Source organism: Adiantum capillus-veneris, chromosome 23, assembly GCF_014529385.1.
Source record: "Adiantum capillus-veneris isolate H3 chromosome 23, ASM1452938v2, whole genome shotgun sequence".
NCBI classification, from domain to species: Eukaryota; Viridiplantae; Streptophyta; class Polypodiopsida; order Polypodiales; family Pteridaceae; genus Adiantum; species Adiantum capillus-veneris.
The window spans coordinates 71,118,750-71,262,928 of NC_140953.1; the positions used below are offsets into that span (position 1 = coordinate 71,118,750).

General features: G+C 42.7%; 2 protein-coding genes across 2 annotated transcripts; one reads left to right on the forward strand and one right to left on the reverse strand.

The window, feature by feature from the left end:
• Positions 1-5,387: 5,387 nt before the first annotated feature.
• Positions 5,388-61,587, reverse strand: LOC147427950 (UvrABC system C protein). Its single transcript, XM_086496991.1, has 4 exons — positions 61,391-61,587; positions 6,862-6,923; positions 6,682-6,746; positions 5,388-5,761 (listed from the first exon to the last, which is right to left on the reverse strand). Exons 1-4 carry the CDS (start codon positions 61,465-61,467, stop codon positions 5,732-5,734), a joined length of 234 nt encoding a protein of 77 aa, XP_086353117.1. The 5' UTR covers positions 61,468-61,587; the 3' UTR covers positions 5,388-5,731.
• A 41,867-nt stretch (positions 61,588-103,454) lies between these two features.
• Positions 103,455-107,038, forward strand: LOC147427951 (uncharacterized). Its single transcript, XM_086496787.1, has 15 exons — positions 103,455-103,794; positions 103,883-103,961; positions 104,226-104,433; positions 104,517-104,648; positions 104,742-104,962; positions 105,054-105,084; positions 105,296-105,314; positions 105,388-105,439; positions 105,601-105,659; positions 105,744-105,815; positions 105,895-106,041; positions 106,147-106,304; positions 106,434-106,511; positions 106,613-106,636; positions 106,955-107,038. Exons 1-15 carry the CDS (start codon positions 103,455-103,457, stop codon positions 107,036-107,038), a joined length of 1,704 nt encoding a protein of 567 aa, XP_086352913.1.
• Positions 107,039-144,179: the final 37,141 nt, after the last annotated feature.

Here is a 144,179-nt window from a genome sequence, read left to right on the forward strand (position 1 = left end):
TCCTTCGCAGGTGAGCTCCATCATGCTCACGAAACAGAGCATTTAGCTGTGCAGGATGTGCCAATAGACTCTGTAGAGACCGGGGAAGAGCGGCCGGAGCTCTAGTCAGACACAGCAGGTAGAGTAGAGGTAGAGGAGTTCTACTCCCTAGAGACACAGATAAAGATGATAGACATGGAATTCTTTGATATGCTCATATAGAAGTTGATGAGTTGGTGCTAGGACACACAGTTTTGCCTATGGGTGAGAGGAACGTAGCTATCCCAGTGTCGACGTTGACACATCTATACGCGATGAGCAGTCGTGATGATGTAGTGATTGTAGATAGCGCAGGGGAGGTGAGTACAACCAGGTTTGCGTACATTTCGTCAACGTTCGAACGTCTCATGTTGACTTACTAGTGTTGAGGCCCAACCTAGCAGTTGCAATGGAAGCATTTGCAGCAGGGGTTGTCAGTCATGCGATGACTTACACTAGCATGATGCATAGTGGAGTTTTGCAGACCATGCAGAGTTGTTTGCAAGATTTACATGCAAGCTCTAGCGTGGATACGACTCCATGTAGATCGACCGAGTGAGCCAGTGAACATAGGTTGAGAGAGTCTCTCACCTCGTTTCTTGTTTAACTAGTAGGTCTCACTTATCGACGCATCGCCTTTAAGTGGGAGTTTGTTGGGGTAAAAGTGTTGCGTCTTTATCAAGGACCGAACGTCCAGTGTGTGATCGCCCACTCACCGTGTGTACGCACTCTTATTCTTTCATATACAAAGAATAAGGAGCTCCTCACTCATATACTACTTCTTGAGGTTGTTCCACCCACACTCTCATGCTTTTTCCCTTCCCCGCACGCACCGCGCCCACGCGCACTCACACCACCTTAGGTTGCCTCGCAAGATAGCATCAATGTGCTATATGTAGCCTATGATGTTAACCATTGACAATGGTGGTAGAAGTCATTCAAACATTGAGAAAACACTACAAAGGAGTGCATGAGCAAGTATGAGCAAGTGTTCAAGGTTCAACGGTGAGGGTGTCTTGACAAGCAAGTAGTTTGTGATATATAAGTAAGCTAGGAGGTATTATCATCAACACACATTGTGATGGTCTAGCCCTTTATGATTTGGTGTGGTGAATATCTGCTCCTTGCCTCCTTAGCCATGCAAAGACTACGGCAACAAATTGGACGTGTAGGAATGGTTTTAGAGCATATGTCTCATTTCTTGTTGTGTGACCAATTGCAAAAGGGGATGTCCATTTTCCCTTTGAAGGATCATTATGTCATAAAACGTTGCAATAATATCTTAGAGAAGGAAAATATTCGAGTGTGCTTGATATTATTGAAGCTTAATAGAAGGGTTGCATGAGCACAAGCCAAATTTTTTTGTGCTATAGGCAACATTTGTGTAAAATGTATTTCTCGCAAGCCAAAGGGAATCTCTTTAGATCATTCTTGGGAGTTTTTCATAAGATATCCAAGGACGGGGAAAAATCTTGGCCATCGGTAAATAAAAGACTTGTGTATTGAGGAGGAGGCGTCGGGTTGGTGGGGGTGGTTGCTCTGATAGCCGATGTAATTATAGTCCCTGGATGATGTCATGGCTCAACAAGAGCATGCCAAGACCTTGTAATTTTTTGGGCTGATGTCATGGCTCAACAAGAGCATGACAAGACCTTGTAATTTTTTGGGCTGTTCAATATAATTCACTCACAATTGTGAGTTTTGCTTTTGTTTTTTTTTTTTTTCAAAGGTTAGGCAAGTTAGGCAAAAGCCATTTTCACAATTTTTCTATGAACATTAGTTATATATAAAGATAACAAAAAGTAAACAATATTAGTGATATTTCCACTAGGCCCCTTTGGGCCTCAAGATTGCATGTGCAGCCAAATTTTATGGTGTTTAGCCAGGCTTAATTGTTTACTTTGAAGCTTGTTGGAGACAAATAGTATCCCAAAATGTTCTCCTCTTCCATTTGGCCCCAACATTCTTTATTTTGATGAAGAAATTTAGATCTAAGAGCCAATATAGTGCAATAAGGCATTAAGCCATATTGTGGCTCAAACCACTTAAATGGCTCAAACACAAACCTCCTGTTAAAGGTACTGTTCAAATGCGCATCTGCATCGATCAAAACGCATTATTCCTTTACTTAAGGTGCACAAAAGAAACCTTTGGCAAAATAAGAGAAGAAACCTTCAAGGCAAGGTTGCATAGGGTTGGCTAGTTGTTACGAGGAAGTCAAGCTTGCATATTGAACTTGGCCTACCAATATGAGGCAGATTAGAGGGCCTTTGTTTGCAAGGATCTTCTATCACAAAAATTCCAAATAGCTTATAATTCTAGAGAAGAGCAAGGTGGAAAGCAAGATGTCTTTTACTAGAATAACCAAGTGAAGTAGATGATGAGAGGAGATGGTGTGGAAAAGAGGTGTTCATGAAATGCTCCTTGGCCTATGGGATTTTTGAATTGTCGCCCCCCTAGCTAGATTCACACGATAAATTTCTTTGGTTACATCTTCTGAATAAGCTACCATACAGTTACATCCTCTTAATGCATCTCATTGTAAGAACAATGAATAGTCTTGTTGATGAGAAGGAGAATCTTCAAGTTATCGGAAGCTTTTCTGTTTAAAGGCCGTGTAGTCATTCGATTCCTTCGAAGTTGTGGCTATCTTTCAGGGAGGAAGAAAAGCTATTGTGTATGTCATGGCAAGAATTTTAACATAAGATTTAGTGTACGGAAAGCTAGGTTACCACGGAATTCATATGGTCTTGGTGTGCTATGGGATGCCAAGGCTTGTGGAAAAGCAATGACAGGTTTATACACTTTTCTCCGTAATGAAAAACATTCAGATGACCACAATCCGAGAACTTTGGACATTTGAGAGTGTAGAGATACTCTTCCCAGCATGGACACACGTGTTAATACATAGTAGACTTGCATTTTGACCTAGGATTCAAAGTGTTCTAGATCAAAGAGTGTGTGTGGCTAATTGATTTCCATCGAGAAGCGGTCTCTTCGCGTTTATTAACACTATTTGTTCAGTTATGGGTAGTTACTATTAGCTTCTCGAAAAGAGTTCTTGCTTATCACATGAAGCATTAGACAAATTCCCACTATAATTTACACATTACATGTTGCAATGGCATCATGATCTGTTGTGGGCCGGGGGCCGCAGGGCTAAAAAAATACATTTTTCCTTACCGAACAAAATAAGGGGAAACTTGAAATTCTCCCGATTTTTAGGTCAAAATTTGAAGCTTTTGACGGTAATTACACTAAAACTTGTGTAAATTTGCCGGTTTTCTTAAAGGCAAGCTCAAAATCTAACCGGGATTTTATAATTTCATCCGGTTAAAAGACACTAAACCCCGGTCTTTTTCTAACACTGGGGGGGGGGGGGGGGGGGGACTTCATGCCCTCGGGCCAACACTCCCCTACCCCCAACCGCACCGCATGCCTAGCTAGGTGCCGTCAGGGGTAGGGGAGTGCAAGCCCGAGGTGGGAGCCGGCACTTCGCTACCCCCAACCGCATCTAGCTTGGCATGTGGTCGCTCGTGGAGCAATTGATCACGATGTTGAGCAAAAAGAGCTCCTTTTCCACATGGGAAAATGTCAAAAATGTCGTGTATGTTTCATGATGGCATGTAAGAAGTCATCAATGAAAACTCTACCTTTCTAAGTAAGCTATCGTAAATTCATGGAATGTAGAACCCATAAACCATATGACCCTAAGTACATAAAAGGAGTTCTGCTGGTGAGCCCCAACAACCAAAACAATGCTTTACTTAAAAGCCATCAACCGCAACCAATGCAATGTCTTTACTCTTTTACTTTTTGCAGCCAGAACCATTAACAAATCGCAACCTCGATTTTATAGATCATCGGCGTTGTGAATAACGCTACAACTTCACCAAGTAACTGAGCCACATTAAGGGGCTCATAGCATGTGGAGAACTTTGAAATATAGTCAAAGATTCCTCTTTATGGACACTAGTCTTGTCCTCAACACTAACACCCATACTTAAGAGAGGGAGGCAATGGGATCAAAGGCGGAGAAGTTCACGCACGAAAGCCGAGAAGATCGCAACCGTAAATATCGAATCAAAAACTAAACCTGCCGAGAAGATCGCAACCGTAATATCAAATCAAAAACTAAACCTGGACACGCACTAAACCTGGACAGCCTGGGCAATGCATGTTAAGTTACAATATAACGTTGTACAAATGGTTGTGGATACACAATGCATGCACGAGTGAGGTGGCTAGTCTATGTGACCCTAAACTCGGACTACAAGGTCACGAGTTCAAATCTCCTCGTCGCACCTTGTTTTTCCCGCTGGCCAAGTTTAATGCGCCTCGCTTTTTTGGCGACGCACCTTGTTTTTCCCGCTGGGCAGGTTTAGTGCCCCCCCCCCCCCCCCCCCCCCCCCCCCCCCCCCCCCCCCCCCCCCCCCCCCCCAGACGCATTATAGGTCTTAGTGTCAAGGCTAGTCGAGTAAGGTTACCTTTCAGGTTGACTTTTACGAAATATTTGTGCCCAGCTATATTTGAGCTCTGCAATGTGCCACTCGTCAAAATCATTAACTCGTGGATAGCAAATGTACATGCAAGGTCACTCAGCCACTTACTCACTCTTTGCCACAAGATTCAAGTTCCAAATCTTAGAGACTCTCTCTCTCTCTCTCTCTCTCTCTCTCTCTCTCTCTCTCTCTCTGTGGAAAAAGCTTTCGATTGCTGACACAAGATTACAACATGCAAGCTCAAGAAGATGCACAAAGCCCGCAAACAAGGTAAGCAACCAATCTACCGAGGCGGTAAAGCCATCATCCAAGAGTTTCCGGCTCCCAAACTGGCTCCCCTTTCACTCAACACCCCTTGGGTTTTTATTCTTTTCTTTTACCCTCCCAATGGACCCTCGGTCCTTAATTGGCGTGGATTTAATGCCTTCACTTAGAAGGCACCATTGTAATGTTTTGTTTCTGGTCCCATGGATCATATATGGCCTCCACGGGTCTCTCTCTCTCTCTCTCTCTCTCTCTCTCCTTCCTTCCTTCCTTCCTTCCTGCGCCCCTCCCTCCATTATGCTTTCCTTTCCCCCAGAAGGGTGTAGAGGGTCATGGTTGGCAATGGATTTTTTGGGGTCATTTTGGCCTTTTGACATACTCCTCTCTCTCTCTCTCTCTCTCTCTCTCTCTCTCTCTCTCTCTCTCATGTACTTTGATTTGTCTCATAGGCCGACTTCAGCCTTTTTTATAGACGTTAAAAATCTCTCTCTCTCTCTCTCTCTCACACACACACACACACACACATGACTGGAAGCTTGAGTACTCGCAAAAAATGAACAGAAAAGCTTCCATTGTGCCTACTTGAATGACCGGACGCCAGAGTACTCACAAACAATGAGCAGAAAAGCTTCCATTGCGCAATAAAAACACTGCATTCACATAGCAAGTTCACATCTTCCCAGTGCACATGTCCAACTTGCAGATAACATAATACAAGCTCAGGTGAAAAACGGGCCCATGCTCCATAAACATCGGAAAAAAAAACCACGCTCAAGATATGAATTCCTGCTGTCAGCACTGTTTTATATAATTACAAAGGAATTCTGCCTACATGCAAGTAACATCTTGAGAAAACAAACAGCCGACACTCGTTTGCCATGTTCAGCGTCAACGGTTGGACTAGGGATGCTTCCAAAATGATAAGCAGGCCTTCGGCTGGATTCCACTCATCTTTTACTGGACGGGTCCTTGAAGTGCTGAAAGGGGAAAACCAACAAAAAAAGGAATTAGACTCAACAGAACCATTTAACCAACTCTGCAGGCAGCATGCCTCAATAAAAAGCAGAATCAGAAAAATGTGCACACTCCCATCCTCCATAGACTAAAAAACATGGTAACGTGGGACGCCCATTTTTGGGCATCCCGCCCCCACTGGCCTCCTGTTCCCCTCATCCTAGCACTGTCCCCTTGCTTGTTTAGAACCCCTCTTGAGGAAACAAGATTCCCCTCTGAGCCTCACCCCCCCGTTCCCTGACCGAGCTGTTCGGGATGTGCCCCATGTTACTATGCTAAAAGCACCCTGAGCTGATCATAAGTCGATAACATCCTGTAAGTTCGCTGTCATTTTTTTTCCCCTTTACCCTTTTAAGGGCAAGGCAAAGAAGCTACAGAGATTAATCTACCATGAATAGAATCCTCTCCAAAATATGCAGTCGGGAAGGGAGCTACAGAGCTTTAAATCTACCAAGCAGAAGTCTTTCCTTTCTTTCTCCCTGGGCTTCAAACACCTAATGTGAAGGGCAAAGAAACTAAAACACTTCACATCTACCATGTACTAGTCCCTAGCTTCAAACACTAACTCTTGAACACCCAATTATTTGCCACTCTAGAAATCTGCTCTTTTACAAGTTCAAGGACCCGACTTCGCCATCCCATCACAAAAAAGGACTCCATAATTCTTCGACACTCTAATTTAAATTGCCATTATGTCAAATATCCCTTCGACCTTTTTCCTAACTTCCTAAATTTTGCCCTATCAAGCGCTTCAAAATAAAGCAGATACAAGTGTAAAGATTTATCATATCTCCAATTTCATAGCAACTTGTTTTCCCATTCAACACTTCAGCTGCAAAATAGTCCCCTAAGCAGAATGTAACACGAAGGCCTTGAATCAAACCTCTGATTTCACATAGTCCACAAAATCTTCAAGTTGTTCTTTCAGTTGTTGTGTTTTTTGTGCACCTGTCAACAAAGATGCATTTTATAAACCATTGGAGACCACTGAGCAAGCAGGCTTGTGCTCATTGTAAACTGTTGGAAAGTAGGACTTCAAATGGAAGAGAATATAAATGCCTACTTTTCCGGCTTGCATCCTCGATTGCTTTTGAAGATCGCACAGCAAACCTCTGAAATGAAGGACTGTTGCAACCAAAAAGCAAGATTGTCAAGACTTGCCACTATAAAAGCGCCAATATGACATACAAATGACGGCACAACGAAGGAATTAACCAAAACGAATTTATATGTGTAACCCATCACCGGTCAAAATCACTTAATATAACCTGCAGTCTCTGCAATGAAGGACTGTTGCAACCAAAAAGCAAGGTTGTCGAGACTTGCCACTATAAAAGTGCAGATATAACATACAAATGACAGCACAAAGAAGGGATTAACCAAAACGAATAACATATCACCGGTCAAAATCACTTAATATAACCTGTAGTGAAAAAATGATTCCACACAGATTATCTGACATATCTTCCCATGATAAAGGACAACTTCGTGCGGATTGATATTTGAGGTGTCCATGCAAACAAAAGTCCGCCCATGACCGGCTGTGCAGCATGTGGACATACCACTAAGACCTCAAAGTTAAGCCACATCTGAGAAAGCCAAGGATTTTTATGCAAGTCCAGCAGCCTTGTGATCAATTCGCAAGAACTGCATATTGCGAGATGAGCTTCGCCTGATGCTCTAGTGGTCACTACCTCTAGTCTAGGCAGCTGCCATGTACATGGCTACAAACCATCTATGGCCATGTGATAAGTCGTGACATGTGACAGCCCTCGTGGCATAAGAAGGTCACTTGTGAAAGGTCATTTGCCTCTTGGAGATAAAGAGAAGCCTTAGCCATGTGCCACGTGGACATGCTTCATCAACTTCTAGAGCCAGTTTTCCCCTTCTTAGATAGAGATGTCTAGAATCTTAGGAGGACTAGTACCGGCAATTTTGTGAGCCTGTTCGCAGGACCTGCATGTCCGGACAAGTCCATTAGATTAGGTTTTCCAGTGTTGGAACCCTCTTGCATAAATGGTTTGTATACGCGTTTTGACAGATGTTATTACACTACGCTGGGCATCTGGCATGACGAGCATGTAGTTCTAGGTTAGAGGAATCCAACGAGCCATTCCCCGCGTCGATCGGATTCCCAGGTGGGTGGATGTGCGACAATTTCACCCAAACGGACACCCCCTAGCTCAATTTTTAATAAATTATTTTTATGATTTATTTGTTGGGTAACCTGGTGGACAATTGCCCTACCTCAGCCTAAAATAATACTAAAGCCTATTCCTCACCTATAAAAGGGAGCAGGAGAGCCTCACTTGAAACCAAGTTGCACATTGCAGAAGCGCTAGCAGTCGAGCAGGGAGCAGCCCAACGCTTTCAACCAACAGCCCTAACGTTTTTCAGCCTGCAGCCAGCCTTGGCGTTTTGCTTTCCGTCGCCGGATCAGCCTAGCGCCAGCCTTTTGAAGCAGATCAGGCCAGCGATTTCAGAATTCAGCCCCTTCCAACGCGGAAACCGGCGAAAATCTGCAATTCGCAGCCATCCCATTGCAGTCCTATCACAACTACTGACGTGTCAAGTCACAGAAGAACGGAGCCAACCTTCAGATCCCAGCTGAGGGGCCTAAACCCTAAGTGAAGAAGCAGAAGCAACATAAGAAGTTTTACCAACTTGCAAAGTCTTGCCGAGAGGCCTATTTTTAAAGAGAAGTCCCCGCTAACTTATGGGAACCCATCCGATGGGGCCCAAGTAACCTAAAGGCATTAAAATAAATCTGGACCCAGCACACACACACACACACACACACACACACACACACACACACGAGCAATTTGTGAGCTGATGACGTGGCAACTACTCTACGGATTTTCGGATTTTACGCTGACTGCTGATGTGGCAGATTGTATGGATTTCCAGATTTTACGTTGGCTTGCTAAAATGACAGATTGTGCGGATTTCCGTGTTTCACGCTGGTTGTTGATGTCACAAGCCGGGCACCACGTGCCAATAGAAAAGAACAGACTGAACAGACTTTTAGCACTTCAATAACAATTGAACTGAAAGAGAGAGACAACATGCCGACACGGAGTGGCGGAAATCCACTCCAGGGAGTATTGGCCCCAAACCTTGGCGCCCCTTTCGGTATTTCTTTATATTGCATCAACACAGTACAAGCCGGTACTCCAGACTCTACACCTTCTCCAGGAAGCATGCCAGAGAATGAGCCTTTAGCACATATTTAAAGGCCCTTGGCCTATGAAAAGCAGTTTACATGAAAAGCCTTCAAACTCAAAAGCTTCTGGTCCAAAAGCGATGCCAAAAAGCTGCTAGCGTAAATCACGGAATTCTGTACAGCAGTCAGCGCAAAACGCGGAAATCCGTACAATCTACCACATCATCATGCCAACACAATTTCCAGAATTTCCGTACACCTGCCACATCATCCACTGCTACGCAACTCTCTCTATGTGTGTGGATCCTGCTTTATTTTAATCCTTTATGTCACTTGGGGCCCCATCGGACAGGGTCCCCATAAGTTGGTAGGACGACTTCTTCTGTTACTTGTTCTTCTTAGGGTTTAGGCCCCTCTGCCGACATCTGTAAGTTGGCTCCATTCTTCAGGGCTTTGACACGCCAGCAGTTTGTGACATCCCCCCCTTCTTGAAAGAAAGTAATCGTCCGCGATTACAGCATATCTGCAAAACAACTCAAGTTAGCTCAAAAATTTCGGAGGGACAATCACTTTGCTCTTTTTGTTAAGGAGTTAGCTTCTTCTTTCGGCTCTTTTGATCAAGGAGTTGGCTTCTCCTTTCGTCCAGATCGGAACTAATGATATTCCGGCATAGTAACAATTGCCATCACACCCAGACCGCATTGATCTTCCATGGGTGTCTTGATGCACTAAAATTACATACCCAAGCAATCTCATCCAATTAGGAGTATTCAGTGGTTGGCACATCACAATGCAACACAAATGCTCACATATGCATGTTACAAGACATAGAAACATAAAGCCGCCGATAAACACTCCCCCCGCAAATAACCATCCAGGTCCGCGCCATGAGCTGTTCAACGACTCCCTCATCACTCCTCCAGCAAATAACCTAAAAAGGTTCGGGCCATGAGATATAGAGGCCTTCTACAACCAAACGCCCCCCAGACCGCAGCCTGCGTCGTTTGGAGGTGTTGAGAGTAACCATTGCTCAAACTTCTTAATACTCTCCCCGTAAATAACCATGCAGGTCCGGGCCGGGAGTCACAACAACACTTTTCAATCATTCAATACTCCCCCCGCAAATAACCACAAGGGTCCGGGCCATGAGTATGAACAAGCATTCCTAAACATCATTTCTCACCCTCCACCCGAGAGTAAAATCACCAATCATTGAAACTAGTATTAAAACCAGAGTCAAACATTTCAAATCGGCACCAAGACAGGTTTAAAATAGATACCATCCATTTCAAACAAAGTTTTAAACAATACTTTTTCAAACAAAGTTCAAAAGTATCTACCTATAAAACAACTAGAAAGTTCATTCAAGGTTTTGTTCGGACAACCAAACTTTGAGGACGATTGGCTTGCCCTTCTGCATCACTGTCATGGTCCGGTTCCGAACCTGGAGAGTCGCATCATTCTTGTCATGCCAAGGCATGCCTAATAGAACGTCACAATTGCCCAACTTCATAATGTGGAAAATATTTGTCCATGGTTTCGGTGGCAAACATTTTCAAGCTGCCCTACCCTGCCAAAATCCGTACTTCAAACATAGAAGTCATGTAACAACGTGCAAAAACTGTCTTGAAAGCTTGCCAGGTCCTTGGAGCATGCGCTTGTGTCGCGATTGAACTCCACCATTGCATTGCATTATCTTTAAGAAATCCCGCTGCTCCAGAAATCTTGGATTCTTCTGTATATTTCCCCAAAGCATAGATGTTGTCGAATTGCTGTAGAAACTGCAATGCTTTCTTACGGTCTCACTTCGAAAAAAGTGAAAAATTTGACTGTCGTGCTGTCATCTTTGAAATCTTTGGGTTGGTTAGGCGCATATCCCGCGTATGGATAATAAGGGTATCCATATGGGTTCCAACCATTGTAGCCTGGTGGCAGTGGTGGTGGTGGAGGTGGGGGCAATGGCGGTGGCAAAGGCGGTTGCACTGGATCAGGGTTAGATAGCTGCACCATATTCCTGAAAACTCCCCGATCAGAAAAGACGGCTGAGAAGTTTGCCAGTTGGAAGCTCTCGTACTTTTTGATGCCGGAGGAGGATGTACCACCTGGGGCATCAGAGGGGGTAACATGTAGTTCAAAAATTGTTGAAAACTTTGCAACATCGGAAGATTCTGTTGAAGATGCCGCGAAGAATATCGTGGAGTTCGTTGAGCAGAAACTGCAAATATTCTGTTGAATCCATGAATCCCAAGTCTTGGGTTCTTTATGGCTTATGCCATGTAAGATAGAGCGATGAAGACGGGAGCGCGCCCGATGCGCGATGGAGGGTGGGAGTGGCTAATAAGTCCGGGGTCGGAGGCCGAAGATACCTCAAATAAAATTCCAATAGCTATGTCTACTCTTTTGTAGGACCGGTATGCTTTCAGAAAAGCACACGCCTGATGCTCTCACACCACTGTCACAAGCCAGGCACCACGTGCCAATAGAAAAGAACGGACTGAACAAACTTTTAGCACTTCAATAACAACTGAATTGAAAGAGAGAGACGACGCGCGACATGGAGTGGCGGAATTCCACCCCAGAGAGTATTGGCCCCAAACCTTGGGGCCTCTTTCGGTATTTCTTTACATTGCATCAACACAGTACAAGCCGGTACTCTAGACTCTGCACCTTCGCCATTGCGACATAAGGTCATGGAAGAGAGTCATGTCCCACCGTATGCAAGTGTCACGTGACACATCCAACCCTATGTGTCCGTGGACAAGCTACAGCATGACTTGGGTTCAGTTCAGTCAAGTCAGTCTAGAATAGGAAGTGATCTGGCACTTTGTGAGACTGTTCGCAGACCGTGCATGTCCAGACACTTAGATTAGATGCATATCCTCTCGTTGCACACAGCATGATCATCACATTTCCATCAAAACCCATCAAGAGCATTTTTACAGTGCATAGACCTATTTTCCCTATTTTTGACATTTTTCACTTATTATTTTTAAGTGACTTTTGTTGGGAACTAGGTAGGGCAAATTTGTTAAGCTTGTATATAAGAAAACTCAGCGCTAGCACTTTCTGGCAGAAGAGGCAGCAGGAACTTCGCGTTCAATAGGCACCTTCTCAACAAGACCCCCCACCGGCGGTAAACCTTGCATTTTCAGCCACAGACCCAAGACCAACCCAACGTTTTTCATCAAGGACAGCCTGGAGTTAGCACAGACAGCAGATCAGCCCTAGCGTTAGCAGTTTGCAACAACAGGAGGCTAGCGTTTTTTGCAACAGAACACAGTTTCAGCCTAGCGTTTTTAGATCAGCATAGCAATTCAGCGTTTGCAGTTCCATCTCCACAGTGGCATCAGCGTTTTCAGTTTTCAGCAGTCAGACATCGCAGAACAAGTCCCGAACCTCGCAGATCTCACCTTCCCGTAGTAGATCCTCACCGCACGGTTAGGTTCCGCGAAGTTTGCAGTTTCAGCCCGGAAAACGCAGATTTCAGCATCTGCGTTTTCAGCACATCGTCGTCGTACCGTCGTCATCGACATAGAGTGAGAATTCAGCAGATAAAGATTTGCAGATTTCAGCCCTTAACATTTTCAGATTTCAACCCGTCTCGTGGTCCTCCTCATCGTCGTCGAGATCGTCGGCAAGTCCAAGCATTGTAAAGATTTGTGCAATCAATAGTAGACCACTCTCCCCATAGAGAGTGGGGCCTTCGTAGGAGGGTTTGACAACATTCTGGTGTCGTACTCTTCTCTCTCTATCTCTCAGTCTCATGCAGCTTCATTCACATTGTTCACCACTTTGTTTGTGTCCATTGCACTCTCTCACTAAAGGAACGGAAGGCTCTCCCTTCCATAAGTAAAAGTAACCTTGAGCACAGTTCAGAGCACTCATCTTGAGCAAAGTTCAACATTCACTTCCGCTGCACCTTACATTGGTATCAGAGCTTTGGCAGTGTTCTGTATCACTCAAGGAAAGACATAAGAACCACACAAAAAAAATTGCTTGTTGCAGTCACACGTAACCCAAGTCCTCTTGGGCGTGTCAATTCCTAATTGTGTTTTTGAAGAGTGACAGGAAACCCAAGAAAGAAGGGCTTGTCCAGCCTCCCCTTGTGCCTCTTTTCACTCATTGAGAGCGGACCGTGCACTTAGCGGCCGGCCAATCGACGTGAGGTGGGAAAAACCAACCTTGGTGTGAGTGCAAGGCCACCAAGGGGTGCGCCCGCGGAAAAGAGCAGAACTCGGGTCAAGAGAAGATCCTTCTCTAACACAGATTGCAAGTGAAAGAAGAACCTCAAGAACTCAAGACCCCCAATAACCCAAGAACCCAAGACCCACAAGAACCCAAGTTCCTCGTGAACTTAAGAACCCAAGACTTCAGCGGATGGTCATCACTCGAAGCGCAATGGATACTTCGCTTGGAGGTGGTGAGCATGGGAGTGACGAAGAAGAGTTTTCCTCACCAGGAGGTTTTTCTGACCCTTCCCAATCTACGCCAACGATTGCACTAACTCCTATGGAGGAGTTGGAGCGAATGTTTATGGACAGGAAGTTAGAACGAGAAGCAAGAAATGCAGAAAGAAAAGCAGAAATAGAGCGTGAACACGAAGAAAGAATGGCAGCCATAGAGCATGAGCACAACGAAAGGAAAGCCGCCTTGTTCCGATTCTTTTCTCAAGTGCAGGCACAGATGCAAGAGATTCGGGAAAAGGAGACTCTCAGTCTCTTCTTCTCCAAAGCATGACACACAGGATTTGCATGATGATAAGCATGAAGAATTGCATGACAATGACAAGCATGATGATTTGCATGATCAAGATGTGATTACTCACAAGCATGATGATTTGCAGAAAAAAGATGTGATTACTCACAAGCATGATGATTTGCACGAAAAAGATGTGATTGTTCACAAGGATTATGGTTTAGTTGATGCTTTTTCTAGCAAAGCTAACCTCGTTGCAGATTCGATCAATCACGAAGAACCGATCTTGGCTTTCGAGTCGAGGTCCACAGAACCCCCACAGGAAGATTCGATCAATCATGAAGAACCGATCTTGGCTTTCGAGCCTAGGTCCAAAGAACCCCCTCAGGAAGTACTATGTGTTCGCATGATTAGTCAGCACACATTGTACGAGTGTTTCATTCGTGATCGTTTCCTGTATTTTAGTCAACGTCTTTATGTGATCCATTTTCCTAGGCATGATATATTGTACGTTGAGCACGTTTCACTCATGGATGAGCACAGATGTATGCGGATTTCTCATGAAAAGATGAATGTTTGCATTCAAGGAAGTCACATTCCATGTCTCTTCCTTGGCACGACACAGTCATAGAAAGAGCACAAGCAAGATTGAGCATCAAGCATCAGCATTTCCATTGTGATTTGCCACAATTGATTGATTTAGATCAGAAAGACAAGTTTCGAATCGATTGTTTGCATGTGTTTGATGAACGATTTGGCACTCCGTCTTTATGTTCATCTCCATAGCATGCACAGTTTGTTCAAAGGACTAGAATTTTTCCAATCACTTTACATGGAATGGGTATGTTCAAGTTTTTGTGTTGGAAGTGGTTTCAAGAATTTTCAGCCTCGGAGATTCTTGAAGACGGTAGACGCGTGACTTTAGACGAAGTGGAAGCATTGAAGATTACTTTCTCTTGCTTTCGGCCGCTTTCGGCGCGACCCAAAGAAGAAGCAATTGCAGACCTTTATGAAGTTCAAGTATCGAACGACCCACACATCAGAGTTGTCCGGCGAAGAGTCCTTTCGAGGATTCCAGATGTTGTTGGCGATCTCCCTCGACGCCATACAGTTCGGTACCAATACCTCACTTTGAAAAGGAGGGGATGTCATGTCACCAGTGTGTGACTACTATCTATCCTTTTTGTTGATTTCTTTCTTATTATCTATTTACTTTCACTTTTTGGAAACACCCCTCGGGAAATCTAACTGCCCTGCATTGCATAGCTAGTGTGGAACTGTCCAGAGGGAGTCCAGGCCTGAGGGCAAGAGAGCACTAAGGTTGGACAAGGACTATGGTTAGCCAAGTGGGGTCATTGACTAGCCAAAGTGGAATCCTTTGCTACAGAGGCTACATTTCAGTTTTGGATGTGGCCGCAGTGTACAAAGAGGGTCGGATGACCTAGAAAGATACAATGGCAGCATCTCCTAAAATTTAGGGAACTGCTATTTTGGGACCTGAAAATGTGTTGGCGTCATTACCTCCGGAATGACAAAGGGAACATTTTCTTACTCTGCCGTGAAGTCAACTGGGCAACCGGTTGGGATCTTTTTAGGCGGCAACCCCGAAACGGGAAAATGCTTGTAAATGTGCCAAGTGGCACATTCTGGTGCACTTGCCTTATGCAACAAGAAGTGGCGCTGAATTTGAAGAGGGGAGAGCCTCATTTTCAGATTTTGTCACAGGTTAAGAGCTATGGAGTGCTTGCTTTCCCTCTTATGCACAGTGCGGTGCCAGGAGTGATGCCCTGCACGCTACGCATTGCCCTCTCTCTCCCCTTTGGCAGTATGTTATGCCCCTCAAGTGGGCTCTTCATTTGACCAATGTACAGTTGTGTGGGTTCATGCGCGATTGCCGAGGCAAGAGCCTCTTGCACAGGTACTGGATTAGCTAGCGGCTAATCCCCCCGCAGGTACAGGTGAATTCGGAGAGGTTTCACGCCAGAAATCTCGTCCGATTCAAAGGGCAAGTAGCCCTACAGGTGCGGGAGCTCGAGGACTTGCTACGGATGCGACCGGCACGCGAAACGGAGCCCGAAACAGCGAATTACAGCCTGCTGTGTATTTTTGCAGGTTTAGGGTTTTGGCCCTAAACGGACCCTAATACCCCCAGGAGGTTCGGGGACGCAAGGGGACCGCTGTACAGGCAATCTGGCGCATTTTTCAGGGCTGAAAACAGAGAATTCAGCGTGCTGCAGATTCTCGCCAGGTTTGGCAAAGTGCCCGTATGCGTCGGGAAAGTCATTCAATGCGTGGGAATACTGACTGTGAAGGGTTCGAGTACAGTTATGCTGCCGAAATCGGGCTGGAACAGTGGAAATTCAGCCGAGTTTGTGCGGGGCAGCTTGTAGGGAACCACAGCGTTTATTCCCTCTTTTGAACAATAAAGAAATACCGAAAGGGGCGCCTAAGTTAGGGGCCAATCTGGTGTCCGTCTACTCATACAGGTGCAATCTAGCAGCCTGTATCCCTCTCCCCTTGGTTGTGTCTTGAAAGTACAGGTAAAATAGACGACTAATAATGGGTGAAAGCTAAATCAAGGTTTAAAGTAAAGTCTACCGCCCTTTTTGGATTGAACAGGCCGGTTACATGGTTCCATTGCCGGGATTAAATCACTTTTTCCCATAGAAGTGAGCCTTGGTCAGTTTTGGGCTTGAAGACATAGGGGATCATAGACCAGACACAGGGAATTGCAATTATGGCTGACAGACCAGATGATGTGACTGAAGAGGTTTCCTCTTCACAGGGTCAACAGACACATGAAGTGGGTGAGTCCTCAAGACCACCACAGACTGATGATGATATATTCAGGACCCAATTGGCTACTGCTGTGGCTATGTTCACACAAGTAATTCAGAATCCGAGGTTTTTAGCCTTTCTGCAACCTCCTGTTCCGTCTCAGCAAGTTGGGTCACTGGATCATATTCAAAAGCCTGTTAAGGCTCGAGCACAGGTGATTCATACCGCACAGTCAATGGAAACACCTGTACACTTGACGGAGAACATGCAGTCTCCACAACCTATGCCTAAGGTGCAAGAACAGGTGGCTGAGATGCCAGTCTTTCAAGCTGTACCAGTTCAGCCCGCCACCTTTCAACAGCCTATAGCTGGTTCTAATGGGTAGGGAAGCAACTTACAGGCTATGCAACAGGTCTTCCCACCACCTTCAGTACACCCTGGCTATTTTGGAGGTGGATCCGTATTCCAGAGCATGGCTGGTCATGCACCTGGAAATCAGTTTTATACGCCAGGAACAGTGTTTGGGGGAGCTCAAACGATGATGCCTAACCCCATGTACAGTGTCATGGGTATGCAACCAGGGTTTCAAAGCACTCAGGGACAATTTGGGATGCCACAGGCAAATTTTGGTATGGCTGGAATTACAAATCAGCAACCAAATATGGCATTTCCAAGTCAAGTTAATAGCGGCCAAGGAACACAGATGAACCCTAACAGTGTTCCCATGTTTCAGTCACTTCCATATGACAATTTAACGCCGCTGGAGAGGCCAACTCCGTACAAAGAAGGTGGCAAAGGAGTGTCATTCACGACCTTTACAGGGTTTGATGACAGGAAGAAGGCTCTTTCATTCCTCCAGCAGTTTGACAAGGCCTATGCAGGGGGAAACTTTACAGAGGCGTCAAAGGTCCGCAAGGCAGCCACTTTCTTGACAGGGAATGCGGGACAATGGTGGACAACTTTATTGCTTCAAGGGCAAGCTCCGTCCACATGGATTTACTTCAAGCAGATTTTTGCAGCAGCATGGTTATCTGATGATTTCGAAGCAGATGTCATGACAGAATGGCACCAGCTTAATGCTGCCACTTGCAGAAATCTGGATGATTACAATCGGAAGTTTTGGAAAGCTCTACTTCCAGTAACTTCCTATAGGTTTGTGCCATTGACAGAACAGATTGAAAAATACTGTTGTGGCCTACCTAAAGGATTGAGAAAGTACTGTACGAAGACAAAAGTCACTACTTTGACGCAGCTCATCGAGGTAGCAAACACTGGCAATGGTTTGCTCAAGGGAGAAGATTGTGAATTTAACACTGGCGTCAAGGCAGGATCAGGCAAGAAAAATTCAGCCAAGAAGCACGTTCCCAATGAGGCTCCTAAAGGGACTCAGGAGTCAGCCAACGCAGGGAAAGACAAAGCTACGGCTGAATCAGAAAAAGGACCAGCAAAGAAATGGAAAAGACGTTTTCCTCGCAAGTCAGAAGAGCAAAAGAAGGTCCTGAGGACAGAGAACAAATGCTTTATATGTGAGCAGCCTGGCCACATTGCTTACAACTGTCCTACAAAGAAAAGGCCAGCTGATTCTGAAGACAAGGAGGACAGGAAAGGAAAGAAGCCCATGGCTGGTCTAGTGCCAGATATGGTGGGCGACAAGCCAAATTCAGATGCAAGTGAGCTTTGCAGAGCATGGGGAAAGGTCAGGGATTAAACAGTGCTTATCTTCTTTGATCCAGGTGCCAAAGCCAACTTCATTTCCCCAGAATTGGCTTCAAAGTTGGGAATCAGACCTGAAGAGATGGGGTATACAGCAGAGGCAGGTTTGGCATGTCCTGGCCATACAGAGGCTGTGACACCCATCATCGGAAAGTTGCGTCTACATATCCAGTCCTATGTAGATGCTGAAGAATTTTACATCATGCCACTGGACGGATGTGATGTGTTGTTAGGTATTCCTTGGTTGTTTCGTGTACAGGGAATCATGGATGCCTACAACAAAAAGATCACTGTACAGAGCAGGGGAAAGACTCACATTCTGGATGTAAAGCTTAAAGGGGAGTCTATTCCTACTGTATCAGCTTCTGCTATTACTTCTGTAATGAAAAAGCATCTTTCTGCGTACTTGGTTTTTGCACGTGAAGTATCAGATTGTGATGAATCAAATTTATCTGTGCTAGATAAAGAAAGGTCAATGTTTTTACAACAGCATAGTGACTGTTTTTCCGATTCATTACCGTCTCAATTACCGCCAGAGAGACCCGAGGACCATGCGATAGATTTGGTGCCAGGCAATAGCCCACCAAATAAGCCTCCGTACAGGGTTAGTGCGGCTCAGCAGAAAGAGATAATGGGCCAAGTACAGGAGCTGTTAGAAAAGGGGCTGATTCAGCCCAGTTCATCTCCATTCTGTTCTCCAGTGTTGTTGGTGCAGAAAAAGGATGGCTCATGGCGTATGTGCATCGACTACCGTGCACTGAACAAGAATACCATCAAGAATAGGTTCCCTATACCTAGAATTGATGATATTATGGACAAATTAGGAGCAGCAGCTATGTTTAGCAGGATAGATCTAAAGAGTGGGTACCATCAGATCCGCATTAGATCAGAGGATGTGCACAAGACTGCTTTTAGAACAACGTTTGGCCTTTACGAATTTTTAGTGATGCCCTTTGGTCTCACAAATGCTCCTGCTACGTTCAATAGGATGATGGACAGAATTTTCCGTCCACACCAGCAGTTTGTTGGTACATTCTTTGATGACATGATAGTCTATTCAAAGAATGAAGAGGAGCATAGGCATCACTTGGCCATTGTGTTCAAAGAGCTACGCAGTCATAGGTTGCTCATCAATGCAAAGAAAAGTGAGTTTTTTCTGGAAGAGATTCACTTTCTGGGACACATTGTCTCAAAGGATGGTGTCAGAATGGATCCTACAAAAGTTGAAGCGATCAAGTCATGGCCAAATTTGAAGACGGTGCATGATGTCCGAAGCTTTTTGGGACTATGCTCCTATTACAGAAGGTTTATCCGAAATTTCGCTGAGATTGCTTCACCTTTACATGCTCTTCAAAAGAAGGCAGTCACCTTCAGATGGACACAGAAAGAGATTTCAGCTTTTAATCTCTTAAAGGAAAAGATGACTTCAGATCCAGTCATTGTGTTGCCAGATCTTAGGAAGTCATTTGTGGTCCAGTGCGACGCCTGCGGTAGTAGCATTGGTGCTGTGCTAATGCAAGATGGCAGGGTAGTAGCCTATGAGAGCAGAATTTTGCAAGGGCCAGAGATGACCATGCAGGTCTATGAGAAAGAGTTACTGGCTGTGATTCATGCGCTCTTAAGTTGGAAACACTACCTGCTAGGTGCAGATTTCGTTGTCCAAACGGATCATCAGACCTTGCGATACTTCTTGACACAAACAAAGTTATCTGAAAAGCATATGCGATGGGCAAATATTTTGTCCATGTTCCATTTTCAGATTGTGCATGTGGAAGGCAAGAAGAACGTTGTGGCTGATGCCTTGTCAAGGAAGCCACAAATTTCAGCTGTGTTGATTCCTTATCATCATGAACTTGATGATATGAGAGAACAGTATGCAAATGATGAAGATTTTGCAAGGGTCTTCGAGCAACTAATGGATGGACAACGTCATGAACACTATCTTCTTAAAGACGGGTTCATGATGATGCATGGCAGATTGTGTGTCACAAAGCCATTGCGACGCAAAGTTATGGAAGAGAGTCATGTCCCACCGTATGCAGGGCATCGTGGTATCGATGCTACAGTTAAAGCGGTAGAGACATTCTTCTATTGGCCTACATTGAGAAGGGATGTGGATGCCTTTGTGCGAGAATGCCTAATATGCCAAAAGGTCAAGTTTGACAGGCAAAAGGCACCAGGGTTATTGCAACCACTACCTATTCCAGATAAACCATGGGAAAGTATTGCTATGGATTTTATCTTTGATCTTCCGAGAACGCAGACAGGAAATGATGGTATTTGGACCATTATTTGCAGATTCAGCAAACAGGCTCATTTTATTCCTGTCAGGAAGAAGATAAAGCCAGATCAGATGGCACGCTTGTTTATGAGCAATATTTTCAAGTATCATGGCATGCCACAGTCGATTCTTAGCGACCGTGATCCACGCATGACAAGTTTGTTCTGGAGAGGCTTGTTTGAGAATATGGTTACCACGCTCAAATTCTCTTCGTCATTTCATCCTCAAACAGATGGGCAGTCAGAAGAGGCAAATTCTACTGTCCTAGATCTGCTGAAGTGCTATGTGTCAGAGCATAAAGGAAAGTGGGAGCAGTATTTGCCATTGGTGGAGTATGCATACAATAATACAGTGCATTCATCAACTGGCAAGGCACCTTTTGAGATAGTTGAAGGTGGCAAGAAAGTTCCTCCCATACTGCATACGAAGGACAAGATATTTGAAGCAGATAAGTATGTTCAAGACATGGATGAAATGTACAAGAAGGTCAAAGTGGCCTTAGAAAGGACTCAAGCAAAGCAAAAGAAAGCAGCTGATCGTCACCGTCGTGAAGTGGTATATTCACTTGGTGATTGGGTGCTTTTACGCTTTGAAAAGGCAAGGTTAAAGAAGATGAAGGGCAAGGAAAGACTGTTTCCAAAGCTCAGCATGCGTTACTATGGGCCTTTTCAAGTATGCGACATAATCAGTGATGTTGCATATAGGCTGAAATTGCCTGACAGTTGAAAGATTCACAATGCGTTTCATGTGAGTCTTCTCAGACCCTATGTGGGTGATGTGCCAGAAGATATGCCAGCTGAAGATCAGCCGGAAGTCGAGGAACTTGACGAGATCTTGGTCCCTGAACAGATTTTGGCACACAAAGAAAGGAAAGTGAAAGGCAAGGTTGCTAGGCGTTACTTGGTAAAGTTCAGAAACTATCCACCAATGGATGCTAAGTGGATGGAAGAAGGTGAACTTGCAGAGTCACCAACTGTGTTATCACTTTACCTGGAAGCCTTCGATTTGCAACCTACCTTGACCCCTTGAGTTTCAAAGCTACATGGATTGTCAGTGTGACAATGGCTTATGAAACAAATGATGTACATGGTATTTAAAGTGAGCTCAAATCAAATACCTGTTACATGAATGTTAGAGCTGTACAGATTGTCAGTTTGGCAATTGCTCTTATGGAATGTCCAAAAGTTTGGTTAGTGCTATAGAAGTGAGTATTTCTTGTCAGTTTGTCAAGGATACAGTGATTGCTTCTATTGAAGAGTACATGTGTAACTGCATTCTTAACTGTCGGTTTGGGTATGCTCGAAAGTGTTACGGGATCCAACGTGTACTATAAGACAGTGGCAAAATGTGCAGCTACCATTTTGTCATTGGAAAGTTAGTGACTCAAAGCAATGGCAGAGTGCGAAGCTACCACTATGTCATTGGGACAGGGTTCACACGCAGGCAATACATGAGTCGACGAGGTGTTGAATACACCAGGGTTGACAATGAGCATGTATGTGTCATATATGTGTTGACAGGTGTTGAATACATCAGTGTTGACAGTAAGCATGTACGACATAGATGCAAACGAGGACGTTTGAGATTTCAAGAGGGGGGTATGTCACCAGTGTGTGACTACTATCTATCCTTTTTGTTGATTTCTTTCTTATTATCTATTTACTTTCACTTTTTGGAAACACCCCTCGGGAAATCTAACTGCCTTGCATTCCATAGCTAGTGTGGAACTGTCCAGAGGGAGTCCAGGCCTGAGGGCAAGAGAGCACTAAGGTTGGACAAGGACTATGGTTAGCCAAGTGGGGTCATTGACTAGCCAAAGTGGAATCCTTTGCTACAGAGGCTACATTTCAGTTTTGGATGTGGCCGCAGTGTACAAAGAGGGTCGGATGACCTAGAAAGATACAATGGCAGCATCTCCTAAAATTTAGGGAACTGCTATTTTGGGACCTGAAAATGTGTTGGCGTCATTACCTCCGGAATGACAAAGGGAACATTTTCTTACTCTGCCGTGAAGTCAATTGGGCAACCGGTTGGGATATTTTTAGGCGGCAACCCCGAAACTGGAAAATGCTTGTAAATGTGCCAAGTGGCACATTCTGGTGCACTTGCCTTATGCAACAAGAAGTGGCGCTGAATTTGAAGAGGGGAGAGCCTCATTTTCAGATTTTGTCACAGGTTAAGAGCTATGGAGTGCTTGCTTTCCCTCTTATGCACAGTGCGGTGCCAGGAGTGATGCCCTGCACGCTACGCACTGCCCTCTCTCTCCCCTTTGGCAGTATGTTATGCCCCTCAAGTGGGCTCTTCATTTGACCAATGTACAGTTGTGTGGGTTCATGCGCGATTGCCGAGGCAAGAGCCTCTTGCACAGGTACTGGATTAGCTAGCGGCTAATCCCCCCGCAGGTACAGGTGAATTCGGAGAGGTTTCACGCCAGAAATCTCGTCCGATTCAAAGGGCAAGTAGCCCTACAGGTGCGGGAGCTCGAGGACTTGCTACGGATGCGACCGGCACGCGAAACGGAGCCCGAAACAGCGAATTACAGCCTGCTGTGTATTTTTGCAGGTTTAGGGTTTTGGCCCTAAACGGACCCTAATACCCCCAGGAGGTTCGGGGACGCAAGGGGACCGTTGTACAGGCGATCTGGCGCATTTTCAGGGCTGAAAACAGAGAATTCAGCGTGCTGCAGATTCTCGCCAGGTTTGGCAAAGTGCCCGTATGCGTCGGGAAAGTCATTCAATGCGTGGGAATACTGACTGTGAAGGGTTCGAGTACAGTTATGCTGCCGAAATCGGGCTGGAACAGTGGAAATTCAGCCGAGTTTGTGCGGGGCAGCTTGTAGGGAACCACAGCGTTTATTCCCTCTTTTGAACAATAAAGAAATACCGAAAGGGGCGCCTAAGTTAGGGGCCAATCTGGTGTCCGTCTACTCATACAGGTGCAATCTAGCAGCCTGTATCCCTCTCCCCTTGGTTGTGTCTTGAAAGTACAGGTAAAATAGACGACTAATAATGGGTGAAAGCTAAATCAAGGTTTAAAGTAAAGTCTACCGCCCTTTTTGGATTGACCAGGCCGGTTACATGTCACGTGACACATCCAACCCTATGTGTCCGTGGACAAGCTACAGCATGACCAAGGTTCAGTTCAATCAAGTCAGTCTAGAATAGGAAGTGATCTGGCACTTTTGTGAGTCTGTTCGCAGACCATGCATGTCCAGACATCAAAACCCATCAAGAGCATTTTTACAGTTCATAGACCTATTTTCCCTATTTTTGACATTTTTCACTTATTATTTTTAAGTGACTTTTGTGGGGAACTAGGTAGGGCAAATTTGATAAGCTTGTATATAAGAAAACCCAGCGCTAGCACTTTCTGGCAGAAGAGGCAGCAGGAACTTCGCGTTCAACAGACACCTTCTCAACAAGACCCCCATCGGCGGTAAACCTTGTGTTTTCAGCCACAGACCCAAGACCAACCCAACAAGGACAGCCTGGAGTTAGCAGAGACAGCAGATCAGCCCTAGCTTTAGCAGTTTGCAACAATAGGAGACTAGCGTTTTTTGCAACAAAACACAGTTTCAGCCTAGCGTTTTTGGATCAGCATAGCAATTCAGTGTTTGCAGTTTCATCGCGACAAGATACACAGTAGCATCAGCGTTTTCAGTTTTCAGCAGTCAGACATCGCAGAACAAGTCCCAAACCTTGCAGATCTCACCTTCCCGCAGCAGATCCTCGTCGCACGGTTAGCTTCCGCGAAGTTTGCGGTTTCAGCCCGGAATATGCAGATTTCAGCATCTGCGTTTTCAGCGCATCGTAGTCGTACCGTCATCATCAACATCGTCAAAGACATAGAGTCAGAATTCAGCAGATAAAGATTTGCAGATTTCAGCCCTTAACATTTTCAGATTTCAGCCCGTCTCGTCGTCATCCTCATTGTCGTCGACATCGTCGGCAAGTCCAAGCATTGTAGAGATTTGTGCAATCAATAGTAGACCACTCTCGCCATAGAGAGTGGGGCCTTCGGAGGAGGGTTTGACAACATTCTGGTGTCATATTCTTCTCTCTCTATCTCTCAGTCTCATGCACCTTCATTCACAGTGTTCACCACTTTGTTTGTGTCCATTGCACTCTCTCACTAAAGGAACAGAAGGCTCTCCCTTCCATAAGTAAAACGAACCTTGAGCACAGTTCGAAGCACTCATCTTGAGCAAAGTTCAACATTCACTTCCGCTGCACCTTACAGCAGGGCATCGTCGTATTGATGCGACAGTTAAAGCGGTAAAGACATTCTTCTATTGGCCTACCTTGAGGAGAGATGTGGATGCCTTTGTGCAAGCATGCCTAATTTGCCAAAAGGTCAAGTTTGACATGCAAAAGGCACCAGGGTTGTTACAACCACTGCCGATTCCAAATAAGCCATGGGAAAGCATTGCTATGGATTTTATCTTTGATCTTCCAAGAACCCCAATAGGGAATGATGGTATATGGACCATTATCTGCAAGTTCAGCAAGCAGGCCCATGTTATCCCTATCAGGCAGAAGATAAAATCTGATTAGATGGCACACTTGTTCATGTACAATGAGTTTAAGTACAATGGTTTGCCACAATCGATTGTCAGTGATCGTGATGACAAGTTTGTTCTGGAGAGGATTGTTTGAGAACATGGGCACTACGCTCAAGTTTTCATCTTCGTTTCATCCACAAACTGATGGACAGTCAAAAGAAGCTAATTCTACTGTCTTGGATCTGCTAAAATGCTGTGTCAGATAATAAGGGCAAGTGGGAACAGTATTTGCCTATGCTTGAGTATGCGTACAACAATACGGTGCATTCGTCGATTGGCAAGGCACTTTTTGAGATTGTTGAAGGCAGCAAAAAAGTTCCTCCCATTTTGCATACAAAGGATAAGATCTTTGAGGCAGATTGATACATTGAGAACATGGATAAAATGTACAAGAAAATTAAAGTTTCCTTGGAGAAGACTCAGACTGCAAGAAAAACAAAAAAAGGCTGTTGATCTTCACCGTTGTGAATTGTTTTTATCACCTGGTGATTGGGTTCTGTTAAGGTTTGAAAAGGCAAGGTTAGAGAAGATGTAGGGCAAGGAACGGCTCTTTCCTAAGCTCAGTATGCGTTATTATGGGCCTTTTCAAGTGCTTGATAAGATCAGCGATGTGGCTTACAGGCTGTGTAACTATGTCAGACTTTGTAAATAATTAATTTATTTACGAGAAAAGAATTATCTAATTAGTTGTGTGCACATAAGAATAGATCTAGCAGTTTCTGGGACCTCAGGTGCGCCCAAGTTTGGGCCAGAGCACCTCAGGGAGAGACCCTAGCAGAAAAATACCCTGAAGCCCTAGTGATTGGGAAATTGGGTCTTCAATAAAGGGGTAGATAGTAGCCTCAGATTTCAGGCTCAGAAAATTACGCGCGCTAGTGCAATCACATGAATGAGATGGGGTCCTTAGACTATTAACCCTAAGGCTTGATTATTTTACGGCCTTAGGATAAGTTAGTTAAAAGTATTCTTAAATGATTTGCGTTGGACCAAATGGCCGGACAAGTGCGAGCAGGTAATGCCAAAGCATTGCTGGTACGGCAATGCGCTAGGGAGCAGATAACGTTTTCATTTGTTGTATCTATGTGTGCAGTTGTGCACTTAATTGCACACTTCATTAACTAACATAGGATTTTTTAAGTCAAAAGTTGAATGGTTTAAAAATTTTAAAGTAAGTGTGCCACTTGGCACACTTTCCCATGCAATCTCTCTCTCTCTCCCTCACTCCCTCTCTTCATGTTAGCGCCCCCTCTTCTGGGAGGCTATAGGAGAGCAGCCCCTCCCCCTCTTGCCAGGTTGGTAGTGCACTACCCCCCGCAAGTTGGCCATCCTCTACGCAGTGAAGCTCTCCATTGAAGCTTGAGAGCAACACCTTGTGGTGTATGTGGAGCCTCTGAGCACCCATCACCTAGAACAAGGCCTCTCATGGTTGCATACAGCTTTGGGAGCAGTTTCATTGCGTAAAGTAGTAGAAAACTCTCTTTCTCCCTTGTCTAGCTGCTGCAAATTCCATGTTTTCAGCCCCTAATCACTTGTATTAGGGTGAATTTCAGCAAAGTCTTAATAGAATCTCATTCCCCACTACCTACTCTACGCATACACCAAGTTTGGAGCATTTCCATCGCGAAAAGGACCTCCATTTTGGCATTGGAACGCGCTCAAGTAACAATTTTTGGTTATGTGCAAAAAATTACAGCAAGTGTGTGTGTGTGTGTGTGTTTTGCATGTTTTTGTGGTTGGTTGATTGTAGGAATGATTACGTCCAAAGTGGCACAGTTAACGGAAGATAGACCCTCATTCGTGAGAGCTTCCGATGAGTTTTGTGGAAGGTAGACTCTCCCCTACGAGAGCTTCCCAAAATCTCGTAGAAGAGGATAGATCCTCTCAGTAGTCAGAGAGCAGTTCTTCTACTCTCTCAGTCAGAAGCAGAAAAAGGCCAAGAAAGAATAGAGGACGGGCTTTCGTCCCGTTCCTGTGCTTGTAAAGATTCTCCCTTAGTAATAAAGATATTCTCTTTATGGGGAGGGGGACAAGCCCATCTTCTGGTCCCCAATGAAGTGTCAAGCTTTCTCTCTCTCTCTCTCTAATTCTCTGGAGTATTTGAAGTACAATTAAAAGTCAGTTTACGCTTCCATATTTTTGTGACAGTGGTATCAGAGCAAGGTCATCTCTCTCTTCTTTAAGGGATTGACGACTCTTGGCAGACTGCAAAAATGGGAGGACGCGAGATAGAGTTCTCTCTCCTTCAACAGCACGTGGAAGAGTTGCAAAAAGCTCTCTCCCATCCAGAAGTCCAAAAGATTCTCCATACTCTTGAGAAAGGGAAGGAGAAAATGCCGATGGGTCGGGAGAAATCCCGCAGAACCCAAAGGCGCCAGAACCAAGGAAAGATCCTTTGATTGGAACCTCCCGCATGCACGAGAGGTAGAGGAAACCTCCAGAACGTCATGTGCAGTTTAACCCAAAGGTTCAAGAGCAAGATCCCCCTGATTTCCCTCAGTTCTCTTTCATGAAGGATCTGGATGACATAGTTGCTCCGGAAGACATGTTTCTTGACGCACCGTCGCAGCAAGAAGTGCATTCAAGGGAAAGGACTCCTGTCCACAAGGAGCTAAGCATAGAAAGAAGGAGCACCATAAGAAGAAGCACCACAGGCAAAAAACATTCAAGTCGGGAGACAAAGATGTGAAATTCGACACCTACAATGGACGGCGTGATAATGACAAAGCTTTGAATTGCATCCGCCAATTCGAAGTTGCATTTGCTGAAGGGAATTTTAAAGAAAGATCCAAGCTTCGCCATGTCAGTATGTACCTGAAAGGCACCGCCAGCAGTTGGTGGTTAACCCTTATCCTGGAAGATCGCAAACCCCAAGATTGGACAGCTTTCAAGAAGGAGTTCTACGCACAGTTCCTTCCTCCAGACTATGAGGAAGAGGTAAAGAAAGAATGGGATCGACTTTCACAGTCAGAGAACGAAATTGTTCCACGCTATGTGGATAGGTTCTGGGACGTTCTCTTGAAAGTCACTCCATTCAAGAAGATTGACGATTCGGAAAAGATGTGCAAGTTTGAAGTAGGTTTGCATGAGGCCTTGCAAAAGGCTATGAAGCTTTACCCTCGAGGAAACTTGCAAATACTTATGGAATCAGCCCGCATAGCTGATGGAATACATGACAAGGGTACTCCCAGGAAGATGGAGCAAAGCACTTACCATGCCAAGCAAAAGGCTCTCCATGAGCAACCTACCTCTACTTCTTCTTCTCAAAAGAAGAAAAGAACCGCCTCCGAAGCAGAAGCAAAGCCAAATCAGCCCAAGAAAGAGAGATATCTCTCTCCTGCTGAGTTGCAACCTTACATTAGTGAAGGAAGATGCTTCAAGTGTGGACAAGTTGGTCATATGAAGGGTGACTGTCCTACCAAACCTCCACAACCACCCTCTTCCAACGCAGTCCTAGATGTACAGGGAAATACAACCAAGGATGGAAAAGAAAGAGCTCTTCTTAAAGCATGGAGTAGCATCAACAACCAACGAGCTCTCATTTTGTTTGACCCTGGCAGTACAGACAACTTCATCTCTACCAAGCTAGCTAATGACCTGAACTTGCAGCCCAATCGTTTTGGAGTTTCTATTCAAGCACAATCTGCTTTCAAAGGGCAGAACTCAAACTCTACTCCAATCATAGGGAAGGTGAATCTAAAGGTCGACGACTACAAGGATCAAGAGTCTTTCTTACTAGCTTCACTTGAAGGATGCGATGTTATCTTGGGAATGCCTTGGCACTACAAGATGCATCCCATTCCTGACTATGTTCAAAAAACCTTATCCTTTGCTCATAAAGGAAAGGAGTATCTTGTACTTGTTCCTGACTATGTTCAGAAAACCTTATCCTTTGCTCATAAAGGAAAGGAGTATCTTGTACTTGCAGATGCAGGTGATTGGCGTATTCCTATCGCCAATCACATTGCCATCAAGAAAGAAATGAAAAAGTGTGTTTCAACGTACTTGATTTTTGCAAGAGAGAGAGATGTGTCTGTTTCACAACTTTCTTCCTCTTTAGAGGAAAAAAGACTTAAGTTATTAGAAAGTTATAAAGATTGTTTTGCAGATGAACTTCCAAATGAACTCCCACCTTCGCGACCTGAGGATCATACAATTGATTTGATCCCACGAAGTTCTCCTCCAAATCAGCCCCCTTTTAGAGTTAGTCTAATGCAGCAAGAGGAAATTCTCAAGCAGGTTAACGAACTTTTGGAGAAGGGCTTAATAAGGCCTAGTACTTCTCCATATTGTTCACCTGTCTTGCTAGTACAGAAAAAGGACGGCACATTCCGCATGTGCATAGACTATAGATCTCTAAACAAGATCACAATCAAGAATCGATTTCCAATCCCTTGGATTGACGACATTCTTGACAAGTTACAAGGAGCAAGTGTCTTTAGTCATATAGACTTGAAGAGCGGTTATCATCAAATCCACATAGCTCCTCAGGATGTGCATAAGACTTCATTTCGAACAACCTTCGGGTTGTATGAATTTCTAGTGATGCCTTTTGGACTCACTAATGCACCAGCTACATTCAACAGAATGATGGATAGAATCTTCCACTCATATAAAAGTTTTACAAGCGTTTTCTTTGATGACGTCTAAATCTTCTCAGAGTCGGAAGACGAACACTATAAGCATCTCGCCTTAGTGTTTGAAGAATTAAGCAAACACAAATTATTTGTGAATGCTAAGAAGAGTGAGTTCTTTTTAAAAGAAATCCACTATTTGGGCCATATAGTGTCTCACAATCAGGTGAGGATGGACCCTGATAAAATTCAAGCAGTTGTAGAATGGCCTACGCCAACTACAGTACATGATGTACGAAGTTTCCTTGGCCTCTGTTCCTATTATCGGCGTTTCATTCGAGCTTTTGCCGCGATAGCAGGTCCCCTCCATGACCTGACAAAGAAGCGGATTCCATTCCATTGGGGGTCTGGACAAAAACAAGCTTTCGAAAAGCTTAAGTATCTACTCAGTCACGTACCTGTTCTCACCGTCCCTGATCTTCGGAAACCTTTCGAGGTATACTGCGATGCATCTGGAGATTGTGTAGGAGCAGTTTTGAACCAAGAGGGTCACGCGATAGCCTATGAAAGTCGGCGCCTTAAAGATGCAGAGTTGCATGTCTCCATATACGAGAAAGAGCTAATGGCAGTAATTCATGCTCTTTCCATTTGGAAACACTATCTATTAGGAGCTGATTTTATTATCAAGACAGATCATCAAAGTTCGCTACTTTCTCACACAAAGAAAGTTATCAGAAAAGCAGATGAGATGGGCCAACTTTCTTTCAATGTTCCATTTTCAGATTTTACACACTTCTGGAACGAAGAATGCAGTTGCAGATGCTCTCTCCAGAAGTCCAAAGATCAATGCACTAACAACAATTTATCATGAGGACACACTTCTGGAACGAAGAATGCAGTTGCAGATGCTCTCTCCAGACGTCCAAAGATCAATGCACTAACAACAATTTATCATGAGGAACTAGAATCTCACAACGAGATGTATCCTCAAGATCCAGACTTCGCCACAATTTGGGCAGACCTTCAAGCTGGTCACTCAAGGCCACCTTATTCCATTAGGGATAATACACTCTATCGTCAACAAGCCATATACATAGCTCAGCCCTTACAACAGAAGGTGATGGATGAAGCACATAATTCTCCTTATGCCGGGCATCGGGCAATTGCTTCCACCACTAGTGCCCTCGAAAGCTATTTCTTTTGGCCAACACTCCGTGCGAACATTGAAAAACATGTCCGTTAGTGTTTAGTCTGCCAAAAAGTAAAATATGACAGACATAAAGTTTATGGCAAGCTTCAACCGCTCCCTGTGCCTAACACGCCATGGGAAAGTATTGCCATGGATTTTATTACGGATCTTCCTAGATCCAAGAATGGAAATGATGCAATGTGGACTATAGTAGACAGATTCAGTAAGCAAGCACATTTTCTTCCAGTAAAGAAGACAATCAAAGCTGATCACATGGCTAGAATATTTCTAGCTCAGATTTTTAAACACCATGGATTGCCAAAGACTATTGCCAACGATAGAGATCCCCGCATGACTAGTCTATTTTGGCAAGCATTGTTTGAAAACTTGGGAACTAAGCTTGATTTTTCATCAGCTTATCATCCTCAAACAGATGGTCAAAGCGAAATCGCTAATGCCACTATTTTAGATCTCCTCAAGTGCTATGTTTCGGAACGACAATCCGAATGGGAACAGTACTTACCAATAGTTGAGTTTACGTATAATAATACCATACATTCCTCAACTAGTAAAGCTCCCTTCGAAATTATTTATGGGAAGCCACTCTTACTTCCTATTATGGTTACCAAAGAAAACATCTTCGCCGCAGATGAATTTGTGCGCAATATTGATATTGCCCATCAACAAGTAAAGCAAGCGATTCTTCGTACTCAAGAGCAACAGAAGAGAAAAGCAAACAAGCACGGAAGGAATCTCAATCTTGAAAAAGGACAATATGTCCTGCTTCGGTTTGAGAAAGCTAGATTGAAAAAGCGGATCGAAAAAGGCAAAGTTGTCAAACTTTCCCATAGATTTTACGGCCCTTTCAAAATTACAGATAAAGTCGATGACATGACTTTCAGATTGGATTTGCCTTCTCACTGGCGCATCCATAATGCTCTTCATGTCGGTCTCCTCCGACCATATGTTGAACCTCCTCCAGTGGCGCCAGTACACGAAGATCCTCCAGAAGTCGAAGAGACTAAGGAAATCCTTCAACCTGAACAGATAATACACCACTCGGAGAGACAACTCAAGTCGGGGAGTCTACATCAAAAGTATTTAGTCAAGTTCAAGAATTACACTCCTTTAGATGCAAAGTGGATGACTGAGTCCGATCTTAAGGACTACCCAGACATCTTGCACAATTATGTTGACACTCTACAGTTGAGGTCAATTGTTTAGAACCAAGAGGGATGTAACTATGTCAGACTTTGTAAATAACTAATTTATTTACGAGAAAAGAATTATCTAATTAGTTGTGTGCACATCAGAATAGATCTAGCAGTTTCTGGGACCTTAGGTGCGCCCAAGTTTCGGCCAGAGAACCTCAGGGAGAGACCCTAGCAGAAAAAATTAAAATACCCTGAAGCCCTAGTGATTGGGATTCAATATAGGGGTAGTTAGTAGCCTCAGATTCCAGGCTCAGAAAATTACGCACGCTAGTGCAAGCAAAGGAATGAGATGGGGTCCTTAGACTATTAACCCTAAGGCTTGATTATTTTACGGCCTTAGGATAAGTTAGTTAAAAGTATTCTTAAATGATTTGAGTTGGACCAAATGGCCGGACAAGTGCGAACAGGTAATACCAAAGCATTGCTGGTACGGCAATGCACTAGGGAGCAGATAACGTTTTCATTTGTTGCATCTATGTGTGCAGTTGTGCACTTAATTGCATATTTCATTAACTAGCATAGGATTTTTAAAGTCAAAAGTTGAATGGTTTAAAAATTTTAAAGTAAGTGTGTCACTTGGCACGCTTTCCCATGCAATCTCTCTCTCTCTCCCTCACTCCCTCTCTTCATGCTAGCGCCCCCTCTTCTGGGAGGCTATAAGAGAGCAGCCCCTCCCCCTCTTGCCAGGTTGGTAGTGCACTACCCCCCCCCCCAAGTTGGCCATCCTCTACGTAGTGAGGCTCTCCATTGAAGCTTGAGAGCAGCACCTTGTGGTGTATGTGGAGCCTCTGAGCACCCATCACCTAGAACAAGGCCTCTCATGGTTGCATGCAGCTTTGGGAGAAGTTTCATCACGTAAAGTAGTAGAAAACTCTCTTTCTCCCTTGTCTAGCTGCTGCAAATTCCTTGTTTTCAGCCCCTAATCACTTGTATTAGGGTGAATTTCAGCAAAGTCTTAATAGAATCTCATTCCCCACTACCTACTCTACGCATACACCAAGTTTGGAGCATTTCCATCGCGAAAAGAACCTCCATTTTGGCATTGGAACGCGCTCAGGTAACAATTTCTGGTTATGTGCAGAAAATTACAGCAAGTGTGTGTGTGTGTGTGTGTTTTGCATGTTTCTGTGGTTGGTTGATTGCAAGAATGATTACATCCAAAGTGGCACAGTTAGCGGAAGATAGACCCTCATTCGTGAGAGCGTCCGATGAGTTTTGTGGAAGGTAGACTCTCCCCTACGAGAGCTTCCCAAAATCTCGTAGAAGAGGATAGATCCTCTCAGTAGTAGTCAGAGAGCAGTTCTTCTACTCTCTCAATCAGAAGCAGAAAAAGGCCAAGAAAGAATAGAGGACGCCTTGTTCCTGTGCTTGTAAAGATTCTCCCTTAGTAATAAAGATATTCTCTTTATGAGGGGGGACCAACCCATCTTCTGGTCCCCAATGAAGTGTCAAGCTTTCTCTCTCTCTCTCTAATTCTCTAGAGTATTTGAAGTACAATTAAAAGTCAATTTACGCTTCCGTATTTTTGTGACAGGCTGAAATTGCCCGATGCGTGAAGATTCATAATGCGTTTCACGTGAGTCTTCTACGACCCTTCGTGGGTGATGTGCCAGAAGATATGCTAGTTGAGGATCAGCCAGAAGTTGAGGAACTTGATGAGATCTTGGTACATAAGCAAGTTTTGGCACATAAAAGGACAGAAAAGTTAAAGGACCGGTTGCAAGACGCTACTTTGTGAAGTTCAAGAACTATCCACCTATCAATGCAAAGTGGATGAAAGAGCATGAATTGTCAGAGTTACCAAATGTATTGCAGCTTTACCTTGAAGCCTTTGGGTTACAGCCCACTTATGCCCCAACCCAACCTGTGCAAAGAAGGGGTAATGATAGAGCTAGCACATCAAATGTACTTATGAATTCAGTGTAATAGATGGAAATGACAAAAGTACAAAGGTCTCGTCAAGTCATTTGTGTCTATGTCTTACGACCTTTCTTGCGAATACATGCGATGATAAAAGAGTGCTAACAACACAAGATCATCAGTGGCATGTATTTATGGTATGCAATCGAGGACGTTTGCGATTTCAAGATAGGACGTGGCAACTCCTAACTATGTCACGAGGACGTGGCAATTGCTAACTTTAGTTGTTGGTTTCTTTTCAATGATTTTTGTTTTATTTTTGAGACCCTCTTTTTGAAGTTGCAAATGGTCAAACATTGTATGGCCAATGTGAACGGTAGTTTCATCCGCAGACGGGAAGCCGGTCGGCACGAGAACTCGTACAATAAAAGGATGTCTAGGCTCAATTCAAGATCATGTAGGTCCCCCCGTTGCACTTAGCAAGTTGGTGGATACTAGAAAGTGAACTCAATGTGGGGTCACCAAAGGAAAGTACCCGACAGTTGGGCCACATTGCACTTTTGGATGCGGTCCCAGTGGGGATAGATGGTCAAATGACCAGTAGGAGTCCAACATAAGCATCCCCTAAAATTTAGAAAACTGCTATTTTGGACCAGAAAATCTGTTCGCGTCATTACCTCCCGAACGACAAGGGGAACATTTTAGAACTTTGTTGCAAAGTCAACTGGGCAACCAGTCAAGAGATTTTTAAGCGGCAAGCACGAAATGGAAAATTGCCTGTAAATGTGCCAAGTGGCACTCTCTGGTGCACTTTCCTCATGCAGAAGAAGGTAGCGCTTGACTTCTAGCTGGGAAGACTTCATTTGTAAGCTGTCACAGGTTAAGAGCTATTGACTGCAAGCTTTCCCTCTCATGTACAGTGTGGTGTAAGAAGTCATGTCCTGCACACTTCACACTGCTCTCTCTCTTCCCTACGTGCGGTAAAGTGATGCCCCACAAAAGGGCTCTTCATTTGACTCATGTACAGTTGTGTGGTCTTATGCGTTTTTGTTGAGGCAAGAGCCTCTCTGAGCAGGAACAGGAGTAGCTAATTGCTGCTCCAAAAGCAAACACCGGTGAGGGTGATAACCTCACCGTACATGTGCATTTTCAGCGCTGGTTATGCACTGAATTTGGACTGTTTTTCAGCCATACGGATGCCAGACTGTTAGAGGACAGCTCAGGACTGTTTAGGACTGAAAACAGGGCAAAAACCAATAAATACAGCGTACTGAATTTACTGTTTTTGGGCAGAAATCAGAGGGTTTATGTCAGTGATAGTGAGTTCCAGCAGGGGAATTGGTTTTGGGCATGTTTTGGGGCTGTTATGTTGCCAAAATTTTTCCATAACAAGTGGTATCTAGCTGGATACAGGTAAAGAATTCCCAGGACTCTTCTTTGTAATTTACCCTCGTAAAGAATAAATAAATACAGAAAGGGGCACCAATTTTGGGGCCTATAGGTTGTCGGCATTTGCTCAAAGCATTCTAGCTTCCGAGCCATGTGTGTGCTATAAGTGTTAATTCCCGTCGTAGGTTACCCTTCCAAAGTTCTCTCTGTGTGTGTCTAAAGTAAAGAATTTCGGGTGAAAGCCAAAGTCCACCGCCCTACGAGCCGGTTTCAGCCAGAGGGGTACCCACTTCCATCGTCTGATCATTGTGTATTGGGTCTTTTGCTCGAGGTAGTCATAGGGAGCTGATCACCCCCTCTTCACCATATCTTGCGTTTGTGGTCTCTCTCTCTCTCTCTCTCTCTCTCTCTCTCACACACACACATGGTATCAGCAGCTTCAGGCTCTCAATGATCGAAGGCATATCTCCGCATCAGGTACTCTTCCCAAGCGATCACATCAGAAGCGTTTTCTGCAAGAATCAGCCTTGCGGTTTTGCATGCACCAGGCAAGCGATGGAAATCTGCGTTTTTCTGTCACAGGGGAACCTCCTCAACCTGCGTTTTTGCATTTACACTTGGCGTTTTTGCTTTTGGCTGCCAGCACTACTGTTTTTGGGAAATTTCGTCATGGAAAACCTCCTCCTTCCATTAGCGTTTTTGCAGCAGAGGGGACAGCGCTCAGCTTTGATCCACCATATCTTGCCTGCGACACACGGCCTTGCATCCGGTGCATTGCCAGTCAAAATCCTCTTCAGATCTACTGTTTTCAGCCATAAACACCTGCTGTTTTCTCTGTTTTCAGCCCACCAAGGGTTGTGACATTGATATCCCGCCCTCCCTACACCCTCTGCACCACTCCGGAATGTGCCGGGAGTGTACGAGCACGCTGAAAATCGCTAGACAGCAGCGTTTTCATCACCTCGTAGTTGCGTTTTTGGGTGGACAGCATACACTTGGCTTGTGTTTTTCACAGAGGATGAAGTTACCTCCTACTAGGACACCATCCTGTGGTGGTCCGTGCGGTCTCTCTGTGACTGTTGCAATACAGGGTAGTTTCGACGTCGGCTTGATCATCTACGGGCGTACGATCCTTGAAAGATCCATTCATTCCAGCCTTTCTTCTGCGGTTGCCCACTCCAGAGGGGGTGGTGACTTGTGGTTTTGCTATGGACACACCTATGCACTCATCAGAGGAGTTCACACGAGATATGGCCATGCTCATAGCATATGGGATTCCAACATTTTCAAAGAAGAAACCACCATCTTGGGTGGACAAACACTTACCACTTGACCTCGACACTTTAGATCACTTGTTTACACAGGAGCGTCTACATGGACTTAGAGGATCTTGGATCTCTTCTTGGACAGGTTCATCGCTTGGATCTCCAGACTAGAGTGGGACTTCGGTTTTTTAGACACTCTTGGGGAGTTTACCCGCGAGATGCGGGAGATCAAGCATCCCGCAACTAGATCCTGAGTCACCCGAAGCTTGGCTTGGATGGTAGTGTAGTTGCTCTTCTACACTCCCAATCATTTGGATTGCTACCCAGAGTTGCTTACACTCACCCTCGGTAACCTTACAGCAGACTTATCCCCCGGCCTGGGCAGTAGGCCACTCCCAACTCATTCACATTGAGAGCCACACCGAGATGCAGTTTAGTGGCATTGTTGGCGCGGATTCTGTTTTGGTTGATACCGGAGGATTGGAGGCAAGAGATATAGGCAAGACGGCGCAGACAGATTGGTCTAGCCTTTCCTCTTCTCAGACGATCTTCACAATGCGAACTTCTCAATCTCGCTTCCCTTCTTCTACAAGATGATTACGGTGTAGACAGCTTGGTTTAACCACACCTCTTCTCAGAGGCCCTTCACAGCGCAGACTGTTGAGTCTGGTTTTCCCCTCATTTTGGATTACCCTACCTACTGGCAGGACACCATCCAATGGTAGTCGTGCGGTCTATCGATGACGGCTGCAGCTTACGGTAGCTTCTACAGTGCAGACTGTTTAGATTGGCTTTCCTTAATTCGGAGGACGTTTACGACGCAGATTGCTACATCTGGCCTTCCTAGATTTTTACACAACTTAGCCACCTGGCCACACTAGGTTACACGTTCATGCATTGACAGGCTTTCGGTCATTCTCATGACAATTCCTGACCTTCACCATTTTCTCCAAACCGTGTGACAACACACACCACAAATCCTATTGGGCTGGACACTTGCAGGTCTATTAGCACTTCTTGTACGACAAGGAGTTGTTTTCACACTCAATTCGGGACCTTCACGCAGTATCTTCACCCTGTATCGACGGAGTACAGTAGTTTGCTACAGTGCTCGTGACAACACTTTACCATGGAGATCTCTTGGCAGTCGGGACACCCAAGACTGATGATACACTCGTGGAGTTCGCCGGAGTATTGTCTTTCAATGGACATTGCAACAGACATCTTCATCATTTGCCTCACATCTTTTGTCACAAACGGGAGCGCATAACAATATAAAATATACTCGGATAAATAGAATTTATCACTTAAAACTGAAAGCCAAAGAATATAGAGAGAAATAAATAGAGAGAGAGAGAGTGAGAAGATCGACACAGTACTGGGGACCAAAAGATGGACTGGTCCCCCCCCTTAAGGAGAATTCTTTATTAGGGAGAATCTTTTTACAAGCACAAGAACCGGAGAAAACCCCTCCGTTCTAAATCTCTGACTCGATGGTCGTTCCTTCCTGTAAGGGAAATCCGAGAGACAAGCTCTCAATCCTTTTTCCGTCTGTACTTGGAGTTGAGACTCCGCAGACAATTTCCGAATTCCATTTCCAGAATTCCCAAGCGTAGGCCAAAGCCTACTCGCTTCTCCTTCGCGATGAAGTACCTACAAACACACACGCAAACACACGACAACAATTCGTATGGCGAATCCACAATAGATACCTGTCGCTCTTGCGTTGGAAAAGCGACTTCCATGCTTCGTAGTCTCGCGATCTCTCGCGTCTTCTGGCGGCAGAGTCTTCTCTTGCTCGCGTTGGTAACCTCCCTTCAGTGAGGGCATGTGGTGCTTTTATAGCTTCTTCACCACGGCACGAATAGCTGCTCGCGGAGAGATCGCGGCCGTTTTTCTTTTTTTTTTTCAAAAGTTTTTTTTTCTTTTTTTTTTCTATTCTATTCGAAATAGGGAGAGAGAATTCGCTGGCTGGTTTTGTTGCTTTATTTTCTAAGTGGCTGCCCACTTATTAAGTGGACGGCCGGCATATTTTTAAAATTGGTCTGAACCTACCCAAAAACTCAATAAAACCTTATAAGTTAAAAACAATGCTTTCACAACACTTCCCAGGCGTCCCTGGATGCAACCACCTGCACAAATGCAATGCAAACATAGATTCCTCGCGGGAAAGCGTCTGCTCTTCCCGAAAAACTCGTTAAAATATTCCGCTTTTTAAGAAAAGCTTCTCAGAACCCATCTTTATTCTTGTGCTTGCGTCTTTACGCGTATTCCTCTTTTCAAGTTCAGATTTCCTCTCGACTATGGATATCCCCTTTCCGTTGCACCCGCCACCCACCTTGTGACGCATCAAGAATACCCATTACCTAGTCCTTTCCTACCGAACTTACGGTACAATCCCCTTCACGATGCTCTATGTCACCCATCCTATGACGCATCAGAGATGTCCGTTCCTGGATGGTCGGACACTTCTTTCCGATGCTCCCTTTCACCCATCCGATGTGACGCATCAGAAGTACTCGTTCCTGGTGGCCTTACAGATATTCCCGTTCTCAGTGCTCCCGTCATTACTTTGAAACACGCACTAGGAATACTCTGTACTCGGATGTCTCCATTGAGAAAAACCCTCTGACTTAAAATTCCAATAATTCATTTAGAATTATTTTCTTGGTGTTCCAAGCCAGAAAACCCTCTCACTTATAAATCCAATAATTCATTTAGAATTATTTTTCTGTTAGATAAAGCCAATTTAGCAACATCCCTCACTTATAGACAGTTGTCCTCAACTGTAGAGGTCCAACTGAACTGCCGAGGAGAAACCGGAAAGATTCCAAATCTTGCTCAATGGTGAGTTGAGTTAGTCCTTTCTCAAAAGAGAACTTAAAAATTAAATTAAACAGAAATTCAAAAATTCAATAATCGATACTTAGCTTACCAGTTCATGTCCTTCCTCTAGTACCTCAATGATATCCTTCACCAATCATCAAACTTACAAGCCGTGGAAGAACTCTTCATTCGCGTCTTTCCAACAGATCGAACGTTTCCTCATTCGAGAAGTCTGTTAACTCAATTCCACCTTCTCAATTCGAGAAGAATAATCCTCCTAGAAATCAATCTAGGTATCTGTCCTTGCGCATAATCCTGCGCTGTTAGTTTAGAGGGTATTAAACCTCTTGTGTCCTCCCACATAGGGAATGCTCTAGTCATAGAGCATTAAGCTCGATGTCTTTCTTGCACAAACAAAGTTTGCGATCACCTTAAAGAAGGTTCTTGTTTCAGATTCTTTGTGCACGGCAGCACTTTCTTCCAATCTTTTCCTCCTGCAAGTTACCAACAATGTTTTCCCGACACCCATTAGAGTCTCTTTCTTACAGAATCATAAAAAATGATTCATCTTGCAAGCATCAATGACACCTTGCAAAATCTCAGGCAGATAGGATTCTAGCCATAGCATTTTCTGAACGTACGTTCAAATCCGGTTCACAATAGAGCGAACCTTCTTTGATTCTCAGGGATGTTCTCCCATATGTAATTCTTAGCATTTTGAAATGGTTGGCGAGCTATATTCTTACGAACATAATAGTTCGAATTTATTCCAGCAGCAGCGTGCAAATGCTACTTGACCTGCTCATGGAGAAACATATACCGCAACCAAAAGTTGCTTCTGTAATGGTAAAAGCACATAGCGTACTCAATGATCAACGATCATCAGAAAACCTCTTCCCCGTAGAGAAACTCAAATTCCTTCTACCGAACACATCTCAATAGAGATTCTCGTGTCCGAATATCCTTGCGCGCAAAAAGGCGCTCAAGAGAGTATAACAAACTCTCGTCCAGTTCCTTGCATAGGTCTGTATTTTCGTGTGTTATCCATGTACTCAAAAGTGTACATAATTCTTGAGCTGTGTTAGAGTTTCGGTGAACCTAGGAAATTTCCTTCCCTTCGTAAGATCCTTAGAGTGAAGACGCTCAACTTGACGATCCCTTCGCTCGATCTTAGAGCAAAACCCGCTCATCAATAATTCTTGGATTCCTCGAGCACAGGCCGTAGTCGTCGCTGATTCCTTCCCTCGTAAAGAGAGTGTTCATTCACTTGTGCAAAAAGCACTACCATATCTTCCCTTACCGGGTAGGGGGTGTGGGCTTAAAGAGTACTCAAGCTTCATGAAAGCTTTTCTTTGCTTGAAAGCTCAGAATGGTTCCTTCATAATTTCCTACCCGCAGTAGCAGGTAATCTGTTGGAGAACTACCGGATACCAGATCAATCATGGACCTTCTGGATGGTTAAGCAAAGCAGTTCATCGTATAAAACAATGTTCTGACTCAACCTTACTCTCATAAACAATCGAGAGTGATTGTCATGGTTAGACACGTGTATATCTCGTGCATAAAAGCAATACACAATTGATGAGTTCCTCAAAGATTTAACTTTGATCAAAGAATTGCCCTCTCACTTAAAGTTTGAGGGTCTTCTACTCAAAAAACTTAGGAGTTAGATTTAATTCCCTTACTCCAAACTTTCTCCGGATAGCAATGTATCCTTCGAGGAGAGGTAACAAAAATTCATTGTTTCTGTGTTCAATGGTTCTTGTCCCACTGCGGGGATTGTATTCTATGTACACTAAGGTGTACACTTTCAGCTTTTATTGCTGACTCCACTATCTCTGCAAAGTATCTTGCAGATGCGTTTACAAAATTCGGGTAAGAGTCCTTCATTAAATTTGTTCACTTTCCTTCCTCAGAGAGGATCAAGAATGGAGCTACCTTGGCAAGAGTGAACCACTACTTGCTTTGACTCGCTCGTGTTCCTATTGGGCAAACCAATCCCAATCTTCTTGAATGCCTTTCTCAAAGCGTGGAGGAAAAAAATTTGTCGAAAAATTCAGCCTTGAACTGTTGTTGTAAGTTCCTTGCAGAGCTTTGGTATACCACCAAGTACTTGCAATCCCCCTTGAGGTGTTTGGTCACATGCCTCACCTTCGACACTTCTCAGAAATTGCCGTTTGCAAAGGCAACTTCAAATAATCGAATGAAAGCAGTAGCTTTCAGGACATCTTCCCTTCCATCAAAAGTATCAAACGTGACTGGAGTGTTCCTAGGTCTAAAGACATTCTTCATACCCTTCCCAAGATGATGGGATTTCTTGGCTATGGTTCTAGATTGATGTTCATGGATATCTTCTGGGTTCTGAACGATCTTGAGAATTCCGCTCCTTGGATTCTCTACGTTCTTGAGCATCATGCTCTTGTCGCCTTCTCAAAGAATCCCAAGTCTTGTGTCGACTTCTTGCAAAGAGAAGAAAGAAAAAAAAAATTCCAACTCTGCGAGCTTTTTCCTGCAGGACTTAGGTTTCCGCCTGCTTACTTCTCTCTTGGCTTGTCATGGCTTCTTCCCGTATCTTCCCAGAGTCGTCCTCCTTTACAGAGAAAGAGAGGAGACCATGCGCTGATACCACTGTCACAAACGGGAGCGCATAACAATATAAAATATACTCGGATAAATAGAATTTATCACTTAATATTGAAGCCAAAGGATATAGAGAGAAATAAATAGAGAGAGAGAGAGTGAGAAGATCGACACAATACTGGGGACCAGAAGATGGGCTGGTCCCCCCCCTTAAGGAGAATTCTTTATTAGGGAGAATCTTTTTACAAGCACAAGAACCGGAGAAAACCCCTCCGTTCTAAATCTCTGACTCGATGGTCGTTCCTTCCCGTAAGGGAAATCCGAGAGACAAGCTCTCAATCCTTTTTCCGTTTGTACTCGGAGTTGAGACTCCGCAGACAATTTTCGAATTCCGTTTCCGGAATTCCCAAGCGTAGGCCGAAACCTACTCGCTTCTCCTTCGCGATGAAGTACCTGCAAACAAACACACAAACACACGACAACAATTCGTATGGCGAATCCACAATAGATACCTGTCGCTCTTGCGCGGGAAAAGCGACTTCCGTGCTTCGTAGTCTCGCCATCTCTCGCGTCTTCTGGCGGCAGAGTCTTCTCTTGCTCGCGTTGGTAACCTCCCTTCAGTGAGGGCATGTGGTGCTTTTCTAGCTTCTTCACCACGGCACGAATAGCTGCTCGCGGAGAGATCGCGGCCGTTTTTTTTTTTTTCAAAAGTTTTTTTTTCTTTCTTTTTTTTCTATTCTATTCGAAATAGGGAGAGAGAATTCGCTGGCTGGTTTTGTTGCTTTATTTTCTAAGTGGCTGCCCACTTATTAAGTGGACGGCCAGGATATTTTTAAAATTGGTCTAAACCTGCCCAAAAACTCAATAAAATCTTATAAGTTAAAACAATGCTTTCACAACACTTCGCAGGCGTCCCTGGATGCAACCACATGCACGAATGCAATGCAAACATAGATTCCTCGCGGGAAAGCGTCTGCTCTTCCCAAAAAACTCGTTAAAATATTCCGCTTTTTAAGAAAAGCTTCTCAGAACCCATCTTTATTCTTGTGCTTGTGTCTTTACGCATATTCCTCTTTTCAAGTTCGGATTTCCTCTCGGATATCCCCTTTCCGATGCACCCGTCACCCACCTTGTGACGCATCAGGAATACCCATCACCTAGTCCTTTCCTACCGAACTTACGGTACAATCCCCTTCACGATGCTCTATATCACCCATCCTATGACGCATCAAAGATGTCCGTTCCTGGATGGTCGAATACTTCTTTCCGATGCTCCCTGTCACCCATCCGATGTGACGCATCAGAAGTACTCGTTCCTGGTGACCTTACAGATATTCCCGTTCTCAGTGCTCCCGTCATTACTTTGAATGACGCACTAGGAATACTCTGTACTCGGATGTCTCTGGTGAGAAAAACCCTCACTTAAAATTCCAATAATTCATTTAGAATTATTTTCTTAGTGTTCCAAGCGAGAAAACCCTCACTTATAAATCCAATAATTCATTTAGAATTATTTTTCTGTCAGATAAAGGCAATTTAGCAACATCTTTGGCTTCATGCGGTTTTGTTAAGCATCCGGTGCTGAGAGGGGGTATTAGTTACACAACTCTGCTGCTTCACATAGGTCTAGGGCATGCATGTATGGCTAGTGTGCCTCCGGGCTGGCCACCCTTTGCATATGCATTTAGACTGCACTGTCCGGCTGCCCACCTTGTCCAAGCGTCCTCATATATATTTCTTTTCTTGTTGGGTCATGGGGGATTTTATCTGGCATTGCCCTACCTCCCCTTGGGCACCTATTTATGGACGAAGGGGGTACCCACTTCCATCATATGATCATTGTGTATTGGGTCTTTTCCTCATGGTAGCCATGGGGGGTTGATAGCCCCCTCTTCACCATATCTTGCGTTTGTGGTCTTCTCTCTCTTCTCTCTCTCTCTCTCTCTTCACCATATGTTGCGTTTGTGGTCTTCTCTCTCTTCTCTCTCTCTCTCTCTCTCTCTTCACCATATGTTGCGTTTGTGGTCTTCTTTCTCTCTCTCTCTCTCTCTCTCTCTCTCTCTCTCTCTCTCTCTCTCTCTCTCTCTCTCTCTCTCTCTCTCTCTCTCTCTCTCACACACACTTCCGCACACACGCACTCACACTTTTGGGCCAGTTGCTCTTGAGTTTGAAAGATTTTCATATAACTGCTTTTTATGGCCAAGGGCTCATTCTCTAGCATGCTCCGCGAGAGGTGCAGAGGATGGAGTACCGGCGTTGTACAAAGTTCAAGTAATATAAAGAAATACCGAAAGAGACGTCAAGGTTTGGGGCCATTGCTTTCTTGGGGTGGAACTTCATTACTCTCCGTCTCGTGTCATGCATCTCTTTCAATTCAGTTGTTATTGAAGTGTTAAAAGTGTGTTCAATCTATTCTTTTCTATTGGCACGTGGTGCTTGTCTTCTGGCAGTGGTATCAGAGCTTCAGGCGTGTGCTTCCGGTCCTACCATAGAGGAGACAAAGCAAGATCACACTTCCAAAGTTCACTGGAAATTTTATCTTCCTACTTCGATCCCGGGTTGACTAGCCACTCCCACCCTTATTTCATTGCACATCGGGCGCGCTCCCGTCTTCATCGCTCATGTCTACAGGGCATAAGCCATAAAATCACTTGCACAAAAGGATTAAAACTGTTTTTTCAAGCTGCCGTTTTTCTCAGAGACAGTGTCACAAACGGGAGCGCATAAAAATATATAATACATTCGGATAAATAGGATTTATCACTTATTACTAAAGCCAGAGGATATAGAGAGAGATAGAGAGTGAGAAGATCGATACAATACTGGGGACCAAAAGATGGGCTGTTCCCCCCCATAATAGTATCTTTATTAATGAGGAGAAGTCTATATAAGCACTTGAACCGAACATATTACCACGTTCATTCTAGAATAAGACTTGATGGTTCCCGGAAGCTGAGGATTCCTAGGGCAAACCCTGTTCCAAGGAACTTCCGTTCCTTATTCCAAATCCTTGAGAACCAAGGTTCTCGCCTCTGGATCTCACCTTCCAGACTCAGGGCATGACATCCGTGCAACTCTGTTTCCAGAGTCCTCTTCCCGCAGAACAACTCTGCTTTCCCGGACACGAAGTCCTTACTTGGGAATCCCATCTTCCACATCACAACTTGAGAGACTACCTCTCTCCAATCCGTGGATCTACTTCCCAAACTCGGGTACGAAACCCTTGAGCTGATCTGGCTCTAGTTCCTCATAGCGCTTTTCTCCTGCAGAGGCTCATGCCTTCCTCTACTCCTCCTCCCTCACGAAGAGGAAGTACACTTGCAATCAAGTACTTAGAGATCATAACATGAAAATCGTAACCTTCAAAGTCTCGACGCTCGAAACGCAACTCGGTTCTCGAAAAGCAATTCCTCGGAAGAGATCTCTACATAGAAAATCCTCTCTTCCAATCCTACACACAAAAAAAGAGGTGTGTTCTCGGATTCCTTCTCGTAAATCAGCCCCGTCTATGACGTTTATGGGCTGAATACAGAGAAAAACAGCAGCTTGTTGCCATGGAAACACACTCCGTAGGCACTTCTTCGCGAGGGAACTCGCGCACTGGGTCTTGGCGACATCGGGTACACTTGGGACAGCCATGGGCATCACCGGCAAACGTCTTCTTTGCGGGTGAACTCTGCAGCAGCATCTCCTTCTTGCAAAAACTGATCCTCCCCTCTGAGTGAGGGCATGTGATGCTATTATAGCTCCTAGCCACGGGCACAAATAGCTGCTCGCGTAGAGATCGTGGCCGTTTTTTTTTTCTTTTTTTTTTTTTCTTTTTTTATTATTATTTTATTTTATTTTTTTACGCTATTCTGCCAGAAAAAGAGAGAGAAAAAACGATGGCTGATCTGTTGCCTTATTTATCAAATGGCTAATAAGTGGACGGTCGGTGATTTTTAAAAATAGTCTGAATCTGCTCAAAAACTCAATAAAACCTTATAAGTTAAAAACAATACTTTCACAGTACTTCCCAGGCGTCCTTGGATGCAATCACATACACAGTTGCAATGCAGACATAGACTTTCTCGCGGGAAAGCATTTGCTTTCCCGAAAAGCAATCCCGCTTTCTCAAAAAGCATCTGATTTTCCTCAAAGTTTCCTCTGAACCCATCTTCAAGTGCTTGCTTTTCCTTGTGCACAATTCTAACACAGTTCGTGGATATCCCCTTTCCGATGCACCCGTCACCCACCTTGTGACGCATCAAGAATACCCATCACCTAGTCCTTTCCTACCGAACTTAAGGTACAATCTCCTTCGCGATGCTCTATGTCACCCATCCTATGACGCATCAGAGATGTCCGTTCCTGGATGGTCAGATACTTCTTTCCGATGCTCCCTATCACCCATCCGATGTGACGCATCAGAAGTACCTGTTCTTGGTGGCCTTACAGATATTCCCGTTCTCAATTTGAATGACGCACTAGGAATACTCTGTACTCGGATGTCTCTACTGAGAAAAACCCTCTTACTTAAAATTTCAATAATTCATTTAGAATTATTTTTCCTTTGTGCTCCAAGCGAGAAAACCCTCTCACTTATAAATCCAATAATCCATTTAGAATTATTTTTCAGTCAAATAAAGCCAATTTAGCAACATCCCTCCCACTTATAAACAGTTGTCCTCAACTGTAGAGGTCCAATTGAACTGCCGGGGAGAAACCGAAAAGATTCCAAATCTTGCTCAATGGATGGTTGAGCTAGTCCTTTTTCAAAAGAGAACTTTAAAATTAAATTAAACAAAAATTCAATAATTCTATAATTCAATACTTACCTTACCGGTTAATGTCTTTCGTCTAGTACCTCGAGGATATCCTTCACCTTTCATTAAAGTTATGAGCCATGTAAGAACTCGTCATTCGCCTCTTTCCAACAAACTGGAAGTTTCCTCATCCGAGAATCTGTTAACTCAATTCCACCTTCTCAATTCCGAGAAGAATAATCCTCCTAGAAATCAATCTAGGTCTATGTCCTTGCGCATAACCTTGCGCTATTAGTCATGAGGATATTAAACCTCTTGTGTCCTCCCGCATAGGGCATGTCGAGAGCATTAAGCTCATGTGAATCTTCCTACGGCAGACAAAGTGTGTCATCTTACCAAAGTAAGTTCTTATTTCGGGACTTTGCTTTGGGTAGGCCAATTGTTCTGATCCAAAGTTTCCTTATCTGAGACTCTGTTAACTTGATTCCGTCTTCTCAAATTCGAGAAGAATAATCTTCTTAGAAATCAATCTAGGTATCTGTCCTTGCGCATAATCCTGCGTTGTTAGTCCAGAGGGTATTAAACCTTTGGTGTCCTCCCACATAGGGAATGCCCAAGTCATAGAGCATTAAGCTCGATGTCTTTCTTTCACAATTTGCAATCACCTTAAAGAAGGTTCTTGTTCTGGGCCGTCACTCAACGTAGGCGGACGATTCCAATCCGAAGATTCCTTCTGCACGGCGGCACTTCCTTCCAATTTTTTCCTCCAGCGAGTTATTACCACCAGCAGTGTTTTCCCGACGCCCATTGGAGTCTGTTCCTTTCAAAATCATCAAGAATGATTCACCTTGCAATCATCAGTGACGCCTTGCAAAATCTCAGGCAGATAGGATCCTAGCCATAGCATTTTCTGAACGTACCTGTTCACAATTGAGCGAACCCTCTTTGATTCTCAAAGATGTTCTCCCATATGTAATTCTTACCATTTTGAAACGGTTGGTGAACTATATTCTTACGATCGAATTTATTCCAGCAACGGGTAAATGCTACTTGACCTGCTCATGGAGAAACATACACCGCAACCAAAAGTTGCTACTGTAATGGTAAAAGCACATAGCGTACTCAATGATCAATGACCATCAGAAAACCTCTTCTCCCTAGAGAAACTCAAATTCCTTCTACCGAACACATCTCAAATAGAGATTCTCGTGTCGGAATATCCTTGCACGCAAAAAGGCGCTCAAGAGAGTATAACAAACTCTCGTCCAATTCCTTGGCATAGGTCTGCATCTTCGTGTGTTATCCATGTACTCAAAAGTGTACATAATTCTTAAGTTGTGTTAGAGTTTCGGTGAACCTGGGGAATTACTTTCCCTTTGTAAGATCCTTAGAGCGAAGACGCTCAACTTGACGATCCCTTGGCTCGATCTTAAAGCAAAACCCGCTCATCAAATAATCTAGAATTTCAATCCTTGGATTCCTCGAGCACAGGCCATAGTCGTCGCTTGTTCCTTCCCTCGTAAAGATAGTGTTCATTCACTTGTGCGAAAAGCACTACCATATCTTCCCTTACCGGGTAGGGGGTGTGGGCTTAAAGAGTATTCAAGCTTAATGAAAGCTTTTCTTTGCTGGAAAGCTCAGAATGGTTCCTTTATAATTTCCTACCCGCAGTAGCAGGTAATCTGTTCGAGAATTACCGGATACCAGATCAATAGTTGACCTTCCGGCTAGTTCAGCAAACCAATTCATCTCAGAAAACAATGTTTCAATTTGATCTTGCTCTCATAAACACTCGAGAGTGAGTAGTCTTGGTCAGACATAACCATACCTCGTGCAAAAGAGCAAACAAGCACCATGCACTTTATGAATTCCTCAAAGATGTAACTTGTGATCAAAGACCTGTCCTCTCACTTAAAGTTTGAGGGTCTTCTATTCAAGAACTCAGGAGTTACATTGAATTCCCTTACTCCAAACTTTCTCCGGATAGCAACGTATCCTTCAAGGAGAAATAACAAAAATTCGTTGTTTCTGTGTTGAATGGTTCTCGTCCCAGTGCGGGGATAAGGTGTACACTTTCAGCTTTTATTGCTGACTCCACCATCTAAGCAAAATTCGGGCAAAAGTCCTTTGTTGAATTTCTTCATCTTTCCTCCCTCAGAGAGGGTCGAGAGTGGAGCTACCTTGGCAAGAGTGAACCACTACTTGCTTTGACTCACTCGTGTTCCTAATGGGCAAACCGATCCCAATCTTCTTGGATGCCTTCCTCAAAGCGTAGAGAAAAAAAATTTGTCGGAAAATTCAGCCTTGAATTGAATCCAAGTCTCGTTGTAAGTTCCTTGCAGAGCCTTAGTATACCACCAAGTACTTGTAATCCCCTTGAGGTGTTTGGTCACATGCCTCACCTTCGACGCTTCTCAGAAATTTCCGTTTGCAAAGGCAACTTCATACTGTCGAATGAAAGCGGTAGCTTTCGGGACATCTTCCCTTCCGTCAAAAGTATCAAACTTGACCGGAGGGTTCTGAGGTCTAAAGACCTTCTTCATATCCTTCCCAAAATGACGAGATTTCTTGGCTATGGTTCTGGATTGATGTTTATGGATATCTTCTGGGTTCTAAAGTATCTTGAGCATTCCGCTCCTCAGATTCTCTAGGTTCTTGAGCATCATGCTCTTGTCGCCTTCGCAGAGAATCCCAAGTCTTGTGTCGACTTCTTGCAAAGAGAAAAAATTTCCCAACTCAACGAGCTTTTTCCTGCAGGACTTAGGGTTCCGCCTGCTTATTTCTCTCTTGGCTTGTCATGGCTTCTTCCCGTATCTTCCCAGAGTCATCCTCCTTTACAAAGAAAGAGAGGAGACCATGCTTTGATACCACTGTCACAAACGGGAGTGCATAACAATATAAAACACATTCGGATAAATAGGATTTATCACTTATTACTAAAGCCAGAGGATATAGAGAAATATACATAGAGAGAGATAGAGAGTGAGAAGATCGACACAATGCTGGGGACCAGAAGATGGGCTGGTCCCCCACCGTAATAGTATCTTTATTACTGAGGAGAAGTCTATACAAGCACTTGAACCTAACATATTACCACGTTCGTTCTAGAATAAGACTTTATGGTTCTCGGAAGCCTCAGCTTCCGATTCCTAGGGCAAAACCCTGTTCCAAGGAACTTCCGTTCCTTATTCCAAATCCTTGAGAACCAAGGTTCTCGCCTCTTCTGGATCTCACCTTCCAGACTCAACGCATGAATTCCCTGCAACTCTGTTTCCAGAGTCCTCTTCCCGCAGAACAACTCTGATTTCCCGGACACGAAGTCCTTACTTGGGAATCCCAACTTACGGATCACAACTTGAGAGACTACCTCTCTCCAATCCGTGGATCTACTTCCCAAACTCGGGTACGAAACCCTTGGGCTGATCTGGCTCTACTTCCTCAGAGCGCTTTTCTCCTACAAAGGCTCATGCCTTCCTCTGCTCCTACTCCCTCATGAAGAGGGAGTACACCTGCAATCAAGTACTCAGAGATCATAACCTTCAAAGTCTTGACGCTCGAAACGCAACTCGGTTCTCGAAAAGCAATTCCTCGGAAGAGATCTCTACATAGAAAATCCTCTCTTCCAATCCTACACACAAAAAAAGAGGTGTGTTCTCGGGTTCCTTCTCGTAAATCAGCCCCGTCTACGACGTTTATGGGCTGAATACAGAGAAAAACAGCAGCTTGTCGCGATGGAAACACGCTCCGTAGGCACTTCTTCGCGAGGGAACTCGCGCACTGGGTCTTGGCGACATCGGGTACACTTGGGGCAGCCATGGGCATCACTGGCAAAAGTCTTCTTTGCGGGTGAACTTTGCAGCAGCATCTCCTTCTTGCAAAAACTGATCCTCCCCTTTGAGTGAGGGCATGTGATGCTTTTATAGCTCCTAGCCACGGGCACAAATAGCTGCTCGTGTAGAGATCGTGGCCGTTTCTTTTTTTTTTTTTTACTTCGTTAGCGTAGTGGGCAATTCACAATCCCTGGCCTGTCATTAGCCCACGTGGCTCCAGCGCTGAAAAGCTCTAAAAAAAACTACGCCATCAAAAGCTCCCTCTGTTCGGAATGTCATCTGTTTGCAGCGGATGCGAAGTGAGGGCCTCTCTCTAGATGCAAATCACCAGACACGCATCTTGAAGGCACGTGGCTCTACGCATGAAAATTGAGGCTGAGGAAAAAAGATGTCGTGCTTGGCACTGCCTTGGTTGATATGTATGCCAAATGTGGTGCACTTGAGAAAGCACAAAAAGTGCTAGAGGAGCTTCTTGTCCGGAATGTCGCCTCCTGAAATGCATTGATTGCAGGATGTGCAAAGCAAGAACAGGGTTGTTGAAAGAAGATGTCATGCTTGGGACTGTCTTGGTCAATATGTATGTCAAATGTGGTGTGCTTGAGAAAGCACAAAAAGTGTTTGAGGAGCTTTCTGTCCGGAATGTCGCCCCTTGGAATGCACTGATTGGGGGATGTGCGCAATAAGAGCAGGGGCAGAAATTTCTAGGGTTTTTTTAGCACATGCAGAGCAAGTATATCTCTCAAAATTCAATCAAGGCATGTGACTCTACGCAAGTGCTCGAGGAGCTTCGTGTCCTGAGTGTGGACTCTTAGAATGCACCGATTGCATGATTTGCTCCACAAGGGCAGGGCCAGCAAGCTCTATTTTGTTTTCAACAGATGCGAAGCGAGGGCCTCTCCCCAGATGCAATCACGTACGCATGCATGAAGGCATGTAGCTCTACGCAAGAAGCTGATATCGGCACAAAAAGTGCTTGAGGAGCTTCCTTCCCAGAATGTTGCCTCTTGAAATGCATTGATTACGGGATGTGCACAGCAAGAACATGGCTATTGAAAAAAGATGCCATGCTTGGGATTGTCTTGGTCGATATGTATGCCAAATGTGGTGTGCTTGAGAGAGCACAAAAAGTGCTAGAGAGGTTTTCTGTCCGGTATGGCGTCCCTTGGAATGCACTGATTGAGGGATGTGCACAACAAGAGCAAAGAAAGCTCTAGGTTGGTTTTAGTGGATGCACAGCAAGTATATCTCTCCAAATTCATTCAAGGCATGTGGCTCTATGCAAGTGCTCAAGGAGCTTTACGTCATGAGTGTGGACTCTTGGAATGCATTGATTGGATGATTTTGCTCCACAAAGACAGGGCCAGAAAGCTCTATTTCATTTTTAGCAGATGCGAAGCAAGGGCCTCTCTCCAGATGCTATCATGTACGCATGCATGAAGCCATGTAGCTCTATGCAAGAAGCTTGTATGGGCACAAAAATTCACAATTATATTGTTAGTCAGAGGTTGCTGAATGCATATGCTTGCACCTTGAAGGCCATTGACCTTTTGCAGCGTCGTTGACATGGGTGAGAGAATTAATGAGCCCATAGCTGGTCCGATGCTCTTGGGGAAGCGTATCATGCTCTAGGTTGCTTTCAACGGATGCAAAGCAAGTGTATCTCTCCAAATTCAGCATCCTATACTTGCGTCTTGAAGGCTATGCTTACATCTTGAAGGCATGTGGCTCTACGCAAGAGCTCAAGGAGCTTCCTTTTTGGAGTGTGGACTCTTGGAATGCTTCGCATCTGGCCTCTCTCCAGATGCAATCACCTAGGCATGCATCTTGAAGGCATGTGGCTCTACGCAAGGAAAGTCATGCTTGCGACTGTCTTGGTGAATATGTATGCCAAATGTGGTGTGCTTGAGAGAGCACAAAAAGTGCTTCAGGAGCTTTCTGTCCGGAATGTCGCCTCTTGGAATGCACTGATTGCGGGATGTGCGCAACAAGAGCAAGGGCAGAAAGCTCTATGTTGTTTTTAGGAGATGCAAAGAAAGTATATCTCTCCAAATTCAATCAAGGCATGTGGCTCTACGCGAGTGCTCGAGGAGCTTTGTGTCCTGAGTGTGGACTCTTACAATGCGCTGATTGGATAATTTGCTCCACAAGGGCAGGGCCAGGAAGCTCTATTCTAATTCCAGCAGATGCAAAGTAAGGGCCTCTCTCCAGATGCAATCACGTACGCATGCATGAAGGCATGTAGCTCTACTGAAGAAGCTGTTATGGGCACAAAAAGTGCTTGAGCAACTTCCTGTCCGGAATGTCGCCTCCTGAAATGCATTGATCGCAGGATCTGCCCAATAAGAACATGGCTGTTGAAAGGAGATGCCATTCATGGGACTGATATGTATGCCGAATGCGGTGTGCTTGAGAGAGCACAAAAAGTACTAGAGCAGTTTTCTGTCCAGACTGTCGCCCCTTTGGATGCACTAATTGCGGGATGTCTGCAATAAGAGCAGGGCAAGAAATCTCTAGGTTGTTTTTAGCAGATGCAAAGCAAGTATATCTCTCCAAATTTAGTCAAGGCATGTGGCTCTACGCAAGTGTTCAAGGAGCTTCATGTCCTGAGTGTGGACTCTTAGAATGCGTTGATCAAACGATTTGCTCCACAAGGGCAGGGCCAACAAGCTCTATTCTGTTTTTAATAGATGCGAAGGGAGGGCCTCTCTCCAGATGCAATCATGTATGCATGCATGAAGGCATGTCCGGAATGTTGCCTCTTTAAATGCATTGATTACGGGATGTACACAAGAAGAACATGGCTGTTGAAAGAAGATAACATGCTTGGGACTGTCTTGGTCGATATGTATGCCAAATGTGGTGTGCTTGAGAGAGCACAAAAAGTGCTAAAGCAGTTTTCTGTCTAGAATGTCGCCCCTTGGAATGCACTAATTGTAGGATGTGCGCAACAGGAGCAGGGCAAGAAAGCTCTAGGTTGTTTTCAGCGGATGCAAAGCAAGTATATCTCTCCAAATTCGGTCAAGGCATGTGGCTCTACGCAAGTGCTGGAGGAGCTTCATGTCTTGAGTGTGGACTCTTGGAATGCGTTGATCGAATGATTGGCTCTACAAGGGCAGGGCCAACAAGCTCTATTGTGTTTTTAGCAGATGTGAAGTAAGGGCCTCTCTCCAGATGCAATCATGTATGCATGCATGAAGCCATGTAGCTCTACACAAGCTTGTATTGGCACAAAAATTCACAATTATATTGTTAGTCAGAGGCTGTTGGATGCAAAGAGAGGGCCTCACAAAACGTGCCTGAGGAGCTTCCTGTTTCAATGTCAAGCAGGGTCTCTCCAGATGCAATCACCTACGGCTATGCAGGCATCTTGAAGGCCTGCGGGACAACAGATGCAATCGCAGGCAGGGTTTCTCTCCCGAATGCCGTCTCTTGGAGTGCATTGATTGCAGGATACATGCAACAGGAGCAAGGCCAAAAAGCTCTCGGCTGTTTTCAGCGGATGCAAAGCGGGGGCCTCTCTCCAAATGGAGTCACACATGCATGCATCTTGAAGGCATGTGGCTGTACGCAAGATGCGATATGGGCTTGAAAATTCTCTTTAATAATGGTTGTTGCAAAAAATTGACGGGCTTGGCAATGCCTTGGTCGATATGTATGTCAAATGTGGTGCGGGATGTTGTCTCTTGGAACATTATGACTGTAGGATATGCCCGACATGGGCCGCGCCGGAAGCTGTGGGCTGTTGATATGGGCTTGAAAAATCATGCTCATATTGTTAGTCAAGGGCTGTTGCAAGACATTGTCGTGCTTGGCAATGCCTTGGTCGATACGTATGCTAAATGTGGTGCACTTCGGATAGCACAAAACGTGCTTGAGGAGCTTCATGTCCGGAATGGCGTCTCTTTGAGTACATTGATTGCGGGATACGCACAACAAGAGCAAGGACAGAAAGCCCTCGGCTGTTTTCAGTGGATGCAAAGCGGGGGCATCTCTCCAGATGCAATCACACACGCGTGCATCTGGAAGGTATGTGGCTGTATGCAAGATGCCGATATGGGCTTTAAAATTCGCTCTGCTATTGTTAGTTAAGGGCTGTTGCAAAAAAAATCTCGTGCTTGGAAATGCCTTGGTCCATATGTATGCTGAATGTGATGCACTTCAGAAAGCACAAAACGTGCCTGAGGAGCTTCATATCCCAGATGCAATCTCTTGGAGTGCATTGATTGCAAGATACGCGCAATAGGAGCACGGACAGAAAGCTCTCGGCTGTTTCCGGCAGATCTGAACTAAGGGCCTCTTTCCAGATGCAATCACATACGCGTGCATCTTGAAGGCATATGTCTGTACACAAGATGCCGATGTGGGCCTCTCTCCATATGGTATCACCTACGTGTCCACATTGAAGGCATGTGTCTCTATGCAAAAGGCTGATACGGGCACAAAAAATCTGCTTTTTATTGTTGTTCAAAGGTTGTTGAAATAAGATGTCGTGCTCGGCACAATCTTGGTCGATAAGTATGACATGTGTGTTGCGCTTCAGAAAAGTGACGGTTTCTCACCAACCGAAGTCTCTTGGAGTGCTTTTATATCCAGTTATGTCAAGCAATGGCAGATGAGGAAGCTCTGAAATTAATGTCAAAGAGGCAATATGACATGGGCATGTTCTTCATGACCATTTTGCCTGAAATGTTGCCTGTCAAATGCATTAAATGATGGGAATGGTCTCTTTCAATGCATTGGTAGCAGGATACGCACCACAGAAGCAAGCGCGGAAAGCTCTAGGCTATTTTCATCTTTCTATCTACAGTCTGGACTCCTTGAATGCACTCACTTTGGGATGTGTACAACAAGAGCAAGGCCAATGAGCAATACAGGAAAGAAGTTGTGCTTGGCTTTGCCTAAGACTATGTGTACGTCACATATGGTGCTCTTCAGAACGCACAAAAAGCGCCCAAGGAGCTTCTTGTACGGAACGCCGCCACAAGATCGCAGGAAGGGTCTCTATCCAGATGCAATCAACTACACCTACACAGGAATATGGAAGGCATGCGGGTCAGCAGATGCAATCACGTAAGCAGCCATAGATATTAGAATTCACGATATGATCGCTAATCAACGTTTGTTGGGAGTACAATTTCATGCTTGGTGGTGGTTTGATCAATATGTATACAAAATGTGGTGTCCTCACAATAGCACAAAAACTTCTCGAAGAGTATCCTCCCTAGGGTGTCGTCTCTTGTAGCGGGTTAAGTGCAGCATATGCCCAACATTGTTGATGCAAGGGAGTCCATTGGCGATAGACATTCAATCGCGTGGTGAGTAAGCATTATCATTTTTTTATTTTTGACACTGAGAATGCAGTTAATGAACGCATTGAAAATTGCACGCTACCGTGGGAATGGCACGTTCCCTCGTATTATAAAAATTGGGGAAGATTGTGCAAACTCCCCCATGCAAGGAGACTTGCATGTTTTCTTTTTTTTTGAAACATAAAAATGGAACAACAAACAATAACATTGAAATCTTGTATGATCATGAACATTGAGCTTGACAAAACTCTTGAACACTCCTTGTGGTTTTTTGCGAGGTACCCCTCTGAAGCATTACAATCAGTAACCAATTTCTGTGTAGGTACACCACTGAACCATGACGATCGGTATCACAAACACTCTCAGGTAAAAAAATCTAACACTCTTTCATAAAAACTCTCTTCTCTCTCTCTCTCTCTCTCTCTCTCTCTCTCTCTCTCTCTCTCTGTGTGTGTGTGTGTTTCCAATATTTTGTTCAATCTCAATTCGATGGAACACAGCTAACGAAGCAAACTAGTTTTCTTTTTTTTTCTTTTTTTTTAATTTCTTTTATTTTATTTTTTTAACGATGTTCTGCTAGAAAAAAAGAGAGAGAAAACGCTGGCTGATATGTTGCCTTATTTATCATATGGCTAACAAGTGGGCAATCGGCGATTTTTAAAAATAGTCTGAATCTACCCAAAAACTCAAAAAAACCTTATAAGTTAAAAACAATGCTTCCACAGCACTTCCCAGGCGTCCCTGTATGCAATCACATGCACAGTTGCAATGCAGACATAGACTTCCTCGCAGGAAAGCATCTGCTTTCCCAAAAAGCAATCCTGCTTTCTCAAAAAGCATCTGTTTTTCCTCAAAGTTTCCTCTAAACCCATCTTCATTCAAGTGCTTGCTTTTCCTTGTGCACAATTCTAACATAGTTCGGAATTTCCTCTCAACTATGGATATCCCCCTGTCCGATAGACCCGTCACCCACCTTGTGACACATCAAGAATACCCATCACCTAGCCTTTCCTACCGAACTCAAGGTACAATCTCCTTCGCGATGCTCTATGTCACCCATCCTATGACGCATCAGAGATGTCCGTTCCTGGATGGTCGGATACTTCTTTTCGATGCTCCCTATCACTCATCCAATGTGACGCATCAGAAGTACCCGTTCCTGGTGGCCTTACAGATATTCCCGTTCTCAATGCTCTAGGAATACTCTGTACTCGGATGTCTCCAGTGAGAAAAACCCTCTCACTTAAATTTCAATAATTCATTTAGAATTATTTTTCCTTTGTGCTCCAAGCGAGAAAACCCTCTCACTTATAAACCCAATAATTCATTTAGAATTATTTTTCTATCATATAAAGCCAATTTAGCAACACAATGCCATGCAATGGTGGATGTCTATAGCTACCAAGGCGCATGTTCCAAGGACTTGGCAAGAAAACTTTTGCCCTAAGTTATATGGTGTCACGTGACGCATCCAACCCTATGTGTCCGTGGACAAGGTACAACATGATCAGGGTTCAATCAATCTAGATTTAGAAGTGATCTGGAACTTTTGTGAGTGTATTCGTAGACCGTGCATGCCCAGTCACTTAGTGTAGATGCATATCCTCTGGTTGCACACAGCATGATCATCAGTATTCCCATCAGAATCCATTAAAATCAGTTAGGGGATTTTTCTAGTGCATTTAGCCTATTTTTGACATTTTTCCCTTATTGTTTTTAAATGACTTCCCAACAAAAGTAGGTAGGGCAATTTTGCTAAGTTTGTATACAAGCAAACCCAAGTTAGCACTTTCTGGCAGAAGAGGCAGCAGGAGCACATGCTCAACAGGCACCTTCTCAGCAAGAACCCATCAACCCTAGCGTTTGTAGTTTCCCTCTCCAAGCCCTGGCGTTTTTGGACAGCATCAGCAGTACCAAATTCCCTTGGCGTTTGCAGCTTGCATCATCGCCAAAAGTCCCCCCAAGCCTGGCGTTTTCAGCCATGATTGCCAACAGCAGACCCAGAACAACCTAGCGTTTTTGCTAGCAACAGCAGGCTGCCCAGCATTTTTGGTTTTCAGCCCTTTTGCAGCAGAAGACTCAGCATTTTCAGCCCTATTGGACAGCAGCAGATTCAGCCCTAGTTGGTTGCAGAAGATCTCCATTTTCAGCCCATAAAAACACAGCCAAAACAGTCATTTTCAGCCACCGAAGCAGTCCCGAAAATCAGTAGATAGAAGACCACAGATTTCAGCCCTAAAGTTGTCGTCATCACCGACATAGTCCCAGGTTGCATCAGTCCATTGCATCGTCATTGTACCACTTTGTGCAATCATAAGTAGACCACTCTCGCCGACGAGAGTGGGGCCTCCGGAGGAGGTTTTTACGTCTCTGGTGTCGTATCTCTCTTCTCTCTCTATCTCTCAGTCTCGTACATTTGCACGCACAGTGTCCATTCACTTTGTTTGTGATCATAGCACTTTCCATTAAGAACGGAAGGCTCTCCCTTCCATAAGAACTAAAAGGAACCTTGAGACAGTTCGGAGCACTCATCTTGAGCAAAGCGCAAACAATCATTCCACTGCACCTAACATATGGTTTCTGACATTTTCCTTCGGAGTGCAACTGCTAGCAGAGTGGGGTCTCCTGAAATGCTTGCCACGGAAACCCTAGCAGATTACAACTTAAAATTTTTGGACTTCTCACCAGGTGTCTCTTCTCAAGCTGATAACCTTGGAGGTTCAATGTGATTGCTATGTCTTGGGACTACCATCGCCGCCAGAGGAACATTGTTTGTCCAAGAGCTAATGGACCATGTTGTGGTTGGCTACGACCTTATGGAAGGAATCTAACCCTAATTTTTGGTGCAGATTTCAGGATGGAAAGTCAGTCGACTTTTCGAGCTCGGCTGATATCGAGATTCTTTTTAAGTTTAAATTTTGTTTGAAAATCTGTTTGAGGACTTGTTTGGTGATCCTGTTTGGAATTTGTTTGAAATATTGGTATCTGTTTTGAACCTGTCTTGGTGCTGATTTGAATTGTTTGACTCTGCTTGAATATTGGTTTCAATTCTTGGTGATTTACTCCCGCGTGTAGTAGTGAGAAATGGTGTTTGAAAATGCTTGCACATACTCATGGCCCGGACCCTTGTGGTTATTTGCGGAGGGAGAAAAAAACATGAAAAAAATTTGTTATTGTTACTCTCGGTCAGGACCTGGATGGTTATGCGAGAGGAGTATTAAGAAGTTTGAGCACTGGTTACTCTCAGCACCTCCAAACGACGCAGGCTGCGGTCTGGGGGGCGTTTGGTTGTAAAAGGCCTCTATATCTCCCGGCTCGGACCTTTTTAGGTTATGCGGGAGGAGTGTTCATCGGCGGCTTTATGTTTCTATGTCTTGTAGCAAGCATATGTGAGCATTTGTGTTGCATTGTGATGTGTCAACCATTGAATATTCCTTTTTGGATGAGATACTTCTAGGAAGTCGACGACTCAGGATATCAAAAGTTCTGATCTAGAATGAGACTCCTTATTGGATGAGATTCTTCTGGGAAGCCAACGACCCAAGAAATCAAGAGCTCCGATCTGGAATGAGAAAATTGATTGTCTCTCGGAATGACCAATTTTTGAGTTGTTTTGCAAATATGTTGTAATCGCGGATGATTACTTTCTTTTAAGAAGGGAGGATGTCACAAATTGCTGACGTGTCAAGTCACTGAAGAACGGAGCCAACCTTCAAATCCCGACCTAGGGGCCTGAACCCTGGGTGAAGAAGCAAAAGCAGCATAAGAAGTTTTATCAACTTGCAAAGTCTTGCCGAGAGGCCAATTTTTAAAGAGAAGTTCCCGCTAACTTATGGGACCCCGTTCGATGGGACCCAAGTAACCTAAAGGCATTAAAATAAAGTGACCCGGAGCGCGCGCGCACACACACAAAGGCTAATATGCAAGCTGATGACGAGGCAGCTCCTGTCCGGATTTCCGGACTTTACGTCGATTGCTGACGTGGCAAATTGTACGGATTTCCGGATTACACGTTGGCTTGCTGACGTGGCAGAGCTGTACGGATTCCTACTTTTGAGCACCTGCTTTTGAGTTTGAAAGATTTTCATGTAACTGCTTGTTATGGCCAAGGGCCTTTCAATATGAGCCAAGGCCTCATTCTTTGGCATGCTCCACGAAGAGGTGCAGAGGATGGAGTACCAACGTTGTGCAGAGTTCAAGTAATATAAAGAAATACTGAAAGGGACGCCAAGGTTTGGGGCCAGTGCTTTCTTGGGGTGGAACCGACGTTGTGCAGAGTTCAAGTAATTCCTGCTTTTGTGCTGGCAACTTTTGAGCACCTGCTTTTGGCCAGTTGCTTTTGAGTTTGAAAGATTTTCATGTAACTGCTTGTTATGGCCAAGGGCCTTTCAATATGAGCCAAGGCCTCATTCTCTGGCATGCTCCGCAAGAGGTGCAGAGGATGGAGTACCGACGTTGTGCAAAGTTCAAGTAATATGAAGAAATACCGAAAGGGATGCCAAGGTTTGGGGCCAGTGCTTTCTTGGGGAGGAACTCCGCCACTCCCAATCTCGTGTAGTGCATCTCTTTCAGTTCAGTTGTTATTGAAGTGCTAAAAGTATGTTCAATTTGTTCGTTTCTATTGGCACGTGGTGCCCGTCTTGTGACAGGTCCGGTACTTCGACAGCCCATCAAGCCTCCCCTTAGCCATTCCCTCACCGGAATCGAGTGCTCCATTGTTGTCCATCATCGACCTCATCGAGATCTGAGTTTTCAGCCCTTCATTCCTTATTTAGCGTCGTAGGAATGATCCCAAGAAAACTCAATTATCTATCTGACCGTGCTTGACTCAAAACGAGATTCTTTTACAAAACATGGATGAGAATTTCCACACTTTGACCACATGGAAAGGAGACATATGGATCAACTCCCACGGTTCCAGTAGTATGATCTCCAACATGCAACTATCTTTGGAGAAGAGAAAGAGGGTTAATTGATGCGCCATGAGACAAGATTTAAAAATGGATTGCCCCATGCTGGCAGAGATGGACAGCTATTGAGACCCACCTCCACCTATAAAAGCAAGTGTACAAAGACCCCAATTGATGGATGTGTATATATTCGCTATCACATTCAGTGAGGAGGATCTTAGGACAGCTACGAGTTTCATTGCACAAGCAAGAGAATGAGATAGAGAACTAGGCAAGAGATACCACTAGAGAAAGAACTACGAGATCAAGGGTTGATATTATTGCCTCTCTAAGAAAGATTTAAAAGAGTAATGGAGTACAAAGAGATCAACACCTATTCCTCACGGATATACAGAGGCCCTAATTAAAACCAGTCTGACCAAGATTCAGCAAGGTTGAAAGATGTGAAGAGACCACTCCCACTAGAACCGCATGTCCGAGAATTCAAAGACAAGATGAGGAGAGGGGGCAGGTAAGCTAGGCCCTCAAATTTTCTCTGCAATGTACCATCTTCCTAGCTACACCATTTCATGTACTGCTAGTGTTCATAAATCTATTTTCGTTATTAAAAATACACAGACATTAGTATTTGTGTGGCCTCTCTGAGAAGCGAATATGCTCTCTCTCTCTCTCTCTCTCTCTCTCTCTCTCTCTCTCTCTCTCTGGGGTACCTGTTGGCGAGGCGATCAACGATCAATTCATTGGCGACGTACTGCAGTACTCGATGGATAAAATTACGACCCGCCATGCTTCCAGCCTCTCTTGTGTGTTTTAGGGCGTGGGCGGTCGGCGCTGATCGACTAAAGAGAGACGAGAGGTTTCTGTATTTGACACCGGCAAATCGGCAATCTCAGGTATTGCACATGTATATCCTATGGATATTCCTGTTCGAAGCATTTATGGTCACCTCGGTCTAGATGGACACCCCCCTCTGTCGGGTAGGATCAATGGTCCCTATTAATTTGGGACGGGGGGGATTGGTTTTGTGCCTTCCGATGGCAAATTAATGCCCAAGTGATCATCATGTGATCACAATCAAAGTGAACCCCAAGAAAACTCAATGTGAACATTAAGTTATTGCCAAGTGATCCTCGTGTGAATCCCAATCGAGATGTGATCACCTTGTGAATCCACCTATTCCAAAGTGATCATTGAGTGACCCCAACCATCCCAAAGTGATCCAAGCGAACACCGTGTGATCCCCACCCCGTCACTTTCGCCATATAATTTTACGTTCTCACCCCCATTTCAAGTGACGCGCACGATAGCTTAATGGGAGAATATTTGCCTCCTGGTGAGAGGTGGTGGGTTCGAATCGCGGGGGCCCAATCAGAATCCTTTTATTCTTGCACTTAAACGGACGATCCACATCATCGAGAGAGCGTGGACTGTCGATCCCACCTAACAAGGGGGTGTCAAATAGTCCCGAGGGATCCCCCCCACAAAAAAATCACATTCACGCCGGAGTTGAGGCGTGAGGAGCTCTTCGGAAGCTCTACCATGACAGTTTCTGCACCAATCTTGTGTGTTGTAGATGAACGACATCAATTTTTTCGTTTGCAATGTGTGCAACTCCAATATGAAAGTAACAGACGGTTAAGGCCCCAAACGGTTGCATGCCTTGCATGTGCTCTCCATGTTATCCAAGAGAAGATCCCCCCTCCCCCCCAAAAAAAACAAAACAAAACAAGCTTCAAAATTGCAAGGAGGAGTGAAACGAGCCCATGGGAACACATTTGATGAGTGACAAGGTAGGGCATCCATGGAGCCTCAAGGCTCAAATGAAGAGTCAGACCCCCCGAGCCCACCCCCCCACAACACACACAAATTCACACTATTGCACCCATTTGTAGTAGAGCGTAATTATGTGTGCCCACTATTAGAAGCATTCTATGCCTTGTTTTGTGTGTGCATCATATTCACACTATTGCATCCATTTGTAGTACAACACAATTCTGTGTGCATAAGAGGGGAGAGACTCCCCTCTTGTGGGAGCTCCCTCATGAAGTGGCTATGTGGATGGTTGTGGCACCGCCCTATGATACCTCGCATGCAAGTGCTTGATATGTGGGAGCAATTTATGGTTGTCGTCCGTTGTCGACAGCGTGCTATGTTTTTGGGTGCCGATTCTCTAGTGGATTTGCAATGGGAGCTCAATGGCTTGCCCCTATTGAATGGTCACTCCCCTTAAGACATTTTACCACCCCTAAAATATTGGAGTTAGGGTTGCAAGAATGCACACACAGCTTGGAGATGGAGAAGAAGCTCAAGGCACACAAGAGAGAATGTATTACTTAGTGTGTGAATACAAAATAAGATAGCCCTAGAGTGATAAGCGTACATCCAAAGCACAAGGGAAAAAAACCTCCAAATGAGGGGAAAAAGTGGCCCGATGGTCCTAAGTGTGTTCGCACACATCATAACCATATACATGGTAACAAATCTCCCCTAGGAGTGATGCGGTGAGTGAGAGCTAGCACATAGAGTATAGGGACGTGCCATGCCCTATGGAAATGATCAGTCCACAAAGGAATGCAAGGTTGTTCTGTGTCAGCACATAAGCCAAGTTGATCTCTCCAACTAAGAGTCTCTCCTTAACATAGTAATAATGCACCTACATGTGCTTTTGTGTGAGCATGAAAGAGTAGGTTCCTCACAATTGCCAATGCCCTCTAACTATTAGTGAAGATGAGAGTGCCTCCCAAATCATCCATAAGCCGTCTGAGTCACACTCACTTAACCATAGCTGTGAAAACTGCCTTGTACTCAACCTCACAATCAGAGGTATCCATAGTAAGTTGCTTCTTGCTCAACCAAGATATGCATTGACTATCAATCAGGAAACACAAACCGCTCAGTCCAAGTTAGAAAAATCATATAAATCTAGCGGCAATGATTCCCCCTCGGGATAAAATAACCCAAGATGTAGGGTGCCACTCAATTAGTAAAAGATCGTCTTAACTGCATGCCAATGCTTTAACCCTGCAGTATGCATACATCTGCTCACTTTGTGAGATTGCAAATTGAATTTTTGGCCTTGTAATGTATACATAAATGAGGCAACCAACAACTCTTTGGTAGAGGGTTACATCTACAGGATGTCCAGCATCGTGTAGACTTAACTTCAAACTTGTTTCCACAAGAGTGGCAATTGGTTTGCAATCATCAAGTCCAAATTTGCTGCTTAGCAAAGTTTGCATTTGGAATAATGCAATACCTTCATCACACTGCTTAAACCATGAATGCCCAAATAATGATGCAAAAGCCCCAAATTTGATGTCTCAAATGTGGCATTCAAATCAGCCTTAAATTCAGCAACATGTGTCTTGTTTGAACCAATTAGCAATAAATCATCCACATGCACAACAAAAATAAGATAGACATCATCTGCACGTTTTACATACAAAGTTTTCTAAGTTGGAAATTTTCAAAAGCCACATGTAGTCAAATGATTATCCATCTTGTCATACCAAGCACGAGAAGATTGCTTTAAACCATACAATGCCTTATTACATTTCCACACTTTCTTTTCTTGTCCTTTCTTGACAAAACTACAAGGTTGTATTACATACACTTCCTCATACAAGTCTCCATTCAAGAAAGCGGTTTTAATGTCCAATTGATGTACATCCCATCCAAAATGACATGAATGCATGTTGAAAGGGTAATTGTGTAACCTAAATGGTTCTCAGTCGAATATTTGTCTAGTTGGATTTATTCTTAATCGAAATTTTGTTAGGTCGGATAAATGCTTAGTCGGATGCTACCAGTCAAATTGTTGCTGACTTAGAAGGAGTAGAAAAATCAGATTTTGGATGACATAATTTCAGATAATCACGAGGATCAAATGAGGCATCATCATGAGAAACCTCCCATGAAAAAGGATGATAAAGATTGGTTTGAGGTATTAACCAACTCTCCATCACAGTTGTCATTAGATTAGTTGCTATGTATGGTTCCAGCTTTCAAGGAAATATTGTTGAATAGATTGTTACAAAGGAGTATTTAGTTCAGACAAACCATACAATTGAACCAGTAGTAAAACAAAATTGATCCAGCAGATGTGGAATTTGTAATCCCATTTATAAAGGTGGTTTTTCAAAGCATTTTGTTTGAGGAAGTGTTATTGGATGGAGGATCTGGAGTAAATATTTTGGATGAGTCAGTATATCAAAAATGAAGTTGGGCAAATTGGAGCCAACACCATTTCATGTGAAGCAAATCAGAGGAGCGCAACCTTCAGGTATTCTGAGGCAACAGTCTATTCAGATAGCAGGTATAAATTTTTAGGTGAATTTTGTTGTCTTGAAGATGGAGAAAGATGATACCTCCTATGACATGTTATTGGGAAGACCATGGTTCAGAGTAGCTAAAGTCAAATAGGATTGGGGTGAGAATAAGGTTGTCTTGAGGACAAGGAAACATGTAATTACAATCGCTCCGTTGGGGAGAAGGAACATTCCTTTTAAGAAGAGACCATTGTATGCTCAAACTATTAATCTGGCAGAGGAAATGGAAGATGATGAAGAAGAAGCCTTTTTGAGGGCTAACCCAACCATTGTACATGTATTTGAAGTTGATATAGAAGGCATTTTGCAGAAGGAAGATGAAGTGGAAGAGCTAGATTCAGACCTACTTACTAGATAGGAAATTCAGGGATCAAAGTTGGTGCAGATGGTGGATGAGAATCTGGCTTCTACCTCAAAGGAAGCTTTATAGTAGGAGGAAAAGGAAGCAAGAGATTTTGTTGAGAAGATATATAACAAAAGATTTGGAGGATCAAACATAGCTAAGCAAGATGAGTTGAAGGACCTCAACTTGGGCATTGAACAAGATCCAAAGATAGTCAGGGTTAGTATTCATGTGGATGGAGAGTTCTTGCAGGATTTGTTTCAATTATTGATGGAATATAAAGATGTTTCTGCATGGGATTATTCTCAGGTTAAGGGAATAGATCCTAATTTGCATCAACATCATATTAATCTGAAAGAGGATGCACTTTTGATTGTGCAACAAAGGTATAGAATGAATCCAAATTTTGCACAGCAGGTCAAGTAGGAGATTGACAAGTTGATGGCTATTGGGTTTATAAAACCAATTCACGAAGCTACTTGGTTATCACCCATCATTGTTGTACCCAAGAAAAATGGCAAGATCAGAGTTTGTGTTGATTACAAAAAGTTGAATGCAGCCACTATCACTGAATCATTCCCAATGCCATTTTGTGATGCAATATTGGATGCAGTTGTAGGGAAACAAATGTACAATTTTCTGGAGGATCAGCAAAAAACAACTTTTATAACAGGGTGGGGAGCTTTTGCACATTTGAACCTTACTTACAGGATTTCATGAGAGTCTTTGTGGATGATTTTTCAGTATTTGGAAAGAAATATTTGCACTTGCATCATCTGAAATTGTGTTTTAAAAGGTGTAGACAGTTTAGAATGTGCCTTAACCCTTTTAAGAGTGTGATTGTTGTTAGGAGTGGAGTACTTTTAGGTAATGTGGTTTCTCAAGAGTAATGTCCATTGATGAGAAGAAGATCAAAGCTATTAAAGCAACCAAAGCTCCACAGAATATGAAGGAAGTGAGCAGATTTGTTGGTCAAGTTAAATGGCATGCTAGGTATATCAGATATTAGCAAATGTGTGCATGCCTCTTACTCATTTGACAAAGAAGAATGTTCCCTTTGTTTGGGTTGAACCTCAAGAGAGCTCATTTCAGATGTTGAAGAAAATGTTATCAGTTGCACCAATATTACAACCTCCAGATTGGACATCACCTTTTCATGTCTTTGTTGATGCATCGATATGGCTATCGGAGTTGTTCTTAGGTAGAAAAGAGTTAGAGGATGGTTCAGACCTTTGTACTATGCCAATAGAGTGCTTACACCAGCTGAAAGAATTATGTTGTGACCGAAAGAGAAGCTCTTGGCATGGTGTATTCTTTGAACAAATTCAAGCATTACTTATTGAGCAATATAGTGGTTTTTCATGTTGACCATCAAGCATTGTTGTATCTGATCAATAAGCCATTGCTAACAGGGAGATTAGACAGGTGGATGTCGTTGTTGCAAGAGTTTTACTTTGTGATTGTTCATCTCTTGGCAAAGAGCATGCTATAGCAGATTAATTAAGCAAAATTGAAACTGGAGAAGAATCAACAGGATGATCTACATGATGTTGACTTGTTTGAAGTTCAAAATGCAATATTTGAATCATGGTATGATCAGATGTTGATATTCCTGACGATGGCACAATGCCATTAGGTTTTACTGGAGATCAAAGAAGGAAGTTTTCTCTTGAAAGTTATGTAGGGATCGGAGAGCACACACACAGAGAGCCAGCACGAAGAAGGAGATAGACGCAGTGTGTGGCGGGGCGGTACTCACACTACAATGAGTAGTTGTGAGTATAGTTATTATGAATTAGTAAATGAATGGCTGTACATGGGCGGCTGAACAACGGGCAGCCGGGCACACGGGCCTTTAACCCAACAATCTCCCACTTAAAGGCAGTGTGCCTTTAAAGTGGCCAAAGTACAGCAAAAGAAGTCAAGCCATACCCATCAGCGATCTACAGTGTGCAAACCGCTGTGAGGCTAACGACTTCGTGAGTAGATCAGCAGGGTTATCGTCAGTGTGTACCTTGACAAGCTCTATGCGCTTGTCCTCTAGCACCTCTCGTATGAAGTGATACCTCACCTCAATGTGCTTTGTCTTCGCATGGAAGACAGGATTCCGTGCCAACGCTATGGCACTCTGGCTATCACAATGTAGAATCGGAGCATCACAAGCCATACCAAGATCTCCCACTAGTCGTGAGAGCCATACGGCCTCCTTGGCAGCCTCAGTGGCAGCCATATATTCAGCCTCTGTAGTGCTCAAAGCAACGCATGGCTGTAAACGTGATGCCCACGAAACCGGTCCACCTGCAACTGTGAACACATAGCCGCTAGTAGACTTTCTCGAGTCCACTGACCCTGCATAGTCTGAATCTGTATATCCGCAAACAGACATATCCTTCTCACCATAACATAGGGACAACTCTGAAGTCCCTCTCAAGTATCTGAGAATACCTCTCACTGCATCCCAATGACGCTTGCCCGGGTTAGACATGTACCTGCTAACCACACCAACTGCATGAGCAAGATCTGGACGCGTAGCCACCATGGCATACATCAAGGAACCAACAGCTGACGCATAGGGAATCTGAGACATCTCTGTAGTCTCCAAATCTGTCTGAGGGCAGTCATCATGGCTGAGTTTTACATATGGAGGCAACGGGGTACTAATGGCCTTCCCCCCTTCCATATGAAAATGCTCAAGCACCCTGTCAATGTACTCTTTCTGACTAAGAAAGAGCATCTTGCGAGAACGATCACGAGTGATCTGCATACCCAAAATATGACTGGCATCCCCAAGATCCTTCATGGAAAAGGTCTCATGTAGCCTATGTTTCAAGGCATCCACATCAGAAATACACTTCCCTGCGATTAGCATGTCATCCACATACAAAACCAAAACAATAAGACTACCATCTGCAGCCTTGCGAGTATAGAGGCATGGGTCCTCATAACTGCGTACATAACCCAATGAACTCATGAATGCATCAAACTTACGATACCATTCACGAGATGATTGCTTCAACCCATACAAGGTCTTAAGAAGCCGGCATACCATCTTCTTTGAACCATGAATAACAAACCCACTTGGTTGCTCCATGTACAAATCCTCGTGCAAGTCCGGATGTAAGAAAGCTGTCTTTACATCCATTTGCTTCAACTCCATGTCTTCTGTAGCTACTAAGGCAAACAACATACGCAAAGTAGACATCTTCACCACTGGGGAGAAGATCTCGTCAAAATCAATGCCCTTCTGTTGCTTGAATCCTTTAGCCACAAGCCTTGCTTTGTACCTAGGCTTTGCATCCATTGAACACAATTTTATCTTGTAAACCCACTTGCATGGTAGTGCCTTCTTACCCTTTGGCAAAGGAGTAAGCTCCCACGTTTTATTTTGGATCAACGAATCCATCTCTGACTGCATAGCCTGCTCCCACTTGAGCTTGTCAACACTAGACATGGCCTCATCATAACATGATGGCTCCCCGCAATCAGTCAGCAATACATAATCCATAGAAGGCACAAAACGCTGAGGCTGTCTTGCACGCCGCTCTGAACGCCTCAAAGACTGTGCAGGAGGTGCATCTGGCTGTCCCACATCTACATGATCTCCCAACAAGGGCTGATCTGGCTGTCCCACATCTACATGATCTCCCAACAAGGGCTGATCTCCCACTTGAGGGTCAATGGGCTGCCCACGAGCAGCCATGGGACCATCATACCGATGACCATCCTCCTCAAATATCACACGCCGAACCTCAACCGTTCGCGGTGATGCTCTATACATAGAGTCCTCATGAAAAACAACATCATGGCTACGCACAATCTTCCTGTCAATAGGATCCCACAATCGATAACCCATCTCACCAGAGCTACCATAACCCAAGAAGATACATCTCTTGCTCTTTGGATCCAATTTGCTGCGTTTTGCCTTAGGTACATGTACATAAGCTTCACAGCCAAAAACACGAAGGTGACCATACGAAGGTGTCAAACCTGTCCATACCTCTTCAGGCACTTTGAAGCCCAAAGGAACACTAGGTGAACGATTTATCAAATGCACAGAAGTGGCAACAGCTTCAGCCCAAAATCCATTTGACAAACCAGCCATAGAAAGCATACTACGGACTTTTTCTTGTATAGTCCTGTTCATGCGCTCTGCCACACCATTTTGAGGAGGTGTATAGGGAGCACTAAGCTCGCGTCGTATACCCTTCTCAACACATAATGTTGTGAAAGCATGAGACATAAATTCACCCCCATTGTCCGTACGTAAGCACTTCAACTTACAACCTGATTGGTTCTCGACAAGAGCCAACCATTGCTTAAATATATCAAACACCATATCCTTCTTACGAATGGGGTATGCCCATACCTTCCTGCTAGCATCATCAATGAACGTAACAAAGTACATAGCACCTCCAAGAGAAGCATTGGGCATCGGCCCACATACATCACTATGCACCAAAGCTAGCTTTTCCAAAGATCTGTGTGGAACACTTTTCTTATGAGAAGACCGAGCATGTCGACCATAAAGGCAATGCTCACAAAACTCAAAACCACCAAAATCTGAAACGGGAATGTAATCCGCACGTGCCAACAACTTCAAACCTTTTAGTGACATATGCCCCAAACGCTGATGCCATAAAGAAGCAGGAGGTTGCTCAGTGATCCCCACAATGTGATCAGCCACACTAGCTACACAAAGGGAATACAAGGTATTCCTCTTAGCACCTTTAACCAAAACAAGGCTGCCCTTAGTGAGCTTCCAACCTCCATCACCAAAAGATACATTGAAACCAAGTGAATCCAACTGACCCACACTAATCAAGCTTTTTGCAAGAGCCGGCACATGACGCACACGCTGCAAGACAAACGTAGTAGAGTTTGGCATAGCCAAATGAATATCCCCAATGCCATGAATCTGCATAGAACGCCCATCGGCAATCCTGACAGTACCTGTGCTCGAAGCATCATAGTCATGAAACCACGACCTATGAGGCGTAACGTGAAAAGAAGCACCACTGTCAATGACCCAATCCATAGGCATACTACGCTCATGAGTGAGAAGAAAAGCGTCATCAAAATAGGATGCAAGCAACACATCACCAAGCTCTTCACTAGTAGCACTAGTCGGAGCACATACATGGTCATCTTGAGAGCTACACTCTCCCTGTGTTGCATTTAACTCCTCAATCTTGACATTGGATTTAGGCTTGTCCTTAGCATCATGGTCTTTCTTCTTACCATCTCCATTTTCCCTTTTCCACTTGTAACAATCCTTTTTGAAATGGCCTTTTCTACCACAATGAAAACATTCCACATCCTTTTTACTTATGCCTGCACGAGACTTGCTTCTAGATTTACCCCTGTTGGACTTATACTTGTCCATAGTCCTGCCTCTGACAACCATTGCACTAGAAGACTTACTACCTGCATTATTCTTTCGATTAATCTCTTCCGTGAGAAGACTAGACTCCACATTAGTACTTGTCAACTCATTCGCAGGAACTGAGTTACTTATGGCTGTCCTAAATGTGTCCCATGACTCAGGCAACGTGACAAGTAAAAACATAGCTTTTACATTTTCCTCAAACGTAATTTCCTGCGTAGCAAGTTGGCTGAAAATTGTATTGAACTCATTCAAATGCGCATTCATGGAAGCACCTTCCTCCATTCGCAAATCAATAAGCTTTTTAATCCAATACACCATAGAAGCAGCCGAATGCTTATCATACATATCGCAAATCCGCTGCCATAGCTCATAAGCTCCACCCTGTGCATCTTTCACATTGTAATAAACAGACTTTGAAAGGGAAAGCCTAATGGTAGACCTGCACATCTCATCCAACTCCTCCCAATCATCCCTCTCCATGTTCTCTGGCTTAACTCCCTGCAACTTTAGAGGTCGAATCTGTTTCTTCTGCACCAAGACATCCCAAATCTGATCTTTCCAATATGAGAAGTTAGCACCATCCAACTTCTCAATATTGAAAACTGTGTCCTCTTTAGTGCCCATTACAACAAGAATGCAACAATGAGAAACCTGTAACCAACCAACAAACTGCCACAACAAAGTAGTGTTGCAAATCTGACAACACCTGCTGCTCAATCAAAGAGCAAACGCATAGAGTATAAATCAGCCCATAATATGGTCAAAAAACGTACGTAGAAATCCACAAACAAATGCATAAACCCGTGACACCTGTAACTCAACCGGCCTAGGCAAACCGTGCCACAAAATGCATCAACAATGAGCTGTCATAGAGGCATAAACATACTCCATGTCTGAATAACCACAATAGAGACATAAGTTGACCAAGCTTACACAAATCCGTGAGCATAAATGGATCCAAGTGAGCATATAACCAATGCACAAGCTCAACGAAGTCCAATCTCTATTGTCAACCAAGTACCTGTCCGTACTCAAACCGCAACACTGCAAGCAAGAGCAAACCCGCTCTATGTATAAGTGAACCAAATCTCCACAATATCATGCATAAAGAGTGTCTGTCAAACTGCCATATCCACATCCATCAACATACATAGATGATGTAAACCTGTAGCTCAAGAACACGCATAAACAGACTGCCGAGAAGAGTAGAAGCTCCCACTCAAACCACAACCATATACATGGCTGTCCCACAGTCAAAATACATGTTTTGTAACCACAGAAGAGACCTGTATCCAAAGCTCCCTGTAACCTGTAACCTGTACCCGTACCTGTACCTGTACCTGTACCTGTAGTCGAAGAAGACAATGTCGCCAAAACTCCCACTCTTTCTGTGTGTATGAGGCCACTCCAAGAAGAGGCTACACACTCTCAAATGAGCTGTGGGCTCACATAAGTGGAAGACACTACAACAATGGCACCTGTAATGGCTATGGAAGCTCTGGCAGCAGAAAACTACCAAAAAAAGATGAAAGTTGTATTGCAGGAAGCTCATTCATGAGCAGCAGGTGGGCACTTTTCAGGTAATATAATTGGTAAAAAGGTGTTGCAAGTTGGGTTATGGTGGCCTACTGTGTTGAAGGATGCCCATGAGCATGCCAAAAGCCGTGTAATTTGTCAAAAACTTGGCCAGCCTGATTCTAGAGATAGGATGTATGATCATCCTATATTGCCTTTGGAACCTTTTCAAAGTGGGGATTGGACTCTGTGGAACCTGTAAAGCCCACTAAAAGTAGAGGATGCAAATATATTTTGGTTGCTACAGACTATTGTACCAAATGGGTGGAAGTTGTAGCTCTCAAGGATAATAAATCTCGAGAGTGTAGCTAGATTTCTGTATCATAATATCATGACCAGGTTTGGTTGCCTTGTGGAGTTGATGAGTGATAGAGGAAGTCATTTTCTCAACGAGGTGACTGCTGAATTGACAAAAACTCATATGATAATTCATAATAAATCAACATCTTATCATCCTCAAGCCAATGGACAGGCTGAGAGCACAAACAAGACTTTGGTCAGAATTTTAAAGAAGATTGTTCAAGATAAGCAGAAAGATTGGGATCAGAAGGTGGATTCAACATTGTGATGTTTTGGAAAAGCTTTCAAGGTAACCACAGGTATGACTCCATTCAAGTTGGTGTATGGCCTGGAAGCTATAGTACTAATGGAATTTGTGGTTCCAAGCCTCAGAGTAAGTGCAGAGAAAATGAGCCCTAAGCTATCAGCCAAATATAGAAGCAAGTATATGATGCAACAGGAAGAGGAAAGATTGATTAGTTCATACATCACTAAGGTTATTCAGAGAAAAAGAAAAGCTTGGGTGAGCATGAATGTCAAATTAAAGTTTTTCAAGTGGGGGATTGGGTGATTCTTTACAACTCCAGATTAGGGCCACATCCAGGCAAGCTTACTTTGAGATATAAAGATCCATAGTTGAGGACTTGGGTCAGGGAACATTCATTATAGCTGATGTTTTTGGCACCAGAGTCAAGAAACGTGTTAATGGTTTCAGACTAAAGAAATTTCAAGGGAAACCACCTCATTTAGATTGCCCATAACTAGGTTGATTGAACCAGAAAAGGTGTTAGAAAGCTAAGTGGCTAGGGTTTCCTATTCTTAACCACGACATGGAACAAAAGAAGATTGTCTCTTACAACCTAATACAAGGGGAATAATTGGGATGTGAAATTGATGCTATAGTAGCTATAGAGTTGGATAAGGTAGCAGATCAAAGCTACTAGCATTCAAAATGCATTGGCGGGTTACTCTAAATTCGCTGGATCGGAGTTTTTAAAGTCAAAATTTTCAAAGGGAAATATTGCATAAGGTTTCTTGAGCAGCGGGGTGATTCTCCACTAAGTGTAATCATGAGAGCGTAGGTACGATTTGAGATCTGAAAGACATCCGCGTTTAGTCTAATGTGTAAGCGATCATCTCCATTGTGAAGCTCTCTCGCACATGCAACCACCAGAGCTTTTCAAGGACTTGCCTATGAAGCAACAACCTTTAGCTATGGTCAAGGGAAAGCTTGCTGCTACAATGCAGCTGGGGGTCGATGATGATGAGCCACCAAGGTGACTGCACAGGAAAGGGGTTGTGATGAGTGTGGATGTCAATAGCCTTGAAGAGGATAAAGGCTTTGCAGAGGAAGATGTGGTAGTGGAGACTCCCTTGAGTGCTGTCAAAATTCGATAGTCTCTCGTGGATCCTTTCACAGATTTCAAAGTTTACCTTGACCTCAAAACAGAGGCTAATGTAGTATGGTTATAGAGCATTAGATTGAAGGTTTTTGCATCTTTGCTAGTGGATGAGTGGAAGAACAATTACTATGCAAAGTCACAGTTGAATATTCTGAAAAAGACCAAGGGCATGATCTCCAACACATTGACTTTGACCCTTGAATTGGTTGCACAGGTATTTAAGCTGCCACTAAAAGGTATCACCATGATACCTAAATGTTTTGAAGGTTTGTTGAGGAAAGAGTTTTGAAGGTTTGTTGAGGAAAGAGTTTGGTTCTTTTGAGGGTGGTAGAAAGTGTTATATGCTCAAGAATGTCAACTATGTCAGAAGGGAACAATTAAAGTGGTATTTGGAGAGATTGTGTTTCTTGATAAAGTTTGATTACATGTCAAAGGAGAACTATGGTCCATTGTGTTTTGCAGAGCAAGGAGCTACTATAAACTAGGCCAATTGGCTGTATGACAAGATCTCTGCTAAGGTTTACTTGTCAGATAAGAGGAAAGCTCAGAATTGTAGCAGGTTGTGTGCATACCTAGTAGCTTTGTTTAGTTATCCTCGCAAAGTACGAAGTGATGACATGGATGCAGATGAGCAGGCATTGATAGGTTTTTTAGGAAGATCAGAGGTATTGAAGTTGGATTAGTCTTCAAGTAAGAGAGTGATGCCAGTTGATATGGAGGAGAATTAGGAAAAGATGGCATCTTTTAGATTTTTGGTACAAGCTGGGTACTTTGAGGAGGAGGCATTGAAGTGTATGCACACCCCAAAAATGGTCAACATGAAGAAATTGGATATTCCAATGATTAACCCCGATGTAAAGGTGCAAACACCAACCAAGCTGGGAAAGGTTTTTACCTTGTCAAAGAAAAGAAAAGTAAGAAGTGAAGTATTCAATGTAGTGAAGCAGTTGGACTTTGAACTTGCAACTGTTAAGAAAGCTCAAGGAAATGTTACCATTGAGGACTCAGGGATGGTTGTGCTATCAGATGTAGTCAATGGCTGATACATGGGTAGCAAAAATGTTGTTGCAAGAGCAAACTGACATGGTGCAGAGTTTGAGGTTGGAAACGTAGGAACTAAAGATTAAGCATAAAGATGAGGTGCATGATATTATGATGGAGCATCAAAGTGAGTTAACAAGAGTCAAAATGTCTTTGCAGATGTTCAAAGAGTGGACCACGAATTTGGAACAAAAGGTGAAGAATGAATTGGAACAGTTGGCCAGCCAAAATGCAGATCTTCAAGTTCACAATATGATATATGATCAGAGATTGAAGCCATTGTTGGATATGGAGAAGCAGGTGTTGGGTCAAGAAGAGCTGGATGTCAATGGGGTGTTAATGTCTGAAGGGGATGTGAGGTGCTTAAACAACAAATGATGGATGGTATGCAGGAGGAGGAATGGAAATCTATGAGAGAGAAGTTGACTACTGTGTTAAAGCATCCATATGAAATGGTAAAAACTGGTTTTGTCAATAGCCATGAAGCTAATTTGCTGATGGAGCTTGATCAACTCAAGAAGGAAAGAGAACACTGGATTAAGCAGGTGTAGGATCTTAAAGCAAAACAAGTGGGAAAGTTGATAATTGAAGAGAAGAAGCAGTGGTCAGAGCAAACTGAGTGTTCAGACAAGCCATTGCAAGAGAAAGGAAATCAGGAAGTGGGAGATAAGGTGATTGTTGAGCCAGGAGTGGAGCTAGCTAAAACTGTGTTAGCTAAGTATACAATACCAGTGGCTCCAAGTTTTGATCAAGTGTAGGTGCCTATGCATGATGTTAAAGGTTCTATTAATGATCTAGAGGCTGTGGAGAAATGAAATGTAGGGTCTAGGCATATTCAGACCGAGTAAATTATGTAACTTTTTGACTCATTTTTGGGAACTCTGTATCTTGATCAAGGGATATGTAAGTCCGAGTCGGCTTTCTTGGAAACCCATCACCGGGGCATGCCAAGTGTTGAAAGGGTAATTGTGTAGCCTAAATGGTTCTTAGTAAGATATTTGTCTAGTTGGATTTATGCTTAATCAAAATATTGTTAGGTCGGATTAATGCTTAGCAGGTGTTACCGGTCGGATTGTCGTTGATTCGGATTTGTTATGCCAAGAATATCTTGCTAGATAGTTATACCTATCATAATAGTTGTAGTCTTTTTGCACGATGTCATGTAGCTCCGCTTCCATGATGGGAAAAAGAGCAAAGAAATGCAAGTTAAGCTTCTTTGGAGCCTATACATTTATTGAGCAGTGATCAGGGCTTGTTAACAAGCCAAGTTTAATGGTTAATGTATGCCAGATGCGGCTTAAAAGGGCCAATAGATGCCTTAATGATGCTAAAAAAGAGTATTCTTGAAGTGAGCACAGATGGGAGATTATGATCTAGAATTGCAATGCTTGAAGTGCTCTACCAGCATGTCTTTACGGCTCATCGATTGGAGCTACGGTGAAGACGTTATGGCAGTTTGAAGTTTAAGTTGATGCAGATCTGTACCGGATTGGGAAACTGCAACTGAGGGGACAGAAATAAAATGAATGTATGGGCCTGAAGTGGTCACTTTGTGATGCGTGTCGGTCTTTTCATATCAGTGATCGGAGTTACGGTTACTAAGATATGGCCAGATTAAATTTCATCGAGGGCCAGTTTCATACCAGTCTGGTCGGCTTGGTCGGTGTGCCATCTAGGAATTTTTGACTTCGACCAAGTTTCGGAACGTCATGCAGCAATGCTTTGGTTGATATGTTGTGCCTGACAAGAATATTATTTATTGGAGATTGGGGATAGCAGGAAATGCCCAACATGGCTATGGCTTAAGCAGATAAGAAGTCGAGGGTCTCTCTCAAACTGCAATCATCTATACTAGCATCTAGAAGCGCGTGTCGTGGAAAACGGCTTCACGATGATATTGTTAGTCAAGGACTGTTGGAGGAAGAAGCCAATTGATTTTGGCCGCCCAATCAATCCGTGTATGCCTAATGTGGTGTCGTTACGAAAGCACAAAAAGCTCTCGATGAGCTCATTGTCCGAAATGACGTCTCATGGAGTGTATGCCTTGACCATTATGCATGCTAAATGTGGTGCCCAAGTGTAGTGCCCAAAGGCTAATGTGGCCACCCAAAGTAAGGTGCAAAAGAAAGGGTCAATGGCCACCCATTGAAAAGAAATAAGAGGTTTTAGTGTGAATCAAAAGAAAAAAAATAAGGGAGGGCATGGTGGACAGCATCGCGCAGGCAGCGAGCATGGGATAGATTGACTCGTGCTAGGCGCTGTGGTGCTCGGACGAGCCCGACTATGAAGCAAAAACGACTCCCCAGGCCGAGGCGCTCAAAACTGGCTCCATTCCTGCCGGCTTTGCAGCACCTCCATCCGTCGACTGCCACATCATCGGCCTTGTTCACGTGCAATGTCAATGACGGCGGTGCCACTGCTTAGGAATAAAAGGGTTATTTTTAGGGGAAAATAAACGGGGAAAGGAGAGGCATGAATGGAAGGAGGCATCGAGGAGGAGCAAAAGAAGGAAAGGAAGGGCTCTCTTGCTCTCGTGTCGGAGAAGCAAAGCGAGGGCTCTCTCCCACTCTCTCTCTCTCTCTCTCTCTCTCTCTCTCTCTCTCTCGTCCTCGGTTAGCAAAGCAAGAGAGGAGGCTATTCAGAGGGAAGAAAAGAAGATTCTTTTCTCTCTCGCTCTGAGAACTAAGCAAGAAGGTGATCACTCTCATTCTCGAAGCTAAGCAAGGGAGTGCTTGGACGACCTAAGCAAGGAGTCGGAGAAGCAAGGAAAGGAGCCGGTCTCTCTCTCTCTCTCTCTCTCTCTCTCTCTCTCTCTCTCTCTCTCGCCACAACAAAGACGGACTTGGTCTTTCTCTCAACCTAAAGAAGCAAGAGGAAAGCACAAGGCAGGTCCAACAAGTGTAGCAGCCAAGCAAGGGTTAAAGCTTCGGATAGCAATTGAAGAGCAGGAGAGAGTTAAAACTTGAGAACGGCAATTAAGTCAGTGTAAAGCAAATAGAGCAAGAAGTTGCAGAATATTCGAAGCATGATGATTGAGGCACTGAGCAGAATTAAAGTTGTAGAATCCAAGGGCAGTTGAAGCAGATAAAATGAAAAGAGAGAATTAATATCACTGTCATTAGTTTGAAGATTAATTAATCGTTTTATTAAGTCCTGGTGTCGTTAACGGCTCGGTTAATCTATAAAAGGAGCTTAAACTCCTATTTACCAATTAATCCAAGTGTTGGTGTTGCTTACAGCCCACCTTGGCTACCGATTACATTGTACTTAGAGCTTGAACTGATTAATTGAAGATTACGGTGATTGCCAAAGCCATATGCATCTATTTTTCTTGTTCTCTCTCACACCTCTCACAGCCAAAGGCCCGCCGGCGCCTACTTTGCTCACGTTTTGAACACATATCCCCCGACAATGAGTAGTAAGAATGGGAAACTCAAGCCATGATGTTTCTTTGCTCTGTTCGATCTTTTCTCTATGTTTTGTTTGCTCACTCTGAAGTTATCTGACTGTTTTTTTGCTAAGTTTGATCATGGAGTAACTGTCTATTCTTTGTCTGAGAGCATATGTGTGAGATAAATTCATGTGTTGTTTAAACCCCAACAATGCACCATTGAAAGGAACAATAGTCATATGACAAGCGAGAAAAAAAGTTTCTTCATAATTAATGCCCTTTTGTTGAGCATAACCTTTTGCAATAAGCCTTTCCTTGTAGTGATCAATGCTATCAACGGGCTCACATTTCAACTTAAAATTAAGCTTGTACCAATGGCATTCTTGCCAAGAGACAAGTCGCATAAAGACCACATTGTTCTTTACAAGGGCATCATATTCATCTTGCATAACAACCATCCAATTTTTTGAATTTTGTGCTTCATTGAACGTAATAGGTCTCTCATACTTAACATAGCCAAAGTATAACAATCTGATGCACAAGAAGCATGATGGGAACCCAAACAAGTGTGACTAGACAAAGGTGCACCCAATTTACTATCATGGAAAGTAAGCACCAACCATTTTGGCATACCTCTAGCTTCCCCATTTCCAACCATGTCCTCATCAAGTGCATCATTTACACTTGCATCATAAATAGGTTGAACCGTGACATCACTTCAAACGTGTGTAGGCTGAATATTCACCTCATTTGGACTTACATTTGTATTCCCACCATTGAAAAGAGGTGGCAACAAGGAATCAAAAATGTCATGTGAGCTTGCACCTATCTCTTTAGTACATGACAACAAAGGCTGAAGTGCATCTTCCACAAAAACAACATCTCAAAAAGTCAAGTGTGTTTCGACTATAGATGATATAACTTGTAGCCCTTGTTTTCAACAATGTAACCAACAAAGATGCATTTGATAGTCTTATCATCTAATTTCTTATGTTGTTGTTGTGGCACTAGAGCATAAGCCAAACAACCAAAAACTCGCAAGTGACCAATGGATGGCTTCTTATCATGACATGCCTCATATAAATTCATAGATTGCAAAGCTTAGGTGGGACACCCATTAAGTATGTAGGTAGTACACATGATAGACTCTAGCCAGGAAGCACATGTTGGAAATGTTGGGTATTCAAGCCCGGCTTTAGTGTGTCAAGCATGTGGGAAACTCCTCATAAGGCATGCATCTAGATACACTTTAGTCCTCTTCTAGTTAAATTTGCATGGCCAAAGATCTCTTTATATATGTAAGGTTTTTATCTAATACTTACAGCGTATGTTTTTGTGTTTAATGTATCGAGCTCACCTCTCTCTCTCTCTCTCTCTCTCTCTCTCTCTCTCTCTCTCTCTCTCTCTCTCTCTCTCTCTCTCTCTCTGCTTTTCTGCACGCTGCACCTTGCCATGGCTTTGTGGCGTCAACACCCTCCCTAGCGCCATCCCCTGCAAACTGGTATCAGAGCGCAGGTGCTTCAAGCAGGCAATTTTATGTGCATATCAAAAGGCATGCTGGCGTGGTCCAGGCGGGGAAAGCTTCAAGGAGGACAAGCGAGCCTAGCCCAAGCGCTATTGCATGCATTCTAAAACACCGTCATCACTGGGCCTAGGTGCAGTTGCAATAGAAGGCGGCTCCAAGCGCTAGCAGAGAAGTGCTTTGAAATGCTGCATAGAAGGGGCATCTCAGAACCAATGCAGAGCCACAACCTTTTAAAATGATGCCTATCTTGCAGAGGTGGACAATGACTTGCATAGCGTTTTAAAACGCTGCAGTTGCCAAGGTGTGATGGTAGCAACTTGCATGCACATAGTGCTTTTCAAAACACTGCCTTAGGGTTTTACTGGCACTACTAAAGACTGCAGAGGGTGGTTCCTCTTTGCTAAGCATATCAAAACGCTACAAGTCAACTATATACATGAGGTGAATCAAGTCAAAGGGTCTATCGAAGACAACTTCTTAGCATATAAACACAAAGGTAAAGACACTGCAATAACCCTCATTACTAGGCTTCTTGAAGGCTTCAATATGGCATCAAAAGTCGACAAGTTCAATGGAACCTGGCGTCCATACTTGGCAAATAAAGGTAAAAGGCTATCTTATGCGAAAGAATCTGTGGAGCATACCCCTATCAACTGACAAAGCTGGCACCTCCATTTCAGTTATGAGAGTGCTATATGCCAATCAACAATGCAAGGACGAGCAAGCACTAGGTATTATTCTAACATCTCTCAAAGATGACTTTATTCATTATTTGGATGACGTGCAATCTTCAAATGTTGCTTGGATGGAATTAGTGAAAGTGTTTGGTCCTAAAGCCAAGTACTCCAAAATGAGCCTTAAAATGGAGCTGTATTCGCTTTCATGCGTGATGACGAGAATATTGTAGCTCTAGCTAACAGACAAAAAAGCATTCCAATAGTGCATTTGGTCGCTATCATCCATGCGATGGAAGAATTTTCAATTGATGATGGCTAATTACTCCACAAGGGTAGAGTATGTGTGCCAAAGGACTTAGACACTAGGTGCCAAATATTATTTGGGTGTCATGATAGTCCAAGTGTTGGTCATCTAGGTATTTGTAAGACATATGCCTTAGTTTGATGGTAATTTTATTTGCCAGGCTTACATCATGATGTTCAAGAGTACGTACTAAACTGCCAACAATGCCAAGTTAATAAGGCAGAGCGCCTTAAGGTAGGTGGCATTTTACATCCTTTAGAGATTCCACAAGGTAAGTGGGAGAGTATCTCTATGGATTTTGTAGTAGACTACCTATCGTGGCTATGATTCCATATGGGTAATTGTAGCCCGTCAGTTAATTTATGTTGAAGTACGTGTGCCATATGAATATCTTATAGTTGTTTTCCTTAATGGCATATTTGCAGAATTTTGTGAGATTGTAACTATTTTAAAGGAGAAGGATTCGATGTCTACTTTGGATGGTATTGTAATGGAATTAATAACTACCTATTTATTGCAACTTACAGGTGGCAAAAGCATCAATAGTTATTAGACTATGCAAAAGGATATACAGTTTATGTACATTTTATGATTTAAGTGCTTTTTATGAGCTTTGGCCATTTATGACCGGCCGGCTAGTTTATACTCATTTTGAGCATTCAAGAAATCTGTAAGTAAATACGTGCAAGAGGAAAATGGTAACTCTTGCACGAGGGGAGACTGCACCCAACGTATGTGTCATTCATCTCCTCCCTCACTTCTCCTCTTGCCGTGCCAGCCTAGTACTCCGCTCTAGGAGGTGTGCCTGCAGACGCACGCTTTCTTTCTCCCTCTCCCACTCTCTATCACTCTCTGTTCGCGTACGACATTGCATATGTGGTACTTAAAGAACTTGAGTGTGCAACATCATGAAACAATGCTATTCAACGTCTTTTGCTACATTCACAGACCCTCGACGCTCTCGACTTTTGGCAATTGCCAACACCTCATACTTGAGGCCATTGCCGCTTTGAAACAATTGACTCTCTAAATTTTTATCATAATCCTTGTCACTAACTACTATGTGTAGTGATATAGTAAGGTGATATTCTACACACCTTGACTTTGGGAGCTTGACCTGTTTTCGGTCTCACTCTTGTAATAGATAAAATCTTGAAGTGAATGATTATCTTGCTTATGTATTTTATTTTTTTAAAAAAATTGTTCACTCTATTGGAACCAGACATCAAGTCTCTTCAGGTTTTTGACTCTTATTGGGCATTACTAACATAAACGCTATGCTCTTTACATTTTATCTTTGGCAAGCACTGTCCCTTAAACCTACTAAGAAAGAGTAATATCTAGATATAAAGACCTGGATATCTTAATTATATGTATTTCAGGCCAAAGATCATTAGCAACATAGAAGCCTTGAGTAAGCCTTTAAATTGAACGCTATTAATGTATATATATATATATATATATATATTCTTTTTTCTCCTTTTTGCAACCTTATCCATTCATATTGATGCGGACCTACAATACATAGTTTAATATTCCGTACTTTTGTTTAGTCTACGCAATTTTTTAAGATAGTCCACTTGTTATCTTGACTAGCATTAACCATATGATGATGATTTTGATGGTAATATTTATTTTTAAGAACTTGTTTAGCATTTGACAATTTGACTACTAGCCATACCACCCCCAGGTACATAATTTCTCAATGTTTCTAGAGCATTTTAATTCTCTTTAATGAGTCAGTTTCTAAATGTATCTATTGTTATCATTTGTCGTAAAATCTCATCATACTCGAATACTTAGCCTCTCCACTTCCTTGTAAGTTGTTTTCTTGGTACATATTTAAGGGCATAAAGTCAAGCAGTTTACAGCAAAGAGAATACCATTGGTATGTGAAATTAACCATTACACTCAATGTAATTTTTGTTGATAATATTTTCCATCAAGTTGCTATACTGCCACACACAAGAGCTAAGACACTTTTTGCTAGTGAAAAATAGTTTTTAAGTATATTGGCACCAAAGTATACTCCAATTTTGTGTCACATAGGTAGTTAATATTTGATCTCTTATGCCGGACGTAATTTTTTGGCGAGCATTTTTCGACGAGCACTTTTTGGAATCCAACGAGTAGATTCCAAAAAGATTCTCTCCCTTCTCAACTTTGTTCTCTCTCACTACCACCCAAGCTTCTTCTTCTCCATCGATCAATAATTGTGATCCTTGAGCAATAAAGGTCTCTCTCTTCCTCTATCTCTTGCATAGTTTCCTCTCTCTCTCTCTCTCTCTCTCTCACACACACACACACACACACACACACACACACACACACACACACACACACAAAAGTCTAGAAGTGAGAAATTTTTCCTATTTTATAGGCTTGTTTAGCTCACAATTACATGGTTTTATTTCCTTGACCGGCCATATTCGTGTTTCTTGTAGGCCTTTTTTTTGGGCCTCACTATTAGTAGCATTATCGTATGGCTCTGTAGGGTTAAGGTCAAAACAAGAAACTTCACTTGCCTGCACATGTATGCGTGATAAGCTAGATCTGCAAGTTGTGGATTCTACCCTATTATGGAGGTCGTGTGTTGGCATTACAAATGGCCCCATTTATGGAAAATCGTCTTCCAACTAATGACTAGCCGAGGATGAACGGCATAGCTGCATTCAACAATAGTTTACTCTCAGCCTAATCCGTCAATCCTGTATAAAGGTGAGGGTCTTCCTCACTTAGCAAGCTCCTGTATTCTCTGTTGGTAGCCGTTATGTGGTGAGGAAGAGTTGTTTAAGTGAATGTACTCTGAGTGTGTGACACTATGGCTAAAGGAAAAGAAAAGCAACAAGCTTTGGAGTCCATTCTCTGGCTTCTTCTTCTTCTCAGGTGGAGTTCTTTGGCTTAATGGGCTAAGTTTTGAAAGTAATACTTCTTTGCTTGGTAATTGGGAACTTATGGACATTTCTAAACGTGTTTTGATGTACTGATGGCTTGGGTATGCTTACGGGTTGGATGGGGGACTCTGGTCTTGATAGGTTTGTTATGATTAAATGAATTTGTCTGGTAAGTATTCTTCTTGTAGCTCATAAGGCTTCTTGACTAATGCTCTATACATTAGCAAATATAGTTGTTATTTATGATTGTATGATGGAATTTTGCTAACTTATTACATCTCGAAGTAGTGGATGGCTTCGCTGGATGGAAATGGTTACCGACTCTCAATAGGACTCTTATAGAATTACCTTTTTCCCACTTCTAAGTATAAAATTCTTGGTTTTTATAAATTTTCTGGTTATTCTCGACATGGACTATATGACCAGTATACCAGTATACAAGTTAATGGGTATATTAGTATAGCAATATAGCAGTATCAGTACCAGTACTACCAGCACCAATACTAGCACTGAAAGTCTGAGAGTGGTACCAGTACTAGTATGCCAGTATAGCAGTATAGTAGTTTCAGTACCAGTACTACCAGTACTAGTACTAGCCTTGAAAATCTAAAGACTGGCACCGGTACCAGTACCAGTATATTAAACGCGTATCTTTACCAGTATACCGGCTCTCAGAAGGACTCTTATAGAATTACCTATTTTTTATCTCAGAGTATAAAACTCCTGTTTTTTTTATTAATTTGGTATTTGTGACATGACAATATGTCTGGGAACCAATATACCGGTAAACCAATAGACTAGTATAGTAGTACAACAGTATCAGTACTCGTACTACCAATACAAGTACTAGAACTGACAATTTGAGACTAATACTAGTACTAGTATACCAGTATATCAGTTTAGTAGTATAGCAATATCAGTACCAGTACTAACAGTACTAGTACTAGCACTAAAAATTTGAAGATTTGTACCAGCATTAGTACCAGTATACCAGACCTATATGAGTACTAGTACACCGGCTCTTTGCAAGACTCTTATAGAATTACCTATTTCCTATTTTTGAGTATAAAACTACTAGTTTTTACATTTTTTTGGTATTCTCGACATAGACAATATGTACAGGAACCAGTATACCAGTATAGCAATATAGCATTATTGCAGTATCGGTACCAATGCTACCAATACCAGTACTAGCACTAAAAGTCTGAGACTAGTATCAGTACTTGTGTACCAGTGTATCGGTTTAGCAATATAGCAGTACCAATACCAGGACCAATACTAACACTAAAAATCCGAGACTGGTACCAATACCAGTACCAGTACAAGTACCAGTACAAGTACCAGTACCAGTATACCAGATTGTTAAAGGTTTGTTTATGATGGTGTAATTGGCTACCAAAGTCTCTTGAAATTTCTCTTTCAATGATAAGTGTACTTGCACAAAAAAGTTGCACCTTTGTGACATGGATAATAACTAGGATGCCCATGCATCACCTGCATATAGAGCCAATGCTAATAGAATGTTATGTTGTTTCTATGGGTGCAGGTGAGGGTTACTCTCTTTGCTTCAACTTTTTGGTGCTTCACTGTTTGGAAGATTGACAACTGGTTCGAAGTTTGTGAAGGAGTTTCTACCTTTTGGATGGTGTCTTGAACCAACCTGATGTTATTCATTTGTACAAAATCAGGCTATCTAAGTTTGTTTTGTATAATAAACCTTGTATTTATCTGGGTACCTTGGTCGTTGAACATCTATATGTTCGTCTGTGGCCAATATAAGTAAATAACTAGAACACACACAAATTGCACTTCGATCCAGTCTTACCACTGGGTCATGACTAGCAGGCTCCCAGTATCGTGCTAGGTCAAGTTGTTCTTGTAAAACAGCCAGTCTGAGCTAGGAGGGGCTATCCTCACACGGTCATTATGAATGTTTTTTGATCGATTGAAGGTTGAGGTAGCTACCAGAATATTACACTAAACTATTAACTATATAGTTTGTTTTAGATTATGCCTTGTATGGTACATCCTTTCAAATTTCTGGGACATTTCTAACTATGCCTCCTTCATGCAATTTCCTTGTATCAAGGACTGGATTTGCCAATGGAGCCACTGTCACGAGCTTCACTTTTGGTTCTTAGATGCATTCAAGATGCGAAAGCATCTGCTCTCATTGTGGCCTCGTCTAGTAATCCTACTACCTCCCTGATTCACACAGTCTCCTTTGACAAATGGGTCAAAAACTTTGGCTGTTTTGGTTAAAATTAGTAAGGAGGATGTCTCAGTTATTATTGACATTATTGCTAATATTCCAACTATCTCTAAAGCTCATAAATAGGACTTGGCCAAGTTCTCATCTGATGGTGCTGAACTTGCTAGCCTTCTTCGAAAGCAGTGTGGGCTCAGCCCAAGTTTTGTCACGGCCCCGACTATTCCGATTCTCCCACCTACCAACAGTCTTTTTTGAAGGGATGTTGCAGCTGCGAAAGCTGTTAAAGAATTTCAGAAAGATTTATGTTCTCTTAGTGAGACTTTGCTTTTGGAATTGGTACCTAAGGTATCCAAAATTTTCCCATTTCTACCAATAAGACAAGTGGAGGTTGAATCTTTAGGGGTGGAGCACAAACTTTGATTACTCCCTAATAAAGGTTTTCTTGCTCCTATCTCTATAGAGACCCGGGTTTCTTTAGCAAATCTGCCAGCTACTACAATGGAGGATTCTCGGCTAAAGATACTCAAAGGAGTGCAATGTTTGGACAAAGGAGAGCTGATTAAAGCTCCATTCAACATGTACTTTGTGGATTCCAAGCAGTGTAGCTCTAATGCAGGTCTTTATGTGAGAACCAAAGGTCTCATGGAATTCAGTAAAAGCAATGCTGATTATTATGCAAAATCAATTTGGAATATTTAGAGACCGTATATCAAGTGCGCTTTGCAGGTTTCTTGACCCTAAAGTGTCATGTGAGTCTAGCATTATATGGTTCGACCATGCAGTTTGGTATGCAATCAACAATTTGGAATTTATATTCTCGAAAATCCTACATCCTTTCATCTTACTCTTATCTGTTCTTGGTTAGGTGGACAAAGGAGTTGGTTTTGGCACAAATTGCATTCATTTAATTTCGTACATTAATGGTTGACATGCTCAAGGAGCTCGGGAAAATGAACGAGGGATGCTCCTTACTACTTACGGTTCTTACAAAGGGATAAAAACTATTCTGGGACTTCTGAAGCCTAACTTTGAAGATGACGAGTCCCCTTCTCACAAAAGACCCAACACACTGCAAACTCCAAACTCCACGTTTACTTCCTTCCTTACCCCCTCTTCGTGTGCTGACTCCAATTTTGGAAGAGGAAAATTTAGAAGCTTTACAAGAGGAAGGGGTCGTGGGTTGCCTATTAAACATCTTTTGGAAATGTGATTGTGCAGGTAGCGGTCAATGAGATCGAGAGGCGCTGTCTACCAAGCAAAACTGGGGACTGCAGTGCAAATTACATTCATTGTCATTTCACCAATAGAATTTTGAATTTCTTTTCACCAAAATCAATTTTTGTTGAATGCTTTGATTTAATATATGGTAATCATTTTGTGACTAAAAATATGGTGTTTGGTTGGAGATATTCTGATCCTATTAAGTGTTTTGTATACTCAAATGAATTTCTGAGACATGAACCTATATTAAAATATAAATGCAGAAATTTTACCGCTTACTGCAAGGATTTTGGTTTACTTGGTGTGCATGTCTGTACGACAAACCTAAGTATTATTAAGACTTCTTCTCTTTGAGATTTACTTAGTATGTGTCTGAATCACATACCTGTAGAACCTCTAAATCCTAGAATGGCATTGTTCATAGTATTAGATTGTCTGTGGTGGCTGACTTAGCCTTAAAGCTTCAACTGGAGCAACAGATCCTACAGGATCTTGTTGAAAAACTTAAAATAGTCTTTTTTCAAAAGGTTAGTCTTTTGCCAGATAAATGGCTCAGCTTGGATACTACTTGGGTCACCCCAAAAATTATGTAAGACTATCATGAGTTGACTCGTGATTGGTTTATAGTTCGCCTTGATGAAGCAACTAACATTGTATCAGTTATTCGTAAAAAGCTTGTGTATGAAGCTACCCTGGTAAGGTTGGGTGGAAATGAATTTGAAAAGGCGAATGAAACACTAAAGGAGGTGGCCTTAGCCTTGCTAAGGGATTTGGATAATATGGGATACATTGAAACTTCAAATAAGCTTCCCGTTTTCAAATTTTAGGAAACACAAACAAAAGTTCAAATGGATTTCCAATGCTTCAAACTATATTTTTTCTTGTGTTACAAAAGATGTTACTTCCTGCTCCTAAACCTAGTCATGGCAGAGGTCTGCAATCTTTGTGCTAAAAGAAGAATAGATCTTAAAAGATTCAGTGGTATAGAGTGTTGTACTTTCTGGCTTACTAAGAATTCATCGGAGGTGTTTATCAACCTACCTACGGATATATATATTTTATCTTCACCGCCGCTGATATTACACACTGTCATGAAAATATTCCTCTCTCAGGAAATGACGGCCTTCTTGGAGTGCTCGAAAATATTATCAACATGGCTTTTTCCAACAAAGAAACACAAGGGTTTGAAAAGATCTCACTGGTAAGAACACCTTGTTGGGTTAAAAATTCAGTAAAAAAGCCACCGCAGTGCTTTGACAAAGTTACTCCAATTATGGTAATAGATGGATATTCCAAAATTGCTTTGTCCAATTGGGGACAAAATGTTATAGACAAAAGATGGGAATACCTATGGGTTTCTCCTACTCACCAATAATGTGCAATCTATACTTATTATTTTTTGAACACAAATGGTTGTGTTAAAAAATGAAACAGTATGAGGAGGCCAAACAACTTTTAGTCTTCAATAACACGTTTAGATTCATTGATGATTTATTGATTATAAACAATCAGACCTTCAAAGACTACCTAGCTGAGATTTACCCACCTTGCCTCTTGATAGAGCCTACCTCTCTAGAAGAATTGGTGGTAGATGATAAAACTATAGTTAAAAAAACTTGCTTTTTGAACATAGAAATTTCAACTTCACTCTCCCTACATTGGACAATACACTACACGCTTCTTTTGAAAGCGAGATAATTTGTCACTTAATCCTGCTGAATTTGTTAAAAGGAAAAGTAACATACCTATAAAAAATGCACGTAACACCTTTTATAGGCTTATTTAGCTCACAATTACATGGTTTTATTTCCTTGATAAGCCATGTTTCCTTTTCTTGCAGGTCCTTTTTTTTTTTGGGCCTCACTATCAGCAGCATATCGTATGTCTCTGTAGGGTTAAGGTCGAAACATGAAACTTCACTTGCCTGCACATGTATGCGCGATAAGGCAGATCTACAAGTTGTGGATTCTACCCTATTCTAGAGCTCGTCTGTTGGCATTACACATGGCCCCATTTATGGCATATCGTCTTCCAACTAATGACTGGCCAAGGATGAACGATGTAGCTACATTGAAAAATAGTTTAATCTCAGCTTGATCCATCAATCCTATATAAAGGTGAGGATCTTCCTCACTTAGCAGGCTCTTGTATACTCTACTGGTAGCCGTTGTGTGGAGAGGAAGAGTTGCTTAAGTGAATATACTCTGAGTGTGTGACACTATGGCTAAAGGAAAAGAAAAGCAACAAGCTTTGGAGGTCCATTCTCTGGCTTCTTCTTCTTTTCAGGTGGAGTTCTTTGGCTTAATGGGCTAAGTTTTGAAAGTGATACTTATTTGCTTGGTAATTGGGAACTTATGGAAATTTCTAAATGTGTTCTGATGTACTGATGACATGGGTCTTCTTACGTGTTGGATAGGGGACTCTGGTCTTGATAGGTTTGTTATGATTAAATGAATTTGTCTAGTAAGTATTCTTCTTATAGCTCATAAGGCGGGCATAAGGCTTCTTGGCTGATGCTCTATATGTTAGCAAATATAGTTGTTATTTATGATTGTATGATGGAATTTTGCTAGTTTATTACATCTCGAAGCAGTGGATGGCTTCGCTAGATGGAAATGGTTACCGACTCTCAACAGGACTCTTATAGAATTACCTTTTTCCCATTTCTATAAAACTCCTGGTTTTTTCTTTTTTCTGGTTATTCTTGACATATGACCAGTATACCGGTATATCGTTAACGGGTATATTAGAATAACAATATAGCAGTATCAGTACTAGTACTACCAGCACCAGTTCTAGCACTGAAAGCCTGAGACTGGTACCAGTACTAGTATGCCAGTATAGCAGTATAACAGTTTTAGTACCAGTACTATTAGTACTAGTACTAGCACTGACTAGTACCAGTACCAGTACCAATATATCAAAGTTGTATCTTTACCAGTATACCGGCTCTCAGCAGGACTCTTATAGAATTACCTATTTTCTATCTCAGAGTATAAAACTCCTGGTTTTTACATTTTTCTGGTATTTGCGACATGACAATATGTTTGGGAACTAGTATACCGGTAAACCGGTAGACTATTTTAGTAGTAAAATAGTATCAATACCCGTACTACTAGTACAAGTACTAGCACTGACAATCTAAGACTAATACCAGTACTAGTATACCAGTATATCAATTTAGCAGTATAGCAATATCAATACCAGTACTAGCACTAAAAATCTGAAGACTGGTACCAATATACCAAACCTATATTAGTACTAGTACACTGGCTCTTTGTAAGACTCTTATAGAATTACCTATTTCCTATTTTCGAGTATAAAACTACTTGTTTTTACATTTTTCTGGTATTCTCAACATAGACAATATGTCTAGGAACCAGTATATCAGTATACCAATATAGCAGTATTGCAGTATCAGTACTAGTGCTACCAATACCAGTACTAGCACTAAAAGTCTGAGACTAGTACGAGTACTTGTGTACTAGTGTATCAGTTTCGCAGTACAAATACTAACACTGAAAATTTGAGACTGGCACCAGTACCAATACCAGTACCAGTATATCAGACTGTTAAAGGTTTGTTTATGATGGTGTAATTGGCTACCAAAGTTTCTTGAAATTTCTCTTTCAATGATAAGTGTACTTGCACACAAAAGTTGCACCTTTGTGACATGGATGACAACTAGGATGCCTATGCATCACCTACATACAAAGCCAATGCTAAAAAAATGTTGTGTTGTTTCTATGGGTGCAGGTGAGAGGTACTCTCTTTGGTTCAACTTTTTGGTGCTTTACTGTTTGGAAGATTGGCAGCTGGTTGCACCAACATGATGTTATTCATTTGTACAAAATCAAGCTATCTAAGTTTGTTTTGTATAATAAACCTTGTATTTATCTGGGTACCTTGGTCTTTGAACATGTATATGTTCGTTTGTGGGTAATATAAGTAAATAACTAAAACACACACAAGGACATGTTTACTCCATTTTCTCTCTCTCCCCTCTCTACAAGCCTCTCTCTCCCTCTCTCTCTCTCTCTCTCTCTCTCTCTCCATCCCCCCTTTTCTCTCTTTCTCTTGCACCTCCAGCTTCCGCCCCTCCCTCTCTCTCTCTCTCTCTCTCTCTCTCTCTCTCTCTCTCTCTCTCTCTCTCTCTCTCTCCCTCCCTCCATCCATCCCCCTTTTCTCTCTCTTCTCCCTCCACCTCCAGCCTTCTCTCTCCCATCCCCCCCCCCCCCTCTCTCTCTCTCTCTCTCTCTCTCTCTCTCTCTCTCTCTCTCTCTCTCTCTCTCTCTCTCTCTCTCTCTCTCTCTCTCTCTCTCTCTCTCTCTCTCTCTCTCTCTCCACCCGTAGTCCAAGTGGCATGGCTACGTGGACTATCGGCCACCTGCAGTCCACGTGGCCAAAAAAAAAAAAAAAATAATAAAAAAAAAATATATATTAGTTAAATTTTTTTGGGCCACGTGAAATACAGGTGGCCGATAGTGGTAGAAAAGTTAAATTTTTTTTTCAGGCCACGTAACTACGGTTGGCCGATAGTGGTAGTCCACGTGGCCATGTCACTTGGAGAGAGAGAGAGAGAGAGAGAGAGAGAGAGAGAGAGAGAGAGAGAGAGAGAGAGAGAGAGAGAGAGAGAGAGAGAGAGAGAGAGAGAGAGGGAGAGGGAGAGAGGGAGAGAGAAAGAGGGGGGTGGAGGTGCAAAAGAAACAGAGAAAAGGGGGGATTGTGAAGGAGGAGATAGGAGGGGGATGAGAGAGAGAGAGAGAGAGAGAGAGAGAGAGAGAGAGAGAGAGAGATAACAAAGTTGAGAAAAGAAGGGAGAAAGAATCTTTTTGGAATCTGCTCATCAGATTCCAAAAATGCGCTCGCCAAAAAATGCCCACCAACAAATATCCCCCTTTTATGCCTTGTCTAGTCCATTGCCATACCTACTGCATATGTAGCCTGTAGTCGCACTTCAACTGCAACTTCAACCAGACCTACTACCATCACTAGAACTTGTGTGATCTGTGGCCACAACAATAATCAAACCAAGGATTATTTCAGCAAAAATCCTTGCATCCACTATGGGAAGACCAATCATCCTTCGGATAAGTGTTTTTTTTAAAAAAAAAAGGACAGCTCAACATGGTTGATGGTGATGATGATGTTGAAGCGCCGATGCTTCTTGTAGAAAGTGATGTCCTGTAATTTTTAGTTTGTTTTATGTTGCCTTTTTATGTCAGTAGACACTACCACACATCACTGGTAAGACCGCCCATTTATGTATGGTTTTGAGTTCTTATAGTCTCACATTGATGGTTTTTTGAGGGAAGTGCACACACGCACCTATGTTGTTGTCAAGGGAGGGCCTTCTACTTTGGTATCAGGTGATTGAACTTTACCATGGTCTACACCAAGTCCATTGTCAGTGGTTTAGGCTTGAGGGGGGGTTGTTGGGTATTCAAGCCCAGGTTCTGTGTCTCAAGCCCGTGGGAAACTCCTCATACGGCATGCAGATACACTTTAGTCCTCTTTTAGTTAAATCTTCATGGCCAAATATCTCTATATATATGTAAGGTTTTTATCTAATACAATATAGTGTATGTTTTTGTTGTTTACTGTATCAAGTTCACCTCTCTCTCTCTCTCTCTCTCTCTTTCTGCTTTTCTACACATTGCACCTTGCCATAGCTTTGTCACATCAACACCTTCCCTAGCGTCATCCCCTACAGGAATTAGGGTTGCAAGAAAACACACACAACTTGGAGAAGATGAAGCAAGCTCAAGGCACACAGTAGAGAGGGTACTACTTAGTGCGCAATGGAAAGATGAGATAGCCCTCGAGTCATGTGTGTATATACAATGCACGTGGTAAAAAACCTCCTAGTGAGGGAATGAATGCTTCAACGGTCCTAAGTGTGTTCACACATCACTACCACATATATATGGTAACAAATCCCCCATGGGAGTGATGCAGTGAATGAGAGATGGCATAGAGTATAGGGAAGTGCCATGCCCTATGAGGACATGATCAGTCCACAAAGGGGAGTAAGCCCAAAGCTTTGCTGAAAGCTTCAAACTTATCACGAGACAATGCATTTTTGAAAAGATCTGCAAGGTTGTCCTGTGGAAGAATCCCAATCTCTGAGGGAGCAAATCCGAGCGAGCACTTAACCGAGCAAACAAATACAAAGACATTGAAAACATTTAGACACATATTTGTTGATGACCAATAGTTTCCAAAGAAAACCCAAAGGATTCATATAGCGAGCAAATCCGAGTGAGCACTAAATCGAGCAAAGACATTGAAAATATTTAGACACATATTTGTTGATGACCAATAGTTTCCAAGGAAATAAATTGGTAGTTTACCGTGCCTCTGACGAGGTAAACCCATATGATTTAGAACTATGTTTTCGTATAAGGTAAAGCCAATATATTCAAAACCATGAACTCTCTTACCACTCTCTTACCACGGTTGTTGGTAGTGAATGCAAAGACAATGTAGACATTCAAACACAGTGATATTGATGATCTATAATTTTTAAGAAAATATAGTCGAGAGCATACTAAGTAACTTAACTCACGCAATTCCTTACATGCAATTCCTTACAAGGTAAAGCCAAAAGATGCAAAAATTGTCAACTCCTAGGATAGAAGCTGATAGTTAATCCAAATGCCAACAAAAAACGACCACAATATACTAAATACATGGAAATTTTATGTGTTCGAAGCCTTATATGTTCGACGTATCCCAAAAATTCAAAATTGCAACCTAAAAACACCTAAGATGGTGATTGATAGTTAACGTAAATGCCCACAAAAAACTACAGCAACGACCAAATCTGAGTGAGCACTAAATCAAGCAAAGATTGAAAACATTTAGACACATATTTGTTGATGACCAATAGTTTCCAAGGAAATAAATTAATAGTTTACCGTGCCTCTTACGAGGTAAAGCCATATGATTTAGAACTGTGTTGTTGTACAAGGTAAAGCCAATATATTCAAAACCATGAACTCCCTTACCACGATTGTTGGTAAGGAATGCAACAACAATGTAGACATTTAAACACATTGCTATTGACGACCTATAATTTTTAACAAAATATAGTCGAGAGCATACTAAGGAATTGAACTCACGCAATTCCTTACAAGGCAAAGCCCAAAGATGAAAAAATTATCAACTCCCAAGATAGAAGCTGGTAGTAAATCCAAATGCCAACAAAAAACGACAACAATATATTAAATACATGGAAAGTTTATGTGTTCAAAGCCTTACGTTCAACATTTCCCAAAAATTTCAAAATTGCAACCTAAAAACTCCTAGGATGGTGATTGATAGTTAACGTAAATGCCCACAAAAAACTACTGCAACTGTGTGCAGTATATAATTTGAACATCATGTTGTGTAAGTATCCTAAGGATGCATAGCTGCCCTAGTGCCCCCCAGAGCCTGAAAAATTTCTACCTTGGATAAAGCAGCCTGGTGCATGAACTCATGGGCATGTGAGTTTAACCCAAGAATATGAAGAAATACATAGTACATGTGTTTGCACGGCACGTAGGTCTGTTTTTTTGATTCTCTCTTTTGGAATTCCTCGCATGTGCATCGTGGAAAATCAGAGATTGTCACTGAGTATGTTATCCCCTTTGCCTTGGACCCCTCTGTATTGACATAGAAAACACGTGTTTCATTGCACACAATAATCACTTCTTTCACCAATTTTTCTTCAAGTGTGCTCCCCAAAGCAATCCTTATATGAAAATCTTTTGTCAGCTTTGATCTCCACTTAACAATCTTCCCATCCCTATACTTAGGACGGAAGGCACTGGGAACACTATTTCTTGATCGTAAACCACTACCTAAATTGGTAGCTTTTGTTGTCGATTGAAGGACAAATCCATTTGCTTGCAAGTGCTCCACCTCAACTGGCAACAATTGTGTCCCCTGCGCTACAGGCCAAACACCTGGTGTTGGCCCTGGAGCCCCTACAATCATTTCATGTATCCACCATGTATGCATGTTATTGGAGTTGCAAAACCACACAAAATCTTCCACTAAACCACTTGGATTTGAACCAGAGGCAGGATACTTTCTGTGTCCCCAAAAGCATGGAGCAGCAGTTCCACGTGTGACATCGTCATTCCCTTCATTGATGTATCGTGCACATCTAACACTCTGATTATCAACCATCCCAAAGCAAGTCATATTTCGATGAGGCTCAGTTCTTCTTATAGCCCAAAGTGTCTTTGGAACATTAACCTTGTGCCAATATTTGCCAACTCCACAGCTAGTCTCTGGATGCACATCTGGCCCTACAACCGGCTCTGTAACTGTCACAAATTCTGGTCTATGACTGTCTTCATCAAGCAGCTCATCTGCATCAACAAATGTTGTTCGCTTCTTCTTAACACTCTTCTCTCGCAAGGGAGCTCTATTCATTTCAGGGCTTTGAAAACCCATCTCAGACATTGAAGAGTGTGTCAAGTCAATGAGGGATTTGGAAGCTGACGTTGTTGATGATTGGCCCAAAAATCGCTTTGCGAGATCATCGATCCCAGGACCAGTAGCAGACCTAACACCTTTTAGATAAGCATTGTATTTGACTCTTTGTAGCACTGCCATTGCGATGTCTACACCAACTGCCTCATACAAGCTAATTTTCTCTTTGTAACCAATAGATGCACGCATGCTTGCATGGTTAACCTTAGACAAGTTTGTTGTGGGCACAAAAATTCCAGACTCATCCGTGTTACAAATATCCCTCCCCAATGTTGTACTCTTACATCCCACCAAGCCATCCAAGTCTCTAAACAAGCCATCTCTCCATCGACAACATGCCCTGCCTTCCAAAATTGGCGTAGATCTTCTTTACAAATGTCTGCTTGATTCTCAAATGGTGCACTCCGCCATTTTCGGCACAAGATTTTGTGATCCTCTTGTGAAGATGGACGGATACATTTCACTGCATGTAGAATCATGGACTACTCCCAATGAAAGCCACATGATCGTTCTTTGGAAGGAATTTTTGTTTTTGCCCCACCAAAGTAAACAGTCCGAACAGCAACCCAATTTGCGTTTGCTTCATCTGCCATAAACCCTCTGAGTTCTGGCTTTTCATACCCTTGATCTTGCACCACTTAATTTAACATTTTCCAAAACTCTATTTGAGCAAATTTATTTTCAACAGTGAATTCACAGGTGGCAATTGTCATTAATTCACGCACAAATGGGTCGTAGACATGACCAGACATTGTTGGCCGCCCTTGAACACGATGCACATGATCAAAGTGAACCCACATTTTCTCTAAAGTTCCTCCTGGACGCATCTTATTCACCAAGTCAACTCCACTCCCTGGACCTATGATCAACATTTTGAACACATGTGGTTGCTCTGAACCTCCAAGTTGTCCAGGAAAAAGTACACTATGAATGAAATGATACCTACACCTGCTCTTGAGGTCTAGGACAACTTCCAAACCTTTTGCACTGAAATGCTTTGAACTCTTGGCAATCTCTAAGCTCCTCTCTATTCTTCGCTTGTTAGATAGAGGAGTAATGGTATCAAGAAATTCTGAAAACTCTCCATCTTCAATAGTGTCATTTTTGCCAGCAGTTTCCATCACTAGCTTATCTATTATCACGTCTTGGGTAGCAACACGTTCTAATTGCTTGGCAGTTGTGAAAGGATCTTGGTTTGCTTTAGTTTACAGAAGCGAATCTATCACTTGCTCATCAGACCTATTGTTTCCCTGAACACAAGGGTGCTTATGCTCTCCTAGATGAATAGCACATCGAGTAACTCTTTGCTTATCTTTTGACAAACAATAATAAATAACAGCAGGACATGTTGCAACACAAAAAGGCATTTGATTGCAATGGACACAAACCACTGTCCCCAGCTCAGGTGTCAATATTCCAATGGAAATAACTTTAGAGAGACGACCACGCCATTGTGATTCATTATGAACTCTTGCTCGCAAATAGAAAGGACATGCATCATTGACACATCGAAGATGACCTGAACACCTACTGAAGCGAATGGCACCAGGAAAGCAATCACTACTACAAGTGACATATTCTGTCCACAAATGACAATCATGACGTTGCTCCATGCCAACCATTGTATTGTCGTTGCTTGTTGGTGGCAATTCAAATGCAACATATCCATCGTATTGAGCAGGAATCTCCTTACATTGAACAATTTCATTAGTCTTCTTCAAAGCAGAATGAAGATTGTTTTTATTGGGCATTGATCAAATTATATCCATGACACTGGTCTAATTCTTTGTGACATCACTTGAACCAATATCCAGAATGTTGAAAAACTGCAAACACATCTGACTTTGCTTTGAGTGGATACACCCAACAAAACCTGGAAAAGTCATCAATGAAGGTCACAAAATAAAGGCTGTTTCCTATAGATGGCGTCCTCATAGGACCACATACTTCACTGTGTACAAGTTGCAACTTTCGTGTCGCTCTAACTGAACCATCCTGCGAAAATGCAAATCTGTGCATCTTTCCAAGAACGCAACCTTCACATACATGTCTTGGTGGCATCTCCAGTAAAGACAAATCATGCACCATATTATGACGTTGTAAAGTCATCAAACTGCCATAACCAACATGCCCAAATCTAGCATGACACAACTCAGCATCCTGCATGGCCTGAGTCTTTGTTTCTGCAATACATACCTGGATCTGCTTTTCATAACGATCTAGCACAAATAGTCCATTTTCCAGCGTACCTGTAGTGATAAGAGAATAAACATTCTCTCGATCTCGTACAACACATCTGTCATCCTCAAAAATGACCCGAAGACCATTTTTTGCAAGAGAGGATACAGACAACAAATTCTTCTTGATCCGTGGAACATATAAGACATCTGGCAAGCATAAATCTGAACCATCTGAAATGGTAATCAAAATCTTACCAACGCCTTTGATTGGATAAGAAGCATTATTTGCACATGTCACCTTCTTTCCTGCTGGAGCTGCATCCAATGAACAAAACAAATCCTTCCTTGAAGTAATATGCCTGGATGCACCACTATCAAAGTACCAAATCATTTGTGTCTTGTCAACACTGTAAGCAGAAAAATTTGAACATACTACAAAAGCATAAGAATCCTGCACAAAGTTTGCAGACTCTTCTTTAGCTGTAGAAGAATCACCAGAAGCTGAAACAACCAAACTTGACTCTTTCTTCTTTTCTTTAGCAATTCGCTTTTTACACTCACTAATGTAGTGACCAGGTTTCTTGCAGTAGTGACATTTACCTTTCTTCTTGGACTTGTCGGAATCACCTTTAGACTTCTCTGAAGACTGTTCTGCACTAGACTTGGAGCGATGAGCACTCTCTTTACCCCTGTTTTTGTTCTGTACAACAAGAGCATGATCCATACCATCCACCTGTAAAGACTTGTTCTTACGTGATTGATCCTCCTGCAATAGCAAAGCCACTAACTCTTCAAAATGAAGAGGGTCAGGATTAGCTCGCAAAGACAGAGTCAAAGAAGTCTGAAAAGTCAAATAAGATGGTGGTAGTGAATTGAGTGTTTTGGAAACCAAGTCCTTCTCTGGAATCACTTCATCAATGCTAAGAAATTGCTCTTTAAGATCCCTGATTTTTGTAAGATGCTCGACAATATCGTCACCTTCGTCCATCTGTATTTTGTCAAGTTGTTTCTTCAAAAACTCTATTCTGGCAGTGTTTCTTCCTCCAAACATAGCTTGCAGAGTGTTCCAAGCATCCTCAGAAGTTCTGCAAGATCTTATATGTGGTGTGATTGTCCTCTTTATGGTTAAGGCAATCACAGCCATAGCCTGTGCATCTTTAGTATCCCATCTCTTTTGCTCTGGAGTGACTTGTGAGGGTCCTGCACCAACAGCTGCACCACGACCAGGCGTGGCAGGTGCAATGCTACCTGGACGAACTTCATCTCCAGATACATAATCCCACAATCCTTTACCAACCAAAACATTTTTGGCCATAAAAGACCAAAGAGAATAGTTGGTACCATCCAATTTGTCTTCGGATGTAAACGCACCAAAAATCTCTTTCTCCGTAGATTGAGCCATACTGTAGATGCACACAAGAGAGCAAAAGAACCTCCAAGAGATTCACAAATCTCCTCTCCAATCCAAGCAAAACTCTACACAAAATCTCAGCACAAAGCTAAGACAAGCTGCTTCCCAAAAGAACTGTTTACCTGAAGAAAATCTGTCAAAAAGCACACCCTCTTGATCTAAACGCCTCCGAAAAGTAACTTCTGCTACGTTGCTCAGAACAAAATTCTGAGGGCTCGAACGGCTTCGAAAGGGGGGTAAAACCCTAGGTTGCCTGCTCAGAATACTCCCGGAACGTCGAGGATGCTCCCACGAACAAATTTTCCGAAAACTGCCTGAAAACTGCGATTGCGCGCGCGGACGCGAAAACGCAAGTAGAGGCTCTGGAAATCACCTCGCTCTGATACCAATTGTTGAAGATGATGAAACAGGAAACAGAAGGAAGACAGCAACTCAGAGTAGGAAGAAGATGGAGAAGGAGAAGACACAGAGCTTGTGTACGAGATCTCTGTAGTCTCTCTCTCTGTATTGGAATAATAGTGTATGTACAAACTCAGAGCTACAAAGCTTATATGAAACCCTAAGAGATAAGGTGTCCTTTCACACCGGATGTCCAGGGGGAAAAACCCAGTGGGAGAAAAGTGCCCCTGGTGAAGCGCGTATACACACTAACACTACTACATGTATACACAGAACTATTGGAGAAGCTTCACTTCCCGGGGAGCCTTGATGTTCATGAGTGTTTGTTATTCGAACTTTAAAAAACTGGCACACTTCATGATCCAGTAAAAAGACCTCTTCACCAGAACCTGACCTCGAGGATTCCATTTTTACATGTTCACCATTCAATGTTAATGGGTGCAGAGTAAACGAACTGGTAAACAAGCCAAAACCTTCTCTCACTGACTGCAAAGGTAATTCATAGAATCTGTTTTCAAGAAGTAACAAAAGTTTCTGACCACGAACTGGACCATAGATAGTAATCTGACGACCCATTGTAGCTGCAATCCACTAGAATGACACAACATCTTTCAAATATGACGTTTCCCTTTTTAACAAATCTAAATATGTTTTTTAATGTTTACAAAAATAAATAAAAATGATTTAATATAAACTTTAAAATTTTTTGCAACAAAAACGTTTCATGATTCTCATTCTCATGCAAATGATTATTCCATATCCTGCTGCCATAAATGCAGAATCGCACGTTGCAAATGATTATTCCATATCTTTCCCGCAATTCAAGACACATTAGTGATGATTTTCTTTTCAACATATTTTCAAAAAAAAAAAACAATTAGATTTAATATAAATTTTTTAAAAATCAGCAGCGTGAACATTTAATGATTGAAAATTATTAAAATTTAAAATCATTAATGCACCAACAAACGCCGTTCAAGACAAATAACTACTCCACCAACTCAAAATCACTCCTCCATTCTTCTGGTTTATTCTAACGAGATCTCTGGTTTTTCTGGGAGAGCTTGATGTGAGCGCACATTAACATGCAGTTCTGGAAGCAGCTCTCAAATCTGCAGCAGAGCGCACGCACTTTGTTAACGTGCAGTCTAAACATGCATGTTAAGGTGCAGTCTTTGGGAGCAGTTCTTTGGGCGCAAAGTGGTGCAGGTCTCGATCGGAGTAGTTCTCAAAAAACAAAAGCTAAGCTATGCGCACGTTAACGTGGGGTCTTTGGGCTCAAAAAACCAAAGCTTAGCAGAAAAAACCAAAGCTTAGCAGAAAAAAACCAAAGCTTAGCAAAAAAAACCAAAGCTTAGCAGTGAGCGCATGTTAACGTGCAGTCTTTGGGAGCAGTTCAAATCGGCGCAGTTCGCGGCAGGCTCAAATCAGCACAGTTCGTGCAGGTCTTGGCCGTTCTCAAATTAGGGCAGGTCTTGGCAAATCTTCAAATCGGCAAATCATCAAATCAAGGCAGGTCTTGGCAGCGGCAGTTCTCGGCGGTTCTCGGAAGCATGGATAGGAGTTCTCTGTAGTGGAGAGCCTTGTTAGTATACTCTGCACATCAGCAAGGCCCAACGGAGTCCCAACTTTGGTTTGACAACCCATTGTTTCAAATCTGTGAGTTCGTACATTTTTGTATAATGTGTATTGCAACTTAGATTCAATAGTATTTTTAAGGCAAGATGCCAAATTTCCTGCGCTTTCCCCCCATTGTTGAAGCTTTCCTGCGCTTCCCCCCATTGTTGAAGCTTAAGTCTAGTACAACACCCTCACAAATAGAGGTGGTGACTTTGAGCCCCTGCTAACTGCGAGTGATCTTGTCTCAAAAATATCACTCCCCACATTCATTGAACACAATAGTGAAGAATTTTCTCTTGGCACAACCACGTTGTGAGCTTATTTTGTTCCTGAGGCATTGGATGTCACAAAATCTTTCATTCTCTTGGACTGCTGACCCCCTCCAAGACAAGGTATCGATAAGTTCATGCACAAGAATGTCTCAAAAGTGCATACTTCATTTTCACCAAATCATGCACCATCGAAGTTGCTCATGAGCTCTTCAACAAATTGGTTTGATAAGGTTCTGCAAGGGACTAACTACTCAAGCCCACATATTTTACTTACTCCTTCCTTGCAACACCTGATTAAACTGGAGTTCTCTCCTCAAATCTTCATCTCTCAAGGGGATGAGTTTTCCGATCTCTTCAACAGCTCTTACAGGTCTTGTATCCATTTATGGTCTTGTATCCAGAAAGACATTCCATTGTACTCGTGGCAGGCTGAACAGGTTTTTCTTATCATGGAGTATACCTACTGCATAGGTTACAAGTGATTGCCTAATTAGATCTTGTGTAGCCCCAATAGCAGTTTCCCTAGAATCCTAAGGCCATCGTTACTTCAAAGCCTGCTTTAAAGGTGTGAATGCAAACGCCTGATTTCATTGCCTGCAAAATGTAACTACCACAACTTGACACAGCACAACAGCCAATGATCAATGCACACTGCGGGTAGATTGGCACAATACACACTTGAGCGATCTTCAAAGGATCTTCATGAGATCCTTGTCGATGCCCTACCCTGTGGCATCTCCTTCAGTATTTTTTTGTGTATTTGATAATGTAGAGTGTGACCAACACAAAGTGCATTTGGCACAAAAAGATCCTACTTTATGTACTGTCTCTTGCTTGGGACAAAAAGCTCCTATGTTCTCCTGTTCCAAACTCACATCAACTTCGTCAAAAGTAGGCATTATTGAGCCTGAGTTGCTTTCAAAATATGGTTATGAGTCTGAGTTGCACATGCAGGTGAGAAAGCACCTGCGAAGTTTGAGAGTTAGAGCATCTGTCATCCGAGTATCGACGCAAAGCTTGCATCTCCATGCCAGCATCACCAAAAAATCGGAGAGGAGCAATGGCGGGACGTAAAGGACACCCTCCTGTTAGGTACATTTTCTCACCATTTTTTTGATGTCATTATTATACATGTAGAGGTGCCCGTCGATGTGCATGCCTAAAAGCGAATTGTATAAAAAATAATGCATATATTTTTTCAAAAGCAAATTACTTCTAGAACTACCCGTTGACGAGAATGTTTGTAGCTTGCTAAATTTTATTTAGTGTCTAAAGACCTGCATGTTAACGTGAATGCCTAGAGACGATGTTTACATATGAAAAAAAGTTTTTAAGTCATCCAAGCTTGCTAAATTTCAGATTAATTAAAATGTCAATTAGTGTCTAAAAACCTGCATCTTAACATGCATGCTTAGAGAAAAGTGATTGATGTTTCAAAAGAGATTATTTTTGTTTTTTATATTCAATATTAAGAAACCCTCATGTGAGGTGTCCATTGGATTATTATATTTTTTGAAATTTTGTTCCACATTCAAGGGAGTTGTTGTCCAAATATTTTCAAAGATTGATTATGTATTTTATTGAAGGGCAACTTAAAGACCTTCATGTCAATGTGCATGTTTAAAACCAATGTTTTTATACACAAAAGAGGTTCTAGTCATACATGTTACATGTTAGCGTGCATCTTTACAAGCAATGTTTTGTTGGAGATAGTATTTATTTTTTGTCTTCAATCTTTATTTTTTGTCTCCTCCAATGGACTATGTAAAGATTTTGTCTCCTCCAATGGACTATGTAAAGATTTTGTGGATGTTGACCAAGGGTCTATGCACGAAATTGATGACACATTGGCTCCAGAAGAAAACGAACTTCAAATTATCCCTTGGGAAATGCGAGATGAGGTAGCTGCAGTTGCAGAGATTGACGAGGAGCAAAATATTTTTATGCATAGAGGTGCCGATGTACTTCAAACCACACGTATGTTCAGTTGCTTTGACTGTCCTCCTATACCATTGTGTAGGTTGATTCCATGTGCTAGAGTCAGAGGTTTAAGAGATGATTTAGGTGGATTAAAAACTGCTTTTGCAAGGGAAGGATATATGCAAGAAAAGGGAGCTTTCATTGTTTCACTTTGGACATTTAAGAGAGAGCAAACCATTGCTACAGGTAAGTTGAAGCTTCTTAAATTTGTTAAGTGAATTTCTATTTTAAGAATTCTTTTTGAATCCACTAATTTTGGTTTCTTGTTTTGAAGATGACATCAAGGAAAATTGGGATCCTCTTTGGATAGAAATCAATGAGGAGTATGAGCTGGAGCTCAAAAGCCAACCAAGGTTTGCAGATCTGTCAGACCACATGTTTTATGTTTGGGAGGGCAACCATCGCACACTTGCATGGACTGAAGCTATCAAAGAGAAGTTTTCCACCTGAAAGGAGAGACATTGTAGGGTCCTTTGTACTATCATAGATCCCACCAAGGTTCCTGAGATTGCATTGCTAAGTAGCTTGCAACAAATGAATGTGTGAGTATCTACTAAAGCATATATCTTGTTGTTGAATACTTTATTATGGAAACAAATCAATATGGGTTTTTGCAGTATGAACATGCATGCTTTGGTGGCCACTCACATACGGGATGAGATTGTGAACACCAATCACATATGTGCAGCTGAACATGAAAGCTACCTAAAAACTCTCCTCGACAAAGTCCAGAAACCAATTGCATCTGTGCGAAAAAAGTATGCTAAAGGTGCAGAACCTTGGTATCCACTCACACGACGCTACCTTGGCATGCTAGTTTATGATGTGAGTTTTGTTTTGTTTTTTTTGCTTGCAAATTATTTTTAAGTCGTTTGAATAACTCTTAGACAAATTGATTTCTTTTTTATATTCAAATAACTAAAGAGAAAGAGTCTAGATTGACTCAACTCAAGCAAGGAATGCCTGTAGAGGATGTGAAGAAGGAGGAGAAGAGCATTCATCGTGAGATAATACATAAATATCAAGAACGCATTGGAAAGGTACACTTCACCAAATAATCAAGAAATAGTCATTGTGTTGATTGTTGTTATGGATGTGAAGTAAAACTTCATGCTCTTTGTATTGTGTTGTAGCTCTTGAATATTTTGGATCCCAATCTTGGGATAGACTGGTTGGCAAAGATTATGTCACTCAAATGGGGACATGACAGCTGGGCAACTTTAGAGAAGCTAAACTTGATTGCACTCCATGATGCCCCTATGCAGAATAGAATCCAATGGGTTTCATTACTCGAGTCTGATAGGATCACAAGGACTGCTTTTGGTTTGAAGAAGGGAGATAATTTGTTTCGACAGTTAGTATGGTTTACTAGTTATTTAATGTTTGTCTTGCTTTGTCTAAGAAATAATATTTGTTGTGGTGTTTTGCTTTTTTTAAATTTGTAGTTGGCTGCGTAGAGAGGGCTACCTTGCTCGTGTCTATGAGAGAGCAACACAACTTGTTTTGGACAATTCAAATGTGCCAGGAGGGGCACCATTGCCACATGAATGCACATTGGGGTTCTACTTTGATGAAATTAAGTTTGAAGCTAGGCCTTTTCTCTATCCTTTGGAGGTTTCTTTGGAGGCCAAAAGCAAAGATGTAGAGAAACAAGCACTCAAGAAAGTTGATACTTTTTGAATGGCAGCTCAACGATTGGCTTACAAGTTTGTAACAATTTTGATCTTGCTTTGTATGTCACTATTGCGTCATGTGTTCAATGTTTTTGTTTCTTGTTAGGTTTTTGTCACTTTTGGTTTCAAAGGGGATCTTGCCAACTCTCCCATTTGTGGTGAGACAGTGGGCACAGACAGCGTCAAAGGACATATATATGTACCCCCCTAGCATGCCCACTTTGACAACATGGGAGAGAGATACATGTCCATGGTGGTTAGATATGGTGCAGGGTCACATCCTTGAGAGAGAGAAAGAGCTTCGAGAAACCATGCTTAGGGATGCAGCAGCAGAGGCGAGACAACCACCACCTGCTACTTCAGAGGTGAGACAACCAGGTATGCTTATGTCATTCTTTAACTTTTATGTTTTCATGTTGTTGATTCTTGTAGGTTCAAAAACTGTTGTATATGTCTTTTAAGGTATCCACTTGTCTAGTGAGAGGATGGAGACTGTGGTTGATACCACTATTGTGCAAGATGGTCTAGAACATGGTAAGTGTCAGTATTTTTATTGTTGACTTTTATTAATACTTTGTGAAAAAGTTCACATATCATAAATATGTTGTCGCAGACTCCTCGGGCTTGATTGTTGTTAGGATGAGCATACAATTTGTCTATGTTTTGGAGTCTCCTTTGCGTTACCCAATGCTTACTGTTGATACACGATGTATTGCTATTGTTGACGATTACATTTCTATCGCTGCAAACTATAGAGAGGGTACTCGCAATGCATCGTGGAATCTTGTGCATCAACATATGTTTCGAGTTCGCTCAAGTGGTGTGCCATACACTTGTGGGGGAAAGTCTGTTTTGTGGGCCGTAGATTTTGTCTTCTTGGATCTTCCTTTTGGTGGATTGCATATTGGTTCTTCTTCTCCATCTTGTTGGGATATTTGCACTGAGGAGCATGTACGATCAGCTATCCATTTGAATTTTTCTACACTTGAAGATTCTGGATGGCTGCTCATTATGGCTTCTACTGCAGGTATTTGTGTTGTGTTTGATTACTTGCATTAATATTATTTCATAATATCGGTAGTTTTTTCTTACAAGAACCTATGAATAGGAGAGGTTATTGGATGGGTGGAGAGGTTCTGTCGTGCTTCAGAGATGGTGGTACATCATCGCATTATGGTGCTCCATCATAGTTCATATGGATATGTTGAGAGTTTATCTGGTCGAATTCAGGTATTGTTTTCACTTCAGTATTGTATAGTTTTGTTGAGGCTCTTTCTTCAATGTTTCTTCAATGTTTCTTCAATGTTATGGTTTTGTAATTTGATTTGCAGTGCCAGTACTCTATGCTACTTATGGTACACAGGATTAGGATGCAGACAACATGCTTTGTGGTTGAGAGCACCACTATGTTCTCTCGCTTGGGTCTCCAGCCTTCAGATTCATTCATGACACACCATTTTTCGGAGCCTTCCTTAGCTAGATCAGGATCAGGGATGCCTTGGTGGGGTGAGATGCAGCGGAGCCAGGCTTTTGTTGCAGCTTTTGTTGAGCTGCTTTGTCGACATGGAGGTATTTATTTGGAGCTTGGGTGTGGTACAGCTCCCGTTTTGGCTGCATGCTTATCTTGGTCTCTTATTAGAGACTATGTGGTTCCCTTGCTTTGCCCTAAGAAGCGAAGCCGAGAGGAGGCATCTACCTCTCTAGATGTTGAGGATGAGGGTGACATGCCATCGCGTGTCGACCCTTATGATGACTAGTGAGACTTCGCTCCTACTATGACATTGACATTACTTTTGTGTTTTTGATCTTTATGTTGTGTTTCACTTTTTGGCATTTATGTATCTTGCGTAAGAATTACGTCTAATGTTATTAGATCCATAGATTAAATTTTGATTACATGCATAATAACTACATATACTTTTGTTTGTTTGTGGAAGTGCATTGCCGATTTATGCAGAGGCAACGGCTCAAAGAATGGCGAAGGAATTGAGATATGACTTTCATATCTGTGAAACGCGTCATAAACACAATGTTTTTATTGATGACGAATGCCACTCTTCATAGAGTCTAAGAATTATTAGTGAGTGCTTATGATGTAGAGTGTAAGTATTGACAAATGGACATATCATTCCTTCTATGATTTTGAAAGTGAATATTTTGAAATCCTCATGTGAGGTGTCCATTGGACCATGGTTAGTTTGAAATTTTCTTCATTTTACAAAGGAAGCTTTGTCTAATTTTTTTTATGAAAGGCTCTTGTATTAATGATTTGACAACATAATTTGTATTATGGATAATACATAACATTGTGAATTGATGAGATGAACGCGACTCCTTCAAGAATCTAGAGAATTGTTGGCAAGTGTTTGTGATGTAGGGTTTAGTTATTAACAAATAAGATAGTGTTTGTGAAAATGTAGCTTATTGAGTTCATTTTCTTGTATTATGATTCACTTCCCTATTTTGTTTGCTCTATGTTTTGGGTCTTTATGTTATGTTTCACTTTTTGGCATTTATGTATCTTGCGAAAGAATTACGTTTAATGTTATTAATGAGATCCATAGATTGAATTTTGAGTGCATGCATATTGACTACATTCACTTTTGCTTGTTTGTGGAAGTGCATTGCCAATCTTTGTAGAGGCAGCGGCTCAAAGGATGGTGAAGCAATTGCGATACGACTTTCATATCTGTGAAACGCGTCATAAATGCAATGTTTTCATTAATGACGGATGCGACAATTCATAGAGTCTAGAATTATTATCGAGTGCTTATGATCTAGAGTTTAAGTATTAAAAAATGGGATAGTGTTTGTAATACTATAACTTGTTGAGTTCATTTTCATGTATTATGATTCACTTCCTTAATTTGTTTGCTCGGATTTGTGTTCGCTCAGAAAATGGTGCTCGGGGTATGGTAAGACTCGTCCTGTGTTGGCACATAAGCCAAGGTGATCTCTCCATCTGAGAGCCTCTCCCTGACATAGTGGTAATGCACCTCAATGTTCCTTGTGCGAGCATGAAAAATTGGGTTCTTTGCAACTACCAATGCGCTTTGACTGTCAGTGTAGATAGTGTTTGCAGTATCCTGTCCAACACCGAAATCAGCCATAAGGCATCTGAGCCATGCACACTCAACCATAGCTGTGAAGACTGCCCTGTACTCAGCCTCACAACTAGAAGTGGCCACAATAGGTTGCTTCTTACTCAACCATGAGATACATGAACTGCTGAGCATGAAACAAAAACCACTCGTGGACACGTGTGTCAAAACAGCCAACCCAATATGAGTCCAAAAAAGAATCTAAATCTGGCGGCAATGATCCCCCCTTGGGATAAAACAAGCCAAGATGTAAAGTGCCACTCAAATAGCAAAAAATCCTCTTGACAGTCTGTCAATGCTAAGACCCTGGGCTATGCATAAATCTGCTGACCTGTGAGACTTAAAATTGAATATCTGGCCTCATGTTGCATACATAAATGAGGCACCCAACAATAGTTTGGCAATAAAGTGACATCAATAGGATCGCTAGAATCATGAAGACTCAATTTCAAACTTGTTTCCATGGGAGTATTAATATGTTTGCAATCCTCAAGTCCAAACTCGCATAGCAATGTCTCTATGTAACTTGTCTAACACAAGGCAATACCACCATCACACTGCTTAAACTGTATACCCAAGTAATGATGCAACAAACCCAAACCTTTCATCTTGAAAGTAGCTTTTAAATCAGCCTTAAATTCAAATCCACATAGAGAACCACAATGAGAAGTAAATCACCCTCACACTTTACATACAATGTGCTTTCTGTTGGACTGTTACAAAAGCCTTGTTTGACCAAATGAGTGGACTTCTCATACCAAGCACAAGGAGATTGCTTCAACCCATACAAATATTTCTTACATTTGCACACTTTATCTTCTTGCCCTTTAATGACAAAACCATGAGGCTGTGTTACATAAACTTCCTCAAATATGTCACCATTCAAGAAAGCAATAACAATGTTTGACTGATCTAAAACCCAACCAAAATGAGCTTCCAACGCATATAGAAAATGCACGGTAGTCATACAACAAGTGGGAGAAAAATTCTCTTCATAATCTATGTCTTTTACTATGCATAACCCTCGCAACAAGTCGAGCCTTATAGCAATCAATCTCACCATCCGGCTTGCATTTCAACTTGTAAATCGACTTTGTACCAATGGCCTTTTTGCCAGAAGGAAAATCACATAAATTCCATGTGTTGTTTTCTATAAGTGCATCATATTCTGATTGCATGGTAGCCATCCAATTTTTTGAATTTTGTGCTTCATCAAAAGGCAGAGGTCCACACAGCCAAAGCATAACAATCTCATGCATAAGATGCATGGAGAGAACTTGAACAAGTACGACTAGACAAAGGGCAACAAAGTGTCATAAATGTCATGTGAGCTTACATTACTGTCTCTAGTACATGACAACAAGGGCTAAACAGAATCTTCCACATACACAATATACTGTGAAACCAAGATATGCTTTGTTGGGTACTAAACAACCTGTAACCTTTGCTTTCAATACTATAACCAACAATAATACATTTGACAGCCTTAACATCCAATTTTTCACGTTGCGTTTGTGGCACCAAAGAATATGCCAAATAGCCAAAAACACGACTGTGCTCAATAGAAGGATTTTTATCATGCCATGGTTCATATGGACTCATAAACTGCAAAGATTTTGTAGGATACTTGTTTAGTACATAAGTGGCACACATGATAACCTCAAGCCAAAATGAATGCGGTAAAGCTTGACTTTTGACCATACATCGTGCGATTTTCATGAGAGACCTATTTTTCCTCTCAGCGACACCATTTTGCTGAGGTGTATACAACACTATACATTGGTGTTTTATTCCACGACTAGCCAAAAATGCATTAAATTCATGAGACATATATTCCCCCCCTCAATCGGGATGGAGGGTGCCCATAGTACATTTTGAGACATTTTCAGCCATAGCCAAAAATTGTTTGAAGCACATAAACAATTCGGACTTCGCCTTAAGTGGATACACCGATGCATGCCTGGAGTAATCATCAATGAAAGTCACAAAGTAAAGGTAAGTGCCCAAGGACGAAGTTTGCATGGGCCCACAAACATCACTATGCATAATCTGCAATCTGCATGTGGCCCTTATTGAGCAAGTGCAGATATAGACAAAATATTCTTATTGATCCCTGGCACATAATGTGCATCAACAAGTGTGAAAGAACTGCCATTTGCAGCAGTTAGCACAATATTTCCAACTCCCTTGGTCGGATGAGAGGCATTCTTGGCACAAGTGACTGACTTCCCATGAGGGACATCCTCGAGAGAGGTAAACAAATCACGATGAGAGGTAATGTGTTATGTAGCACAACTGTCAAAGTACCACACATGAGCATCTGCAACAAATGACAAACATGCATCATGGACATAAGGATCATAAGTGCACTCTGCACTAAAATCCCATTCTACATCAACATCAACATCACAGTCTCCTTTCATAGAAGACTCAACAATAGCTGCATTTGTAGTGGAGCCAGCATTAGTAGTGGACCCAGCCCCTTTCTTCTTTGGCCTTCAACTTAGGACTGCTTGATCAAGTGATCATTAGCTTTAAAATAATGGCAACGCATCTTCTTTTTGCCCTTATCACTAGAATTTCAAGACAATTTGTTGCTAGAAGAAGCATTAGGAACATAAAGGCCTGTTCAACTGCACACTGTCTAGTCCTGTTTTTTTGGAAAGTGACTCTTGCAATAGCAATGTGCATAATGCATCAAACTTGACAACTTCAGGATTTTCTTGGGTCGTAAGTCTCCAAGTACTAGCAAAAGTCTAGTAAGAATCTGGCAAAGCATCAAGAACAGTATGCACATGGGAATTGTCAGAGATGATTTCACTTCCAAAAATAAGTTGCTCATTAATATCCTTGAAAATTTTGAACAGACCGAGCTCTATGAACTCTCATGAAGTATTTGTTGACCTAATGATGCTCGCCAAAGCTCACAAAAATCGGAGAAAGTGAGCAGGCATGTGCTCGAGCTGCTGGCGACTAAGCCCAAGAGGACGCAACCTGCTCTGATACCAATTGTTGGAATTAGGGTTGTAGGAAGACACACACAACTTGGAGAAGATGAAGGAATCTCAAGGCACACAATAGAGAGTCTGTTACTTAGTGTGCAATGAAAAGGTGAGATAGCCCTAAAGTGATGGAAGTATTTACAATGCACAGGGAAAAAAACCTCCTAGTGAGGGAAAAAATACCCTAGCGGTCCTGAGTGTGTTCCCACAGATCAATACCACATGTATATGGTAACAACATGTACCATACAGCTTGGCTATTGACCATGATCATGCCATCTCCATAATGACCTAGTTTTCCTCTCAAAAACACCATTTTGTTGAGGCTTACAAGGCACTATACATTGGAGTATTATCCCGCGACTAGCAAAAAATGCATCAAAATATGAATAAAGGGTGCCCACAATAGCCGGATACATTTTCAAAATACCAAAAACTGTTTGAAGCACATAAACACTTCGGACTTAGCCATGAGCGGATATACACATTTATGCAGTGAGTAATCATCAATGAAATTCATGAAGTATAGATCATTACTAAAAGAAGGAGTATGTACCAGGCTACAAACATCACTACTCTGAACAAGTTGCAGCTCGCAAGTAGCACCCAAACTATCTTTTGAAAACCTAGAATGCTGCATTTTCCCAAAATATAGCCTTCACAAACAGGCTTAGATGGCCTCCAAAGGGGGTAATGAGACAACTATATCAGATTTTTGTAAATGCATCAAACTGGAAACATCTAAATGTCCAAACCTTGCATGCCATAATTTAGCATATGAAACAACTTTAGAATCTCTAACTACATCTGCAAAGTTTTCCACACACTTTTCATAACAATTGAGCTTGTATAGCCCACGAGACAAGGTACCCAATGCTCCAATAGTATCACCCGAACTTAGATAGTGAGGAATGTATCTGTCATCCACAAGCTTTACAACAAGACCAAGTTTTGCTATCGTAGAAAAAGAAAATAGATTCTTCTTGATCCTAGGCACAAAAAGTACATCAAGAAGTGTGAAGGAACTACCATTTACTGTAGTGAGTACAATCTTTTCAAGTCCCTAAACTAGAGAAGAGGTATTGTTAGCACAAATGTACTATTCCCATTGGGGACAAACATCAAGAAAAGTGAATGAGTCATGATGAGATGTAATGTGCTTTGTAGAACCACTATCAAAATACCACACATGTGAATGTCAATCATGCATGCATCATGTATAGAAGGGTTATACTAATAGTGCACACTAAAGGTGCATTTTGCATCAACAGTAGAACTTGTAGTCTTCGCAATGGCTGCATTTGAAGAAGATTCACTTTCTTTCTTATGTGCCTCTTTAGCCTTTAGCTTAGGATGTTGCTTTATGTTAACCCATGATCATAGCTTTATGGTCAAGGGTTGGTGATCGTCGATGAGAGGCGCATCATACTTATTTAGTGCTCACTGGTTGAATGTGGGCGCCCAAATGTGAAAGGGGCAGACCCATAGATAAGAATTGTAAACCTAGTTTTTCCTCATTCTGAAGGTACTATATCCTCTTGGGTTGTTTGTTTATGACTGTGTGTGTGTGTGTGTGTGTGTGTGTGTGTGTGTGTGTGAGAGAGAGAGAGAGAGAGAGAGAGAGAGAGAGGGCGTAGGCAATCGAGCAACGGCGAGTACTACGATAGCGAGGAGGATAGGCAGACGCACGCGAGATTCCCTCAGAGATAGCAATGCAGGAGGTGAGTGACACACTGTCTGTAGTTGTAGAGCTTATATGTGTAGGCTTGCAACCCTTGTGGCTCACACACAGTGTTGAGCAACTTCCTCAAAGCTGACATTTTTGGTGATGATGTCGAGAAACTGCTCAGCGCCAAGCTCCAACCGCGGATTGCATTCTGTGTGTTGAGATTACTATTGCATGTTTGAAAGGTCGAGAAGTGTGTATGTGTGTTGTCTGTGTGTACAGGTTTGTTTTTTGTTAATCTACGCACTGCTTATTTCTGTTTCTTGTTAATCTAGGCTCTACTAATTTCCGTTTTTATGCTGATCTAGGTTTTGTTAATTTTAGTTTTTGTGTTAATCTAAGCTCTGTTAAATTTTTTGTTAATTTAGGAGTTGTTTTTTACAAAAAAAATTTGATGTAGGCTTTGTTTGAGGCCAATTACTAAACTATTTTCTCTGAAAACTTATTAATTATTTAAAAACAAAAAACAAAAAACCAAAACAAAAAAAAAATGTCATGCATCTAATTTTTTGAATTGACAAAAAAAAACCCGACTCCAAACAGTTCCCTTGTTCTCAAGGGAAAAAGGAAGCATGTGGGATTTAGACTTCACCTTTCCCTCCACAAGCCTCGTTTATACTTTCCCATGTTGCCTACATGCCCAAGTAGAAAACGACTATTTTGGGGGTTATGAGAGCTTCGGGTAGCATAATTGTGTGATGTAAAGCATGCCATTTTCCTCTAAACGATACGCTTGTTTCGAACTAGTATCATGTATTCCATGTCACGCACATCAAAAAAGTTTTATAAAAAAAAATCAAGTAAAAACGACCAAAATAGTTAATGGCGATGCCTCTTATTGTACTCGGTCGTCAACGCTTTTAGGGTACCTACGTCACATGTATTTATACTCTGGACAATTGCTGAGTCTAAGAAGTTAGAGAGTGCCTCAAATTATGGATAAACCCATTATCCACCCACGTTAGGTTCTGTGCCTTCGACTAGGACCCAATGTAGTGCAACCCAATACCCACACATCGTGGTCGCTAGTGACTCTTCCTCTGATTCTGACGACATGATGGAGGGACATTCTACCCTATACCTTGAAAATACAAACCAAAACATACCTGTCTCGGCCCCACAACCAATTGCTAGTGTGTTTAGTCGCCTAATGGAAACCATTAGTCGAGCCACTCTTTCGGAGCCTACGGCTAGTGAATAGTAAATGAAGGTGATGGGGAGGTAGATTCGCCTTTTACATCTCATGTAGACCCTATAGTCCCCAAGAGAATCCATGTCAATATCCTACCCCCTGCATTCACTAAAGACCTTATAAAGTAGTCACCCTCTGATATTCTATTACCTGATGGGGAAGAGTCTTGCAAAAGTGCAAGAAATTGAATGATATATGAAAACGGATAGGGAGAAGGAAATTGAGACCTTACATGTGATTTAACAACTCCAAGCCATGAAGGCGAAGGCCCTTATGACCACATCCATGCCAATGGAGCAATCAAGCGCTCCCAAATTAGCAGTCACTGAAGGTTAGACCATAGGGAGCCACAATGCGTCCACTTTAAAGGAAACCTCTAGCACACCAAGCTTAGAGGGGGTATTTCTTAATGAAAATTAGGAGTATTACCTACTACAAACCAAGACTTTGACCGACCTGTACATGAGCTACACACACCATGTGGGTTGGTTAGATGTTGTATAATCCATAACTAGTGCCACAAGTCTAGAGAAGCAATAATGGATGGTCTGTGTTGTCATTCATAGGGTTGTCCAATTGGAGCGGCAAAACAAGGGGATAAACATTTCTTTGATGGGTCTTATGAGATTCTTGGATACGAGAAAGGCCAAACAACCGACCCTATCACAAATGTACACTCCCTCAATAAGTCCCATGGATCCTTCATATGTTGTTTCACCTAGAGTCTCGATACAATTTGAGCCCATTAGCTATAGTTTTACCTTTCCAAATTTAGCTCATCTTTCTCTCCAAGACACTACGACTACCATTCCTATCCCATAAACAAGCATGGCAAAAAGTACACCTTGGACCTCATTTGTTAGTAAAGCTCTCATAGCCATAAGCCAAGGCCTCCCTAGAATGATAGGATAGCCCTCCCCTTTGTGTGGCATGACAAAGATGTCCACATCTACCTCGGTGTTGAATGCCTTTATCCTAACTGCATTTATGACACCAACACATTGAACTTTTAAATTATTTGCCATTTTGGCTCGGCATGGTGCCGGCCGACTCACCTCTAAACCCAAACGGTGCATCATTTTTTCACTCAATTATTTGCCATTTTGGCTCGGCATGGTGCCGGTCGACTCACCTCTAAACCCAAACGGTGCATCATTTTTTCACTCATGACGCATATTTGTGCGCCACCATCGATGTAGATATTGGAGATGTGTTGCCCTTTGATATAAGCATCCATCACTGGTAGTATGTCGTCTAGATTCCTCCCGGATATAGCCCCAGCTATCTTTGGCTTTGGTCGCCTCGTGTTAACCATCTTTGTCCATTGTCTCCTCACCCTAGGTGCTAGGTGGAGTAACTGGGGCCAGGTGATTTTTGGGCCCTGCACAGAAACATCTTGAACCAAATCATATGGTTTAGAACATTCACCCAAAGAGAAATCTACAATGTCAATTTTACGTCGTGACTTGGACGGCTTTTTGCTAGATTCCCCTTTATTCTTCATCTTTTCTTCCTTTTGAGAAGATTCACCATGCCTAGCGCGTTTTACCCCAATGGCATCTACTCCTTTAACCTTGGTCTTATCCTCCTCCACTTTCTCCTTTCCCTTACCTTCAAGACTGATGATGCTTACTGTTTGATTGCCAACTGGTGGTGGGGGTAAGGGTGGAATGAGAGGTTGTGGTGGTGGTGGTGGTGGTTGTGGTTGAATCGGTGGTTGTAAGATTTGCATGGGTGGTGCTTGTCGTGGTGCCCTCGGTGGTGGTGGTCTTGCTCTTGGTGGTGAAACCTGGTTTTGTCTAGCTCCTCTGTTGAAATTCTGCCTCCTTGGTTGTGGACAGTAGTACATGCCATGACCATCCTCCCCACAATTGTAGCAGTGGTATTCTTGGTTTTGCCTTCGTTGTCCTCTCCCTTGCTCTTGGTTGCGATTGTGTGCATGCCCTTGTTGTATCAAATGGACTGAGAGATTCTCAAGTTGATTGGTGATTCGGTTGAGCAGGTCTTGCTGATCTTCAATTGGTTCTTGTGGTTGAATCCTCTGGGCGACTGTTGTAGGTGGTGCTAGAGGTGGTGGGGTCCTAACGGCTTCCTCTCCATCGATATTCCTGGCTTGTAAGCGCAACTTCTTGTCTTTAAGGCGGGCCACTTCAACTGCTAGCTCATACGTAGCAGGAAACCTTCCCTCACCTTCTCTTTAAGAGTTGGCCATAACCCAGCCACAAACCGATCCTTCTTTAGGAAATCAAGTGCCCCCTCATCCTCTCTTAGCGATGCAACCCATCGCCCCCATAAATCTACAAACTTTGACTCATATGATGCGTATTCCAGCATACTGCCCTGCTTCAACTCTGTCAACAATTGCCATAGTTTCTCTGATGTTGTGCCCTCTCCAAAACGCTTGACAAAGGCTGCCCTTAATAAGTCCCACCGTTCCTTGGATTCTTGTGCCAAGGCATTGTACCATGATCTTGCCTCCACCTTCATTAGAAGTGGGAAGATGCGCAAGCGCGAAGCATCATCATCTCTCGTAGAGATGACACATACTATTTCCAAGTTGTCTAGAAAGTCTGCAGCATCCTCGCCCACCTTACCAGTAAAGGTTGGAAATGCTACACTTGCCATGATTACTGAGAGAGAGCTAGAAAGACACACTTCTTAACTTGCAAAATTTTTTTCTTCTTTACAAGGAGGCGTGTATACCCTATTATACTAGGACATAGATTAAAACTTCAAACGGTACATTGCCTTGTACCAAAGGTAAAACAAATGGCTGATCTGATGCCAGAACCTCAAAAAACCGCTCCCCACCCGGCATGGTGTCAATGACGTGCTGGTAGTGACAAGTCCAATATTACCTTGATTGAGCGTACACGTGTTGGTATGTGTGATCTGTCTTGAGGTAGGTTGTCCTGATTCATGTGAAGCTTAGAGGTGCTTAGTCACTGTCCAAGCTTGTAGGAGAGGGTGGTGTTCTTTCCTGAAACAAACTCAGTAGATCCCTAGTTTCTCTAGTGAGAGTGTGAGCCAATGCTTCTGTTATTTGTGCTGTAGCATCAGGTGCGACTTGAAAACTGACTATGATAATTACCTCGGTGACTTGAGTTACCCGATTCTCAAAGTAGAATAGTGTTGATTCTCTATTGTGCAGAGCTCCTTCCATTTTGTTGTTGTTGGTTGGTTGTAGGTTGCGGACATGGTTTCCACCTCCTCCTTCTTCTTCTTGGCACTTGGCCTATGTATATCCACTGGGTTTGGCGTGTTGGTTGACTCTCCCACTTCAAATCGATTACCGTTACGCCTGGCACTCGAGCTTCGATGGAGATGCGGAGTTCGTCTAGTTGTGCTTGGAGCTCTTCTTCTTCTGTCGTCCAGTTAGAAAATCCTTCATAGTCATTCATCCATTCACAATAGTTTAGGGTTTTCAGTTTTATAAAATGAAGGGTTTCAAGAGCCCTCCTCAGTGGGGGCACCAAATGAGAGGCGGAAGTGAAAAATAGACCCGGTGGCCTCTACACCAAGACTATGCACAATGGCCTCATCATGGGGGATACACATTAGGGGCACCACCTAGCAAGATATGCGGCTAGGACGCATACATATACACAATGAAGCATGCCATGGAAAACAATTTCGAGATCCACGCCCAAATGTGGAATGGGGTGGTCGGAGAATAAGGTGAGAGGAGTGGTGAGTGAGTGAGAATGGGCTCGCTACGCGTTCATGTAGTAAGGAAGATAACGAGGTCAGGGATACATGCAAGTATGCTCACTTCTCATACAAAAGGTGGCGAATCCGCACACCTTAAGATGGAAGTAGCAAGATGATAGGAATATGAGAGGGAGAGAGTGTGTGTGTGTGTGGTGGCGAAACCGCACACCTTAACATAAGCAGAAAAAAAAATGGCCAGGAACAAGCATATACCATACTCACAATGAGATGTATCCAAAGCGACACAAAGTATGGCACCAAGATGGAGTGTGTTGATTGCTTGCAAAAGATGAATACAGTAGGTAGCGTATGGCAGGAAAATGAGAAGGGAACAAGGTCGTAGGAGGCATAATGGAAAGATGGGAGTTGATGGCGAGGAATATCATGAGTGTGTCCACCCTTCTTCTTCTTGAAATTGTGCCTTAAACCCTTAATTACAAGTGGTGTGGAGGTGTGGTGCTCATCTTTTGTGCATGGTGATGGTGATGATGATGGTGTTGTGATTATGTGATTAGGGTTCATGCTACAAGCATGTAGCACAAGAGTGTGTATGGATAGGTGTGTGTGTTCTCTCCCCCAAGTGAGCTCTCATGGCCTCCTTATATAGGGAAGGAGGGAAGGATTTAGCAATATTTCTATTTGAGGTGAGTGTCCCACTTTGGTGACTAGGAAAATGGGGTGCATGTGACTATGGCTCCCATCTTGTCTCCTCATTATTTAAAATACCAGAGTCAATAGAGAGAGAAGAGAGAATGTGGGTAGGATGTAGAGGATAGGAAATATTTACAATAGTCTGGCTTTGGATAGACATAAGCTTATTAGGGAGAGAAGAGAGAGGTAAGAAAATTATAAGAGAGGTTGTCGAAGGTGGATATTTGTTGATGAGGATGGATCCTCCAAAAATGGTGATAGAATTACTCTAGACTAGCCAAGACCTCATTAAAAGAGCCTTGTCTCTTGTAATCATGCTTGAAGACTTGTAGAACCATAGCCATTCTAGAAGGAAGAAAAGTGGGGATGGCCTGTGTCACCATTACACGAGAAAACTGGGGTCCACTACAAAAATCATATCTCCGTGTTCATAACTCCAAAAATTCTGAAAAAAATTGAGCTAAAAGTTGAGATCACGAGCTACATCTTTCATGTTGAACGCTCCTTCAGATTCGGGGTTCTTCTTTACTTAAAAAATTCAGCCAAATAATGTATTATTTGTGGCTGCAAAAGTCTTTTGGTGGTCCCCTTTGAGTGGACTTCTCTCTTGCCTTCAAGTGTAAGCTCCTTCATGTGTATGAAAACATGACCTAGAGTGTTGAAAAGATTGGCAATCATCTAGATGGAGTTATTATTGAAATTTGAAAGTGGGGTTGAGGTTTGAAAATGAAAACTAGTGAATAAAATATTTGGTAGAGTGGAATAATATACATACATGAAAAAAATATATTAGAAAATACTAGAATATATATATATAATATTTTTAAGGTCAAAAGAGAGATCAACAAAGAAAGCTTACTTATTATGCTACATCGTGATTGATTAGCATAAGTATTATTTATTTAATAAAGGCTAAAACGTTTGTGAAAAAGGAAGAAAAAATCAAAAGTAACTTATATAATGGGAAATATTTTGATAAAAGGGCAAAAATATATGGGGGGGTTCCCATGCATGGAAAAGCTTTCCTCATGGCGTAGATCATTTGATTTCCCAATGTCCTTATAATCCAAATGCACCAAAGATTACACCATTGAACTTGATCAAGATTATCGATGGCTGCTCAATCAAGTCTATCTTTGATTGCATCGCTTGCTCCCAATTGTCTTTATCATCCATTTTTGTGGCTTCTTGGAAAAGAATGTGGTTCCCAACAGTTAGTCAACATAAGATAATCTAAACCTGGCTGAAAATTCTCACGCAAATTTTTGGGTTGACTAGACCATTTAATCCCTGATTACTACTCCTGGCTCTCTCTAGAGTGTTTCTAGTGGAAGGTGAAGGAGTACGAGCGGAAGTGCGACGCAAGAGAGAGTGCGAGAAGAAGAGCATGACGATATGGTGAACTCGATCTACTGTAATGTGTAGAGCATAGTGAGTTCTTATTAGGTTTTTACAAAAGAATATGTGTACATACCTGGCGGCCCGCCCACTTACCTGGGCGACCACATTGGGCTTCATACCCCAACAACCTCCCACTTAAAGTCCAATGTGGTACTTTAAGTGTGAGAGAAGCTACTATACAAGCTAATATACAAGAGGTGTAGAGAAGTGATGTACTACCCTACACCTAACTGCTTGCAAAAATGCGCAAAGCTCTCTGAGGGAAGTCCTTTTGTAAGTAGATCAGTAGGATTTTCTGTGGTGTGAACTTTGACAAGCTGAAGTTGCTTATCCTCGAGCATTTCCCTGATGAAATGATACTTCACATCCACATGCTTTGTCTTTGAGTGATAAACTGGATTGCGATCCAATTGTATAGCACTTTGACTATCACAATATAACACAGCCATCTCTTCTTTGAATCCCAAATCTGTTACTAGTCGATTAAGCCAAATTGATTCTTTGCATGCCTCTGATGCTGCAACATATTCAGCCTCTGTAGTAGACTGAGTAACACAATCTTGTAATCTAGAACGCCATGATACTGCTCCACCAGCCAATGTAAAGACATACCCTGATGTAGACCTTCGATTGTCTAAGTCACCTGCATAATCTGAGTCTGTAAAACCCTTTACACTTAGCTCCTAACTCCCATAGCATATACGCATACTCATTGTAGCTTTCACGTATCTCAATATTCCTTTCACTGCCTCCCAATGTTTCTTGCCTGGGTTTGACATGTATCGACTTACTACTCCCACTGCAAATGCAATGTCTGGGCGAGTAGCAATCATTGCATACACCAAAATACCCACTGCAGACGCATATGGAATCTTATCCATTTCAGCCTGTTCTTCCTCAGACACATGACAATCTTGTTTGCTAAGTTTCACATATGGTGGCAATGGAACACTCAGTGCCTTTCCCTTCTCCATATTGAAACGTTGCAAAACCTTGTCAATATACTCTGTTTGAGATAACCAAATCAACTTCTTTGATCTGTATCTCTCAATGTGCATACCAAGTATATGACTTGCCTCACCCATGTCTTTCATGTCAAACGATTTTGCCATCTTTGACTTCAAAGCTGAAATTTCTTCCAAGTGCTTGCCAGCAATCAACATGTCATCCACATACAAAATAAGGATCAGCCAACTACCATCCTTAGCTTTCTTTGTATATAGACAATGATCGAACTCACTACGTTTGTAGCCTTGAGAAAGCATAAACTTGTGGAATTTATGGTACCATGCCCTCGGTGATTGTTTTAAGCCATAAAGACTCTTTAACAACTGGCATACCCAATCTTCCTTGCCTTTCTCAACAAACCCTTCTGGCTGCTGCATGTAAATTTCCACATCTAAATCACCATGCAAGAACGCTATCTTGACATCCATTTGGTGCAATACCAAATCTAATATGGCAACCAATGCAAGAAAGCATCTCAATGTAGTCATCTTGACCACCGGAGAGAAGACTTCATCAAAGTCAATGCCTTGTTCTTGCTTAAAGCCCTTGGCAAGAAGCCTTGCTTTTTACTTTGGCTGACTATCATGAGCGGTGATCTTATACTTGTAAACCCATTTACAAGGTAGAGCCTTTTTGCCCTGTGGTAATTTAACTAGCTTCCATGTCTTGTTTCTATGCAGAGCTGTCATCTCTGATTGCATGGCCAATTGCCAATTCCCAGAGTCCTTCATTTGCACTGTTTCCTTGTAACATGAAGGCTCATTGCAATCAGTCAACATGACATAGTTCATGGATGGAACAAACCTATCAAAAGTCACGTGACACGTCCAGATCTACGCACAATAGGTGGCTCAGGCTCAGCCACAACCTGTGGTTCCACTCTATCCTGCCCTTGCTCCTCTTGAGCCCTGACATTTTGTCTTGCACGTGCAGGTCCATCTTCTTGGAAGACAACTCTTCTAATCTCCTCAACCCTCTCTGGTTTAGAATGATATTTGGATTCATTAAAGTGAACATCATTGCTACGGACAACCTTGCTGGATTCGGGATCCCAAAGTCTGTACCCCATCTCACCAGAATTACCATAGCCTAGAAAGATGCACTTTCTACTCTTTGGCTCAAGTTTGTTCCTAAATTCCTTTGGAACGTGAGTATATGCCTCACAGCCAAAGACGCTGAGATGCTTGTATGAGGGTATTTTGCCTGACCATACCATCTCTGGCACTGAATCCTTCTGCAAAACCTTGCTAGGAGATCTATTTACAAGATGAACAGCTGTTGATACAGCTTCAGCCCAAAACCCATTTGGCAGTTGTGCATTAGACAACATACTTCTGACCTTCTCTTGTATGGTCCTATTCATCCTCTCAGCAACACCATTTTGAGGAGGATTGTAAGGAGCAGTAAGTTCACGTTTTATACCTTTTGACTCACAAAAGTCCTGAAAGGCCTTTGAAACATACTCTCCACCATTGTCAGTGCGTAAGCATTTAAGCTTCTTGCCACTCTGATTCTCCACAAGTGTCACAAACGTGTTGAAAACACTAAACGCTTCATCCTTGTGCTTGAGAAAGTAAACCCATACTTTCCTCGAGTAATCATCTATAAATGTCATAAAGTAAGAAGCTCCCCCTAGAGATAGGTTAGGCATAGGTCCACACAAATCACTATGAACAAGTGCCAACTGTGTATCTCTTCTACTGCTTCTATGCTTATGTGGCTGCTGTGTTTGCTTACCATACAGACAATGTTCATAGAATTGAAAATCATTAAATGAAAAGCCAGGCAAATAACTAGAACGAGACAAGATTTCCATTCCCTTCTTGGACATATGTCCTAACCGACTATGCCACAAAGAAACGTTCGTCTGCTCGGTTACATTGATTACATTTTTAGAGACATTTGATACATAAATCATGTAAAGTCCTCCAGACTTTACTCCAGGTGCTACTGTCATAGAACCCTTGGATATCTTCCACATGTTCTGTCCAAAAGTGGTGATGTAGCCAGCATCATCAAGTAAACTTGTGCTGATCAAGCTCTTTGTAATTGCGGGAACATGTCTCACATTCTTCAGCGTGAAAGAAGAGCCATTCTGAAACTTCAATTGAACATCTCCAACACCTAAGATCTCACATGTCTGCCCATTGCCTAGCCGAACATGATCTTTAGTGGTCACATAAGAGGTAAACCACTCCTTGTTTGGAGACACATGAAGTGATGCCCCTGAGTCTATAATCCAGTCACTCAGTGCATTCCATCAGATGCTGTAAGAAGAGCTGAGTCCATTGTATTCTTCAAGAAGTAGATGTCTCCTGACACTAGACTGTCATCCTCTGCAACAGTGTTTGTCGCATTTATTTCTTGAATCTTCACTGAGGACTTGTTCTTCTCACCATGGTCTTCAACTTTCTCTTTGCCTTTTTCTGCTTTCCATTCTCTGTAGTCGACCCTTCTTGCCACAATGGTAGCATTCTATGTCACTCTTGCCTTTAGCACTGCGGGACTTGCTACGAGACTGATTCCTCTTTCCACCTTTGTACTTTTCTTTGGTCCTTCCCCTGACAACTAAGGCTGTTCCTTTGACTTTTTCCATTGTCTTTCTATTGGTTTCTTCAGTAAGCAGACTTCCTTATACACCTGCTATGTTCAAACCATCTGGAGGTGCAGAATTACTCAAAGCTGTGCGAAAAGTGTCCCAACTTTCCGGCAATGTGATCAACAGGAACATAGCTCTAACACGTTCATCAAACTTGACACCTTGAGCTGACAACTGACTATAGATTGTGTTGAATTCATTCAGATGATTGGACATAGGTGTCCCTTCTTTCATCTTCAAGTCAACAAGCTTCTTAAGCCAGTATACCTGTGAAGCTGCACTCTGCTTCTCATAAAGATCACTCAGCTTTAACCATGCTTGATAAGCCGACATCTTGTCTGCTACATTGAAGTAAACGCTTTCTGCCAAAGTCAGCATAATGGTAGAAAGTGCCAATTCATCCATTTCGCTCCATTCATCTTCGTCCATATCTTCTGGTTTTATCCCCTTGAGCTTTATAGGTTTTATCTGCTTCTTTTGTACCAACACGTGCCAAATCTGCTTCTTCCACAATGGGAAATTGGTTCCATCCAGCTTCTTGATATTGTAAAGAGTAGTGTCCTGTGATCCAGCCATAGCTACGCTTCACAGTAGTTTACTTTCCTGGGAAAAATTCGGTAGAGTTTCCCCTGTAAACTGACCTCTGAACCAATATCAACCTGATGAACTAGTGGATGTTGCCTACAGTCTGTGTGTAAATGCACCCGTGTCGTATGTGACACGCCTCCAAGAACTGTGAGCCGTCCTTCAATGTGTAGACAGCCACAAATCAACACTCTGGGAGTGTCAATATCCTCAGCACCTGCAGTCGTAGGCCAAAAACCCCAAATTTGCAGAGTCAGATATGCACCCGCTGAGACCACGTAGTAAAAAATGACATGCGCAGAACTTTGTCGAAGCCGAACGGTGACCGAGATGACCTCAGAATGAAATTTTGAGCACACCAAGCCCTACGAGCTCCCCCACAAGATTTGGGGCTGTGTCTTTGCCTGTCCAATTTCACTCCAATCTGAGCTGGTGACTCTAGCCTCCTGCAGTGCTGCCCCGAGCCTCGATTTGAGCTTTGATACCAGTTGAAGGAGTACGAGCGGAAGTGCGACACGAGAGAGAGTGCGAGAAGAAGAGCACGATGATATGGTGAACTCGCTCTACTGTAATGTGTAGAGCATAGTGAGTTCTTATTAGGTTTTTACAAAAGAATATGTGTACATACCTGGCGGCCCGCCCACTTACCTGGGCGACCACATTGGGCTTTATACCCCAACAGAAGGCTCCTCACTAGACATCTGAGTTTTGATTGAATCTGAGGCAAAATCCTCTAATGCGACTGTCATGTTCTCTACCTCTTTGATAGGTTTATTATGCATCTTGGACTCATTTAATATGATATTCAAAATTCTAATGATCTTACAATATTTAGGTTGCCATAGGCAAAAGCCCATCTTTCCATCTACACCATAACCAATGAAGCTACATTTGTGTGACTTTGGTTCAAGCTTCTGAATAAGCTCTTTTGGCACATGTGCATATGCCTCTCAACAATAAAAAACAAGTAAATAATCATATGGTGGTTTCTTGCCTTTCCACAACTCCTCTAGAGTCTGGTAATTCAATGGCATACTAAGTGGTATATTTAAAATATGAACTGCTATTAAAATAGGCTTGGCCCAAAACCCTTGAGTCAAGATTTCCATAGAAATCATATATGTGACTCTTTCTTGAATCATGCAATTCATCCTTTTACCTACTCAATTATGGGCAGGTCTATGAGGCACAATAAACTACAACCAAATTCCTCTTCTAGCATAGAAATCTGCAAATCCTTTGTCCCTTGTTATCAGTCCTTTAAGGTCTTGAGCTTCTTTCTTGATAAATTTTTGACTAATGTGAGAAACTTCTAAAATGTAGAGAAGACCTCGTCCTTATGCTCAAAGGATATGGCCACATCTTCTTAATAGAGTCATCTATGAATGTCACAATATATGTAGCCCCCCCTAGAGACTTGGTTGGCATAGGATTGCATACGTCGCTATGTGCAAGGTCAAGACACTTCTACCCAATGGAAAGTGTACAAACTTAGTTTGTTATTCATAAATGCTCACATATAAAAAATTCATTGATACACAACAAACTAAGTAACCAATATGTGCTAGAGCCTTCATTCCCTTCTAGCTCATATGACCTAGCTGTCTATGCCACAACTCAATAGATGGCAACTTGGTTATAGATATAAAGTCATCTTTTACATAAGACACATGCATGCACTGAAGAGTTCCATGCTTATGACCTTTGCAAACCACAAGATTACCCTTCTTGATCATCCAAGATCTATCACTAAAGACTGTAATGTACCCCAACCCATCTAGCTATCCCTCCCTATGCCCTCTGCTAGGGTGGACACACTTTGGCTGCACCATCATTGCCCAACCCCCTTGTTGAACATTCATGTGCAACCAAAAAGCATCTTTATTCTTATACCAACTGCAAAAATTGGCAAACACTATCCAAAACTGTGAGCAAGCCACAAAAACCCTACCATATGTACACTACTGTCAAACCTCAAGTGGGTTACCCACCCCTTGCATCACATAGTCTCCGCCTGAATCAAAAACCGTACAATGATTTCCTCCATCCATCTGCAGCACCCTCCAATAGCGCTTCACCCATGTCCACAACCAGCCATGCACACAATATGCCCAAAGCACCTTAGCCTCATCAACACACCTAGCCCCGTACGCATACTACCGGAACTAATCAATGCATTTAGCCTTGCAATCACACCATCTGCACCGACCAACAATTCTTACCCTCCCTCCCAACCATGTAAAGTAGAGTTCATCTCCAAGGAACTCCATACCTGGCAAATAACATACCTCACCATTGCACTTACAAGAATATATTTCAACCAGGTATTGTATACATCCTTTGAAAGCTTGGTCCCCCTCTAGAAATCTCTCTTCTTCACCATAGAACATGCTTGATGCACTGGACTATCCACCTGTAGATGGACTAACACTCGCATCACCTGTACCTTGGTCAAAGCTATATCCAGAAGAACTTGCATCTCTTCATCCATGGCATCATCAAAGCCCCAATTAGCTTCATTTTCATAGTATACCTGATTGAAATGGCCTATGTCCATAGCATCATCATGTTAATCCGTAGGTACCTCCAGTTACTCTTCTCTCTCTGGTCAACAGATCACGAGCATCAACAATATGCCCAATCCTCTCGGCTTCCCTTTCATCATCATCCACCGGTTGACTTGGTAGGCCAGCTTGGCTATCCATAGACTCATATATATCTTCCTTTGCAAAGCTTCGAACCAATCGCACCGCCACAAAAATTTCCACTGCTACCTTCATCAACATGGCCGCCAACAGATCACTGCATGTTACCTTTGACTGCATATCCTCTGTCGTTTACTTTGGCAATTCAACTTGTTCTTCTTCCACATTGGCTATGACTACCTTATTAGCTAAACAAGAAGGCACATTTACCTTTGCCTTCACCGGCTCATCAGACTCAATCTCCTCACCATAGGATGTGGGCTCATCCGGTCCATCTTCATCACTTCTCTCCCAAAAATTGAAAGTGGCCTGTCCATCTTCATCGGCATCATATACTGACTTGTTATCTGCATCTTCAACCTATTGCTACTCCATAAAATCTTGACCATCATCTAGTCTTTGCACACTTTCTTCATCCACTTTTGAACCCTCAGTATCTGCAACTTGACTGCAATCTGCTATCTACACATACAAGCTTTCGACGAGAAGAGGCTCTACCTCTTTGATCTGCTATGGAAACCCAACACCTGCTACCTCTTTGGAACATTGGCTCACTTCAACAAGGGGCTTATCTTTTTTGACAAGCTCATCCATCACTGACACATGCACATCATAGACTAGAAACTTCGAAGGAAAATAATCAATTGTTGGCCTTACCTCAACAGGCTTTGCATTTTGCACAACTGACACTACCTTTGATTGAACCAAAGGACACTCTGCTAGCTTTACAACATGCACACAATCTACAGGCTTTAGCAAATGCAACTCCAGCTTTTGCTTCTCCTTTCTACTCTTCATCTTGGCGAGATATACCATGTCTTCATAGGTATTAGCACCATCTTCCACCTTATCTTTGATCCTCAGATGCAAGCACTCAAGAAACTTTGACAGCTTCAAAAATTGATTGCCTTTCACCCCAGTGGCAATCTCTAACTATTTCCAACATGCTTCAAACTCCTCAAAGAAAACGGAAAACTCTTTACTTACATCATGGCACACTGCCTTTAGCTTTGCACGAGCCTCTTGTTAAGTATGGAGCCTGATTTACCCTTTGTAATTTTCTGTGGTAAAAGCGCACATTTGTAAGGCCCCCATTATGAGGAGAAGCCATCGTGCGTGAAGGAAAATCACTCACCGGAAACCAAAATTTTCACGGACAAGAATCAGGGGCAACTTTAAAGGCCTCGGGGGCGGAGGCCCCCGAGACTTTTTTTTCGCCGGAATATTCCTTTTCGCCGGAATATTATGGTTGGACGGCGGTCGGAAAGTGGTCGGAAAACAACCGGTCGGTTGGCCGATGGCCGGTAGTCAATGGCCAATGGCCGGTGGTCGGAAGTCAATGGCCGGTGGCCGGTGGTCGGAAGTCAATGGCCGGTGGCCGGTGGCCGAATTCAATGGCCGGTGGCCGAATTCAAAAGCGGACTTGTCTTCTCAAGGGCGGCCACACATGGGCGGATTGGAGGGTCTGATTTGGACTTATTCGCACAAGGGCGGCTACACATGGCTGTCTCTCATAAGAGAGGGCAGCCCTTTTGGCCTATAAAAGGAGACCATTTCTACACACATTTCATAGTGTGAAGTTGATGCAACAAGGTGAGTGTGAGGTGGTGAGAGTGAAGCAAGGCGGGAGCTCCATTAAGGGTATAATCCCTTTGTAAATTACTTCTTGTTTTGAAGTACTAAATCCATTGAGTGGCTGCTTTCCCGTGGACGTAGCCCACATTGGGTGAACCACGTATATCGTGTGTACTCTCTCTCTCTCTCTCTACTCTATAATCTCGTGTATGTAAATCTGTCTCTCTCCATTAAGTAATCTACTCAATTATCTATTTAGCTACGTCTTATTTCCTAACAACTGGTATCAGAGCAAGGTTTGCTCGTAGCTAAATTATCTCAAGGAAAGGATTCCTTGAATTGAGTGGGAGTTATGGCGGAGGAAGGGAAGCTCAAGATTGAGAAGTTCAACGGCAAAAACTACCAACATTGGAAGATGCAGATTGAAGACTATCTCTACCAGAAGGACCTCTATTTGCCACTAGGCGGTCTTGCGAAGAAGCCCGCAACAATGGCAGATGAAGCATGGATTGTCCTTGATCGAAAGGCACTGGGAACAATCCGGTTAAGCTTGGCGTCAACGGTGGCCTTCAATGTTTCGGAGATGAAGACCACGGAGGACTTGATGAAGTCACTTGACGACTTCTACGAGAAACCATCGGCATCCAATAAGGTATTTCTTATGAAGCGCTTGTTCAATCTAAAGATGGCAGAGAATGGTTCAGTTGCAGAACACCTAAATGACTTTAACACAAACATAAGTCAACTTCGATCAGTGAAAATCAATTTCGATGACGAAGTACGAGCTCTCCTTATACTATCATCTCTACCGGATAGTTGGGACAGCCTTGTGATGGCTGTAAGTAATTCTATCTCTGGCACAAATACTCTTAAGTTTGATGATGTTGTGGGTGTTCTCCTAAGCGAGGAAATGCGAAGGAGAAGCACAGGAGAATCATCAAGTGCTGCACTATCAGTGGAAACAAGAGGAAGGCCTAAGGAGAGGTTCAAAAACCAAAAGGGTCGTGATCGCTCAAGGCGCAGCAAGTCACGCACAAAGTCAGTTCTTGAATGTTGGAACTGCGGCAAGAAAGGCCACGTCAAGAAGGATTGCTGGTCCAAGAAGAAGAAGGAGACAGAGTCTCAAGACAACAAGCCAACATCGGAGGCCAATGTGGCAGGTAAAGTAGAGCAAGATGCTCTAATTCTCTCATTAGACAATGTGTCTAATTCCTGGATAGTAGATTCCGGGGCTTCATTCCATGCGACACCACACAAGCAACATTTCCAAGACTACACCAAAGGTAATTTTGGGTATGTATACTTGGGAGATGATGAAGCTTGTGAGATTGTCGGCAAAGGTACAGTTTCTGTCAAAACTACTAACGGAAATGAATGGAAGCTTAAAGATGTTAGGCATGTTCCTTCTCTTCGCAAAAATTTGATCTCTACAGGACAATTGGACGATGAAGGTCACAACATTGCATTCGGAAACAAACGGTGGAAAATCTCAAAGGGATCTTTGGTGGTTGCCAAGGGTGAAAAAGTCGGTACACTTTACTTGTGTACTGTTAGCACGCAACCTTCAGCTTGTGCAGCAACTACACAAGTTGACAGTGCGGTGTGGCACTACCGACTTGGACATATGAGTGCCAAAGGAATGCAAATCCTTCAAACAAAGAAGCTTCTACCAGGTTTGAAAGAAGTGGACTTAGAGTTCTGTGAAGATTGTGTTTATGGTAAACAAAAGAGGGTAAAATTTCAAAAATCAGGAAATGAAAGAAAAAATAAAAAACTTGAGTTGGTTCATTCTGATGTTTGGGGTCCTGCAAGTACACCATCACTTGGTGGCTCATTGTACTATGTAACATTCATAGACGATGCGACTAGAAAAACATGGGTTTATGTCATGAAGAATAAATCCGATGTATTTTCCATATTTCAAAGGTGGAAAGCCTTTGTGGAGAATGAAACAGGTACCAAGGTTAAATGCCTCAGATCCGACAATGGAGGTGAATATTGCAGCCAAGCTTTTGAAAGCTTTTGTGCTAGCAATGGAATTCGGAGGCAAAGGACAACCCCAAGGACACCTCAACAAAATGGGATTTCGGAAAGGATGAACAGGACAATTATGGAACGAGCACGAAGCATGCGGCTACATGCAGGCCTACCGCTTGAACTTTGGGCGGAAGCTGTAAGTACGTCTGTGTACTTAATCAATCGGTCACCCTCAACGGCATTGGATGGGGGAGTTCCAGAAGAGGCATGGACAGGTAAACCGGTGAATTATGCATTTTTCAAAGTGTTTGGGTGTGAGGCTTTCATGCACATAGATAGAAGCCTAAGATCAAAGTTAGATGCAAAGTCCAAAAAGTGTTTCTTCATTGGCTATGGAGAAGGAGACTTTGGGTATCGCCTATGGAATCCTGAAGATGGTAAAATCTTAAGGAGTAGGGATGTAATTTTTAATGAACAAAATATGTACAAAGATTACTTGGAAAGAAAACAAACAAAAGAAACAGGTGATGAGTACATGGAGCTTGAGGACGGTGAAGACTCAAGGACTGCAAACGGTGACAATGTGCAACAACATCAACCAAATGAGGAGCCTCAACCTATTCCCCGAAGATCTACAAGAGCAAGTAGACCTCCAGAAAGGTTTGTTCCTTCCTTCAACCATCTCTTGATCTCAGATTCTGGAGAGCCGGAATCATATGAAGAAGCTATGCAACATGAATCCAAAGAAGAATGGACGAAGAGCATGCGAGTGGAGATGGACTCACTACATCAGAACCAAACATGGGAGTTGGTTGAGTTGCCTAAAGGTAAGCGGGCACTTCAAAACAAATGGGTGTACAAGATAAAGGAAGAAGAAGGTGGGAAGAAAAGGTACAAATCTAGGCTTGTGGTAAAAGGTTTTTCTCAAAAGAAAGGTATTGACTTCAATGAAATATTTTCTCCTGTTGTAAAAATGAACTCAATTAGGCTTGTCTTAAGCCTTGTGGCTACTCATGATCTAAATCTCGAGCAAATGGATGTAAATACGGCATTCCCTCACGGTGACTTAGAGGAGGAAATCTACATGCTTCAACCAAAGGGGTATAATGTAAAAGGTAAGGAGAAAATGGTTTGCAGATTAAAGAAGAGCTTGTATGGTTTAAAGCAAGCATCAAGACAATGGTACTTGAAGTTTGATCGATGGATGTTGGATCATGGATTCACAAGATGCAACTCGGATCACTGCGTCTACACGAAGAATTTGGGAGATGGGAAATTCATCATCCTAATGTTGTATGTTGATGACATGTTGATTGCAAGTGCTAACATGCTGGACATCAAAGACCTAAAAGAGGAGCTGTCCAAATCTTTTTCAATGAAAGATTTAGGTGCTGCAAAGAGGATACTTGGTATGAAAATATCAAGGGACAGGACGAAGAAGACAATAAAGCTATCTCAAGAAGATTACATCAAGAAGGTACTAGAAAGGTTTGCAATGCAAAATGCAAAACCAGTTTCTACACCTTTGGCTGGTCATTTTAAACTAACGAAGGATATGTGTCCAAAGACACAAGAGGAGATAGCCTATATGTCTAAAGTTCCATATGCTGCAGCGGTAGGTTCTCTAATGTATGCTATGGTCTGGACAAGGCCAGACATTGCACATGCAGTGGGAGTTGTGAGTAGGTTCATGAACAACCCAGGTAAAGAGCATTGGCAAGCTGTGAAGTGGATACTTAGGTATCTAAAAGGGACAACAACAAGTGCTTTGTATTTTGGAGGAACTGATATTTTTCTAGAAGGGTATGCTGATGCAGATATGGCAGGTGACAAAGATACTCGAAGGAGCACTACTGGCTATGTGTTCACGGTTGGAGGCACAGCAGTAAGCTGGGCTTCAAAGCTGCAGAAAGTGGTTTCACTTTCTACCACGGAAGCAGAGTATGTAGCAATGACGGAGGCAAGCAAAGAAATTCTGTGGCTTCACAGATTCTTAGAAGAGCTTGGATTCAAACAAGACAATTGTGTCTTATACAGTGATAGCCAAAGCGCTATCCATCTTGCGAAGAACTCAGCCTTTCATTCAAGGACAAAGCACATTGAGGTAAGATATCACTTCATACGCACTCTTTTGGAAGAGGGACAACTAAAGCTAGGAAAGGTGCATACAAGTGAAAATCCTGCAGACATGTTTACAAAGGTGGTCAACAAGGAGAAGTTGAGCTTTTGCTCATCTTCAATCGGCATTCAAGGATAAGAAGCCAGAATGGAAAGCAGTCACAGGTTTGGTTTGGAGATCAGTCTCCAAGTGGGAGATTGTTAAGTATGGAGCCTGATTTACCCTTTGTAATTTTCTGTGGTAAAAGCGCACATTTGTAAGGCCCCCATTATGAGGAGAAGCCGTCGTGCGTGAAGGAAAATCACTCACCGGAAACCAAAATTTTCACGGACAAGAATCAGGGGCAACTTTAAAGGCCTCGGGGGCGGAGGCCCCCGAGACTTTTTTTTCGCCGGAATATTCCTTTTCGCCGGAATATTATGGTTGGACGGCGGTCGGAAAGTGGTCGGAAAACAACCGGTCGGTTCGCCGATGGCCGGTAGTCAATGGCCAATGGCCGGTGGTCGGAAGTCAATGGCTGGTGGCCGGTGGTCGGAAGTCAATGGCCGGTGGCCGGTGGCCGAATTCAATGGCCGGTGGCCGAATTCAAAAGCGGACTTGTCTTCTCAAGGGCGGCCACACATGGGCGGATTGGAGGGTCCGATTTGGACTTATTCGCACAAGGGCGGCTACACATGGCTGTCTCTCATAAGAGAGGGCAGCCCTTTTGGCCTATAAAAGGAGACCATTTCTACACACATTTCATAGTGTGAAGTTGATGCAACAAGGTGAGTGTGAGGTGGTGAGAGTGAAGCAAGGCGGGAGCTCCATTAAGGGTATAATCCCTTTGTAAATTACTTCTTGTTTTGAAGTACTAAAGCCATTGAGTGGCTGCTTTCCCGTGGACGTAGCCCACATTGGGTGAACCACGTATATCGTGTGTACTCTCTCTCTCTCTCTCTCTACTCTATAATCTCGTGTATGTAAATCTGTCTCTCTCCATTAAGTAATCTACTCAATTATCTATTTAGCTACGTCTTATTTCCTAACACTATTGTGGGGTGATCACTTCTTGAAACCGCTCCAAAAACTACCTCTTCAATTCTTGCCATGAACTTTGACCATCATCCTCCGAATCGTCGCACCAAATCTTTGCACATCCACACATCATCAGTGGGACCAACTGCAACTTCTCCGCATCTGTCAACATATGCATCGACATCATCCATAGCTCAAAATCTGCTCACCAATCCTCAAGGTCTTCAACACCTGTAAATATGGGGCCAAAACTTGGCTCCATCATCTCTGCTATCTTCTAACACAGCTTCCAAATATTTTGACCATCCGCCAACCCCCTGTCGACCTTGAAATACCACTTTAAAATTCAAATTGGAGCATCAATGCTCCTCTGTGGGGGCACTAGAAGATGGATGGGGGGAAAGGGGAACACACCCAGAACCCAAACACACTGCCTCTCTATAGACCAAGATAATCACTGCACCCCAATCCACTAGAGCTCACCTTCAAAACTCACACAATCGACAACAATCCACACCTGGCTCTGCCTGTTTACAACCGTGCCATAGCACACACCACTCTCTCTTTCTCTCTCACACACAGAGAGGCCCAGGGAGGCACACACATCTCGAACACCGGCAGCACATAACTGGAACAGAGCAAAGAGAAGTGGGGAGGAAAAGGGAAGAAACGGCACCAAGAACTGACATGGTTTGCTTCAATTATTGCCAAAAAACCTATCTAAAAACACCATAAAACCTCGAGTACAACTGGCTCGGCATGGTAACCTCGAGCAACACAAAATATCGGCAATTTTGGCTTCACCGCTTGTGCGACTCTCCTCGCTTAGAGCGGCTAAAAAAAAAATCCCTTTGATGATACCTCTGTTGGCCACAAGACGCCCCCTGAAACACTCCTCCGAGCTTACCTTTGCCAAAGAAAAACCATCTGTGAGCTCTGGCTTCTTCTCCTCCTTCGGCTCCAAGAAGAAGCCCTCCTTCCTCTTCTTTACAGCCTGAGAAAACCCCTCCGAACTCTTCTCCTCTGTTGGCCAAAATCCTCTTCCCTTGAGCAAAAAAACGCCCCCTCTTTTGGGCGTGGGAGCACTTCTATATTTGGTCAAACCTCTTAACTCCGGACTCCTCTGCATGGGAACCCTGTTTTGCTCTATTCTTGGCCTGACTTTCTTGAGCGCCAAGCGTTCTCCACATGAACACCTCTTAGTCTGGGCACCAACGACGCCATCGGTGCTCCCACTTTCCTTCTCAAAAAAGGTTTTCCCTTAGGGTGCGAGAATCACACCCATTACAAGCGCCACATGGGCATCATAACACCATGTCATCATCGCCTACGTGCCAACGGTGTCGCCCCCATTCAACTATTGCCGCCTATGGATCTGTCAAAATCCACCCAGATCCGCCCGTCGGTGCCGAGAGTGCCAAAGCAACGCCTCAAGCTCGACATCATAGCCAAGGAGCTAAACATGCTCACTTTTTGACGTTTAGCCATAGATGATGTCCCAATATACATACCCCGAAAACCTCCAGGTCCTTTGCGCATGTGGGATTACTCACGACCACGTGGCAGGCTTCGGATGTTAAGTATGGAGCCTAATTTACCCCTTGTAATTTTTTTGCATTAAGAACACACATTTGTAATACCCTCGTTATGAGGAGAAGCCGTCGTGCATGGAGAAAAAACACTCGTCGAAAACCAATTTTTTTGCTAGAATATTATGGCCGGACGGCGGTCAAAAAGTGGTCGAAAAACAATCGATCGTTTGGCCAGTTGGCCGGTAGTCAATGGCCGGTGGTCGGTGGTCAGAAGTCAATGGCAGGTGGATTTCAAAGGCAGACTTGTCTTCTCAAGGGCGGCCACACATGGGCGGATTTAGGGGTCCAATTTGGACTTGTCTACACAAGGGCGGCTACACACGACTACCTCTCATGAGAGAGGGCAACCCTTTTGGCCTATAAAAGGAGGCCATTTCTACACACATTATATAGTGTGAAGTTGATGCAACAAGGTGGGTTTGACGTGGTGATAGTGAAGCAAGGTGGGAGCTCTATTAAGGGTATAATCCCTTTGTAACCTACTTATTGTTTGAAGTACTAAAGCCATTAAGTGGCTTCTTTCCCGTGGATATAGCCCACATTGGGTGAACCACGTATATTGTGTGTGCTCTCTCTCTCTCTCTCTCTCTCTCTCTCTATAATCTCTCGTGTGTGAAAATTTCTTTCCTCTCCATTAAGTAAGCTACTCAAATATCTATTTTGGTAAGTCATATTTCCTAAGAACTGGTATCAGAGCAAGGTTTTCTCGTAGCTAAATTATCTCAAGGAAAGGATTCCTTGAATTGAGTGGGAGTAATGGCGGAGGAAGGGTAGCTCAAGATCGAGAAGTTCAACGACAAAAACTACCAACATTGGAAGATGCAGATTGAAGACTATCTCAACCTGAAGGACCATTATTTGCCACTAGGCGGTCTTGCAAAGAAGCCCGCAACAATGGCAGACGAAGCATAGATTGTCCTTGACCGAAAGGCATTGGGAACAATCCGACTAAGCTTGGCGTCAATAGTGGTCTTCAACATTTTGGAGATGAAGACCACTGAGAACTTGATGAAGTCACTTGACGACCTCTACGAGAAACCATCGGCATCCAATAAGGTATTTCTCATGAAGTGCTTGTTCAATCTAAAGATGGTAGAGAATGGTTCAGATGTAGAACACCTAAATGACTTTATCACCAACATAAGTCAACTTCGATTGGTGAAAATCAATTTCGATGATGAAGTCCGAGCTCTCTTTATACTATCATCTCTATCGGATAGTTGGGACAGCCTTGGGATGGTTGTAAGTAATTCTATCTCTGGCAAAAATACTCTTAAGTTTGATCATGTTCTGGGTGTTCTCCTAAGCGAGGAAATGCAAGGAGAAGCACAAGAGAATCATCAAGTGTTGCACTATCAGTGGAAACAAGAGGAAGGCCTAAGGAGAGGTTCAAAAACCAAAAGGGTCGTGATCGCTTAAGACGGAGCAAGTCACACACAAATGCAGTACTTGAATGTTGGAACTGCGACAAGAAGGGCCACGTCAAGAAGGATGGCTAGTCCAAGAAGAAGAAGGAGTCGGAGTCTCAAGACAACAAGCCAACATCAGAGGCCAATGTGGCAGGTAAAGTAGAGCAAGATGCTCTAATTCTCTCACTAGACAATGTGTCTAATTCTTGGATAGTAGATTCCGGGGCTTCATTTCATACAACACCACACAAGCAACATTTCCAAGGTTACACCAAAGGTAATTTTGGGTATGTATACTTGGGAGATGATGAAGCTTGTGAAATTATTGGCAACGGTACAGTTTGTGTCAAAAGTGCAAATGGAAACGAATGGAAGCTTAAAGATGTTAGGCATGTTCCTTCTCTCCACAAAAAAATTGATCTCTACAGGCAATTTGACAATGAAGGTCACAACATTGCATTCAGAAACAAACGGTGGAAGATCTCAAAGGGATCTTTGGTGGTTGCCAAGGGTGAAAAGGTCAGTACACTTTACTTGTATACTGTTAGCATGCAATCTTCAACTTGTGCAATAGCTACAGAAGTTGGCAGTGCGGTGTGGCACTATCGGCTTTGGCATATGAGTGCCAAAGGAATGCAAATCCTTCAATCAAAGAAGCTTCTACCAGGTTTGAAAGAAGTGGACTTAGAGTTCTGTGAAGATTGTGTATATGGTATACAAAAGAGGGTAAAATTCCTAAAAGCAAGAAATGAAAGAAAAAAATAAAAAACTTGAATTGGTTCATTCTGATGTTTGGGGTCCTGCAAGTACACCATCCCTTGGTAGCTCATTGTACTATGTAACATTCATAGACGATGCAACGAGGAAAACATGGGTTTATGTCATGAAGAATAAATCCGATGTGTTTTTTATATTTCAAATGTGGAAAGCCTTTGTTGTGGAGAATGAAGTAGGTACCAAGGTTAAATGCCTCAAATCCGACAATGGAGGCGAATATTGCAGCCAAGCTTTTGAAAGCTTTTGTGCTAGCAATGGCATACGGAGGCAAAGGACAACCCCAAGGACACCTCAAAAAAATGGAATTTCTGAAAGAATGAATAGAACAATCATGGAGCGAACACGAAGCATGAGGCTACATGCAGGTCTACCGCTTGAGCTTTGGGCGGAAGCTGTAAGTATGTCCGTGTACCTAATCAACCGATCACCCTCAACGACATTGGATGGGGAGTTCCAGAGAAGGCATGGACATGTAAACTGGTAATTTATTCAAAGTGTTTGGGTGTGAGGCTTTCATGCACATAGATAGAAGCCTAAGGTCAAAGCTAAATGCAAAGTCTAAAAAGTGTTTCTTCATTGGCTATGGAGAAGGTGACTTTGGGTATCGCCTATGGAATCCTGATGATGGTAAAATCTTTAGAAGTAGGGATGTAATTTTCAACAAACAAAATATGTACAAAGACTACTTGGAAAGAAAACAAACAAAAGAAACAGGTGATGAGTACATGGAGCTTGAGGACGGTGAAGACTCAAGGAGTGCAATCGGTGACAACATGCAATAACGTCAACCAAATGAGGAGCCTCAACTTCTTCCCAGAAGATCCACAAGAGCAAGTAGACCTCCAGAAAGGTTTGTTCCTTTCTTCAACCATCTCTTGATCTCAGATTCTAGAGAGCCAGAATTATACGAAGAAGCTATGCATCACGAATCCAAGGAAGAATAGATAAAGAGCATGCAAGTGGAGATGGACTCATTACATCACAACCAAACATGGGAGTTGGTTGAGTTGCCTAAAGCTAAGCGGGCACTTCAGAACAAATGGGTGTACAAGATAAAGGAAGAAGAGGATGGGAAGAAAAGGTACAAGTATAGGCTTGTGGTAAAAGGGTTTTCTCAATAGAAAGGTATCGACTTCAATGAAATATTTTATTTTGTTGTAAAAATGAACTCAATTAGGCTTGTCTTAAGCCTTGTAGCTTCACATGATTTACATCTCAAGCAAATGGATGTAACTACGGCATTCCCTCATGGTGACTAAGGGGAGAAAATTTATTTGCTTCAACCAAAGGGCTATGAGGTAAGGGGTAAGGAGAAAATGTTTTGCAAATTTGTATGGTTTAAAGCAAGCATCAAGACAATGGTACTTGAAGTTCAATCGATGGATGCTGGATCATGGATTCAGAAGGTGCAACTCAGATCATTGCATCTACATGAAGAATTTGGGAGATGGAAAGTTTATCATCCTAATGCTGTATGTTGATGACATGCTGAATGCAAGTGCTAACATGCAGGACATCAAAGACCTAAAATAGGATATTTCTAAATCTTTTTCAATGAAAGATTTAGGTGTTGCAAAGTGTATACTTGGTATGAAGATATCAAGGGGCAGGACGAAGAAGACAATAAAAGCTATCTGGGAGGATTAAATCAAGAAGGTAATAGAAAGGTTTGCAATGCAGAATGCAAAAACAATTTCTACACCTTTGGCTGGTGACTTTAAACTAACCAAGGATATGTGTCCAAAGACACAAGAGGAGATAGCCTATATGTCTAAAGTTCCATATGCTGCATCGGTAGGTTCTCTTATGTATGCTATGGTCTGGACAAGGCCAGACATTGCACATGCAGTGGGAGGTGTAAGTAGGTTCATGGACAACCCAAGAAAGAGCACTGGCAAGCTGTGAAGTGGATACTTAGGTATCTGAAAGGGACAACAACAAATGCTTTATATTTTGGAGGAACTGATATTTTTCTTCAAGGGTATGCTGATGGAGATATGGCAAGTGACAAAGATACTTGAAGGAGCACTACTGGCTATAGCGTCATGGTTGGAGGCACAATAGTAAGGTGGGCTTCAAAATTGCAGAAAGTGGTCTCACTTTCTACCCCAAAAGTAGAGCATGTAGCAATGACAAAGGCAAGCAAAGAAATTTTGTGGCTTCACAAATTCTTAGAAGAGCTTGGATTCAAACAAGACAATTGTGTCTTGTATAGTGATAGCCAAAGCGCTATCTATCTTGCGAAAAATTTAGCCTTTCATTCAAGGACAAAGCACATTGAGGTGAGATATCACTTCATACACACTCTTTTGGAAGAGGGACATCTAAAGCTAGGAAAGGTGCATACAAGTGAAAATCCTGCAGACATGTTTACAAAGGTGGTCAACAAGGAGAAGTTGAGCTTTTTATCATCTTCAATCGACATTTATGGATAAGAAGCTAGGATTGAAAGCAGTCTCACAAGTTTGGTGTGGAGATCAGTGTCCAAGTGGGAGATTGTTAAGTATGGAGCCTGATTTAGCCCTTGTAATTTTTTGTATTAAAAACGCACATTTGTAAGGTCCCTGTTATGAGGAGAAGCCATTGTGCGTGAAGAAAAAACACTTGACGAAAACCACTATTTTTGTCGGAATATTATGGCTGGACGACAGCCGGAAAGTGGTCGGAAAACGGCCGATTGTTTGACAGGTTGGCCGATGCCCGGTAGTCAATGGCCGGTGGCCGGTTGTCAAATTCAATGGCTGGTGGATGATTTCAAAGGCAGACTTGTCTTCTCAAGACGGGCACACATGGGCGGATTTAGGGGTGCGATTTGGACTTGTCTACACAAGGGCAACTACATATGGCTGCCTCTCATGAGAGAGGGTAGCCCTTTTGGCCTATAAAAGGAGGCCATTTCTACACACATTATATAGTGTGAAGTTGATGCAACAAGGTGGGTGTGAGTGGCAAGGTGGGAGCTCTATGAAGGGTATAATCCCTTTGTAACCTACTTCTTGTTTGAAGTACTAAAGCCATTAAGTGGCTGCTTTCCCGTGGATGTAGCCCACATTGGGTGAACTACGTATATCGTGTGTGCTCTCTGTCTCTGTCTCTCTCTACTCCATAATCTCTCATGTGTGAAAATTTCTCTCTCTCCATTAAGTAAGCTACTTAAACATCTATTTAGCTATGTCATATTTCCTACCACCGGATGCACTAGGCCTCCTTCCAAAATCCCTCCTTTGAAGTTTGAAAAATATCACCTCTTGTCCCGATTTTGAATGAGCCACTGCTCTTGGTCCTGGGGTCAGATCGACAGCCTGTAAAATAACCTTGGAAGCCCTCAGCCTTCACTCCTCTTCCATATCCTTCGTCATGCTTCTTGGCTTCTGTGTCGCATCAAATGGTGCTCCCTAAGTTTGGACAAAAGCATCTGGCATCTTTACGCCGCCCATCGATCCCAATTTCTTTCCGTAGTATCAAGCCGCTCCGATCTCCGTTTGGCAAACCGTAACTTTGCATGGCATTCACTTGCCGCATAGAATGTATACAAAACTTGGTGATGCTTCAAAAACTCAGATGGCACATTTATCGAGGCACCAACCCAGCACAAACCTGGCCCTCGATAAAACTTCAACTGTCCATATTTTGGCATCCGTAACTCCAAATGACGATCTGAAAAGACTAGCATGCTGTACAAATCAAGCACTACCCACCCAAGCTCCAAACTGGCTTGGACTACCTTGCATCATTTGGCATGTGCGTTTTGGATCTACAACCACCTCTAACTTCAAAGCACCATATCTTGCACACAGTGGCTCCGTTTGACGAGCCGTCTAGACCTGCTCCTTCAACACTTTGAGCTCGACATTCCAAAGCCAAAAACCATCACCTTGATCCCCTTCCACCTGTCATCCTATTTGGACCAATGTGGAGCCCTTTTGGTCTAGAAAACCACATAAAGAATACATTTCCTTCTGCCACTTGTCTGCCCATGCTCTTCCCATCTGCTCTAGCCCTCTTCCATGCATCTATAAGCATACACGTCACTACATGTGACCTCAACTAGGGTGGACACACTTTGGCTGCACCAACGTGGCCCTCCCAGTAGGGTGGCTCCCCTGTCAGCCGATGTCGCTATGATCTCCTTGTGATAACATGGCTCAACACAAGCATGTCAAGAATCTGTAATTTTTTGGGTTGATTAATATAATGCATTGACCATTGTGAGTTGTGCCACAAAAAAAAACTATCATATTCATGCCCAGTTCTTTTGCATACCTGACAATATGGGTTTGGAAGCATTTGTGAATGGTGGTTGAATCAATTTGTTGATATAGGAGGCATCTTCAAAATCTGATTTTATGCTCTTCTTCCTTTCCTTGCTCTTCTGTTTCTTTAACTTGGCTTCTTTCTACTTCTTCCTTTTCTTCTTTTTCTTCTTTGAACTTCATGTGTCCTCATCTTTAATATCTGACACTACAAGAGGTCCTTCAACGTAGTGACGCTCGTAGTGCGATGCTCAAATGTGAAAAAATCTTTGCGTCACTATAGGCATCGCTATGAGCATTGCTATGTAACAAAAACTATAGTGATGCTCATAGTGATGCCTATAGCGACGTCAATCCTGGAAAAAAATTGAGAGTGCCCAAAAACTCAGATCTACAAATCTGAGTTCTTGGTGCTCTCTGCAAAACAGGTATACCCGCTCCTCTCTCATACACAAACTGAAGGGGAGAAGCCAGGAGCACAACAAAAGAGGAATACGCACGCACACTCATACACACCACCATATCCACACGCACAGGTTGGAGGGCGAGAGCCGACACACACTGTGTGCCCCCTTTCTTTCTTCTCTATCTTATGCACTAAGGCACAATACACATTGTACTTAGTGTTAGTGGCTCACACAAGTGTATAGATGTACACTTAGGGTTAGTAGCAGTTAGTGATGGGCGGTCGGCCACATGGCCTAACATTCTCCCACTTGATGGCCAATGTGGGAGACCATAAGAATGGAAGAGAACCACTCTTCACCCAATGCCCATCAACTCACGACAATGCTGAAACTGATGGCTGGAGAGACTTTTAGTGAGTGCATCCACTGTGTTCTCTGATGTAGGAATCTTCACTAAATTAGGGCTCTTGTTTGCCAGGCATTCATGAATGAAGTGATAACGCACAAATCAATGTGTTTCGTTCTAGAACGAAAGACTAGATTGTTAGCCAAGGCAATAGCACTCTGACTATCACAATGAAGAACTAGTGTACGCTGCTCCTATCCAAGATCTTTCACTAGGCAAGCAAGCCAAATAACTTCTTTGCATGCCTCACTCAATGCAACATACTCTGCCTTTGTGGTAGAAATCGATGTACAGTCTTGAAGAACGGATCTCCAAGAAATAGCAGAACCAACAAATGTGTAAATCCAACCTATTGTTGATTTGCGACTGTCAACACAACCTGCATAATCACTATCTACAAATCCTGAATGGATGACTCTCCACGACCATAGGATAACTGTTTATCTGCAGTGCCACTCAAGTATCTGAGAATCGACTTGACAACATCCCAATGCTTTTTACCAGGGTTAGACATAAATCTGCTAACAACTCTCACTGCATGTGCAATGTCAGGTCTTGTAGCCACCATGGCATATATGAGACTACCACAAGATGAAGCATAAGGAACCTTAGCCATTACAGCTTTTTCCTCAATAGATTTGAGAAACTCGTTATTGCTATGTTTCAAATATGCAGGCAATGGAGTACTCAAAGCTTGCCCCTTTTGCATGTTGAAACGATCAAGAACCTTGTGCACATACTCTTTTTGAGAAAGGTACAACAACCTCTTCTTACGGTCACAAGTAATGCATATACCCAAAATGTGATTGGCTTCATCCAAATCTTTCATGTCAAATTGACTTTTCAGCTTGGTTTTCAAGTCATCAATGTCCCTCTTGGAATGACTAGCAATAAGCATGTCATCTACATAAAGGATAACCATAATAAGTTGTCCATTGGGTTGTCTTTTCACGTAAAGACATGGATCCTCATTATTGTGCTTATAGCCTAGGGAACGCATGAATGCATCAAACTTTTGATACCATTGTCTGGGTGATTGCTTCAAGCCATAGAGACTTTTCAGAAGCTTACAGACCAAATGTTCCTTGCCCTTTAGCACAAACCCTTTACATTGCTACATACCAATCTCTTCCTCGAGATCATCATGTAAGAAAGTTGTAATGACATCCATTTGATCAAGCTCCATATCTTCAGTGGCAACCAAAGCAAGCAACATTCTTAGTGTGGTCATCTTGACCAATGGAGAAAATATTTTCTGAAAATCAACACCATATTCTTGCTTGAAACCTTTGGCCAGTAAACGAGCTTTGTAATTGTCAATCTTCTTCTTGTAAACCCATTTACAAGGCAATGCTTTCCTACCTTTTGGCAATGGAACAAGTTTCCATGTTTTGTTCTTTGCAATACTGGACATCTCCCTCTTCATAGCATGTTCCCACTGAACCTTATCATTGTCTAGCATAGCCTCTTTGTAACAAGAAGGATCACCACTATCTGTCAGCAAAACAAAATCCACGCCTAGAACAAAACGTTATAGCGGATGTGAGACTCTTTGAGATCTCCACGGCTGATCAGAACTCGTACTAGCCTGTGTAGTAAGTTGCTCGGGAGCTGTCTAGATAGGAGGTGATACATCGAAAAATGTCGCTTTTTGGAATTCAACCTCTTTCACTGACTGTCTATGC

Excerpts from the sequence above, each read along its gene's own strand:
- LOC147427950 (XM_086496991.1), bottom strand. The coding sequence starts at position 61,467 with ATGGCGGGTCGTAATTTTATCCATCGAGTACTGCAGTACGTCGCCAAT. Across the intron at positions 6,747-6,861 it reads CGAGGATGCAAGCCGGAAAA|GTGCACAAAAAACACAACAA; the intron begins GTAGGCATTTAT and ends CTTTGTTGACAG. Across the intron at positions 5,762-6,681 it reads TGGACTATGTGAAATCAGAG|CACTTCAAGGACCCGTCCAG; the intron begins GTTTGATTCAAG and ends TTCCCCTTTCAG.
- LOC147427951 (XM_086496787.1), top strand. The coding sequence starts at position 103,455 with ATGCACGAAATTGATGACACATTGGCTCCAGAAGAAAACGAACTTCAA. Across the intron at positions 106,305-106,433 it reads TGCTCATTATGGCTTCTACT|ATGGTGGTACATCATCGCAT; the intron begins GCAGGTATTTGT and ends CGTGCTTCAGAG. Across the intron at positions 106,512-106,612 it reads GTTTATCTGGTCGAATTCAG|TGCCAGTACTCTATGCTACT; the intron begins GTATTGTTTTCA and ends TTTGATTTGCAG.